Genomic DNA, 113660 nt, shown 5'->3' with positions numbered 1-113660 from the left:
GTCAACAATTCTGGAACGAGCAAAGAGTAATTAAAAGAAAATGACTGAAATTTTCTTGTTGGCAACCCAGTTGAAGCCTTTGTAGATGCAATTTTAACATCTATTTTAATTGATAATATGGTTTGTAAAAACATATGGGAAGTTAATGCAGTGGCAAGTTTTGTCTTTGGTTGGGACAAAGTCAATGCATGGATTGATTTCTTTACAATTTGGAAAGATTTTTTTTTTCCTTCTAAATATTTTAATTTGGGCATAACTGGTTGATATTTGACTTGATTAATTCATACCATAACTTAAATTTTCATTCAATGAAAAGGTCTATCTATGGTGTGTTCGACTTTATCGCATGGATTACTCAGTATATACTACACAGCGTTGGTCTTTGTTAGTATGATTAAAAATTTTCCATGAGCAGAATGAGAAACAAAAATAAGGAAAGAAATATGAAAAAGAAATTTAAAAAATTGACTAGTTCCAAGCTGATTGTATTATATTTTGGAACTTATAGAAAACAAATGTTTATTTAGAATGGCTCGTCTATGAAATTAAATGAAAAAAAAAAAAAAAAGAATATCATTGTTGCAAGACTAAGAAAAAAAATCCAAAACTAATCAATTCTGAGTTATATACAAGAAAAATGAAAATTAAAGACAAAATGAAAAGATTTCAAAACTTTTAAATAATGTCTCAAAATATTAATGGGATGAAAAATATCATCGTATAAAATGTTGCCATATCTACGTCTCAAATAGCTTTTTGGAACAAATTAAGTTTATCCTATGAGATAACTATTTTACAACTGAAAAAAATGTCATTAATGGAAATATAATGATTAAAATTATTTTTTATTTGAAAATTATTTTGCTTAATTATAGATAAGCGTCTCTAATTGTTTATTCATCACCTAGTAATTCTTTTCTATTTTCATTTAAGATATCTATTTACTGATTAGTAATGTTTTGGACTTAATCCAATTAATTTGAACATTGATCTAAGAATTAAATAAATAAAATTATTATTTTTAAATAGATTCAATATTTTAACATACAATGACTCGCAATTTAAAATAATATAATTTTTTTTATGGTTAACTGATGAATAATTTGAATTTTTATTGAGATAAAATTTGAGATCATAAACTTCAAACAAGATGTGATTTAACATCCATTTCCGTTTTCAAGAACAATCAAAGTAATATTTCAATGGGATTTTTGTCAATTTAATTTTTTTTAAAAAAATTAAATTAACTTCCAATATAAAAATTATTTTAAAGGGTGATAATGAATATTGCATTAATTTGAAAAGGGGTTAATGACTGCTTCTAAAAATACTAAAATAATAAAATTTATGGAAGGAGTGGAGTAGTAAAGCAATCCAATTTCAGAAATTATAGATACATATTTAATTAATTATACATATGATGTGACAAGTTATTAACTCAGAGACATGGTCATAGTCAAGGCAATTGGTGTTGGATTTGAAGGCCTTACATTTGAATCTTATTACTACATTTTAAATATCAGTTTGATTATATATTTATATTCAATTAATCTCATCTACAGAAATATTTTAAGATGTAATTTTAACACTGGTGAGATTATGTGATCAGACTATCTATATACTTTTTTTTTCTTTAAAAAAAATACATGATTTAAATCTCATTATTTATTAATCTTCATTTTAGCCTAATAACGGTAAAAAAAAATATATAGTCATTTTAATTTTTTGTAAATTTTATTTGATCTTTTTATTCTAATTTTGTAATTTTATTTCACTTTCAAATATTAATTGCAATTGGACTAAAATAAAATTGGAGATAACGTTGCCCACGTCGCAGCCAATTAGAAAGAATAATTTAGAAAGAGAGCTTAAACAATCTGCAGTATTATTGTGGACTCAACATTAACACTGAGAGGCGTATTAGTGCCTCCTTATTGTGTTACAACATTGGTATACAGAACAAAACAATATGGAAGTTGCTAAATATATATTATCAGCCACTCCCTAATGGTTGTTGATCCAGAACTGTTTCTGAAGATAATTCACCACATTCTTGTCCAATTGGAATGCCTTGGCAAGAACATCTGGGTTAATTGGTGGAATGGATCCAAACACTGCATTTGCAATTGTGATGACTCCTGGATTTTGGCTGCTCAGTGCAGCAATAGCAACTGCATTAGTATTTCCAATGTTAAACTGAAAGTGAATCAGACCAATCGGAAATACGAAAACATCTCCTGCGTTTAGAACTTTGGTAATGAGACGATTGGGGTTTGATGTAACAAAACCCACATACAGGGTGCCTTCCAGGACTACTAGAATCTCTGTGGCACGAGGATGAATGTGTGGTGGGTTTAGGCCTCCGTATGGCGAAAAGTCAATACGAGCTATGGATATACCAAGAGTGTTGAGTCCTGGAATTTTGTCAACATTTATAAGAGTTACATTTGATCCAACTTGATTTGATGTATTCCCTGGGATGTTGAGACCAGAAAAAGAGAAATCGTTTGCGGTTGCAAGCATCGGGTCTCTGCAGAACTTTCCATTCACGAACACTGCATGGAAAATTAAGTTTGTGAATCAATATCAGTTAGTAATCTTGTTTAAATGGATGGAAGCTAATAAACTGCATCGCATATATAGATAAAGGAAAAGTGACACTGAAATAGAACACACAATTCAGAATATACGGAATAAAAGAGAAAGAAAGAAAAGAAGTTAATCATACCACCATCCTTGGGGTCATTGATGGCAACACAAAAGTCTTGAAGAGGACTAGGGTCGAAGGCAAAAGCAAAGGAGGAAGACAAAGCCAGAAGGACAAAAGCTGCAAGGAAATGAATTCCCTTCATGTTTTAATTAATTAGGCTAGCTAGGCTGGATGTCTTTAGCTTTTTACTCTGGAAGACTGCTTGAGCTGAGTGACGGTTGGGAAATCTTGCATGGAAAAGAAGAGTTTTTGTAGAAGGGATTTGGAGTCATTGAACTAGTCCTTGTCATCTGCGCAGTACAGTAAATTAATGGATAATTGCTTAATTAGTCTCCAGTGGTTATTCCTTTCTTTTTTTCATGGATGAACCGTTCCACAACAAATATATGCATTTTTTTTCATGTCTATATGACTTCCAGTGCTTACATCAACACGATTTAGGTTGGAACTAGTCCTTCTTGTCCGTGTTTTCGTCTTTGGTTAATTAATATAGAGTAATTGAAGAGTAACATGTATCCTACAAGTTATTAGTATAACAACAATTCTGGAAAGAGTAAAGAGTACTTAAAAGAAAAAGACTAAAATTTTCTTGTTGGCAACCAGTTAAAGGCTTTGTAGATGGAATTTGAACATCTATTTTAGTTGATTTAGAGTCAAATAATGTGCTTTGTATAATTATATTGGGAGTTTTTTTTTTTTTTTTGTTCCAATAATATCTCTATAACTAATTACATTAAGAAACAGTAGTAGATGTCACAAATAATTATTTATCTATAAAATGACATAAAAATAAATAAATATTTTTTTAAAACAAAACTTTTAGTTACAATATATTATTTTTAGTGTGGTGACTGTAGTGGAAAGTTATGTATTTGGTTGGGACAAGGTCAACGCAGTTGAAAGTTATCTATACTGGATAATGCATGGATTGATTTCTTTATTGGTAAAAATCAATTTGAAAGATCTTTTCTTTTGCTCCTAAATATTTTAATTTGGGCATAAATGGTTCATATTTGACTTGATTAATTAATACCATAACTTAAATTTTCATTCAATGAAAGGGTCCGATTGCGGGCTATTTATGGTGTTTTCGACTTTATTGCATGATTTACTCGGTACATACTACATAGAGTTGGTATTTGTTAATTTGATTAAAAACTTTGCTATGAACAGAATGAGAAACAAAATTAAGATAATATGAAAAAGAAATTAGAAAACTGACTAGTTCCAAGCCCATCGAATTATATTTTGGAACCCATAGAAGAAGTCTATTTAGAGTTGTTGGAGAATGGTTCGTCTATGAAATTTGAAGAACAAAAAGATAGAGAATAGCATTGATGCCCCCAAAAAAAAAAATGACGCCAGACTAAGAGAAAAAATAAAATCTAAGACTAAGCATAAGTTGTGCTTATCCATCATTTTACCCAAACTTTTGCACAACTCACTGCACAGCTTGTGCATCTACTCATACAATATTGATTCATATTCTATCAGTCGTTCCTTTTTTTTAATTGTGTTGCCAAGGCTCCTTTATAATCTTTAACTTATTCCAATACATCTTCAGGTACCTTCTTGTCACTTTATTTTTCTTATCTTAGTTGCACTTTAATTATGCAATTTCACTTAAGATTTACTTTTTATTCTTTGCAACTGGAACTAGTTACCCTTTGCCAACTGTCAACATCTGTTTGGAATCTGTATACTTTTTGCAATTCTTCTTTCCTTTACACATCTTTGACATTGAGGACAATATCCAAAATAAGTTTGGGGGGTGTACGTAAATTTTGCAAAAATTTATTTTCTTATTTAGTCTAAATGCATTTCATTTCATAGTATACATACATTATATATTCATATTATAAATATTTTACATACATACTTGCATACTTCATATAGCAACCATATAAAAAGTTTGCATATAGATTTCTTATATTTAGTTAATGCATTTCTCATTTTCAAGAATCATACATTCATAAGATACAATTTTTTCCAAGCCTTAGAATAATGAGAGTTATTTAGTAGACTAGTTTGGCATACAGAAGTTGGGTCTACGGATTGAAAGTTTCCCGGAGATGTAAAGTTTTAAAATATATATACTTGTCTGTATCATCTTAGCTTTTAGTCAACTAATGAATTAATTAGAGATTGGTATGCTTAGGGAAAATTCTAGAGCAAGAGGCAGTTAAGTGATGTTTCACTAATCCTAGAACAAGTTTTCTAAACCTTTTAAGGTGAAATATTAGCTTGTACTTGAAAAGAGAAATGATTAGGCATTCTTTAATTAAAACCCTCTCATTTTAACCTTTTGGCTCTCCTTTCATAAGAATTAACCCTTGCAAACCCTCTTTGAGCCTACATTTACTCCTAATTTTTCTTGGAAATCTCATTTCCTAGCCGATAGACCAAATACTCCTACCCCTTCCATGAGTATATCTTTTCATAATAATAGGCATATAAAAAAAGACAAAAGTAAAAATAAAAATAAAAAGGAAAAGAAATGCTTATCCTTTATGAAAAAGTGCTTAGTATAAATGTACCTTTCATTATTGTTATTTAAATTGGAAGAAAACCACCCATGTATTAAAAGAAAATAAGTTTGGGGGAGTTATTTTTAGGGACGATAATCATAAAAGAAAATACAAGACACAAACTTTAAAGTGTCAAAGTAGTCCCTTATCTCCATGCATTTTGTAAGATATGCTAGCACTTAAATACTCTCATTATGTATTTCTCTCCTATTTTACAATATGTATGATTATCCCAAAAAAAAAAAAAAAGAGTGTACCTTATGTCTTCAAGGTGAAAATATTCTCATGCTTTGCATTTCTTTTGCCCTTTCTTTGTTAGCCTCATTTTAATCCCTCTAGCCCCCATACCATCCTTAAAAGTTCTATGATCTCTCAATTGTACTAGTTACGTTAGTGGAGATAGGGTTAGGGAATTTGCTTATGGGATAGGGAATTTATCCATTCATTCATTATATTCCATCATTCCACATAGAGACACTTTGATTATTAATTATTCAGGAGTTTCTTTTTTAGCATGGCTTTCTCTTTTGATTAATTGGCTTGGGATTCTTAGAAAATAACTTGAGGCTAAGCAGTGAAAGCTTGTATAGATGTTAAATTCTTTGCACTTTGAAGGATAGGTATATGGATTGTCAGTATGGCTAAAGGTAGGTTTAATTGCTCTAGTGAATGATTCTCATAATTCTTGGACAAGACACCTTAAAATTGCATTGTATTCAAAGATTGCTTGAGGACAAGCAAAGATTCGAGTTTGGATGTATTTGATACATGCATTTCATGTAGTCATTTAGAATAGATTTCATAGTCATTTTATCCATTTGTTTGTTAGTTTTAGTTAATTTCATTAGTTATTTAGTTATTTTTTTCATAATTATTAATTTCAGGTTAATTTATTTTTTTTTTTTGTAGATAAAATGTGTTTTGAGGGACTAAAAAGTAACTGTGCAAGTAAAGAGTAAATTCCAAATCCAAAGTGCAAAAAATGAAGCCTAAAATTAAAGATTCTGAAGGCTGCCAAAATCTACATAACATACTGCATAGCCTGTGCAGCTTGTGTATAGAAATTAGAAGAAATTTTGTAAGTTCCCAGAAGTTATACAGGATGGTGCACAGCCTGTGCACCTACTTATGCGAGAGCCCAGAAAATAGCTGAAACATAACGAGAGTTGCACAAGATATCGCATAGCCTGTGCATGTGCTTGTGCACTATCATGGAAGACAAATTGAGATTCACTGAAAGATGCACATTCGTATGCACAGCCTGTGCACTTGCTTATGCAATAGACCGAGAAATTGCAAAGATTCACCAAAACTTGCATAGCCTATGCATCTACCTATGCAATATCACAAAAAACACTTGGAGCTTACCAAAATGTGCACAAGGACCTGCATGGCCATGCAAAACAATTTTCACTCATCCACTCCAGACTTGACTCTGCACAAGATGTTGCACTTTCTAAGGTTTGCACTTCCTCATTAATAGGCTGAAGAAGCAAATCTTCTCACACGTGTAGTGACCTCACCTCACACCATTTTTTGTCCTTTTTAAGGTTTTTGTCAGGGGGTATAAAAACTTTCTTAAATCACTTTTTGCTGCAAGAAGAAAGAAAAAAAGGAAAAGAGAAAAAGGGGAGCCGACACACTCCATTCTTTGTCTGAAGCTTGGATTTTTCTTCATTCTTCACCATTTTCTACACTTCTTCTACCGAATTTCTTCAGTTTTAGTTTATTTTCATATTTATTTCTTTTTTTGTTTAGAATATCTTGTATTAAGCATGGATAGTGAGTAATACTTTAAGATTTTGGAGTTGGGTATGTAATATTTAAGATATTTTGTGGATTTGAACTGGTTAATTCAGATTTTATGATTATTATGAGGTTTTATCCATTTTTGTATGCTTAATGACATGTTGAGTGTAGGATCTCATTAAGTTTTATTCTCAATCCTTGGTTGAAGCACTGAAAGGAGAAAACCTAGTGATAGATAATTAAGAAATTAGACTTAATTAGCTTAGATTTAAAAATATACTAAGAACTAAGAGGGCTAATAGATTGATTAAAAAACTTAATAGGTCTTGGTTAATTTTAAACTCCGCAAAAGTGGGATTTAATTAATCAAAGCACTCTTTATATCACTCGAAAGAGATTTCAAAGTATTTGAGAATCGATCTCCTTGAAACACATAATTTTCATATGTATGGCTAATCAATTAAAATTCTAAAATAGCTTAAATATGAACCCTTAACTCTGAAATCACCTTTTTACAATTGTTGCTTGATATTATACTTTGAGAGCTTAGTTTAATCTATTTTCATTAGTTTTCATCATTAATTTCTCAATTTCTTCATTTAGTCAATTATTGAATTAATCTTCTCTTGAATTGAGTGTTGCATTTTCATTTTTTAAACTTTAGATTCCCAAAAGTCCTTTACTTGTTTGATTGAATCACAATTTTAGTATAGCTCATTTTATATCAAAGATTCAATTTATAACACAACTCTTCAAGGAAACGATATATTTTTCTATATTACTTGAAAGACTCGTGCACTTGTGTTTGGGATACATCAATAACTTGAGATGACTTAAACTAACCTCACATAAAAAAGACAAAATTTGCGATAACTCAAACCCATCTGACCCAAACCATTTACCACCCATAAATGAATTATAACTATATTTTTTTTCCTCAAAATGAATTCAATTTTTAATATTGGAATAAACTGGATTGTTATTGAGATAAAATATGAGCTAAACTCGAATCTTGATTTTGCGATTTAACATCCATTTCCATTTTCAAGAACAATCAAAGTAATCTTTCAATGCCTTTTTCCATCTTGTTCATCATTTTTCTTTTTCTTTTTTTAATTTTTTTTTACAAAAAAAGGTAAGTTTCCCAGCAATAATTATCCTCATATTGATTTTTTTATCATTTTCTTTTTTTTTAATAAATTCTCATATTTGTATTCCTTTGAAATATGTATAAAGTTCTATGCTAATATTAGGGCCTTACCCTTCCATTACTGGGAATCCTATCACTCTTAGTGGAGTTTTATTTTTATTTTTGTTTCTTCCAATTTTGATAGACTTTTTAGCAGTTCAAAACATAGTGTGTACAAATGATTTCTTTTATTTTGAGACTTTGAATCTTCAAGTTCGAGTAATGATCTTCTATCAATAAAAACTGATAGTGTAGCACATTCCTCCATTAAAATTTGGTATTTTTTTTCTTCTGCCAGTTACAAAAGTAATTCATGAGAGAGCATTGCAAGGTTTCTTTTACCATCTAAAAATCCAAAAGATTATTATCCTCTTCCAAAGTTATATCAGAATATAAGTTTTTAATTGTCTATATTTGTATTTTCTTCCTCTTATGAGAGAAATTATGTTGTACTTATATTATGATTCTTATGAATAAATTGTCAAATTAAAAAAAAAAATTCTTTCAATGGGACTTTTTGGTCGATTTAATTTTTTATTAAAATTATATGATATTCCAATATAAAAATCATTTGAAAGGGTGATAATGAATGATGCATGAATTTGGAAAGTGGTTAATGAATGCTTCTACAAATACTAAAATAATAAAATTTCTAGGAGTGGAGTAGAGCAACCCAATTTCAGAATTTAAAGGTGCATAGATAACATATTTAATTCATTGTACGTATGTTGTGACAAGTTATTATCTCAAAGACATAGTCATCATAGTCAAGGCAATTAGAAGTTATTATCTCATAGACTGGTTAGTGTTGAATTTGAAGAAGCAGCATCTAGCAACAGATTCTTAAACAAAGTCCAAATGAGCTCTACACTGGATATTTAATGGATAGATTTCTTTTTTTCTTTTAGTTGAAACCCCACGTTACAAAATTTCTAATGGGTTGATTTAGGTGGTAAGGAAGATTCATTTAATTTGAAAAGTTTCAGGTTCTCACCAACAAACTTGATGTGGTAGCATATTTATATCCAATTAACCCTATTCACAGAAGTTTACTAAGTTTTGGCCCGATAAAGGTGAAATGAGGATGATTCAGGATGCAACACTTTCTACTAGGTGTGTGGTCAGCCTATATGTCCACCCTTTGTTTGAAAAGTTAAAGTTTTAAATCTCATTATTTATTAATTTTCATTTTGGCCTAATAATTGTAAAAAAAGAAATCTGACTTGTTAATGTTTTTATAAATTTATTTAATTTTTTTAATTCTAATTTTGTAATTTTATTTCACTTTCAAATATTAACTGCAATTTGTCTAAAAAATAAAATTGGAGATGATGTTGCCTAGGTTCCAGCCAATTAGAAAGAATAATAGTTTAAAGAAAGAAAACATGGGAAGTAAGAGTGAAAATGACGGTATTGGCAGATAAAGAAAACAGAGCACAGTATTACTGTCGACTCAAAATCAACATTGTGAGGCGCGCTAGCGCCTTCTTATTGTATTACAACCTTGATATACTGAACAAAACAATAAGCAACTAAATATATATTATCAACAATTTTCTAATGGTTGTTGACCCAGAACTGTTTCTGAAGATAGTTAACCACATTCTTGTCCAATTGGAATGCCTTAGCCAGAACATCAGGGTTAATTGGTGGATTAGATCCAAACACTGCATTTGCAATTGTGATGACTCCTGGATTTTGGCTGCTCAGTCCAGCAATAGCAACTGCATTAGTATTTCCAATGTTGAATTGAAAGTGAATGAGACCAATTGGAAACACAAAAACATCTCCTGCATTTAGAACTTTGGTAATGAGTCGATTGGGGTTTGATGTAACAAAACCCACATACAGGGTGCCTTCCAAGACTACTAGAATCTCTGTGGCACGAGGATGAATGTGTGGTGGGTTTAGGCCTCCGTATGGTGCAAAGTCAATACGAGCTATAGATATACCAAGAGTGTTGAGCCCTGGTATTTTATCAACATTTAAAAGAGTTACATTTGATCCAACTTGATTTGATGTATTTCCTGGGATGTTGAGACCCGAAAGAGAGAAATCGTTTGCTGTTGCAAGCATCGGGTCTCTGCAGAACTTTCCATTCACGAACACTGCATGGAAAATTAAGTTGGGAAATCAATCTCAGATAATAATCTTGTTCAAATTGATGGAAGCTAATAAATTGCATCACATGTATAGATGAAGGAAAAGTGATACTGAAATAGAACACACAACCAACAATGTATGGAATAAATGAGATAGAAAGAAAAAAAATTTAATCATACCCCCATCCTTGGGGTCATTGATGGCAACACAAAAGTCTTGAAGAGGACTAGGGTCGAAGGCAAAGGCAAAGGAGGATGACAAAGCCAGTAGGACAAAAGCTACTAGGAAATGAGCTCCTTTCATGTTGTAATTAATTAGGCTAAGCTAGGCTGGATGTCTCTAGATTTTTACTCAGGAAGAGTGCTTGAGCTGAGTGGAGATGGGAAATCCTGCATGGGAAACAAGTGTATTTATAGATGGGGTTTGGAGTCATTGACCTAGTCCTACATTAAATTAATGAAGATTTGCTTAAATGGTCTTCAGCAGTTGATTTTTGGTTTTTTCTATTCCGTGGATGAAGCATTCTACAACAACTATACACATTTTTCTTCATGTCTATATACCTTCCTATGCTTACATCAATAAAATTTGGGTTGGAACCAGTCCTTCCTTCTTTCCATGTTTTCGTCTTAGCTAATCAATAGAGTAATTGCAGAGTAACATGTACCCTACAAGTTATTTGTATGACAACAATTCTGGAACAAGCAAAGAGTAATTAAAAGAAAAAGACTGAAATCTTCTTGTTGCCTTTGTAGATGCAATTTTAACATCTATTTTAATTGATAATATGGTTTGTAAAAACATATGGGATGATAAATATATATATATATATATGCATATGCAGTGGCAAGTTATTTCTTTGGTTGGGGCAAAGTCAATGCAGTTGAAAGTTATCCACCCTGGATAATGCATGGATTGATTTCTTTACCATTTGGAAAGATCTTTTTTTTTTTTTTCCTTCCAAATATTTTAATTTGGGCATAAATGGTTGATATTTGACTTGATTAATTCATACCATAACTTAAATTTTCTTTCAATGAAAAGGTCTATCTATGGTGTGTCTGACTTCACCTCATGGGTTATTTAGTGCATGCTACGCAAAGTTGTTCTTTATTAGTATGATTAAAGATTTACTAGAGCAGAATGAGAAATTAAAATAGGGAAAAATATAAAAAGAAATTGAAAAACTTACTAGTTCCAAGCTGATTGAATTATATTTTGGAAGCTATACAAAAAATGTTTATTTAGAGTTGCTGTAGAATGGTTCATCTATAAAATTAAATGAATAAAAAAAAAAAAAGAAATAGAATAGCATTGTTGCAAGACTAAGGAAAAAAAAAAATTCCAAGACTAAGCAAGGAAAAAAAAAAGACGAAATGAAAAGATTTCAAAACTTTTAAATAATGTCTCCAAATATTAATGGGAATTAAAAATATCATCACATAAAATATTGTTATATCTACCTAAGTTATTTTGGAACAAATAAAGGTTCGTCCTATGAGATGACTATTTTACAATGCAAAAATTGTTATTAATGAAAATATAATGATTAAAATTATTTTTAATTTAAAAATAGTTTTATTTAATTAGAAATATTTTACTAGACGTCTCTAATTGTTTATTCATCATTACGCTTTTCTATTTTCACTTAGAATGTGTATCAATCAATTAGTGATGTTTTGGACTTAATTCAATTAATTTGAACGTTGATCCAAGAATTAAATAAATAAAATTATTATTTTTAAATAAATTCAACATTTTAACATAAAATGACTCACAATTTAAAATAATCTAAATTTTTTTTTATGGTGACCCGATGAATAATTTGGATTTTTATTGAGATAAAATTTGAGATCATAAACTTCAAACAAGATGTGATTTAACATCCATTTCCTTTTCAAGTAATATTTCAATGGGATTTTTGTCAATTTAATTTTTTTAATAAAAATTAAATTAACTTCCAATATAAAAATTATTTTAAAAGGTGATAGAATTTGGAAAGTAGTTAATGACTGCTTCTTCAAATACTAAAATAATAAATTTTGCGGAAGAAAGTGGAGTAGTAAAGCAATCCAATTTCAGACATTATAGGTACATATTTAATTAATTATACATATGATGTGACAAGTTATTTTCTCAGAGACATGGTCATGGTCAAGGCAATTGGTGTTGGATTTGAAGCAGCATCTATTAATAGATTCATAAACAAAGTCTTCAACTTTAAGAGTTTTAAGTTTGAATCTCATTGTTGATTTTTCAATGTTGTAATATATTTATGTCCAATCAGTCTCGTTTAAAGATTTTAAGATATAGTCCTGAACTTTAAGAGTTTTAAGTTCGAATTTCATTATTGATTTTTCAATGTGGTAATATATTTATGTCCAATTAATTTCGTTTAAATATTCTAAGATATAGTCCTGGGTGAGGTTATGTGATCAACATATTTATACACCATTTTTTCTTTAAAAACAAGTGAATGATTTAAACCTCATTATTTATTAATATTGATTTTGATCTAATGACAGTAAAATATATATATATATATATATATATATATATATATATATATATATATATATATATATATATATATTAATGTTTTTGTAAATTTTATTCCATCTTTTTATTCTAGTTTTGCAATTTTATTTCACTTTCAAATACCAATTGCAATTTGTCTAAAAAATAAAATTGGAGATAATGTTGCCTACATTGCAACCAATTAGAAAGAATAACTTGGAGATAAAGAGCTTAAACAATCTGCAGTATTATTGTGGACTCAACATCAACGCTGAGAGGCGTATTAATGCCTCCTTATTGTGTTAAAACATTGGTATACAGGTCAAAACAATATGGAAAGTTGCTAAATATATATTATCAACCACTTTCTAATGGTTGTTGACCCAGAATTGTTTCTGAAGATAGTTCACCACATTCTTGTCCAATTGGAATGCCTTGGCCAGAACATCAGGGTTAATTGGTGGATTGGATCCAAATACTGCATTTGCAATTGTGATGACTCATGGATTTTGGCTGCTTAGTCCAGCAATAGCAACTGCATTAGTATTTCCAATGTTGAATTGAAAGTGAATGAGACCAATTGGAAAAACAAAACATCTCCTGCATTTAGAACTTTGGTAATGAGGCGATTGGGGTTTGATGTGACAAAACCGACATACAGGGTGCCTTCCAGGACTACTAGAATCTCTGTGGCACGAGGATGAATGTGTGGTGGGTTTAGGCCTCCGTATGGCGCAAAGTCAATGCGAGCTATAGATATACCAAGAGTGTTGAGTCCTGGAATTTTGTCAACATTTATAAGAGTCACATTTGATCCAACTTGATTTCATGTATTTCCTGGGATGTTGAGACCAGAAAAAGAGAAATCGTTTGCTGTTGCAAGCATCGGGTCTCTGCAGAACTTTCCATTCACGAACACTGCATCGAAAATTAAGTGTGTAAATCAATCTCAGTTAATAGTCTTGTTCAAATGGATGGAAGCTAATAAACTACATCACATATATAGATAAAGTAAAAGTGATACTGAAATAGAACACACCATCCAGAATTTACAGAAGAAAAGAGAAAGAAGAAAAGTTAATCATAGAAATCACATCACATACCACCATCCTTGGGGTCATTGGTGGCAACACAAAAGTCTTGAAGACGACTAGGGTCGAAGGCAAAGGCAAAGGAAGAAGACAAAGCCAGAAGGACAAAAGCTACAAGGAAATGAGCTCCTTTCATGTTGTAATTAACTAGGCTAGGCTGGATGTCTTTAGCTTTTTACTCTGTGAGACAGCTTGAGCTGAGTGTGGGTTGGAAATCTTGCATGGGAAACAAGTGTATTTATAGATGGGTTTGGAGTTATTGAAGTAGACCCTTTTTTTTTTTATAAATCCGATTTTATTAAGAACAAGTCCTTGTTATCTGCGCAGTCCAAGAAATTAATGAATAATTGCTTAATTGGTCTTCAGTGGTTAATCTTTGTTTTTCATTTCTATGGATGAACTATTCTACAACAACTAATTTTTCTTCGTGCCTAATAAATTCCATGCTTACATCAATACGATATGGGTAGTCCTTCCTTCCTTAATCCATGTTTTCTTCTTTAGTTGATTAATGTGGAGTAATTGCAGAGTGACATGTATCCTACAAGTTACTAGCACATCAACAATTCTGGAAGGAGTAAAGAGTAGTTGAAAATAAAAAGACTATAATTTTCTTGTTGGGAACCCAGTTAATGACATTGTAGGCACAATTTGAACATCTATTGCCTATTGGAATACTCCCAGAGTATGTGGGATGGGGAGTTATGTACTGGAGACGTGTAGTTAATCAAGTTGAAAGGGCCTTAAAAGTTCTTGTTTAACAAGATTTGAAGAATAGGCCAACATATTAGGTGCTTAAAAAAAAAAAAAAAAAAAAAATCACCTTGTCATAACCCCGCCCCACCCCCCAACCCCCATCCCCCACCCACGCCACCCCACATGCCCCCCACCCATAGGCTTGGACGCTTATTGCCCTATATCCTCAGGCATATCTTAAGAAGACCTTAGCAATAAAAGCGTCCTATATATGAGTTCCTCCAGTTCAGGCCCTTCGAGCTATCCCTTGATGGTGCCATAATCCACAAGCTTCTCAGGCAATTAGAGGAAATTAACGTGAAATGACAACTTGCAAAAATGCCGAGAATGAATTTCACCAATAACAATTATTAGTTTGGCAAGTAAATTAGTGCCTCCTGCAGTTAGATGCAAGCGACTACAGAAGATTCAAGATCGATGTCAAATTGCCAGATCTGGCTTCACATATTCAAACATTGAAGTAAGAAGGTTCATTTATTAGATTTTCTAGATGATGATGATGATTGGATGGATCATAATGACATTGAATTGTTTGATCATAATCATGGCTGCTGTCTGGTTCGGAGTTGAAAGCTGACCGATCTAACTCAGAATCCAAACCGGTAAACTTTGATTGACCAAAACCAGTCAGTCCGGTTCAGGCGAAAATTGATAGTTACATTGATAAAAAGCCTTCGACTAGGCAACGAGGATAATATTATCCTTCACAATTATGATTTTGAATTATTCATTCTTGAGTTAGCACTTATATTGTGGCTTTATATATTAGTATGTTTAAGAGAGACAGAAGTACTTAAACAAACTGCATTCTATAATGTATTAATCAACGTGGAGAGGCATAAAGGAACCTCTTTATTATGTTACAACCATTTATAATGATCAAAACAATATGGAAAATTTCTAAAAATCATCAACTGCATTCTCCAATGGTGGTTGATTTAGAATAGTTTCTGAAGATAGTTCACCACATTCTTGTCCAATTGGAATGCCTTGGTAAGAACATCTGGGTTAATTGGTGGATTAGATCCAAACACTGCATTTGCAATTGTGATAACTCCTGGATTTTGGCTGCTCAATCCAGCAATAGCAACTGCATTAGTTTCACCAATGTTGAACTGAAAGTGAATGAGACCAATTGGAAACACAAAAACATCTCCTGCATTTAGAACTTTGGTAATGAGGCGGTTGGGGTTTGACGTGACAAAACCCACATAGAGGGTGCCTTTCAAAACTACTAGGATTTCTGTGGCACGAGGATGAGTGTGGGGTGGGTTTAGGCCTCCATATGGTGCAAAGTCAATACGGGCTAATGATATACCAAGAGTGTTGAGTCCTGGTATTTTGTCAACATTTAGAAGAGTTACATTTGATCCAACTTGATTTGATGTATTTCCTGGAATGTTGAGACCCGAAAAAGAGAAGTCATTTGCCGTTGCAAGCATTGGGTCCTTGCAGAATTTCCCATTCACAAGCACTGCATGCAAAATTACGTTGGTTAACAGTAAATTAAGAACAACAATTAAAAATGGGGACAATCTCAGGTAATCTACTTCAAATTAATGGAACAAATCTAACATATGGGGAAAAAAGAAAAAGAAAGCAATTAGATGGAAATTAATCTAGAAATGCACATCACATACCACCATCCTTGGGGTCATTGATTGCAACACAAAAGTCTTGAAGAGGGCTAGGGTCGAAGGCAAAGGCAAACGAGGAAGATAAAGCCAGGAAGACAAAAGCTACGAGGAAATAAGCTCCTTTCATGTTGTAGTTAATTAGGCTAGGCTGGATTTCTCTAGCTTTTTACTCAGGAAGATTGCTTGAGCTTAGTGGTGCTTGTGAATAATTTTGCAAGGGAAACAAGTGTATTTATATATAGATGGGAGTCATTGACCTAGTCTGCAGTACAGGAAACAAATGAAGACTTGTTTAATTAGTCTTCAATGGTTTATTTTTTTAGTATTTTATTCCATGGACGAACCATTCTACAACAACTATGCACATTTTTCATTGTTTAACTTCGATCCTATGCCTACATCAATACAATTTGGCTTGGAATTAGTCCATTTTCCGCATTTTCCATTCTTCATCAATATAATTTGTTAAGAATTGTTCAATGACTTCCATCTATAAATAAATCTTTTATCCATGCAAGATATATATCCCATCCCTCACCTCTAATTATAAGACTCTTTGAGATCAGTTTAGCTATACAGAGACAAAGCCTAATTACAATGAAAGGAGGAGCTCATTTCCTTGTTGGTTTTGTCCTTCTGGCTTTGGCTTCATCATTTGCCTCTGCCTATGACCCTAGTCCCCTTCAAGACTTCTGCGTGGCCATTAAGGACGCCAAGGATGGCGGTATGTCACTTGTCCCTTCTTTAAATTTCCTTGAGTTTGTGCCTCCTCTAGAACATACCTTAATATATACTATGTTGATAGCCTACCTTCATGATACATGATATATTTACTTTACTCAATCAATTATTATGTATTAACTTTGCTATTTTTCATGCAGTCTTTGTCAATGGAAAATTCTGCAAGGACTCAATGCTTGTAACAGCAAATGATTTCTCCTTTTCGGGTCTTAATATTGCTGGAAACACATCAAATCAAGTTGGATCAAATGTAACTCTCTTAAATGTTGATAAAATACCAGGACTCAACACTCTTGGTATATCCTTAGCTCGTATTGATTTCGCACCATATGGAGGTCTAAACCCACCCCACACTCATCCTCGTGCTACAGAAATTCTAATAGTCTTGGAAGGCACCCTGTATGTGGGCTTTGTGACATCAAACCCCAATCGCCTCATTACCAAAGTTCTAAATGCAGGAGATGTTTTTGTGTTTCCAATTGGTCTCATTCACTTCCAATTCAATATTGGAAAAACTAATGCAGTAGCTATTGCTGCATTGAGCAGTCAAAACCCAGGAGTCATCACAATTGCAAATGCAGTGTTTGGATCAAATCCACCAATTAACCCTGATGTTCTCACAAAGGCATTCCAACTCGACAAGAATGTGGTGAACTATCTTCAGAAACAATTCTAGACCAACAAGAACAACCGTTAGTTAAGGAGTCACATAAACAGCATTGTGATTGACATCATATCTGTCAAGTTTTTATATTATTGTTACAATTACCATTGTTGTAATATAATAAGGAGCAGATTATCTCCATATTGATTTTGGATTTGGGTTTTAAATATTCTTGTGAGATGGCAGTTTCTTACTTCTTCATAGAACAGTTATACCAATATCCAAATTAAGCTCAACAAAAGTGCTAATTGATAAAGCCCACAAATGAGAGCCTATGTGGCTCTTGATTTGTTAATTGGATATTCCCTAATTAAAAGAGTTGAAATTAAATTCATTGCATTTTTTTTTATCATGTGACACATACAATTCAAATTTCTTCCTTATTCTTATAATTAATAAAATGTATCCTTCAATTTTTATTTTTTATTGTTTATAAATATATATATATATATATATTAATTTTTATGATTAAAATTCTTATAATTAATTAGTATCTTACGATTTACCCTTTTTATTAAATTGATTTGAGATTTTTCTTTATTTGAGAATATGTGACGTAATGCCATTAGCATTTAAAGAATAAAGTGATTAATAGCGTCAAACATGTGCTAATTTAGTGCTGACATTACGCACATTAGCGATTTGAAATCTAAGTATAAAAAACTGAAAATACAGATCTTGTAAATATTAAAAAAGAAAAAATGAAAATTCAAATATTAAATGTTAAAAGTTTACTTTTCCCTAAAAAATGTGAATGTTCATTCCAAATTATTATCAATCATTTCTCTTTTAAAAATTTTCCCATTTCTCTTTTACCTTACTTCTCCAGTTAATTTACACTGTAACATTAACCATAACTATAACACTTAGAAATTTTTAAAATAAATTTTAAAGATTAAAAATATTATTTATTAAATTTATTAGATAAAAAAATTCAAAACTTTTAGAATACTCACAATTATAGTCAAAATATATTTTAAAAATATGATGCGTCCCAACCGCAAGTGCACGGGTCGTACAAGTAGTATAGAAAAATATCGATCCCACGAGGAGTTGTGTTAATGATTGAATTTTCGATATAAAAGTTGACTAAATTGAAGTATTTATGAGATTAAAATGATGAATTAATGGGTAATGGAGTGTGAAATCTAATTGTGCAAAATTAATATTCTATTCAACAATGTATTAATTAAACTAAAATTGCATCAAATAGAAATAAGCAAGTTCAAATATGGCAATATTTAAATTGGCAAATGATTAAATTCGATTAGAAATTAACAATGGTAAAAAGCGATTCGGAGTTGGGATTTCATATTCGAGCTATTTTGGGATTTTAAATTGGTTATCCAATCTTGTGAAACTAATGGGTTTTAAGGAGATTAATTCTTAAATCCTTTGAATTCCCTTTCGAGTGAGACAAAGAGTGCCTTAATCAAACTAATCCTACTTTCGTGGAGTTAGAATTAATTAAGACCCATTAAGTTCTTTAATTAATCTATGAATCCTCTTAATCCTTAGCCTATTTCTAGGTCTAAGTTAATTAAGTCCAATTTCCTGATTATCTATCACAAGGCCTTATCCTTTCTTGCTTCAAACATGTATTAAGAACTTTACTCACTGGTATCATACATTAATCATGTAATTAATGATACAAGAAATGAATAAAACACATTAAGACCACAAAATATAGATTACCCAATCAATATCCACAAAATATCCCAAATATTACAACCCTTACTCAGAATCAAAAGTAAACTACTCACTATCCATAATGCTTACAAGATATGATGAGTTTAAATGGAAATAAAGCTTTAATCTAGGCTAAGAAGTAAGTAATTAAACACTAGAAGTGTAGAAAAGTGTAAAGAAAGAAAGAAATCTGCAAATCTTAGTTGAAAATGGTGTGGAAGGTGAAATGACTCCTCAAATTCTGCTTAGCCTCCTCCTTTCTTCCTTTGCTCCTTGCCTCCTCCTTCTAAAATGAGAAAATGGGACTATTTATATCATTTTTCTGACATGGAGCCCTAAAATAGTATGTTCTAGGAGGAATACATTAAGGAATCTTACACGACTCATTAATGAGCTCTTTTGGGATCAGCATAAGTGGACTGCATAAGTTATGCAGTCCCTTATGCACATTTCGGCTGATTCTGGGTTACTTATGCGAAGCTGCATGACTTGGTGCATAGGTTATGCACAATTTCGTGAATCTGCATAAGGGAGGTGAGAATGTGCATAAGCTGTGCAGTCTCCTTATGCACATTTAATGGTTCTGAGCAGTGTTCTTCCTCCTTATGCGAATCGCATAGCTTATGCGACAAGTTATGCATGATTTAAATCAATGCATATTTCACTTGAAAACTTGTTTTTGGCATCTTTTCTGTAGAAGACACTCCTCAATGGCAAAATTCTCTTTAGTCCTTCAAAACACCATTTTTTCCTACAATACAAAGCAAAATTACAAATTAATCCAAAGTTGACAATTATGGAAAACTAACTAAATAACTAATGAAATTAGCTAAAAATGACTAATAACCAAATAAAATGATTGTGAAATTAGACCTAAATGACTATGCAAAATATGTGCATCAAATACCCCCAAACTCAAGCTTTTGCTTGTCCTCAAGCAAACTTTAAAATGTGATGCAAAGTTTTTAAGGGTGCCTTATCCAAAGAGTTATGAAAATCACTCATTAAGGTAACTTAACACACCTTTAGCCATACCAACAATCCATATACCCATCCTTCAAAATGCAAAGAATTTAATGCTTATCCAAGCTTTCACCGCTTAGCCATCAAGTCAATTATCATTCAAATCCCCAAACCAACTAGTCAAAAGAGAGAGTCATGCTCAAAAGGAATTCTAGGACAATTGATAACCAAAGTATCTCAACATGGAATGATAGAATTGAATGAATAGATGAATAGTTTTCCAATCCCATAGGCAAATTCCCTACTCCTATCTCCACTAATGTAGCAAGTACTATCAAGAGATCAAAGGTCTTTTTAGGGATGTAGTGGGGCCATGGGGTTCAAAATGAGACTAAGAAGAAAGATAGGTCAAAAGGATTCACAGCTTGAGAATATTTTCAATTTTGAAACATACTGTACACTTGATTCTCTATATATATATTTTTGATAGGGGAGAGAAGAATACACAAGGAGGACTGTCAAGTGCTAGCATAGTTTACAAAACACATAAAATGGAGGGACATTTTGATACTTTAACTTGTATTTTGTATTTTCTTTTGATGATTGTCCCTAAAATTGCCACCCCAAACTCATTTCTTTTGATACTTTGGGTGGATTTCTTTCATTTTGAATGGCAATAGTGAAAAGCACATATACTAGCACTTTTACAAGGTGACAAGTATTTCTTCTCCCTTTTATTGTATTTTTTTTCTTTTCTTTTCTTTTTCTCTCTTTTTTTTTTTTTTTTTTTTTTTTTTTATTTACCTAATATTTTAAATAATTATTATAATTAAAAGGGTTGGTGTGTTTGGTTAATTGGCTAGGTAACAATAAGGATTTCAAGAAAAATTAGAGGTAAAAAGGCTCAAAGGGGTTTGCAAGGGTCAATTTTAATTAGGAAAAGGGCCAAAGGTTTAAAATGAGAAGGTTTAAATCAATGAATGCCTAATCATCTCTCTTTTCAAGTACAAGCTGGTATTTCGCCTTGAAAGGTTTAGAAAATTTGTTCTAGGATTGGTGAGACATCATTTGACTACCTTATATCCAATAATTCCCTCTAAACACTTCCATCTCCAAATGACTAATTGGGTGGCTTTTTGGCTAAGAAGATATAGGCAAGAGATAGACACTTCAAAACTTTGCACCTCTTAGGAAACTTTCAATCCACAAACCCAACTAAAGGTAAGTCAAATCACTCTCATAGGCAACTTTTCAATACTCAAGGGATTTGGCAAAAGATTTTAATGCATGATGCATGATTCCTAAAATGAGTAATGCATGAACTAAATGGAGGAAGTCTATTTGTATGCAATTTGTATAATTTCTAAGTGATGTATAATGTGTGTGTAGATGTGTTATGTATATATATGTATGGATGTATATGTAAAATATTTACAATATATGTAAATGAAATGGGATGAGATGTTCCTATACTCAAAATGTAAAAAATGAAGCAAAAATCAAAATGAATGTGCACCCCAAACTCAAAATTGGACATTGTCCTCAATGTCTCAAGTAGTGCATTATCAAAATTCAAAGTAAAGAGAAATTACCAGAATTGTGAAATTTAAGAGCAAAAGGAAAGAGTTACAGTATAGAGCATTCAAGGTAAAGGGATGCATAAGAAGCCATGAGTTATGCGGAGTTAAGTCTTTATCAGAACATGTGCATAGGTAAGGTGCATAAGCCATGCGATCTTGCATAAGAGGCAATAGATGTGGCATAGGCTATGCAGATGGTTGCATAAGGAAATACAACCTGCGATTCTGAAGTAGCGAGAAAGGGTTGCACAGGCTATGCAAAGGTTATGCATGAGGAAATTCATAGTATGCGGGGTATACAAAAAGCTTTGCATGGGAATTGGCAAGAAATGTACAACCAGATAAAAGTATGGGAATATAGGCAGTATGGGCAAATATGTACAAAAAGGCAATAAGTGCAATAAAAATCAAAGAAGACGAATGTAATAGCTATTCAATAAAACTTCAAAGGAAACAGAATTTAAAAGAAACTAATTCAGAGCAAATCAACAAAATCCAAAACAAAGTATAAATGTTTGAACATATTTACAAAGAAAAGGTCCTACAAGATTGAACAAAAGTAAACTAAACACTAATCTATGTCTATTGTTTTTCCTTTGTCCAAGGATGTTGCTAAGGGGCTGGTGGCTGCTGCCGGCTGTCGAAATGATGGTGCAGGAGGAGGTGATGGAGGTGGGGGTGGCATGCCCAGAAACATCATGAGTTGCTTCACCATTTCCTTCAGTTCTTTCTGTTTGTCCCTGGTTTCCATGACAAGGTCAAACAGTTGCTCATGACGATCCTTTAGTGTATCAAGACCACTGTCAAGCTTCCTATCCACAAAGTAGATATCATCACTAAGCCTGTCGAGGTAGGTGAATAAGGCTTTAGTGTTGAATGGAGGAGGTGCTGTGGATGAGGTAGGTTCAGTTGTAGGAGGAATGGGCTGAGCAGAGGTAGCTGGTGTGGCCTGTGTCGGCTGCGGGGGGGGGGTAGGGGTAGTAGGGTCTTTGTGGGGTGTGAAAGGTTGGGTTTCGTTTGTGCAATAGGCTCGATTTATTGCAGGGTGGCCAGTGTCATCAAAATATGATAAATGGAACCCTGTTTTGGTTAAGTGTGCAGTATCAAAATAGGAAGTGTCCTCAAGTGCTGGGATTGAGTGCTCTGCAGGATTAAAGCCAAAATGTTTGGCTATGACAGTGATGAGTCCACCCAAAACAATATCACCAATGGATTTGGTGGCAATATGCAGCACATGTTCGCAAAAGAAGTAACCTGGAGACACCTTAACTTTGTGAAATGCACACCATAACATAAAAAGTTCAGATTTGCCCACAGCACCAGAACTAGTCCCTCTGCCCAATATGGTGCTAGCCATCAACCTATGAATAAACCTAAGTGCAGGGTCAAGGATTTGGGATGTTTTGGACCTACCAGCAGAGAAGGTTTGGGGTTGATTTGTTATGATTCTCCAAAATTGGGCAGGATTCCAGATGCCTTTATTGGCTACCTCTACTCCAGTATGTGGTACTCTAAAGAACCCATCAATTGCAAAACCAAAAATGCTATGAAATTGATCCAATGACAGCTCTCTATGTTGCCCCAAGCATCTAAATGTCATAATTGGCTTATGGTCTACATCATGCAAGTTGAGGGTAGCAGAGAATGAAGAAATAAACTCCAAAACTAGAATTGGATAAACTACCTCTTGCTTATGCACAAATTCTGTCCAACCCATACCGTCAAGAAATGCAACTACATTATCAAATAAACCCAGAGATTGTAGAGCATCAGCAGATATATACCTAGTAGGTTGTACTTTCCTATCCTTGAGTCTTTTGAAAGCGGCTTTTTGAATTGTATCAGGGAGAGGCCAAGGCAGTTTGGATACAAATGGGGTTGCTGAAACTGTCCTTCTACTGGAAGAAGGTGTAGAGGCTGGAGCCTTTGGTTTTTTAGGAGGTGGTTCCGAAAATGGGGTGGGTGGGTCTTTGCGTTTGGACAGAGGAGGAGCAGAGGGCATGGGTCGCACGGATTTGGACCTAATTTTGCGTTTGTATGTGGTTGATGGAGGTGGTGGTGGTGTCGTTTGTGGTGGAGGATTGGAAGGGGGATGTATCGAAGACAATGGAGTGACTTCAAGAGGAGAGGCGGGGCGGGAATGGGGAGGGGAATCCATGGTCGATTGGAGAAGAGATGGAAATGTAGGGGGATTTAGGGTTTTTGTGATTAGAGCGCTGGAGAAGATGGGAGAGAGACGGCGAGAATGCCGGAAAGAAATGGAGGATGAAGGGCGGTCGTGGGGTTCAAGAGTCGGGAAGTGGAGGTGGTGGGAATGGCTTTTGCTGAAAATGAATTTGAATCGGGTTGTAGGAGATTGCATAAGGAGAAAATGATTTATGCATAACTTGTGCGTGATTCAAAATGGATTTATATTTCGAAAAGTGCTTATGCACAAGTGCATAGGTTATGCCTTGTCCTTATGCATGTTTGGTGACCTGAAATGGTGAGGAGCGAAGTCATGCGGGAGTGCATAAGTTATGCACTCCCCTTATGCATCTCTCGGCAATAATTGTTTTTCAGAAACTTGGGTCATGCAGATGTGCATAAGCTATGCACTCTGCTTATGCACTCTGCGGCAATTTTTGGGATTTTCTGTTTTCTGGTTATGCAGGAGTGCATAGGCTATGCACATTCCTTATGCAGGTTTCGGCAACTTTTGGGATTTTCTGTTTTCTGGTTATGCAGGAGTGCATAGGCTATGCACTCTGCTTATGCACTCTTCGGCTGAATTGATTTTTTTGGAGATCTTGGTTATGCAGAGGTGCATAGGCTATGCACCTTCCTTATGCACCCCTCGGCAAGGATGATTTTTCTGGGTTTTTGGTCATGCAGAAGTGCATAGGTTATGCACTCTGCTTATGCAACCTTCGGCTGAATTGGAGCTGTGGGATTTTGGTTATGCAGAAGTGCATAGCTTATGCACCTTCCTTATGCAAACTTCGGCAGAGAGAGAAAATGAAGGATTTGAAGTTATGCAATTGTGCATAGGTCATGCACTCACCTTATGCAAGTTTTGACAGATATGAATTTTGACAAAATGAGGTTATGCAGGGTTGCATAAGCTATGCACTCTCCTTATGCACTTGCAATAAAGGTGAAAAATGGCAAGAATTTTGGTCATGCAGGATTGCATAAGCTATGCAGTTGCTTATGCACAAGTTTAACAAGATCAAGAATGCAATAGAACATGGATTGCAAGTGTGAAAGATACCCTGGAATGATGAAATATAATTCTATGAAGCACAAACCATGAGAAATTTTCACCAAAAACACATCAATATATTCAAAATTCATCAAAAGTGCATCACATAAGCATGTAAAAATGGATCCTACATAAAAGACCTTTGAGAGCTATGCCATTTTGACTCAAATTCTGCAAATCAACATTTAGCACATAAAACTCCATAAAAATCTGTATAAAGTTGCATCAAACCACAAATGAGAAATGAAATCTCCAAGATTTGCCAAGAAAATTCAACATTTCTACTTTGAATCCTACAACCCAAAGAAGCTCAAAACTGCAAAAATGACTCACTTACCACCATAATATCATTATAAGCACAAATATTAGAAAATTACCCACCCAACCTCACCAAAAACACATGTAATCTGCTGCAGATTTTATTGTTCTGCTCTGCATAAACCAGATAGCAATTTCAGCAGTTCACCAACCTTTCTCCATTGATATACATCCAACCTCATCAAAAATACAAGTCATTGGCTGCAGACACCCCTTTTTGCTGCAGATTTTATTTTTCCTCTGCATGAACTAGATTGCAGCTCCTGCACAGATTATGCAGCAAAAGCTTATCAGTTCTTTTGAAGGACTAAATTTGTCAAGTTAAGAATTACTTCCCCAATAGTTCACCAGCCCTTCTTCATTGAATTACATCTACAAGAGACAAAATTTAACAATGTCAAAAATTGAATTTGGGGAGATTTAAGATAAAAAACAAAATTAATGAAAATGAAAGTAAATCAACAAAAGCAAAATAAAAGGACTTGGGATGCCTCCCAAGAGGGCTAATTTATAGTCCTTAGCTGGACTTTTCATGAATTTCACTGAAAAGAGGTGAGGGATTGGAGAGCTTGTAACAGCTTGCTCCTAGTATTGGGTCTCCAGTTATGTAATGCTTCAATCTATGCCCATTGACCTTAAAATTCCCAGATTTTTCACTCCAAATTTCTATTGCTCCATAAGGGAAAACCTTAGAAACTCTATATGGACCAGTCCACCTTGACTTGAGTTTTCCAGGGAACAATTTCAATCTTGAGTTGAACAACAAAACTGAATCACCTTCTTTGAATTCCTTTTTCCTCAGATGCTTATCATGCCAAACTTTAGTTCTTTCTTTGTAAATACGGGCACTTTCATAAGCATCCATCCTCAATTCCTCAAGCTCATTAAGTTGTAACAACCTTTTCTCACCAGCTTGCTTAAGATCAAAATTCAAGGTCTGAATGGCCCAATATGCTCTATGTTCTAGCTCCACAGGTAAATGACAAGACTTACCATACACCAACCTAAAGGGAGTAGTTCCTATAGGGGTTTTGTAGGCAGTCCTATATGCCCATAAAGCATCATCTAGTTTGATAGACCAATCTTTCCTAGAATTGTTCACAGTTTTCTCCAAAATATGCTTGAGCTCTCTGTTAGAAATTTCAACTTGTCCTGAAGTTTGAGGATGGTATGGGGTAGCTATCTTGTGCACTACACCATACTTCCTCATTAAGCTCTCAAATTGCTTATTACAAAAATGGGAACCCCCATCACTAATTATAGCCCTAGGAGCTCCAAATCTGCTCAAGACAAATTTTTTCAAAAATTTTACTACCACTCTAGCATCATTAGTTGGAGTTGCAATAGCTTCCACCCACTTCGACACATAGTCAACCCCAACTAAGATGTATCTATTACCATATGAAGGAGGGAATGGCCCCATAAAATCTATTCCCCAAACATCAAATAATTCCACTTCAAGAATATTATTTAGGGGCATTTGATCTCTTTTTGACAAATTTCCACTCCTTTGACATTTATCACAATCCAACACAAATTTCCTCACATCCTTAAAAAGATTTGGCCAAAAGAAACCAGCTTGCAAAATTTTACTATTGTCTTAGAGATGCCAAAATGTCCTCCATAATCAGAAGCATGGCAATGATGCAAAATACTCTGGATTTCCTCTTCAGGAATACATCTTCTAATTAGACCATCACAACATCTCCTAAAGAGTAAAGGATCATCCCATCTATAAAACTTCACTTCATGCAAGAACTTTTTCTTTTGTTGCCATGTCATACCTAGAGGTAAAACTCCACAAGATAGATAATTCACAAAGTGCATACCAAGGTAGTTTAGCAACAAGAGAGAAAAGTTGTTCATCCAAGAAAAACTCATCAATAGGGATTTCATCCAATTCTTCACCATCCAATTTCAACCTACTAAGATTATCAAGAACTACATTTTGGCTCCCTTCTTATCTCTAATCTCCAAATCAAACTCTTGTAGCATCGAATCCACCTAATGAGCCTTGGTTTGGCCTCCTTTTCTGAGCAAATACACGATGGTGCATGATCAAAATATAACCACCTTTGAGTCAATAATGTAAGGTCCGAACTTTTCCAATGCAAAGACAATTGCCAAAAATTCCTTTTCAGGTTGTTGCATAATTTGTTTGAGCCTCATCCAGTGTTCTACTAGCATAATAAATAGCATAAGCCTTTTTGTCCTTTCTTTGACCAAGAACAGCCCCAATTGCATAGTTGCTAGCATCACACATAATTTCAAAAGGTAGGCTCCAATCAGGTGGTTGCATGATTGGTGCAGTGATGAGAGCTTGCTTCAACCTGCAAAAGGCATCCAAACACTCTTGGTCAAATTCAAATGGTGTGTCATTACTTAACAAATTAGACAAAGGTTTAGCTATTTTAGAAAAATCCTTAATAAAGCGTCAGAGAACCCGGCATTTCATAGGAAACTTCGAATACCCTTGACATTGGTAGGAGGAGCCATCTTCTCTATCACTTCAACTTTGGCTTTATCAACCTCTATTCCTCTGTTAGACACCAAATGTCCAAGCACTATCCCTTCCTGAACCATGAAATGACACTTTTCCCAGTTTAACACAAGGTCAGTATCTGCACATCGCTGCAAAATTTTAGAAAGGTTAGCCAAGCATATATCAAAAGAAGATCCATAAACAGAAAAATCGTCCATAAAAACCTCCATTATGTCTTCAATGAAATCTGAGAAGATTGCCATCATGCACCTCTGAAAAGTGGCTGGTGCATTACACAACCCAAATGGCATCCTTCTATAAGCAAAGGTTCCATATGGGCAAGTAAAAGTGGTTTTCTCTTGATCATTTGGATGGATAGGGATTTGAAAAAAACCTGAATATCCATCTAAATAGCAAAAGTAAGAATGCCTAGCTAGTCTTTCCAACATTTGATCAATGAAGGGAAGTGGAAAATGATCTTTTCTAGTGGCAACATTTAATTTTCTGTAATCTATGCACATTCGCCAACTAGTCACCGTTCTAGTGGGAATTAATTCATTATTTTCATTTTTGACCCGTCATTCCACCCTTCTTTGGGACAACATGTACTGGGCTTACCCAAGTACTGTCTGAGATGGGATATATGATCCCTGCATCAAGCAACTTCAAAATTTCCTTTTTAACAACTTCTTTCATATTTGGGTTCAACCTCCTTTGATGTTCAATAGATGGTTTACAATTTTCTTCCAAACTGATTCTATGCATGCAAAAATGTGGGCTTATTCCTTTAATGTCATCTATGGTGTATCCCAAAACTTTCCTAAATTTTCTCAACACTCTTAACAACTTATCACCTCTAAAGTACTCAAGTTTGCATTTACAATTACTGGATAAGTGTTATTAGTGCCAAGAAATTCATACCTGAGCTGAGAAGGAAGTTGCTTAAGTTCTACCTTAGGTGCATCTTCTTCCTTGAATGATGATTGCTTAAATTCAGCTTTTTCCTTTTGTGTGAGTTGAAAAACTGGAGCAGAAATGAATGGTGGACTTCCCTCTAAGTGTTGAGTATATGCAGCTACATGAGGGTTGTCATAGTCTATGCCTCCTCCATGAACCAAACAATTTTCAAGTGGATCTTCTGGATATTTCTTTCTGAAGTGTTCTTCAACCAGCTCATCAATAATATCAACTCTCAAGCAAGTATCAGCTTCAGAATGATGCTTTTTCATAGTGTTATTGATATTGAAAATTAACTGCTCTTCACCAACTCTAAGAGTAAGCTTTTCTCCTTTCACATCAATCAATGCTCCTGCTGTAGCTAGAAAGGGTCTCCCAAGATAATTGGAATATTAGAATCTTCCTCCATGTCCAAGATGACAAAGTCAACGGTATATAGAACTTTCCAACCTTGGGGCACATTCTCCAAAATCCCTTCAGATACTTGATTGTTCTGTCAATCAAGAGAAATGTGGGTTGGCTTTAGATCTCCCATGTTGAGCTTTTCATAGATAGAAAGGGCATAAGGCTAACGGCCCCTAAATCACATAGAGCTTTTGTAGAACAAGACTCTCCAATGTGGCATGGAATTGAAAAACTCCTGGATCCTTAAGCTTTGGAGGAAGTTTCCTCTGGAGGATAGCACTACATTCTTTCACAAAGCTACAGTTTCATCATCTTCAAGTTTTCTCTTATTTGAGAGAATTTCTTTCAAGAATTTTGCATAAGAGGGCATTTGTGAAAGAGCATCAACAAAGGCACATTTATGTAAAGTTTCTTCAAAACCTCTAAGAACTTCCCAAATTGCCTATCAAGCTTGGCTTTGTGAAATCTTTGAGGAAAGGGAAGTTGTGGCTTGTAGGGCTCAGGAGGTATATACTTCTCTTCTTTTTCTTCAAATTTCTCCTTACATTTTTCTGCACTCTCTTGTTTTCCACTCTCATCGTTCCTTTCTCATTTTCTCTCTTCTCACTGTTTTCACTCTTCTCATCATTTATAACTTTACCACTTCTTAAAGTAATAGCTTGACAATGCTCTCTTGGATTTTCTCGTTGACTTGGAAGCTTTCCAAAAGATTTGGCACTTGAGGAAGATGCTTGTTGTGCAACTGGTTTTCCAAAGATACATTGTGTGTTTGCATTTGTTCCAGCCTTGCTTTCACCTCTCTCATCTCCTCATCATGCTTATTTTGGTTGGCAAGAATCTGTTGCAATAAAGCTTGATGGTGGAATTTCGTTCTTCTTTGTTTTGGTGGAGGGTTCATATTTTTCACTGAAAATTAGGCAATGGTTGCCTATTTTGCTGATATGGAACTTGACTTTCTTTGTTGTGGTTGAAAATTCGATTTTGAACTTGATTTTGCTGATTGCCCCATGAAAAGTTGGGATGATTCCTCCAATTTGGATTGTAAGTTTGAGAATAAGGATTCCCCATTTGCTTGTTTCCATAATTACCAACATATGCCGCTTGTTCTCCATAATCTACTCCACGGTGGTAGTTTCCTCTGCATAAGCCACTTGTTGTGAACTTCCGGTGATGATGTTGAACTAACCAACATACTCAAATCTTCCATCTTCTTAGCAAGGACATTTGTAAGTGCATCAAACTTTGCATTAATCATGTTGAATGGATCAAGATCATACATCCCAAAGACTTGCCTTTTACGAGTTGGAGCTGGTCCTCTTGGACTACTCCAAAGATGAGTATTCTTTGCAATTTTCTCTAATAACTCATAAGCTTCATCTTCATGCTTTATAATAAATTCTCCTCCTGTTTGAGCATCAATAATTCCTCTGATTGCAGGAGTGACATTTGTGTAGAAATTCTGATTTATCATCCATTTTGGAATGGCATGATGTGGGCACAATCTTTCCAATTCCTTCCATCTCATCCATGATTCATAGAGTTTCATCTTCTCTTGGTCCGAAAGATGTCATTTGATTCCTCAGCTCTTGAGATTTTCAAGGTGGAAAATATTGTGCAAGAAATGCATCAGATAGTTGCTCACAATTTGTAATGGAGTTGTGAGGTAAAGAATCAAGCCAATCCAAAGCTCTATCTTTCAAAGAGAATGGGAATAGCTTCAATCTTGCTGCATCATCGACACTCCAGGTTGTTTTTGCATGTCGCAAATCATAGCAAATTTCTTCAAGTGTGTGTGTGGATTTTCAGAAGGATGTCCTCCAAATTGAGAGTTTTGGATCATTTGAAGAACTCCAAAATCCATCTTGTAGCTGTTTGCATCAATCCTTGGTCTTGCTATGCTCTCTCTCAAGTCATCAAAACGAGGAAAAGCATGATCCATCATACTTCCCCTAGGCACGTTTGCATTAACAACTTCTTCTCCTTGGGCTTCATTTTCATTGTTTTGACCATTTCCAGCATTACCAACACCAATTCTAATTCTTTCATCAGCCATATTTGCTTCAATTTCGGTTTCTCTCGAAGCTTCCTTCCTTCTTCTGGTTTCTTTCTTGTTGGCCTTGCAAAATTTCTCAATTTCAGGATTGAAAAGTAAGGTTGTGTCACTTGAGCTTCTAGCTCTTCTCATAAAAGATTAAAGTACCTGAAAAAGAACAAACAAACACAAAATGAAAAGATAACAAAGATAAAACTAAAAACAACTAAAATAATCAAGAATTCAATCTTAAACAAACAACTCCCCGGCAACGGCGCCAAAAACTTGATGCGTCCCAACCGCAAGTGCACGGGTCGTACAAGTAGTATAGAAAAATATCGATCCCACGAGGAGTTGTGTTAATGATTGAATTTTCGATATAAAAGTTGACTAAATTGAAGTATTTATGAGATTAAAATGATGAATTAATGGGTAATGGAGTGTGAAATCTAATTGTGCAAAATTAATATTCTATTCAACAATGTATTAATTAAACTAAAATTGCATCAAATAGAAATAAGCAAGTTCAAATATGGCAATATTTAAATTGGCAAATGATTAAATTCGATTAGAAATTAACAATGGTAAAAAGCGATTAGGAGTTCGGATTTCATATTCGAGCTATTTTGGGATTTTAAATTGGTTATCCAATCTTGTGAAACTAATGGGTTTTAAGGAGATTAATTCTTAAATCCTTTGAATTCCCTTTCGAGTGAGACAAAGAGTGCCTTAATCAAACTAATCCTACTTTCGTGGAGTTAGAATTAATTAAGACCCATTAAGTTCTTTAATTAATCTATGAATCCTCTTAATCCTTAGCCTATTTCTAGGTCTAAGTTAATTAAGTCCAATTTCCTGATTATCTATCACAAGGCCTTCTCCTTTCGGTGCTTCAACCATGGATTAAGAACATTACTCAATGGGATCCTACATTAAGCATGTCATTAAGCATACAAGAAATGAATAAAACTCATTAAGACCACAAAATATAGATTACCCAATCAAAATCCACAAAATATCCCAAATATTACAACCCTTACTCCAGAATCAAAAGTAAACTACTCACTATCCATAATGCTTACAAGATATGATGAGTTTAAATGGAAATAAAGCTTTAATCTAGGCTAAGAAGTAAGTAATTAAACACTAGAAGTGTAGAAAAGTGTAAAGAAAGAAAGAAATCTGCAAATCTTAGTTGAAAATGGTGTGGAAGGTGAAATGACTCCTCAAATTCTGCTTAGCCTCCTCCTTTTCTTCCTTTGCTCCTTGCCTCTTCCTTCTAAAATGAGAAAATGGGACTATTTATATCATTTTTCTGACATGGAGCCCTAAAATAGTATGTTCTAGGAGGAATACATTAAGGGAATCTTCTGCCAGCTCATTAATGAGCTCTTTTTGGGGATGCATAAGTGGATCGCATAAGTTATGCATCCCTTATGCACATTTCGCCGATTAGGTTACTTATGCGGTTGCATGACTTGGTGCATAGGTTATGCACAATTTCGTGAATCTGCATAAGGGAGGTGAGAATGTGCATAAGCCGTGCGATCTCCTTATGCACATTTCTACTGGTTCTGAGCAGTGTTCTTCCTCCTTATGCGAATCGCATAGCTTATGCGCAAGTTATGCAGTTTAAATCAATGCATATTTCAGCTTGAAAACTTGTTTTTGGCATCTTTTTGCTGTAGAAGACACTCCTCAATGGCAAAATTCTCTTTAGTCCTTCAAAAACACCATTTTTTCCTACAATACAAAGCAAAAATTACAAATTAATCCAAAGTTGACAATTATGGAAAACTAACTAAATAACTAATGAAATTAGCTAAAAATGACTAATAACCAAATAAAATGATTGTGAAATTAGACCTAAATGACTATGCAAAATATGTGCATCAAAATAATGACTAAATTGAATTAAAAATAAAAAATTGAAGATATGCAGAAGTTGGAAAACTAAAATCACATGCCCAATCATATTACTGTTAGCAATATGCTTTGCATGATATATAGGTGAGTTCATTTTGTCTCACATGTTAGGTTCAAGAAAAATAAGTAAATTCTTAAACAAAATTATGTAAATAGTTCATTATAACAATGATAAATTTAAGAAGAATTGCATTTACATTACAATTAGATCTGATTGAAATTTGAACTCAAAATCTCACATTTTAAATAGGGGTGAGCATTCGGTTAACCGAACCGAAAAGAATTGAATTTTCAACTAATCAAATTATTAAACGACTCTAAAAATATTAACCGAATCCAATTAAAATTGAGAGAAAATCGAAATTAACTGAAATCGAAAAAATTTGATTAGTTATCGGTTATAAAAGATTTTTTTTAAGTAATAAAAGATTTTTTAAAGTTTAAAAACCCTTAAATTAAAGTAGAATAATTATGAACTCAAATTTATATAAAAATAAATTAAATAATTTTTAAATTAAAATTTTAGTATAAAATTTATTAAATTAATAATTTTAATATTTAAATTATACATGCTTTAATTAGTTATAAAAAAAATTTGAAATAAATATTTAATATAAAATTGGGCCAAATGATTGAAACAGTGCAAAACTTTTGTAAGCTTTTTCAGTTGATTGTAATCTGGAGTTGGTCTACCAATTACATTTGGAAACGTGGAAACAATTTGCACAACTAATTCTTTACGTAGGTTTATAAAAAAAAAAACTAGGAAATTCTCCATATTAATGTATGTAATTATAAATCATTTTAATTCATATTTTTTAATTTTAATTTATATATATATATATATATATATATTTATTTTTAATATATAAAAATAATATAACATTTTAAACTTACATATTAGACTCTTTTATTATTTTTATTTTTATTATTTTTTTGTCAAACTTTTTAATCAAGATATATATATAGTATTAATAAGATAATTATTAAATAATTTATAATTTACGCATGATAAAAGTTTGATAAGTGTTAGACTATGTCCATATTAATTACGTGATAATATTATGAAAGAGAATACCACGTAACGAATTATAAAAAATAATTTATTATTATATATAGATATAGACATAGATTATATTTTCTGAACCCAATCAAAATAAAAATGATCTACCCAAATTCAAAACTAGATTAATTTTTTTAAAATTCAACCATGTTTCAATTTTTACTTTTTATAACCTGAATCTATTATAAATTCAATTATTACTATTAGAAAAATGCATAAATTTATTTAATTTTATATATTTTAATTAATAATCTATATAAAAATATTTTTTATTAATAATTTATATTTTAAAAATTTAATAATTTTATAAAATAATTAATTTTTATTTTATTTAAAATAAAATATATAAAAATTTATAAGTACTGTTATGAAAAATATATATTTTATATTTAATTAATTATTTATATAAATTAGTTAAATAATAAATATCTAATGTGCAAAACTCAAATATATCATAAGTATTATTTCTTAAATATAAACTTATTTTAAATTTAATTATATGATAATTAAACTCACTTTATTAGAGTTTAATCAAATCAAGTACACTTTTAAAAATTTAAATAATTATCATTCTAATTAAAATTAAAAAAATAATTTTTAAATTTAATATTATTAAAAAAATTTAATAATTATTAAATTAAATATTTATATTAAAATGTGTGCATAATTACTTGAAATTATATAAAAATGATATAAATTTCAATGAAAATATTTAACCTAATTTTCTTTTGATTATTTAACTGTTGACGCTCGGCATGGGAAAGTTTGACTGATGCCAATCCCGTAAAGTTTGACTGAGCACGCTCAAATTTTAATTTTCAATCCCAATTTCTGGCTGCTAAAACAAAATGCCAATCCCGTAAAACGACGACGCTTAGCCTGACCCCTGTACCCTCTCTTTGTCAAGATTCTACCAGTCGCCAACTCAGTCTTCAGTATTCACTAATTCAGTCCACAGTAAAAAAAATCAAATGCCTGGTCGGTGGATCGGTCCCTCTCTTTTCAGTTGAAAGAAAAAGATATAGAAAAGCAAGGTACAGAAAGAGAAAGTGCGGGAAAGTCCGAGAAAAAGCTAAAGGAAATTTTAGACCGTGAGCGAAGGGACAGGGAATGGGCTGTGCTGAATAAATCCATTGAGGAACTTAAGGATCAAACTCAGAAATTGGAAAACAGAGGGAATTATTACATACAGAAAAGATTGAACACCTGAAAAGATTGGAAGATTTGAAGCTTATGTTGGATAACATGGAAGTGGCTAAGATACAACAGTCAAACATGGAGTCTAGCCTGCAGAAAATCTCTGCAATAAGATATTTGAGAAGTCACTCCTCTGTAAAAGATACTGATCTTGTTTCACGTGAAAGAGAAGATACTGCAAACAATGGAAAAAGACTTGATTCTCCATCTATGCAAAAACCAGTTGTTGATTCTGCTCGTTTCTCTTGGATCAAACGTTGCACTGAACTGATATTCAAAAGTTCTCCTGAGAAGCCCTTGTTGAAGAGTGAAGAAAAGTCTCTGATATCCAATAATGATGATGCAATTTTGGCTTCTGCTGGCAAATTGTATTCTTCCAGTGGATATCATGGACAAAAGCTGAAATCAATCGAGAGTTCTGGCAACAGACAGCCAATGAGATATGCTATTGGCGAACCAGAGGTGACACCTGAACCCCCTGAAGATGAAACTGCCAAGGGAAAACGTGATAAAGAATCTGAAAAAAAGAAAGATGCTAATGAAGAGATTGCTCCCTCATTTTCTGAACAAGCACGTCCTGCTGGAAGGAAAAGGAGAGTTAAAAACTCTCCTTTGGATGTTTCTACTGATCCCGAGCCAGAGCAAAGACAGAACATTAAAAGGAGGAGGCAACAAAAAGGTGCTGCTGTGAATTTATCTATATCTAAAGATGCCAACAACCCCAGGTACAGCTTATGTCTTGGAAAATTAAATTTTTTAAAATTTCCTCGGATAAATTAAGTGCTTCTTGTTTAAAACAGTTTAATCCATTTTCTATTGTCAGTGTGATTTCAACCAAGATCAATGCACCAGAAGATCAGCATTTAACTGAAGGTGCTGAAGATGCTGATGTAGTAATTGCAGAAAGAATCATCAAAATTTTTTATCAATGAAATCTGATAGTGTAGCATGTTCCTCCATTAAAATTTAGTATTTTTTTTCTTCTTCTGCGGGTTATAGAGGTAATTCTTGAGAGAGCATTACAAGGTTTCTATTACCATCTAAAAATCCAAAAGATTATTATCCTCTACCAAAGTTATATCCGAACATAAGTTTTCAATTGTCTATATTTATATTTTCTTCCTCTTATGTGAGAGATTATATTGCACTTATATTATGTTTCTTATGAATAAATTATCAAATTTAAAAAAAAAAATTCTTTCAAAGGGATTTTTTTGTCGTTTAATTTTTTAATAGAATTATATGATATTCCAATATAAAAATCATTTGAAAGGTTGATAATGAATAATGCATGAATTTGGAAAGTGGTTAATGAATGCTTCTACGAATCATAAAATTTCCAGGAGTGGAGTAGAGCAACCCAATTTCAGAATTTAAAGGTACATAGATAACATATTTAATTCATTGTACGTATGTCATGACAAGTTATTATCTCAAAGACATGGTCATCATAGTCAAGGCAATTAGAAGTTATTAACTCATAGACTGGTTTGTGTTGAATTTGAAGAAGCAACAATAGATTCATAAACGAAGTCCAAATGAGCTCTACGCTGGATATTTATAATGGATAGATTTCTTTTTCTTTTTAGTTGAAACTCCACGTTACAAAATTTCTAATGGGTTGATTTAGGTGGTAAGGAAGATTTATTTAATTTGAGGAGTTTCAAGTTCTCGTCAACAAATTTGATGTGGCAGCATATTTATATCCAATTAACCTATTCAGGATGTGAGTGGATGTAAAATATGTAATACTTTCTACTAGGTGTGTGGTCAACCTATTTGTCCACCCTTTGTTTAAAAAGTCAAAGTTTTAAATCTCATTATTTATTAATTTTCATTTTGGCCTAATAATGGTAAAAAACAAAAATCTGACTTTTTAATGCTTTTATAAATTTATTTAATTTTTTTTAATTCTAATTTTGCAATTCTATTTCACTTTCAAAATATTAATGGCAATTTGTCTAAAAAATAAAATTGGAGACAATGTTGCCTAGGTTGCAGCCAATTAGAAAGAATAATAACTTAAAGAAAGAAAACATGGGAAGTAAGAGTGAAAATGACGGCATTGGAAGATAAAGAAAACAGAGCACAGTATTATTATCGACTCAAAATCAACATTGTGAGGCATGTTAGCGACTTCTTTTTGTATTACTAGCTTGGTATACTGATCATAAGAATAAGCAACTAATTATATATTATCAACCATTTTCTAATGGTTGTTGACCCAGCTGTTTACGAAGATAGTTAACAACATTCTTGTCCAATTGGAATGCCTTAGCGAACATCGGGGTTAATTGGTGGATTAGATCCAAACATCGCATTCGCAATTGTGATGACTCTGGATTTTGGCCGTCGACCCAAAGAATAGCAATCGCATTAGTATTTCCAATGTTGAATTGAAAGTGAATGAGACCAATTGGAAACACAAAAACATCTCTGCGTTTAGAACTTTGGTAATGAGGCGATTGGGGTTTGATGTGACAAAACCCACATACGAGCGCCTTCAAGACTACTAGAATCTCTGTGGCACGTGGATGAATGTGTGGTGGGTTTAGGCCTCCGTATGGTGCAAAGTCAATACGAGCTATAGATATACCAAGAGTGTTGAGCCACAGTATTTTATCAACATTTAAAAGAGTTACATTTGATCCAACTTGATTTGATGTATTTCTGGGATGTTGAGACCAGAAAAGAGAAATCGTTTCTTTGTTGCAAGCATCGGGTCTCTGCAGAACTTTCCATTCACGAACACTGCATGGAAAATTAAGTTGGGGAATCAATCTCAGATAATAATCTTGTTCAAATGGATGGAAGCTAATAAATTGCATCACATGCATAGATGAAGGAAAAGTGATACTGAAATAGAACACACAACCAACAATGTATGGAATAAATGAGAAAGAAAGAAAAAAAAAAAATTAATCATACCACCATCCTTGGGGTCATTGATGGCAACACAAAAGTCTTGAAGAGGACTAGGGTCAAAGGCAAAGGCAAAGGAGGATGACAAAACCAGTAGGACAAAAGCTACAAGGAAATGAGCTCCTTTCATGTTGTAATTAATTAGGCTAAGCTAGGCTGGATGTCTCTAGCTTTTTACTCAGGAAGAGCGCTTGATCTGAATGGAGATAGGAAATCCTGCATGGGTGATGTCCCAAAATATGTCCAAGAGGGGGGTGAATTGGACTTTAAAAACAATTTTCGGTTCTTGCTCAAAACCTTTGAAAATTGCAGCTAGGTTCAACTAAATTAACTAATGTGAGAAATGAACAATATAGCTCTATTGACAAGTTGACTCAAGGTTAAGCTATATGCAATCAGTATACTGATATAGCAGACTATATAAGCATTCAGTAAATATATCGATGGCGAATACGTTTTTATCACAAAGAACTAGAGCAGATACCGGATATCCTATTTGACAAAGACAACAGATAACCAATGGAATATATCGGATATCGCAGATTTTGCAAGAAACTATTTTTCTCGGATAGCGGCAAGATCAACAAAGATATGATATCAATTTTCATATCAGAAAAGCATATCATTCATAAAGCTAAATTGCAAAAATGTAAAGAGCAAGGGTTGAGAAAATGAACATCGAATTTTTATAGTGGTTCGGCTTTAACTAGCCTACATCCACTCTCTCAAAGATCACACTTTGAGTCTTCACTCCACTATTCTTCTCTTTTCAAGGCAAGAGACAAAGCCCTTTACAAATCTTCTCAACAAAGCTTTTACAAGTAGCTTCACACTTCAACCAAGTGTTATCCCAAACACTTATCACAACCAAGCTTCAATAGGTGCTTGAATGACCTCTCACAAATGATAATAATGTGTTGAAAAACTCACTCTCACTCAATTACAACAAAGAACTATAAAGAAGAGTTGATTAAATAAGCAAAAGATGAGCAATAAATCACTTTGAGCACTATGAATGAAAGCTTTAAAGATTTTGAACAGTAGAGGACTTTCATTAAGTGCAAAATGGCCAAAGGAAGGTGTATTTATAGCTTTGGAACGTTTTTACCGTTCTGAGAACCCATTTGAACGTTCTGAATACGAATTTCAAGAAAATAGCCGTTATTTTGTCGTTTCTGCGATGTTGTGCAGAGTTGAAACGATTAGCGATTGAGAAAATAGCAAACCAGTTAGCATACTAAAATCAGTAGCAAACCAGTTAGCATACCAGGAAAACTTTTCTGCATAACTTTCAAAACTATAAAACTTTACACCAAATCATAGTCAAACACTTTTTAGGCCAGTAATGATATTTAAAAAGAAAATCTTTTGAGGGATTAAAAATAAGCATCATTGACTTTTACTCCTCAATTCTTTTCACAAGAAATCCTAAGAAATAAAACTAACTTCTATACTAGATGTACCTTCAAATCTGATTTTCAATGCAGCCTTGGAAGGTAACCTTTTCTTCTTTTATCTCTTTTGCTTCGTCTTGTGTTATCCTTAGAATGTCATCTTTTCTTCATAAGGACCAATCCATCATAAAATCCTTTTGTCCTTCTTCTTTGAGATACACAACACTTAAAACAATGTTAGTTTGATTCTAGTTGAGTTTTGGTATCATCAAAATCTATGCTCCTTTGAGCTTGTGGGGTCAACAATCTCCCCCTTTTTGATGATGACAAAACTCAATTGAATCACCAAGTAAATGTCAATAAGTGTGAGTATGTGTATGAATGTGTATGTGAGAATAACTCCCCCTATGTATGTGCTTATATCAACAATTAATCACAAATAACTCCCCCTTAATAATTTCAATAAAACATCCATAAGCATTTTCTTAAGGAGTCAAGTGTGACTAAAGATACTAACTAAATATGCACAATATACACACTAATCACAAATTGTATATATCATTCACAAGTGATATCAACAATATGCACACCATAAAATTATATCAACAATATGCTATTCACAAACTATATCATGCACCATTAATCACAAACTATATCAAGTATCAAGATTACCATTCATTACTTTTCTCCCCCTTTTTGTCAGCATCAAAAGAATATGGGAGAAATCATGCATGTGTGAATAAGTCAAAATTCAGTTTAAGTGCAGTGAATAAACAGTCAAAATAGTAACTGATATAGCAAACTAATTAAAGGTTCAGAAAAACCAAAAGTAGCAGACTAAGTAACAAACTAACAGACAGACTGTTAGACAAAATTCAATCAAAGTTCAGTTTATCCTTTCAGCCTAGAACTTCTTCTGATTGGTTTTGGAGCACCCATTTTCAGCTTTTTGGGCTTGATAGGTTTGTCACTCAAGGTTTGAAGAATTGCAGCAGCCAATTCAGTCCCGGGTGTCAAAGGAACAATAGGCCCAGCTGCTAACTCAGTAGTACCAGACTCAGCTGCAGACTTTTTGCCAGTTTTAGTCTTTTTGTCAGTGGGTTTACCAGTTTCCTCTTTTTGTTTGCTTTTCTGTTCCTGTTGAGCTGTTTTGCCCTTTCCTTTTGCAGGAGCAGCAGGAGCAGGTGTCTCAGGTTCTGCTTCAGACTCTGAGTCACTCTTATCTTTTCCACTTCCCTCTTTGCTGCCTCCAGTACCATTCTCATCATCAGATTCATCTTCATCTTTTTCTGCTTCAGCTTCTTCCTCTTCTTCCTTTTCTTCCTCTTTCTCTTCTTCTTCTTCAGTTTCTTTCTCTTCCTCTTCTTCTGTTTCTTCTTCCTCTTCCTCTTCTGTTTCTTCTTCTTCTTCTATTTCTTTCTCTTTCTCCTTTTCTTTCACTTTCTCGGCTAGAGGAACAGAACCAGTAGCAACCTTACTGGTTTCTCCAGCCTCAGTGGTTGAAATACCCAAATGGACTTTGATTTTAAACAACTATTCAACAATTTTGTACATCAACATCAAAGATCCATCAACCTTGGAGTCAAGAGCATTCATAAGAATAGTTTGAAAACTTTTAAATTTTTGTAGCTCTCCAAGTTCCATCTCAACAAATTCTCTCAAATTGTTTACTTCCTCCAAAATACCTTCAACATTTAAAGTGCCACTTGCACTATCTTTGGAGCTAGCACCTTGCTCAAATCTAAGCTTTCTACCATCATCATCCTTTTGCAAGCTAGTGATTGGGATCATATTGGTCCTAAGTTTCTCGGATTCCAAAGGTATCCCAAAGTCTCTAAATAGACCATTTAGAAGATGAGCATAGGGTAGCTTATAGGGTGGCTTCCATTTCATGATTTGTTTCAGCATAAAATAGGCAAGATTAAACTCAATTTGGTTCACTATATGCCAAATTATGCAGAGGTCAAGGGTACTCAAATAATTGGGACTGCCGGTTCTAGGATTCAACACATAAATAATAAAACTATGCAGAATTTTAATGTGTTGATGAGCATGAGTAATGCTTGTCTTATCCTTCACTTCTCCTTTAAACACTTCACCCTCAAAATCCCTTTTGTTGAACCCACCAACAGCAAAAACATCTTTGTGGGAGCAGATTTTGTTTCCACTATTTGGAATTCCTAGGGCTTTAGCTAATCTAGCTACTGTCACTTCATAAATTGTCCCTTTCATTCTCACCTTAAAGGACTCATCTTTTTCAGAATCATCAACCCTCAAATTTTTATAGAATTCTTGCACTAAGTCCACATACACTCCTTCAGTATCAGAACACAGTTTATCCCATTTTTGATACTCAAACAATGATTGTAAAGGAACGGAAATTTCAACAAAAGCAGGCCAGTGAATATACCTTGGCTCATGAATAGCCCTCTCCATATGTACAACTGGAGCTTTTGAAGTCTTCTTCTTTTTAGATCCTTTTTCTGGGACTGGCTCACTGGTTCTTTTCTTTGATGTTTCTTTTGGCTTACCAATTACCAGAGGAGCATCCTTTTGTGGAGGTGGTGACGCAGGGACACTAGCGTCAGTTGAGTCTGAGGATGAATATGTGGTGATTTTGGCTTTCCCTTTTCCTTTGTCTCGTGCCATAACCAATCTTAGAAATAAATTAGGCCGAAATGACAGAGAGAACTGAGATTGTAAAATAAGTGATGTGAGCAGCCAATATATATATATATATTTATATATATAATCAATTTAAGCATATCAACATTCATTTTTCACAACAGAGCGCAATGACAAAATAGAACAGACAGCAAAAAAAAATATTAGAGTTCTTATAAATCCATAGCTGTCGAGTTAATATTATGTATCATATTTTACGAAACGTTAATGCCCAAAAATTAACAACAGAGCGCTAAAACAGAACAAACAACAGAGGGCAATAAAAAATCAGCATATTACGAAAGCAGAGCAAACAGACAAGAACAAATAAAAAAAAAAATATCAACATATTACGAAAGCAGAACGCACAGGCATAGACGAATATGAAACACGATTTCGTTAAAGGTTTAAACTTTATACCTGAATACACTGGAACAGAGAGTGCGAATCGACAAGAAAAATAACCAAAGCCAAATGATTTCTTTCGGCAGATTTAACGGAAACGAAAAACTTTTGGGGATTTTCTTTCTGTAAATAATCGATTTAATCGATTCACTGTCAAAGGTTTTCGGAAGAGTTTACGAACGATGAAGGGAGACGAACGCTTGAAGTGGTGCGACCGAAACTGGTTAGCAGGTGAAAAGAAAAACGAAGCCGTTCAGGTTCTGGGAAACGAGGCGACGGAAAGAGGGGTTTTGAATTTTAAAAACTAAAAAGACACAACTGTAGGTTTTGCAGGGAATAGGTAGCGTGTAGCAGAGGAAGGACGGCAAGAAGACTGATGGTTCAGAAGAAAAATTTTAATCCCGCGCAAATCAAAGTGTTAAAAAGTCAATTTTGCCCTTAAATACATAATGGTGCAATACTTTAAGTAGAGGGGTATTTAAGTCATATGGGCTTTAAGCATGCAGAATAGGCGCTTCAAAAAAAATTTTAGAACAATCAGACCTGATTCCCAGTTTGCCAACGAAAAAGTAGGAGCAGTGGTAAAGCGTTTAGCAAACAAGAAAATTAGCAAACGGATTAGTATGCCACTGAGAGCAAATTCTGCAGATTACTGTTCATATCTGATATAATCCAGAATTTTTCAAATTACACCAAAAATATCAGAATGCATTTTCAACACTGCAAATCAACATATATCACTTCATTTTCATATGGAAACATGAGAATACATCAAAATTTAATCAAAAGCATCAATCATACCAAGTTCTCTTCTTATTTTGCAAAAAGTTTCCTCACTAAGTGGCTTTGTGAAAATGTCAGCAAGCTGTTTTTCAGAAGGGACAAATTCGATTTGAATATCACCATTTTGAACATGATCCCTAATAAAATGATGTCTAATTTCAATATGCTTGCTTCTAGAGTGTTGAACAGGATTTTTTAATAGGTTTATAGCACTAGTATTGTCACATCTTATGGGAATGTGATCAAATTTAATTTCAAAGTCTTCAAGCTGTTGTTTCATCCACAAAATTTGTGCAACACAACTTCCAGCTGCAATATATTCAGCACGCAATAGAAAGTGCAATGTAAGTTTGCTTTTCTTGTGCCATGAAACTAATGCATGACCTAAAAATTGACAAGTTCCAGAAGTGCTTTTTCTATCCAATCTACTACCAGCAAAATCTGAATCACTATAACCAATAAGATCAAATGATTCACATTTTGGATACCACAAGCCAATATTATGAGTGCCAATAAGGTATTTAAAAATTCTTTTAACAGCTATAAGATGAGATTCTTTTGGACATGACTGAAATCTTGCACATAAACATACACTAAAATGAATATCTGGTCTAGATGCTGTCAAGTAGAGTAAAGAACCAATCATACCTCTATAAAATTTGTTATCTACCTCTTTACCTTTTTCATCTTTCTCCAATTTAATTGTTGAGCTCATGGGAGTTCCAACACTCTTCATATCCTCCATTTTGAACTTCTTTAACATATCCTTTATATACTTGGACTGATTTATAAAAATTCCATCTTTCATTTGCTTAATTTGCAATCCAAGAAAGAAAGTAAGTTCACCCATCATACTCATTTCAAATTCACTTTTCATCATGTTGGAAAATTTCTTACAAAGAGAATGGTTAGTAGCACCAAAAATAATATCATCTACATAAATTTGCACAATAAGCATGTCTTTTCCCATTTTCTTAATGAAAAGAGTAGTGTCTACTTTTCCTCTTTTAAAATCATTTTGAAGCAAGAATTTACTAAGTCTCTCATACCATGCTCTAGGAGCTTGCTTTAAACCATAGAGAGCTTTAGTAAGCTTATAAACATGATTTGGAAAGTGAGGGTCTTCAAAACCAGGAGGTTGAGCTACATAAACTTCTTCATCAATATATCCATTTAAAAATGCACTTTTAACATCCATTTGATAAAGCATGAAATTCTTAAAACATGCAAATGCACATAACATTCTAATAGCTTCAATTCTAGCAACCGGAGCAAAGGTTTCATCAAAATCAATACCTTCCTCTTGGTTGTATCCTTGAGCTACTAGTCTAGCTTTATTTCTAACTCCAGGTCCTTTTCATCCATCTTATTCCTAAATACCCATTTAGTTCCAATAACAAGATGCTTTTAGGTTTAGGAACAAGTGTCCAAACTTTATTTCTTTCAAATTGATTTAATTCCTCTTGCATAGCAAAAAGCCAATTTTCATCATTTTGAGCATCATCATATGTTTTGGGTTCAAATTGAGAAACAAAAGCAACATTACCAAAGTATCTTCTAAGTTGAGCTCTTGTCATCATTCTTTGTGATGGACTATCAAGAATGTCATCTTTGGAATGATTTCTATGATACCTCCATTCTTGTGGAATATCTTGATGTTGAGGTTCCTCAATTTGTAGTTCTTCCACATTTGGTTGGGAGTCATCTTGAATTTCAACATTTGTGGAGCAAGGGAGTTCATCTTCTTTGTCATTTTGATCATCCTCCACTTGTTCTTTTGATTCAAGCTCATTATTATTTGAATTCTTTGAATTTAGAATCTGCTCAAATTCATCATCACAAGAATCTTTCCTTTGCAAGGAAGTGTTAGCATCATCAAAAAGTATATGCATTGATTCTTCCATGGTCAATGTTTTTCTATTGAAAATCCTATATGCTTTGCTATTTGTTGAATACCCTAGAAATATTCCTTCACAAGATTTAGCATCAAATTTCTTGAGATTGCTGTCTTTGTTATTCAAAATGTAACATTTGCAACCAAAGACATGAAAATATGCAATATTGGGTTTTCTTCCTTTCCATAGTTCATAAGGAGTTTTCTTTAAAATAGCTCTAATGGAAACTCTGTTCAAAATATAGCATGTCAGATTTACTTTTCCACTTGAAATATTTTGGTAAACTGTTTTCATTCAACATTGTTCTTGCCATTTCTTGCAAAGATCTATTTTTCCTTTCAACAACTCCATTTTGTTGTGGAGTTCTAGGGGCTGAAAATGTATGATAAATACCATTTTGAGAGCAGAAATTTTCAAACAAATTATTCTCAAATTCTTTTCCATGATCACTCCTCAAAGATGTAATGCAATATCCTTTTTCATTTTGAGTTCTTTTGCAAAAGGCTTCAAATATATCAAAGGTTTCATCTTTATGAGCAAGAAAGAAAGTCCATGTGAATCTTGAAAAATCATCAACAATTACAAATGCATATGCCTTGCCTCCTAGACTTCTAGGTGTGATTGGACCAAAAAGATCAAGATGCAACAATTCCAATGGTCTAGACGTAGTTACAACATTTTTTGATTTAAAAGATGATTTTGTATGCTTACCAAGTGCACAAGCTTTGCATTGAAATTCTTTTTCAAATCTTAGCTTTGGAAGTCCTCTAACAAGGTTCTTTCTTGAGAGTTTAGCAAGAGTACTCATGCTAGCATGTCCTAATTTTCTATGCCATAACCATGCACTATCATGTGAAGTCATAAAGCATGTTTCACAATTTTCTTCAAGACTTGTTAAATCAAGTAGGTAAATATTATCTATTCTAGCACCAGCAAACATAACATTATTTCCATGAATCTCACAATGTGTAGAAGTAAAAACCACTTTAAAACCATTATCACATAGTTGACTAACACTTAAAAGATTATACTTTAATCCTTGAACTAATGCAACATTCTCAATGCAAGGATTTTTACCAATAGTTCCACATCCAACAATTTTAGCTTTGCTTTTATCACCAAATTTCACATAACCTTCTTCTTTCAAGGTAAGAGAGGAAAACTTGCCTTTATTTCCTGTCATGTGCCTAGAGCAGCCACTATCAATGTACCAATGTTCTGATTACAAAGATACTCCTTAGGCAGAACTGAAATCAGTTAACTGTTCTTAGGTACCCAAGCAACTTTGGGTCCTTGAATGTTAGTAACATTAGGTAGGGTTCCTTTAGGCACCCATACTTTCTTTGCCTTAAAGGTTCCTTTCCTAATAGGACAAGCATTAATCATATGACCTCTATGATTACAATAAAAGCATGTAATACTCGGTTGAGAAAAGGATGTAGCTTTAACAAAAAATTGTTTGTATTTTCCATACTTCATAAATCCATCATATCCAATTCCAGATTTTTCATTTGTAAATCTTTGATTACCAAGAAGTATATCAAGTGTTTCTTTTCCTTTTGTAAATTTAGATAAATCTCTTGTCAAAGATTCAACTTTTTCCTCAAGAATTCTGTTTTTCTCAAGAAGTTGTTCACATACTTCTTTTGATCTTTGAAGCTCATCATTAACTTCCTTAAATAATTTCATTTGAGATTTATAAAATTCATTTTCCTTTGAAACCATACTCAATGAAATATTTTCTGATCTTAAAGCACAATTTTCATGAACTAAAATTTTGTATTTCTTTTTAAAAGTTCTATACTTATCATATGTCTTCACAAATGCAAGTTCTAATTCATCAACATTAGAAAGTTCAAGATTTACCTCATTTTCACTATCTTCGATGTGTGAGCTTTCACCTTTTTCTTCAATTGCCATCATACAAGTGTTTGCAGCCTCTTTGTCACTTGTTTCATCATTTGATGAAGAATCACCACACCCAAGTTGCTGCCATTGCCTTTTTGCTTTTGTCCTTTCTGAACTTATTTTTCTTCTTCAAAGTAGGACATTTTGGCTTAATGTGGCCTGGTTTGTTACACTCATAACAAACTATTTCACTTGAATGATTTGGAGTCTTTGGAGCATATTTCTTTGTGAACTTCTTGTATTTGCTTCCACCTTTTCTAAATGCTCTTTTGAATCTTTTGACTATCATAGCCATATCTTCATCATCATCACTTGAAGCACTTGAATCATCACTTGAATTAGCTTTAAGAGCAACATTTTTCTTTTTCTCATCTACTTTTTCGGATATGAAAGCTATGCCTTTCTTTTTCTTTTGATCACCTTCATTCTCATCTTTCTTGTAAATCATCTCATGTGTAATGAGAGAACCAATCAGCTCATCATAGGTGTATTTTCTGAAATCCTTGGTGTCTTGAATAATGAGTTTTGCTTCCCACGTCTTTGGAAGAGACCTGAATTTTCTTTACAAGTTCTTGTTCTTCGAATCTCTTTCCAAGAGCTTTAAGTAGATTTACAAGGTCAGTAAATCTGGTACTCATTTCAGCAATGGTTTCACCAGATTTCATCTCAAATAATTCATAATCACGGATGAGGAGGTTTGCCTTTGACTCTTTTACCACATCAGTTCCTTCATATGTGACTTCTAGTTTGTCCCATATTTCTTTTGCAGTTTGACATCCTGAAACACGGTTATACTCATTAATATCAAGAGCACAATGAAGAATATTAATAGCCTTAGCATTTGTAGAAATTTTCTTCCAATCATTATCATCAAATTCAACTTCAGCTTTAGGAATTTGTACAGTTCCTTCACTGGTTTTATAAGGAATATAAGGACCATCTTTAACTATTCTCCAAGCATCAATGTCAACAGATTGTATGAAGTTTCTCATTCTAGTTTTCCAAAAGGAGTAATTTGTGCCATTAAAAAGTGGTGGTCTAGTGATGGAATAACCTTCAGCTAAGAGGCGGTATACCACAGTAATTTCTAGATGAACTAGCCATGTGTGTGGATCACTCTAAGGGGTTTAATCCTCAAGCAAGAGAGACAAGCTCTGATACCAAATTGATGTCCCAAAATATGTCCAAGAGGGGGGTGAATTGGACTTTAAAAACAATTTTCGGTTCTTGCTCAAAACCTTTGAAAATTGCCTTTGAAAATTGCAGCTAGGTTCAACTAAATTAACTAATGTGAGAAATGAACAATATAGCTCTATTGACAAGTTGACTCAAGGTTAAGCTATATGCAATCAGTATACTGATATAGCAGACTATATAAGCATTCAGTAAATATATCGATGGCGAATACGTTTTTATCACAAAGACAACTAGAGCAAGATACCGGATATCCTATTTGACAAGACAATGATAACCAACAGAATATATCAGATATCAGCAGATTTTGCAGTAAACTATTTTTCTCAGATAGCAGCAAGATCAACAGCATATGATATCAATTTTCATATCAGCAAAAGCATATCATTCATAAAGCTAAATTGCAAAAATGTAAAGAGCAAGGGTTGAGAAAATGAACACTGGAATTTTTATAGTGGTTCGGCTTTAACTAGCCTACATCCACTCTCTCAAAGATCACACTTTGAGTCTTCACTCCACTATTCTTCTCTTTTCAAGGCAAGAGACAAAGCCCTTTACAAATCTTCTCAACAAAGCTTTTACAAGTAGCTTCACACTTCTACCAAGTGTTATCCCAAACACTTATCACAACCAAGCTTCAATAGGTGCTTGAATGACCTCTCACAAATGATAATAATGTGTTGAAAAACTCACTCTCACTCAATTACAACAGCAACTATAAAGAAGAGTTGAGTAAATAAGCCAATGATGAGCAATAAATCACTTTGAGCACTTTGAATGAAAGCTTTAAAGATTTTGAACAGTAGAGGGACTTTCATTAAGTGCAAAATGGCCAAAGGAAGGTGTATTTATAGCTTTGGAACGTTTTTTACCGTTGCAGAACCCATTTGAACGTTACAGATACGAATTTCAAGAAAATAGCCGTTATTTTGTCGTTTTCTGCGATGTTGTGCAGAGTTGAAACAGTTAGCGTACTTGAGAAAATAGCAAACCGATTAGCATACTAAAATCGGTAGCAAACCGGTTAGCATACCAGGAAAACTTTTCTGCATAACTTTCAAAACTATAAAACTTTACACCAAATCATAGTCAAACACTTTTTAGGCCAGTAATGATATTTAAAAAGAAAATCTTTTGAGGGATTAAAAATAAGCATCATTGACTTTTACTCCTCAATTCTTTTCACAAGAAATCCTAAGAAATAAAACTAACTTCTATACTAGATGTACCTTCAAATCTGATTTTCAATGCAGCCTTGGAAGGTAACATTTTCTTCTTTTATCTCTTTTGCTTCGTCTTGTGTTATCCTTAGAATGTCATCTTTTCTTCATAAGGACCAATCCATCATAAAATCCTTTTGTCCTTCTTCTTTGAGATACACAACACTTAAAACAATGTTAGTTTGATTCTAGTTGAATTTTGGTATCATCAAAATCTATGCTCCTTTGAGCTTGTGGGGTCAACAATGGGAAACAAGTGTATTTATAGATGGGATTTGGAGTCATTGACCTAGTCCTACATTAAATTAATGAAGAATTGCTTAAATGGTCTTCAGCAGTTGATTTTTGGTTTTTCTATTCCATGGATGAAGCATTCTACAACAACTATACACATTTTTCTTCATGTCTAAATACCTTCCTATGCTTACATCAATAAAATTTGGGTTGGAACTAGTCCTTCCTTCTTTTCCATGTTTTCGTCTTAGTTAATCAATATAGAGTAATTGCAGAGTAACATGTATCCTACAAGTTATTTGTATGTCAACAATTCTGGAACGAGCAAAGAGTAATTAAAAGAAAATGACTGAAATTTTCTTGTTGGCAACCCAGTTGAAGCCTTTGTAGATGCAATTTTAACATCTATTTTAATTGATAATATGGTTTGTAAAAACATATGGGAAGTTAATGCAGTGGCAAGTTTTGTCTTTGGTTGGGACAAAGTTAATGCATGGATTGATTTCTTTACAATTTGGAAAGATTTTTTTTTCCTTCTAAATATTTTAATTTGGGCATAAATGGTTGATATTTGACTTGATTAATTCATACCATAACTTAAATTTTCATTCAATGAAAAGGTCTATCTATGGTGTGTTCGACTTTATCGCATGGATTACTCGGTATATACTACACAGCGTTGGTCTTTGTTAGTATGATTAAAAATTTTCCATGAGCAGAATGAGAAACAAAAAACAAGGAAAGAAATATGAAAAAGAAATTGAAAAAATTGACTAGTTCCAAGCTGATTGTATTACATTTTGGAACTTATAGAAAACAAATGTTTATTTAGAATGGTTCGTCTATGAAATTAAATGAAAAAAAAAAAAAGAATATCATTGTTGCAAGACTAAGAAAAAAAAAAACCATACAAGAAAAATGAAAATTAAAGACAAAATGAAAAGATTTCAAAGCTTTGAATAATGTCTCAAAATATTAATGGGATGAAAAATATCATTGTATAAAATGTTGCCATATCTACGTCTCAAATAGCTTTTTGGAACAAATTAAGTTTATCCTATGAGATAACTATTTTACAACTGAAAAAAAATGTCATTAATGGAAATATAATGATTAAAATTATTTTTTATTTGAAAATTATTTTGCTTAATTATAGATAAGCGTCTCTAATTGTTTATTCATCACCTAGTAATTCTTTTCTATTTTCATTTAAGATATCTATTTGCTGATTAGTAATGTTTTGGACTTAATCCAATTAATTTGAACATTGATCTAAGAATTAAATAAATAAAATTATTATTTTTAAATAAATTCAATATTTTAACATACAATGACTCGCAATTTAAAATAATCTATATTTTTTTTATGGTTAACCGATGAATAATTTGGATTTTTATTGAGATAAACTTCAAACAAGATGCGGTTTAACATCCATTTCCATTTTCAAGAACAATCAAAGTAATATTTCAATGCGATTTTTGTCAATTTAATTTTTTTAAAAAAATTAAATTAACTTCCAATATAAAAATTATTTTAAAGGGTGATAATGAATACTGCATTAATTTGGAAAGTGGTTAATGACTGCTTCTACAAATACTAAAATAATAAAATTTGCGGAAGGAGTGGAGCAGTAAAGCAATCCAATTTCAGACATTATAGGTACACATCTAATTAATTATACATATGATGTGACAAGTTATTATGGTCATAGTCAAGGCAATTGGTGTTGGATTTGAAGTTCTTACATTTGAATCTTATTACTACATTTTAAGATGCAGTCTTACCTTTGATGAGATTATGTGATCAGACTATCTATACACTTTTTTTTTTCTTTAAAAAAAATACATGATTTAAATATCATTATTTATTAATCTTCATTTTAGCCTAATAACGGTAAAAAAAATATATAGTCATTTTAATTTTTTGTAAATTTTATTTGATCTTTTTCTTCTAATTTTGTAATTTTATTTCACTTTCAAATATTAATTGCAATTGGACTAAAATAAAATTGGAGATAACGTTGCCCACGTTGCTGCCAATTAGAAAGAATAATTTAGAAAGAGAGCATAAACAATCTGCAGTATTATTGTGGACTCAACAGTAACACTGAGAGGCGTATTAGTGCCTCCTTATTGTGTTACAACATTGGTATACAGAACAAAACAATATGGAAGTTGCTAAATATATATGATCAGCCACTCCCTAATGGTTGTTGATCCAGAACTGTTTCTGAAGATAATTCACCACATTCTTGTCCAATTGGAATGCCTTGGCAAGAACATCTGGGTTAATTGGTGGAATGGATCCAAACACTGCATTTGCAATTGTGATGACTCCTGGATTTTGGCTGCTCAGTGCAGCAATAGCAACTGCATTAGTATTTCCAATGTTGAACTGAAAGTGAATCAGACCAATCGGAAATACGAAAACATCTCCTGCGTTTAGAACTTTGGTAATGAGACGATTGGGGTTTGATGTAACAAAACCCACATACAGGGTGCCTTCCAGGACTACTAGAATCTCTGTGGCACGAGGATGAATGTGTGGTGGGTTTAGGCCTCCGTATGGCGAAAAGTCAATACGAGCTATGGATATACCAAGAGTGTTGAGTCCTGGAATTTTGTCAACATTTATAAGAGTTACATTTGATCCAACTTGATTTGATGTATTCCCTGGGATGTTGAGACCAGAAAAAGAGAAATCGTTTGCGGTTGCAAGCATCGGGTCTCTGCAGAACTTTCCATTCACGAACACTGCATGGAAAATTAAGTTTGTGAATCAATATCAGTTAGTAATCTTGTTTAAATGGATGGAAGCTAATAAACTGCATCGCATATATAGATAAAGGAAAAGTGACACTGAAATAGAACACACAATTCAGAATATACGGAATAAAAGAGAAAGAAAGAAAAGAAGTTAATCATACCACCATCCTTGGGGTCATTGATGGCAACACAAAAGTCTTGAAGAGGACTAGGGTCGAAGGCAAAAGCAAAGGAGGAAGACAAAGCCAGAAGGACAAAAGCTACAAGGAAATGAATTCCCTTCATGTTTTAATTAATTAGGCTAGCTAGGCTGGATGTCTTTAGCTTTTTACTCTGGAAGACTGCTTGAGCTGAGTGAGGGTTGGGAAATCTTGCATGGAAAAGAAGAGTTTTTATAGAAGGGATTTGGAGTCATTGAACTAGTCCTTGTCATCTGCGCCGTACAGTAAATTAATGGATAATTGCTTAATTAGTCTCCAGTGGTTATTCCTTCCTTTTTTTCATGGATGAACCGGTCCACAACAAATATATGCATTTTTTTTTCATGTCTATATGACTTCCAGTGCTTACATCAACACGATTTAGGTAGGAACTAGTCCTTGTCCATGGTTTCGTCTTTGGTTAATTAATGTAGAGTAATTATAGAGTAACATGTATCCTACAAGTTATTAGTATAACAACAATTCTGGAAAGAGTAAAGAGTACTTAAAAGAAAAAGACTAAAATTTTCTTGTTGGCAACCAGTTAAAGGCTTTGTAGATGGAATTTGAACATCTATTTTAGTTGATTTAGAGTCAAATAATGTGCTTTGTATAATTATATTGGGAGTTTTTTTTTTTTTTTGTTCCAATAATATCTCTATAACTAATTACATTAAGAAACAGTAGTAGATGTCACAAATAATTATTTATCTATAAAATGACATAAAAATAAATAAATATTTTTTTAAAACAAAACTTTTAGTTACAATATATTATTTTTAGTGTGGTGACTGTAGTGGAAAGTTATGTATTTGGTTGGGACAAGGTCAACGCAGTTGAAAGTTATCTATACTGGATAATGCATGGATTGATTTCTTTATTGGTAAAAATCAATTTGAAAGATCTTTTCTTTTGCTCCTAAATATTTTAATTTGGGCATAAATGGTTCATATTTGACTTGATTAATTAATACCATAACTTAAATTTTCATTCAATGAAAGGGTCCGATTGCGGGCTATTTATGGTGTTTTCGACTTTATTGCATGATTTACTTGGTACATACTACATAGAGTTGGTATTTGTTAATTTGATTAAAAACTTTGCTATGAACAGAATGAGAAACAAAATTAAGATAATATGAAAAAGAAATTAGAAAACTGACTAGTTCCAAGCCCATCGAATTATATTTTGGAACCCATAGAAGAAGTCTATTTAGAGTTGTTGGAGAATGGTTCGTCTATGAAATTTGAAGAACAAAAAGATAGAGAATAGCATTGATGCCCCCCAAAAAAAAAATGACGCCAGACTAAGAGAAAAAATAAAATCTAAGACTAAGCATAAGTTGTGCTTATCCATCATTTTACCCAAACTTTTGCACAACTCACTGCACAGCTTGTGCATCTACTCATACAATATTGATTCATATTCTATCAGTCGTTCCTTTTTTTTTAATTGTGTTGCCAAGGCTCCTTTATAATCTTTAACTTATTCCAATGCATCTTCAGGTACCTTCTTGTCACTTTATTTTTCTTATCTTAGTTGCACTTTAATTATGCAATTTCACTTAAGATTTACTTTTTATTCTTTGCAACTGGAACTAGTTACCCTTTGCCAACTGTCAACATCTGTTTGGAATCTGTATACTTTTTGCAATTCTTCTTTCCTTTACACATCTTTGACATTGAGGACAATATCCAAAATAAGTTTGCGGGGTGTACGTAAATTTTGCAAAAATTTATTTTCTCATTTAGTCTAAATGCATTTCATTTCATACTATACATACATTATATATTCATATTATAAATATTTTACATACATACTTGCATACTTCATATAGCAACCATATAAAAAGTTTGCATATAGATTTCTTATATTTAGTTAATGCATTTCTCATTTTCAAGAATCATACATTCATAAAATACAATTTTTGCCAAGTCCTTAGAATAATGAGAGTTATTTAGTAGACTAGTTTGGCATACAGAAGTTGGGTCTACGGATTGAAAGTTTCCCGGAGATGTAAAGTTTTAAAATATATATACTTGTCTGTATCATCTTAGCTTTTAGTCAACTAATGAATTAATTAGAGATTGGTATGCTTAGGGAAAATTTTAGAGCAAGAGGCAGTTAAGTGATGTTTCAATAATCCTAGAACAAGTTTTCTAAACCTTTTGAGGTGAAATATTAGCTTGTACTTGAAAAGAGAAATGATTAGGCATTCTTTAATTAAAACCCTCTCATTTTAACCTTTTGGCTCTCCTTTCATAAGAATTAACCCTTGCAAACCCCCTTTGAGCCTACATTTACTCCTAATTTTTCTTGGAAATCTCATTTCCTAGCCGATAGACCAAATACTCCTACCCCTTCCATGAGTATATCTTTTCATAAAAATAGGCATATAAAAAAAGACAAAAGTAAAAATAAAAATAAAAAGGAAAAGAAATGCTTATCCTTTATGAAAAAGTGCTTAGTATAAATGTACCTTTCATTATTGTTATTTAAATTGGAAGAAAACCACCCATGTATTAAAAGAAAATAAGTTTGGGGGAGTTATTTTTAGGGACGATAATCATAAAAGAAAATACAAGACACAAACTTTAAAGTGTCAAAGTAGTCCCTTATCTCTATGCATTTTGTATGATATGCTAGCACTTAAATACTCTCATTATGTATTTCTCTCCTATTTTACAATATGTATGATTATCCCAAAAAAAAAAAAAGAGTGTACCTTATGTCTTCAAGGTGAAAATATTCTCATGCTTTGCATTTCTTTTGCCCTTTCTTTGTTAGCCTCATTTTAATCCCTCTAGCCCCCATACCATCCTTAAAAGTTCTATGATCTCTCAATTGTACTAGTTACGTTAGTGGAGATAGGGTTAGGGAATTTTCTTGTGGGATAGGGAATTTATCCATTCATTCATTATATTCCATCATTCCACATAGAGACACTTTGATTATTAATTGTTCAGGAGTTTCTTTTTTAGCATGGCTTTCTCTTTTGATTAATTGGCTTGGGATTCTTAGAAAATAACTTGAGGCTAAGCAGTGAAAGCTTGTATAGATGTTAAATTCTTTGCACTTTGAAGGATAGGTATATGGATTGTCAGTATAGCTAAAGGTAGGTTTAATTGCTCTAGTGAATGATTCTCATAATTCTTGGACAAGACACCTTAAAATTGCATTGTATTTCAAAGATTGCTTGAGGACAAGCAAAGATTCGAGTTTGGATGTATTTGATACATGCATTTCATGTAGTCATTTAGAATAGATTTCATAGTCATTTTATCCATTTGTTTGTTAGTTTTAGTTAATTTCATTAGTTATTTAGTTATTTTTTTCATAATTATTAATTTCAGGTTAATTTATTATTTTTTTTTTTTGTAGATAAAATGTGTTTTGAGGGACTAAAAAGTAACTGTGCAAGTAAAGAGTAAATTCCAAATCCAAAGTGCAAAAAATGAAGCCTAAAATTAAAGATTCTGAAGGTGCGCTAAAATCTACATAACATACTGCATAGCCTGTGCAGCTTGTTTATAGAAATTATAATAAATTTTGTAAGTTCCCATAAGTTATACAGGATGGTGCACAGACTGTGCACCTACTTATGCGAGAGCCTAAAATAGTGAAACATAACGAGTTGCACAAGATATCGCATAGCTTTGTGCATGTGCTTGTGCACTATCATGGAAGACAAATTGAGATTCACCGAAAGATGCACATTCGTATGCACACTGCACTTGCTTATGCAATAGACCGAGAAATTGCAAAGATTCACCAAAACCTGCATAGCCTATGCATCTACCTATGCAATATCACAAAAAACACTTGGAGCTTACCAAAATGTGCACAAGGACCTGCATGGCCATGCAAAACAATTTTCACTCATCCACTCCAGACTTGACTCTGCACAAGATGTTGCACTTTCTAAGGTTTGCACTTCCTCATTAATAGGCTGAAGAAGCAAATCTTCTCACACGTGTAGTGACCTCACCTCACACCATTTTTTGTCCTTTTTAAGGTTTTTGTCAGGGGGTATAAAAACTTTCTTAAATCACTTTTTGCTGCAAGAAGAAAGAAAAAAAGGAAAAGAGAAAAAGGGGAGCCGACACACTCCATTCTTTGTCTGAAGCTTGGATTTTTCTTCATTCTTCACCATTTTCTACACTTCTTCTACCGAATTTCTTCAGTTTTAGTTTATTTTCATATTTATTTCTTTTTTTGTTTAGAATCTCTTGTATTAAGCATGGATAGTGAGTAATACTTTAAGATTTTGGAGTTGGGTATGTAATATTTAAGATATTTTGTGGATTTGAACTGGTTAATTCAGATTTTATGATTATTATGAGGTTTTATCCATTTTTGTATACTTAATGACATGTTGAGTGTAGGATCTCATTAAGTTTTATTCTCAATCCTTGGTTGAAGCACTGAAAGGAGAAAACCTAGTGATAGATAATTAAGAAATTAGACTTAATTAGCTTAGATTTAAAAATATACTAAGAACTAAGAGGGCTAATAGATTGATTAAAAAACTTAATAGGTCTTGGTTAATTTTAAACTCCGCAAAAGTGGGATTTAATTAATCAAAACACTCTTTATATCACTCGAAAGAGATTTCAAAGTATTTGAGAATCGATCTCCTTGAAACACATAATTTTCATATGTATGGCTAATCAATTAAAATTCTAAAATAGCTTAAATATGAACCCTTAACTCTGAAATCACCTTTTTACAATTGTTGCTTGATATTATACTTTGAGAGCTTAGTTTAATCTATTTTCATTAGTTTTCATCATTAATTTCTCAATTTCTTCATTTAGTCAATTATTGAATTAATCTTCTCTTGAATTGAGTGTTGCATTTTCATTTTTTAAACTTTAGATTCCCAAAAGTCCTTTACTTGTTTGATTGAATCACAATTTTAGTATAGCTCATTTTATATCAAAGATTCAATTTATAACACAACTCTTCAAGGAAACGATATATTTTTCTATATTACTTGAAAGACTCGTGCACTTGTGTTTGGGATACATCAATAACTTGAGATGACTTAATCTAACCTCACATAAAAAAGACAAAATTTGCGATAACTCAAACCCATCTGACCCAAACCATTTACCACCCATAAATGAATTATAACTATATTTTTTTTCCTCAAAATGAATTCAATTTTTAATATTGGAATAAACTGGATTGTTATTGAGATGAAATTTGAGCTAAACTCGAATCTTGATTTTGCGATTTAACATCCATTTCCATTTTCAAGAACAATCAAAGTAATCTTTCAATGCCTTTTTCCATCTTGTTCATCATTTTTCTTTTTCTTTTTTTAATTTTTTTTACAAAAAATGGTAAGTTTCCCAGCAATAATTATCCTCATATTGATTTTTTTATCATTTTCTTTTTTTTTAATAAATTTTCATATTTGTATTCCTTTGAAATATGTATAAAGTTCTATGATAATATTAGGGCCTTACCCTTCCATTACTGGGAATCCTATCACTCTTAGTGGAGTTTTATTTTTATTTTTGTTTCTTCCAATTTTGATAGACTTTTTAGCAGTTCAAAACATAGTGTGTACAAATGATTTCTTTTATTTTGAGACTTTGAATCTTCAAGTTCGAGTAATGATCTTCTATCAATAAAAACTGATAGTGTAGCACATTCCTCCATTAAAATTTGGTATTTTTTTTCTTCTGCCGGTTACAAAAGTAATTCATGAGAGAGCATTGCAAGGTTTCTTTTACCATCTAAAAATCCAAAAGATTATTATCCTCTTCCAAAGTTATATCAGAATATAAGTTTTTAATTGTCTATATTTGTATTTTCTTCCTCTTATGAGAGAAATTATGTTGTACTTATATTATGATTCTTATGAATAAATTGTCAAATTAAAAAAAAAATTCTTTCAATGGGACTTTTTGGTCGATTTAATTTTTTATTAAAATTATATGATATTCCAATATAAAAATCATTTGAAAGGGTGATAATGAATGATGCATGAATTTGGAAAGTGGTTAATGAATGCTTCTACAAATACTAAAATAATAAAATTTCTAGGAGTGGAGTAGAGCAACCCAATTTCAGAATTTAAAGGTGCATAGATAACATATTTAATTCATTGTACGTATGTTGTGACAAGTTATTATCTCAAAGACATCGCCATCATAGTCAAGGCAATTAGAAGTTATTATCTCATAGACTGGTTAGTGTTGAATTTGAAGAAGCAGCATCTAGCAACAGATTCTTAAACAAAGTCCAAATTAGCTCTACACTGGATATTTAATGGATAGATTTCTTTTTTTCTTTTAGTTGAAACCCCACGTTACAAAATTTCTAATGGGTTGATTTAGGTGGTAAGGAAGATTCATTTAATTTGAAAAGTTTCAGGTTCTCACCAACAAACTTGATGTGGTAGCATATTTATATCCAATTAACCCTATTCACAGAAGTTTACTAAGTTTTGGCCCGATAAAGGTGAAATGAGGATGATTCACGATGCAACACTTTCTACTAGGTGTGTGGTCAGCCTGTGTCCACCCTTTGTTTGAAAAGTTAAAGTTTTAAATCTCATTATTTATTAATTTTCATTTTGGCCAAATGATGGTAAAAAAAGAAATCTGACTTGTTAATGTTTTTATAAATTTATTTAATTTTTTTAATTCTAATTTTGTAATTTTATTTCACTTTCAAATATTAATGGCAATTTGTCTAAAAAATAAAATTGGAGATGATGTTGCCTAGGTTCCAGCCAATTAGAAAGAATAATAGTTTAAAGAAAGAAAACATGGGAAGTAAGAGTGAAAATGACGGTATTGGCAGATAAAGAAAACAGAGCACAGTATTACTGTCGACTCAAAATCAACATTGTGAGGCGCGCTAGCGCCTTCTTATTGTATTACAACCTTGATATACTGAACAAAACAATAAGCAACTAAATATATATTATCAACAATTTTCTAATGGTTGTTGACCCAGAACTGTTTCTGAAGATAGTTAACCACATTCTTGTCCAATTGGAATGCCTTAGCCAGAACATCAGGGTTAATTGGTGGATTAGATCCAAACACTGCATTTGCAATTGTGATGACTCCTGGATTTTGGCTGCTCAGTCCAGCAATAGCAACTGCATTAGTATTTCCAATGTTGAATTGAAAGTGAATGAGACCAATTGGAAACACAAAAACATCTCCTGCATTTAGAACTTTGGTAATGAGTCGATTGGGGTTTGATGTAACAAAACCCACATACAGGGTGCCTTCCAAGACTACTAGAATCTCTGTGGCACGAGGATGAATGTGTGGTGGGTTTAGGCCTCCGTATGGTGCAAAGTCAATACGAGCTATAGATATACCAAGAGTGTTGAGCCCTGGTATTTTATCAACATTTAAAAGAGTTACATTTGATCCAACTTGATTTGATGTATTTCCTGGGATGTTGAGACCCGAAAGAGAGAAATCGTTTGCTGTTGCAAGCATCGGGTCTCTGCAGAACTTTCCATTCACGAACACTGCATGGAAAATTAAGTTGGGAAATCAATCTCAGATAATAATCTTGTTCAAATTGATGGAAGCTAATAAATTGCATCACATGTATAGATGAAGGAAAAGTGATACTGAAATAGAACACACAACCAACAATGTATGGAATAAATGAGATAGAAAGAAAAAAAATTTAATCATACCCCCATCCTTGGGGTCATTGATGGCAACACAAAAGTCTTGAAGAGGACTAGGGTCGAAGGCAAAGGCAAAGGAGGATGACAAAGCCAGTAGGACAAAAGCTACTAGGAAATGAGCTCCTTTCATGTTGTAATTAATTAGGCTAAGCTAGGCTGGATGTCTCTAGATTTTTACTCAGGAAGAGTGCTTGAGCTGAGTGGAGATGGGAAATCCTGCATGGGAAACAAGTGTATTTATAGATGGGGTTTGGAGTCATTGACCTAGTCCTACATTAAATTAATGAAGATTTGCTTAAATGGTCTTCAGCAGTTGATTTTTGGTTTTTCTATTCCGTGGATGAAGCATTCTACAACAACTATACACATTTTTCTTCATGTCTATATACCTTCCTATGCTTACATCAATAAAATTTGGGTTGGAACCAGTCCTTCCTTCTTTCCATGTTTTCGTCTTAGCTAATCAATAGAGTAATTGCAGAGTAACATGTACCCTACAAGTTATTTGTATGACAACAATTCTGGAACAAGCAAAGAGTAATTAAAAGAAAAAGACTGAAATCTTCTTGTTGCCTTTGTAGATGCAATTTTAACATCTATTTTAATTGATAATATGGTTTGTAAAAACATATGGGATGATAAATATATATATATATATATGCATATGCAGTGGCAAGTTATTTCTTTGGTTGGGGCAAAGTCAATGCAGTTGAAAGTTATCCACCCTGGATAATGCATGGATTGATTTCTTTACCATTTGGAAAGATCTTTTTTTTTTTTTTCCTTCCAAATATTTTAATTTGGGCATAAATGGTTGATATTTGACTTGATTAATTCATACCATAACTTAAATTTTCTTTCAATGAAAAGGTCTATCTATGGTGTGTTCGACTTCACCTCATGGGTTATTTAGTGCATGCTACGCAAAGTTGTTCTTTATTAGTATGATTAAAGATTTACTAGAGCAGAATGAGAAATTAAAATAGGGAAAAAATATAAAAAAGAAATTGAAAAACTTACTAGTTCCAAGCTGATTGAATTATATTTTGGAAGCTATACAAAAAATGTTTATTTAGAGTTGCTGTAGAATGGTTCATCTATAAAATTAAATGAATAAAAAAAAAAAAAGAAATAGAATAGCATTGTTGCAAGACTAAGGAAAAAAAAAAATTCCAAGACTAAGCAAGGAAAAAAAAAAGACGAAATGAAAAGATTTCAAAACTTTTAAATAATGTCTCCAAATATTAATGGGAATGAAAAAATATCATCACATAAAATATTGTTATATCTACCTAAGTTATTTTGGAACAAATAAAGGTTCGTCCTATGAGATGACTATTTTACAATGCAAAAATTGTTATTAATGAAAATATAATGATTAAAATTATTTTTAATTTAAAAATAGTTTTATTTAATTAGAAATATTTTACTTGACGTCTCTAATTGTTTATTCATCATTACGCTTTTCTATTTTCACTTAGAATGTGTATCAATCAATTAGTGATGTTTTGGACTTAATTCAATTAATTTGAACGTTGATCCAAGAATTAAATAAATAAAATTATTATTTTTAAATAAATTCAACATTTTAACATAAAATGACTCACAATTTAAAATAATCTAAATTTTTTTTTATGGTGACCCGATGAATAATTTGGATTTTTATTGAGATAAAATTTGAGATCATAAACTTCAAACAAGATGTGATTTAACATCCATTTCCTTTTTCAAGTAATATTTCAATGGGATTTTTGTCAATTTAATTTTTTTAATAAAAATTAAATTAACTTCCAATATAAAAATTATTTTAAAAGGTGATAGAATTTGGAAAGTAGTTAATGACTGCTTCTTCAAATACTAAAATAATAAATTTTGCGGAAGAAAGTGGAGTAGTAAAGCAATCCAATTTCAGACATTATAGGTACATATTTAATTAATTATACATATGATGTGACAAGTTATTTTCTCAGAGACATGGTCATGGTCAAGGCAATTGGTGTTGGATTTGAAGCAGCATCTATTAATAGATTCATAAACAAAGTCTTCAACTTTAAGAGTTTTAAGTTTGAATCTCATTGTTGATTTTTCAATGTTGTAATATATTTATGTCCAATCAGTCTCGTTTAAAGATTTTAAGATATAGTCCTGAACTTTAAGAGTTTTAAGTTCGAATTTCATTATTGATTTTTCAATGTGGTAATATATTTATGTCCAATTAATTTCGTTTAAATATTCTAAGATATAGTCCTGGGTGAGGTTATGTGATCAACATATTTATACACCATTTTTTCTTTAAAAACAAGTGAATGATTTAAACCTCATTATTTATTAATATTGATTTTGATCTAATGACAGTAAAATATATATATATATATATATATATATATATATATATATATATATATATATATATATATATATATATATATATATATATATATATTAATGTTTTTGTAAATTTTATTCCATCTTTTTATTCTAGTTTTGCAATTTTATTTCACTTTCAAATACCAATTGCAATTTGTCTAAAAAATAAAATTGGAGATAATGTTGCCTACATTGCAGCCAATTAGAAAGAATAACTTGGAGATAAAGAGCTTAAACAATCTGCAGTATTATTGTGGACTCAACATCAACGCTGAGAGGCGTATTAATGCCTCCTTATTGTGTTAAAACATTGGTATACAGGTCAAAACAATATGGAAAGTTGCTAAATATATATTATCAACCACTTTCTAATGGTTGTTGACCCAGAATTGTTTCTGAAGATAGTTCACCACATTCTTGTCCAATTGGAATGCCTTGGCCAGAACATCAGGGTTAATTGGTGGATTGGATCCAAATACTGCATTTGCAATTGTGATGACTCATGGATTTTGGCTGCTTAGTCCAGCAATAGCAACTGCATTAGTATTTCCAATGTTGAATTGAAAGTGAATGAGACCAATTGGAAAAACAAAAACATCTCCTGCATTTAGAACTTTGGTAATGAGGCGATTGGGGTTTGATGTGACAAAACCGACATACAGGGTGCCTTCCAGGACTACTAGAATCTCTGTGGCACGAGGATGAATGTGTGGTGGGTTTAGGCCTCCGTATGGCGCAAAGTCAATGCGAGCTATAGATATACCAAGAGTGTTGAGTCCTGGAATTTTGTCAACATTTATAAGAGTCACATTTGATCCAACTTGATTTCATGTATTTCCTGGGATGTTGAGACCAGAAAAAGAGAAATCGTTTGCTGTTGCAAGCATCGGGTCTCTGCAGAACTTTCCATTCACGAACACTGCATCGAAAATTAAGTGTGTAAATCAATCTCAGTTAATAGTCTTGTTCAAATGGATGGAAGCTAATAAACTACATCACATATATAGATAAAGTAAAAGTGATACTGAAATAGAACACACCATCCAGAATTTACAGAAGAAAAGAGAAAGAAGAAAAGTTAATCATAGAAATCACATCACATACCACCATCCTTGGGGTCATTGGTGGCAACACAAAAGTCTTGAAGACGACTAGGGTCGAAGGCAAAGGCAAAGGAAGAAGACAAAGCCAGAAGGACAAAAGCTACAAGGAAATGAGCTCCTTTCATGTTGTAATTAACTAGGCTAGGCTGGATGTCTTTAGCTTTTTACTCTGTGAGACAGCTTGAGCTGAGTGTGGGTTGGAAATCTTGCATGGGAAACAAGTGTATTTATAGATGGGTTTGGAGTTATTGAAGTAGACCCTTTTTTTTTTTATAAATCCGATTTTATTAAGAACAAGTCCTTGTTATCTGCGCAGTCCAAGAAATTAATGAATAATTGCTTAATTGGTCTTCAGTGGTTAATCTTTGTTTTTCATTTCTATGGATGAACTATTCTACAACAACTAATTTTTCTTCGTGCCTAATAAATTCCATGCTTACATCAATACGATATGGGTAGTCCTTCCTTCCTTAATCCATGTTTTCTTCTTTAGTTGATTAATGTGGAGTAATTGCAGAGTGACATGTATCCTACAAGTTACTAGCACATCAACAATTCTGGAAGGAGTAAAGAGTAGTTGAAAATAAAAAGACTATAATTTTCTTGTTGGGAACCCAGTTAATGACATTGTAGGCACAATTTGAACATCTATTGCCTATTGGAATACTCCCAGAGTATGTGGGATGGGGAGTTATGTACTGGAGACGTGTAGTTAATCAAGTTGAAAGGGCCTTAAAAGTTCTTGTTTAACAAGATTTGAAGAATAGGCCAACATATTAGGTGCTTAAAAAAAAAAAAAAAAAAAATCACCTTGTCATAACCCCGCCCCACCCCCAACCCCATCCCCACCCACGCCACCCCTCATGCCCCCCACCCATAGGCTTGGACGCTTATTGCCCTATATCCTCAGGCATATCTTAAGAAGACCTTAGCAATAAAAGCGTCCTATATATGAGTTCCCCTCCATTTCAGGCCCTTCTATCTATCCATTTATGGTGCCATAATCCACAAGCTTCTCAGGCAATTAGAGGAAATTAACGTGAAATGACAACTTGCAAAAATGCCGAGAATGAATTTCACCAATAACAATTATTAGTTTGGCAAGAAAATTAGTGCCTCCTGCAGTTAGATGCAAGCGACTACAGAAGATTCAAGATCGATGTCAAATTGCCAGATCTGGCTTCACATATTCAAACATTGAAGTAAGAAGGTTCATTTATTAGATTTTCTAGATGATGATGATGATTGGATGGATCATAATGACATTGAATTGTATGATCATAATCATGGCTGCTGTCTGGTTCGGAGTTGAAAGCTGACCGATCTAACTCAGAATCCAAACCGGTAAACTTTGATTGACCAAAACCAGTCAGTCCGGTTCAGGCGAAAATTGATAGTTACATTGATAAAAAGCCTTCGACTAGGCAACGAGGATAATATTATCCTTCACAATTATGATTTTGAATTATTCATTCTTGAGTTAGCACTTATATTGTGGCTTTATATATTAGTATGTTTAAGAGAGACAGAAGTACTTAAACAAACTGCATTCTATAATGTATTAATCAACGTGGAGAGGCATAAAGGAACCTCTTTATTATGTTACAACCATTTATAATGATCAAAACAATATGGAAAATTTCTAAAAATCATCAACTGCATTCTCCAATGGTAGTTGATTTAGAATAGTTTCTGAAGATAGTTCACCACATTCTTGTCCAATTGGAATGCCTTGGTAAGAACATCTGGGTTAATTGGTGGATTAGATCCAAACAGTGCATTTGCAATTGTGATAACTCCTGGATTTTGGCTGCTCAATCCAGCAATAGCAACTGCATTAGTTTCACCAATGTTGAACTGAAAGTGAATGAGACCAATTGGAAACACAAAAACATCTCCTGCATTTAGAACTTTGGTAATGAGGCGGTTGGGGTTTGACGTGACAAAACCCACATAGAGGTGCCTTTCAAAACTACTAGGATTTCTGTGGCACGAGGATGAGTGTGGGGTGGGTTTAGGCCTCCATATGGTGCAAAGTCAATACGGGCTAATGATATACCAAGAGTGTTGAGTCCTGGTATTTTGTCAACATTTAGAAGAGTTACATTTGATCCAACTTGATTTGATGTATTTCCTGGAATGTTGAGACCCGAAAAGAGAAGTCATTTGCCGTTGCAAGCATTGGGTCCTTGCAGAATTTCCCATTCACAAGCACTGCATGCAAAATTACGTTGGTTAACAGTAAATTAAGAACAACAATTAAAAATGGGGACAATCTCAGGTAATCTACTTCAAATTAATGGAACAAATCTAACATATGGGGAAAAAAGAAAAAGAAAGCAATTAGATGGAAATTAATCTAGAAATGCACATCACATACCACCATCCTTGGGGTCATTGATTGCAACACAAAAGTCTTGAAGAGGGCTAGGGTCGAAGGCAAAGGCAAACGAGGAAGATAAAGCCAGGAAGACAAAAGCTACAAGGAAATAAGCTCCTTTCATGTTGTAGTTAATTAGGCTAGGCTGGATTTCTCTAGCTTTTTACTCAGGAAGATTGCTTGAGCTTAGTGGTGCTTGTGAATAATTTTGCAAGGGAAACAAGTGTATTTATATATAGATGGGAGTCATTGACCTAGTCTGCAGTACAGGAAACAAATGAAGACTTGTTTAATTAGTCTTCAATGGTTTATTTTTTTAGTATTTTATTCCATGGACGAACCATTCTACAACAACTATGCACATTTTTCATTGTTTAACTTCGATCCTATGCCTACATCAATACAATTTGGCTTGGAATTAGTCCATTTTCCGCATTTTCCATTCTTCATCAATATAATTTGTTAAGAATTGTTCAATGACTTCCATCTATAAATAAATCTTTTATCCATGCAAGATATATATCCCATCCCTCACCTCTAATTATAAGACTCTTTGAGATCAGTTTAGCTATACAGAGACAAAGCCTAATTACAATGAAAGGAGGAGCTCATTTCCTTGTTGGTTTTGTCCTTCTGGCTTTGGCTTCATCATTTGCCTCTGCCTATGACCCTAGTCCCCTTCAAGACTTCTGCGTGGCCATTAAGGACGCCAAGGATGGCGGTATGTCACTTGTCCCTTCTTTAAATTTCCTTGAGTTTGTGCCTCCTCTAGAACATACCTTAATATATACTATGTTGATAGCCTACCTGCATGATACATGATATATTTACTTTACTCAATCAATTATTATGTATTAACTTTGCTATTTTTCATGCAGTCTTTGTCAATGGAAAATTCTGCAAGGACTCAATGCTTGTAACAGCAAATGATTTCTCCTTTTCGGGTCTTAATATTGCTGGAAACACATCAAATCAAGTTGGATCAAATGTAACTCTCTTAAATGTTGATAAAATACCAGGACTCAACACTCTTGGTATATCCTTAGCTCGTATTGATTTCGCACCATATGGAGGTCTAAACCCACCCCACACTCATCCTCGTGCTACAGAAATTCTAATAGTCTTGGAAGGCACCCTGTATGTGGGTTTTGTGACATCAAACCCCAATCGCCTCATTACCAAAGTTCTAAATGCAGGAGATGTTTTTGTGTTTCCAATTGGTCTCATTCACTTCCAATTCAATATTGGAAAAACTAATGCAGTAGCTATTGCTGCATTGAGCAGTCAAAACCCAGGAGTCATCACAATTGCAAATGCAGTGTTTGGATCAAATCCACCAATTAACCCTGATGTTCTCACAAAGGCATTCCAACTCGACAAGAATGTGGTGAACTATCTTCAGAAACAATTCTAGACCAACAAGAACAACCATTAGTTAAGGAGTCACATAAACAGCATTGTGATTGACATCATATCTGTCAAGTTTTTATATTATTGTTACAATTACCATTGTTGTAATATAATAAGGAGCAGATTATCTCCATATTGATTTTCGATTTGGGTTTTAAATATTCTTGTGAGATGGCAGTTTCTTACTTCTTCATAGAACAGTTATACCAATATCCAAATTAAGCTCAACAAAAGTGCTAATTGATAAAGCCCACAAATGAGAGCCTATGTGGCTCTTGATTTGTTAATTGGATATTCCCTAATTAAAAGAGTTGAAATTAAATTCATTGAATTTTTTACAATTCAAATTTCTTCCTTATTCTTATAATTAATAAAATGTATCCTTCAATTTTTATTTTTTATTGTTTATAAATATATATATATATATATAAATTTTTATGATTAAAATTCTTATAATTAATCAGTATCCTACGATTTACCCATTTTATTAAATTGATTTGAGATTTTTCTTTATTTGAGAATATGTGACGTAATGTCATTAGCATTTAAAGAATAAAGTGATTAATAGCGTCAAACATGTGCTAATTTAGTGCTGACATTACGCACATTAGCGATTTGAAATCTAAGTATAAAAAACTGAAAATACAGATCTTGTAAATATTAAAAAAGAAAAAATGAAAATTCAAATATTAAATGTTAAAAGTTTACTTTTCCCTAAAAAATGTGAATGTTCATTCCAAATTATTATCGATCATTTTCTCTTTTAAAAATTTTCCCATTCCTCTTTTACCTTACTTCTCCAGTTAATTTACACTGTAACAGTAACCATAACTATAACACTTAGAAATTTTTAAAATAAATTTTAAAGATTCAAAATATTATTTATTAAACTTATTAGATAAAAAAATTCAAAACTTTTAGAATATTCATAATTATAGCCAAAATCTATTTTAAAAATAATGACTAAATTGAATTAAAAAAAAATAAAGATATGCAGAAGTTGGAAAACTAAAATCACATGCCCAATCATATTGCTCTTAGCAATATGCTTTGCATGATATATAGGTGAGTTCATTTTGTCTCACATGTTAGGTTCAAAAAAAATAAGTAAATTCTTAAACAAAATTATGTAAATAGTTCTTTATAACAATGATAAATTTAAGAAGAATTGCATTTACATTACAATTAGATCTGATTGAAATTCGAACTCAAAATCTCACATTTTAAATAAGGATGAGCATTCAGTTAACCGAACCGAAAAGAATCGAATTTTCAACTAATCAAATTATTAATCGATTCTAAAAATATTAATAAACCTAATTGAAATTAAGAGAAAATCGAAATTAACTGAAATTGAAAAAATTTGATTAGTTATAGGTTATAACCGAATTAAATAAAAAAAATAAAATATATGTTTTATATTATTAATTATTTAATAAAATATTAATAAAAATATATTTATATTCTTTTTTATTTATAAAAAATAAAAAATATAATTTAATATTTTAAGATAATAATTATAAGTTAAATATTATTATAAAATCATAAAAATAATAATTATAAATAATATAATGTTAATAAAATTATAATTAATATATTAATTAATTAAAATTTGATTACTTTAATTAGTTCAGTTACCAAATCAAAAGTAATCGAATCGATAGTCAAAATTTTTATTATTATTAATGAAAAATTAAATCAAATTAAATTTACTTTTATAAAAATAATTAAATTTTATCGATTCAGTTCGATTATTCAATTATAACCGAATAATACACACTTTAATCTTAAAGACCACTTTATTTTTAAATAAAAAAAATATAATTGACCTGAAATGCTTTTACACCTTTATTTGGGAAGAGATTTTTTTTAAGTAATAAAAGATTTTTTAAAGTTTAAAAACCCTTAAATTAAAGTAGAATAATTAAGAACTCAAATTTATATAAAAATAAATTTAATAATTTTTAAATTAAAAATTTAGTATAAAATTTATAAAATTAATAATTTTAATATTTAAATTATATATACTTTAATTAATTATAAAAAAATTTGAAATAAATATTTAATATAAAATTGGGCCAAATGATTGAAACAGTGCAAAACTTTTGTAAGCTTTTTAGGTTAATTGTAATCTGGAGTTGGTCTACCAATTACATTGGGAAACGTGGAAACAATTTGCACAACTAATTCTTCATGTAGGTTTATCAAAAAACTAGGAAATTCTCCATATTAATGCATGTAATTATAAATCATTTTAATTCATATTTTTTAATTTTAATTTAAATATATATATATTTTTAATTTTAATATATAAAAATAATATAATATTTTAAACTTAAATATTAGACTCTTTTATTATTTTTATTTTTATTATTTTTTTTGTCAAACTTTTTAATCAAGATATATATATATATTATAGTATTAATAGGATAATTATTAAATAATTTATAATTTATATATAATAAAAATTTGATAAGTGTTAGACTCTATCCATATTAATTTCTCAAACGTAAATTTATTTTAAATTTAATTATATAATAATTAAATTCACCTTATTAGGATTCGATCAAATCTAGTACTTTTAAAAATATAAATAATTATCATCATAATTAAAATTAAAAAGAAATACTTTTTTAATTTAATATTATTAAAAAAATTTAATAATTATTAAATTTAATATTTATATTGAAATATGTGTATAATTACTTGAAATTATATAAAAATAATATAAATTTCAATGAAAATATTTAACCTAATTTTATTTTGATTATTTAACTGTTGACGCTCCGCATGGGAAAGCTTGACTGATGAGCTCACTCACCTTACACGCTCAAATTTTAATTCTCAATCCCAATTTCTAGCTGCTAAAACAAAATGCCAATCCCGTAAAACGACGACGCTTAGCCTGACCCCTGTACCCTCTCTTTGTCCAGATTCTACCAGTCGCCAACTCAGTCTTCAGTATTCACTAATTCAGTCCACAGTAAAAAAATATCAAATGCCTGGTCGGTGGCTCGGTCCCTCTCTTTTCAGTTGAAAGAAAAAGATATAGAAAAGCAAGGTACAGAAAGAGAAAGTGCGGGAAAGTGCGAGAAAAAGCGAAAGGAAATTTTTGTTGACGGATTTCCACTACACAACTGTACCCGATTGCGGAATTTAGGTTTCTATGCTACTAGGTTGGTGATTGGACTCCGGAGATGGCGAGCCCGGTCACTCCTAGTACGGGTAGACCTTTATCGATAACGCCTGGTGCCAGGGTTTTGAAGACCCCACTCAGCGACGAGACTATCTGGAAACGGCTCAAGGAGGTAGGGTTTGATGAGGACTCCATTAGAATAAGAGACAAAGCTGCTCTCATAGCTTATATCGCGAAACTTGAATCTGAGGTTTGTTTTTCTTGCGTTTTGTAACTTTCTTTAATCATAGAAATTTCGGTGCTTCTTTCAGTTTCATTTTCTGTTTTTAGCATATTGGATTTTTTTTTTTTGCGATAATTTTCGTTGTTTATATGATTTAGAATAAGAAAAAAAATATATAATTATAAGAGAAAAATGATAATTTTGTATATATTTGGATGTTGAAGGTTAAACATTGAATCCTGCTTAATTGAGTTAGTTTAGTTCTAAGTTCTCTCAATTTGAAAAATAAAAATGAAACAATGCATAGGTGGAAAATCTTGTTTCTTTCTTATTGTAACCAAATGAAGGGGTACGAAACTATCCAGACTCCTGCTAATCGAAAGACTTGAAGAAAAAAAAAAAAAAGAAGGAAGAATGTTGATTGCTAGCTGAGTAGTTTACATAGTTATTAAAGGCGACACAAGGCCTCAACCCTAGCTCCTCTAGAATTTGTAACGCTCTAGAATGACCTGCCTTCTTTATTTCCACCTTCGGCTAGCATTTCATTGACAAAAAGTACTACTACTCATCTCAAAATTTATTGATCTACCTGATATTGATACACTGGGAAATTTTCAAATTTTCAAAATTAGTATTGCTGGTGATAGTTAGTTGCCAAAATCTCATCAAACCATCACTACTAGGACCGCAAATCTCCCATATTTCCATTTTAAATACTAACACTCTCTAATCTTTATATCTTTAAAAAAATATATATTGCATCTACACCCATTTTAAGATCTATGCCAAGGAAAAAAGGAAAAACATCATCCACTAACTTGAGAACTAAATAATAATACTCTTTTAGTACTTAAAGTTGAGGAAGATAATGAAGATATTGATTTGAAGATAAGTATGAAGAGTATGAAGGTGTAGAAGAAGATGAAGAAGATTATAATGCTAATCTTGATGAAAATGGAAGAGTAGTTATTTTATGATTGCTTGACTTTAATTTTGAGACATTGAAAGGGTATTCAAGTTTTAATATATTAGTACTTGAATTTTGCCAAAAAAAAAATTATTACCTGAATGTTTATTAGTTATTATTATTTTTAGTTTTTTATTATTTGAAGTTTAATGGAGTATTCACATTTATTTGACTTTTATGATTTTTTTTTTTGCACCTCACCTTGTGCAAGCGTGTTCTTGGGCATTGCGTCAAGGCTCAAGGACCCCTGGGCGCTTTAGTGCGCCTTGAGTCTTTCATACTTATGGCAGTTTATTGGCATTTTTGTGCAAAACTATTGCACATTTGAGCTATTGAAACCAATTTTCTTTGAAAATTTGGAACTTCAATTGATTATAGGCGAAGAGCGACATAAATAAATGAATCATGGCTTTGAGAATTTCACAATCACAATTATATTCCGGTGATCTTAATAGTCATGCATGACATTTCAATCATATATAAATTGTAACTAGGGGTAGTGATCAATTATGGTGGGCCAAATAATTAGCTTTAAAAATGGACTAAAAATGTGAAGAATGATTTTAGTTGTAGAGAAGAAGTTAAGTGCATTCTCGTTCATAATTATTCAACAATTAATAGATATGGGTCTAATTTGTTTTGCTTATTTGTAGCAGCATTACTGGATCAAGGAGAGTTACAAAAGTCACTACTTGAAAAATTATTCATCAGGAGAAATGTTTCGTAATGGTTTAAAACTCATGTTTTATAGTTTTATCATTTATTCTAGAGTTGCATCTGATTTAGGCCTTGCGTTGTCTTCTTTTGAGGTTTATGGGAAAATGAAAAATAGAATGATCAGAGCAGATCTTATTATCATGTGGCCAGTTATAGTAAAAAGTCAGCCAATATGCTATACTTGTGTTTGATTTTACATTGGGTGTAATACTTGTTGTAATTGAATTTTTAATTTATTTTAAGCCCGCTACTAATGGTTTAATGGAAAGGTGGGTTAAATGTTCCCTTTTCTGTTAGGCTTCATTGTGTAATAGAGACTTAAATTCTGGTGAGATTCTAGCTAGATTTGGCAACGATATTCTTGCTAGATTTGGCAACGATATTCTTGCTTCACTGTGTTTCTGAACAGTGTCACTTAATGTAGATCTTTGACCTTCAACACCACACGGGTCTTCTCATATTGGAAAGAAACGATTTTACTTCAAAATATGAGCAGATCAAAGCCTCTTCTGAAGCAGCTGAACTAAAACAAAAGCATGATCAAGCTGCACACTTGTCTGCTTTAGCTGGAGCAATAAAACGAGAAGAAAGTTTAAAGAAGGCTTTGGGAGCTGAGAAAGAGTGTATGACAAGTGTAAGATTTTCATTAGGTTCTTCCTTATTCTTTTGTCATCTCTATCCATATAATTCTTATTGTTTTCTTATGGATTTTATAGATTGAGAAGGCCTTGCATGAGATGCGTGCTGAATCTGCTGAAACCAAGTTTGCTGCTGAATGTAAATTGGCTGATGCACGTAGTATGGTTGAAGATGCGCAGAAAAAATACATGGATTCTGAGGCAAAACTGCTTGCTGCAGAAGCTAGCCAGTATCGTCGAGCTGCAGAAAGAAAGCTCCAGGAAGTTGAAGCACGTGAAGATGATCTTGGCAGGTGTGTCACCGCTTTCGAAGCTGAGTATGTATTTTATTCATCCTTTTACTGTCTAAACTATAGTTAGTCAACGAAATTTGAATGGAGCAGATGCGGATGGATGTGATGGTCTCTGGTGCACTTCAGTTTGCTGGCATATTTTTTTCTCTCACTCATTAGAGAAAGAATGATACTGTCAAGGGAAATTAGATTTTGGGATTATTTTGATATAGTTCTTAATTATGAAATTCATTGTTTTTCTTGTAAATTTTCTGTTTAGCAAGTTTAGAGTTTTAGTTGTATTTAGGATTTTCAATAATTGTGATTGGGAATATTAGACTGCTTTTAGTCATATAAAATGGCAATGACCTTGGGCATTTTACATTATGGCAAAATGATCTGAACAGGCATATTGATACATTTATCCAGGTTTTGAATTCTAAGTGATGCATAATTTGTCATATAAAATGGCAATAACCTTGCCAAAGGATGCTTTTGGTCTTTCGGTTGTTAGGTTCTTTTAGTAATGTTGTTAACTTGTGATCCCTTCATATCTTAGTTGTGATGCAAAAGAGAAGGAGATTGTTATTGAGAGACAACTTTGAGTGAGAGACGGAAAGTTCTGCAGCAGGAACATGAAAGGTTACTTGATGGACAAGCTTTGCTGAATCAGAGGGAGGATTATGTTGCTAGCAAATGTCAAGAGCTAAATCGTCTGGAAAAGGAGTTGGAGAACTCAAAAACAAGGATTGAGAAGGAACTTAGAGACTTGCATGACAAGATATCCAACTTGGAGCTGACTGTGGCTTCCTTGACTCAAAGAGAAGCAGTTATATTTTCAATTTTTTAAATATCAGTGTGAATTGCTGTCCTATTAAATTGTTCCTGAGTTTCTTGAAAAAAAATATTTATTTTGGTTTTCTTTGGGTGAATGTAGGCTGTTATCGAGAGGGAAGCTCTACTAAACAAGAGAGAGCAAGAGTTACTTGATTTTCAAGAAAAACTGACAGGCAAGGAATCTGTAAGTTATTCTATCTTAACCTCCATTTTTATTGGAATAAATATATGGTGTGCAGTAAACAATGGGCTTTATTACCAATATGAATGCTTATACCTCTTTTATTTATTTATGTTTCATTGTGAGATTGCGAATGGACAATGCAGGTTGAAATTCAGAAAGTTATTGCCAATCATGTGATTGTTCTGAAAACAAGAAAGTCAGAATTAGAAGCTGAGTTGGAGATGAACTGCAAATTGGTGGAAGATGAAATTGAGGCCAAGAGACGAGCTTGGGAATTGAGGGAGTTGGATCTTAAACGACGGGAGGATATATTGAGTGAAGGGAACATGACTTAGAGGTTCAGTCAAGGACGTTGGCTGATGAGGAGAAAGATGTGGCACAGAAGATGAATATTCTTGATGAGAGAGAAAGAAGTCTTATTGCTGCTGAGAAGGACAGTGAATTAAGGAGAGCACTTCTACAGCAAGAAAAAGAAGAGATTAACAAAATAAAGTTAGAATTCCAGGAGTCTTTGAATTCCTTGGAAGACAAAAAGAAACAAATAGATTGTGCAAAGGAGAAACTTGAGACTATGGCATGTGAAACAAATGAGCTCTCGGTTTTGGAGATGAAACTTAAAGAAGAGGTTGATATGGTCAGGGCTCAGAAATTTGAACTTATGGCTGAAGAAGACAGATTGAAGGTTGAAAAGGCTACGTTTGAAACTGAATGGGAGTTGATTGATGAAAAAAGGGAAGAACTGCAGATGGAAGCTGAGCATATAGTTGAGGTGAGGCAAGCTGTTTGTAGGTTACTCAAGGATGAGTGGGATAGCCTAATACTAGAGAAGGAAACAATTCGAGAACAACATAAGCGAGATGTTGAGTCACTTAACCATGAACGGGAGGAATTCATGAACAAGATGGAGTATGAGCATTTGGTGTGGTTCAACAAAATTCAGAAGGAACATACAGATTTCTTGTTGGGTATTGAAATGCAGAAGAGAGAGCTGGAGAACAGTATAGAGAAAAGGCGAGAAGAGATAGAAAGTTATTTAAGGGATCAAGAGAAAGCCTTTGAGATAGAAAAGAAAATTGAACTCCAACATATTGTTTCTCTTAAAGAGAAAGCAGCAAAAGAGTTGGAGCAGGTTCGTTTCGAACTGAAGAAGCTTGATTCTGAGAGAACAGTGATAAATTTAGACCGTGAGCGAAGGGACAGGGAATGGGCTGTGCTGAATAAATCCATTGAGGAACTTAAGGATCAAATCAGAAATTGGAAAAACAGAGGGGATTATTACATACAGAAAGGGAGGGGGTTTGTGCTCAGATTGAACACCTGAAAAGATTGGAAGATTTGAAGCTTATGTTGGATAACATGGAAGTGGCTAAGATACAACAGTCAAACATGGAGTCTAGCCTGCAGAAAATCTCTGCAATAAGATATTTGAGAAGTCACTCCTCTGTAAAAGATACTGATCTGGTTTCACGTGAACGGGAAGATACTACTAACAATGGAAAAAGACTTGATTCTCCATCTATGCAAAAATCAGTTGTTGATTCTGCTCGTTTCTCTTGGATCAAACGTTGCAGTGAACTGATATTCAAAAGTTCTCCTGAGAAGCCCTTGTTGAAGAGTGAAGAAAAGTCTCTGATATCCAACAATGATGATGCAATTTTGGCTTCTGCTGGCAAATTGGATTCTTCCAATGGATATCATGGACAAAAGCTGAAATCAATCGAGAGTTCTGGCAACAGACAGCCAATGAGATATGCTATTGGTGAACCAGAGGTGACACCTGAACCCCCTGAAGATGAAACTGCCAAGGGAAAACGTGATAAAGAATCTGAAACAAAGAAAGATGCTAACGAAGAGATTGCTCCCTCATTTTCTGAACAAGCACGTCCTGCTGGAAGGAAAAGGAGAGTTAAAAACTCTCCTTTGGATGTTTCTACTGATCCCCAGCCAGAGCAAAGACAGAACAATAAAAGGAGGAGGCAACAAAAAGGTGCTGCTGTGAATTTATCCATATCTAAAGATGCCAACAACCCCAGGTACAGCTTATGTCTTGGAAAATTAAATTTTTTAAAATTTCCTCGGATAAATTAAGTGCTTCTTGTTTAAAACAGTTTAATCCATTTTCTATTGTCAGTGTGACTTCAACCAAGATTAATGCACCAGAAGATCAGCATTTAACTGAAGGTGCTGAAGATGCTGATGTAGTAATTGCGGAAAGAATCATCAAAATTTCATAAGCTTCTGAAGTGACATGTGATTATTGTGATGTTCAAGATGGAGGAACAAATGGTAATTCCAATGAGAAATGTGTGGAGCGTAGTGTGGTGCCGTGTAGCTCTGAGGTATCAGTAATGTTAAAAGATCAAATGGGGCATGTTGGGCAAGGTATTGACCAACATCAGGTAACTATTAAATGTGCTCTTTATCATTGGATGTGAATATACAGAAGTAAGGGGTGCTGCTTTTTCACATTTTATGATCTCTGTGGGTTATGATTTTGGATTAAAGTCCTGATGGTAAGCTGTTTTTAACATGCATTTGTAGAAAAGAGCTTTATGTTTCTGTCCATGCCAATTGAATTTCCTGTGTTGCTGTTTTTTCACATATCCTTTAGTTTCATTCCTTTTGAAGTCTCAGATATGTTTGCACTTCTATTTTGCTAGTCCCATGAGGATGCATCCAAAACCAGTGATCTGAGGGTTGAAGATTCCGCTGTTGCCAGATCTGACAACAGTGAGAAAGTTGCTACTTGCTGGAGATATTGGAAGGAGGACAAGATCAAAACAGAAGTCATACAATTCTAGCTGTTGCCTTGTTTTGCTGTGTTTATGATCAGGCAAGCATAGAGTATCTTTAAAATTTTTTATTTTGGTCACTTCAGTCAATGATGAGAACGCAACGTCAGGCAGCCTACTAATTTTTTTTCTGTCCGCTGGAGGTACTAACAATTCATCGGTTGGGTTTACTTCTACCAGTTCACGTGTCTTGTGGTGTCCCCAAATGTGTGATTGGATCATCTCAAAGCGGGTGTGAAAGTCTGTAAATGATATGTCTATTTTTATGGGGTTTCATGGGGTAGTTTGTTGATTTTTAGAGTCCTTGAGTATTAGGTTTGGAAATTTATGTACAGACATAACAGGCAATTGTGCATCCTCGTTTGGCCTATGGGTCGTGCGTGGTTGTTACCTTCTTTAAAGTTAGCGTTTTGCATGGTAAGATTCAAATATCCCTATCTTGGTGTCAAGAACTTCTCGATGAGAAGCGTTGAAATGAGGCGACATTTTTATTGCTCTCTAGCAATTGAAAGCAAGGTGTGTTTCTTGTCATATTTGACTTTTTTTTCTAATGGAAGCATAAGGGGCCAGGAAACAATGTGTAGGAGGTAGCGTTTTCTTATCTAACTATTAAAATAGGTGAATAATATTAAAATAGATAAAAGGTTCTTTCAAGTCTCTATAAAATAGCTCAATAGTCACTTAAAGGTCAATTTGTTTGGGTTATTTACAGACTACAATATCATGCGGTGGACTTATCTCAACTATCTGTCTCCAATGACGCTCTACTTGCCTTGGTAGATACTGAAATATCCAAATATTTAGGCAATTGCCTAGAAGTGAGCTTGAGCAGTTCATTCCAAATGATTGATTAACTAATTATGAAAGACTTCATTCAACTTCTCAACCGATCTAGATTATAGAATCTTCTTTCAGAAGAAATCCTGATGGCAAGGTACAAACCTCCTTTCAGTCACCTCGGCCTTCTCTTCGGTTTTCCTTTTTAAGATATGCTTCATAGTTTCTCATGTCTAATGATATGCTTGCATATGTAACAATCTGTTTTTTCTTTGATTGAAGATTATAATTTTATGAGTGGTATTGCTTCAAAGCAGTGGAGAAATTATGGAAAAACAGGATTTGCGTTTTTCATCTAATGGAAATCTATTGTGGAGGAAAATTCTTTTTTAAACTGCCTTTTTCACATTTTGATATAAATAAAAAACAATTTGGTTTTTTTTTTTTATATAAGTTTTGATTTGGTTTTGGTTTTCATTTCCTTAGTTTATGCAACTATTGTTCAATTTGTGATGTTCAAATGAAAAATTGATATTTTTATTTTTATTTTTTATGATTATGAAAAACCCACGTTCTTTCAGAACTTATTTATTTGTGTATCAACAGTAATTTATTTTTCCAATTTAAGCATCAAAGGTAAGTGACCTGTATAGAATTTCATCTACTGTGATCGATTGGTTGGAAATTTGTTTCTCCAGTTTGAGCATCAAAAGGGAAGTAACGCCATTGAAAGGGATGAATTTCTTTATTTTGCAGATGGGTTCTCTCTTTGCTACCATGGAATGGAGGCCGCTTTCATCCATGAATGTAAATTTTGCTTAACAGACATTTTAGAACTAACATCATCATTCATAGTTACAGTTGGCCATAAGCGACTTATGCTATTGATTATTTGATTATAGTTGATTTGTGTTTACATGCTTACAACTATGTTTTTATGTTGTGAATGTTACACGTAATGTTAGGATAAATGTTGAAGAACTATCTTTAAGAAATCAGCCAAGGGATAAGATAATGGAGCATAATTTTTTTTTTTTTAATTGTAACTGTAAAGTCAAGATTGTACAACAACACTTAGGATAAAGAAAATTATTGTTATATTACAATTATTATTTTAGTACAAAATATATGAATAAATATCATTTTTTATATTTTTAATTAAATTTTTATTAATTATATTATATATTTTCGCTTCTAAGAGCCTGAATCCGGTGTAGGACTAGTGGTCATGTCAACTTCCTCTTCGCTGACTGTTTCTCATAATTAGGATGGTAACATTTCCAGTTTTTTTTATCTAATTAAATATTAATAGAATATATTTAAATTTTATATAATTAAGATTGAGATGAATTTAAATTTAAAAATAATATTTATAATAAATTTGAATTTTATATATTAAGTATTTATTAAGTAAATTTATTTATATAAATATTTAATTAAATAAAATAATATATCATAATAATATTTATAAATTTTTATATATTTTATTTTATATAAAATAAAATTTAAATATTTATAAAATTATTAAATTTTTAAAATATAAATTATTAATTAAAATAATTTTTTATGTAAAATATTAATTAAAAAATATAAAATTAAATGAATTTAAATTTTTTTATAATAATAATTAAATTTGAGACGGATTTAAATAATTAAAAATAAATTTTAATTAAATTTAAAATAAATTTATATTTTAATAATATTATTTAAATTTAAATTTAAATAAAATAATTTTGGTGAACATATTATCAATTGCCATCTCTTAATTATTATTATTTTTTATTATTAAATGACCAGTGTGGTTACTTGAATGTTATACTCAAATTGTTTAAGGGCCTAACGCAAGTGATATGATTGCCTTGTTAAGTTGTCGTAGTCTACGTCATGGTCAATTCTTTACGGTTCGTGACAGGATATACAGCGATGACAGTGCCGTTGATGCTATATTTGCAAGCGCTCACAACCATTGTTTTGTTAATTATGGCAGTGACAATTGCTTCAAGAATCTGATACAAAAGAAAGATCTTCTTGAATTTGATCAAATTCTTTGTAGCGGGGTTCCACAGGCATCATTGTTTGAGAAAGTATATAGCAGGAGTCCTGCAACTTTCAGCTATGATTTTGCATATGCCATGATCAAAATGGGAAATATCAATCCTCTCTTTGGAACTACTGGGGAAATTAGGAAAATCTGCAGTGCCGTCAACTAATTTGTGCTCCTTTATCTTCCATTCCATGCCTTTCTTGAAGTTGAGTCTTCTTTTAAGAAATTTTTATCTATATTTAGTATACCATAAATTTAATAAATCAATATGCATAAGGATTTAATTGTATATAAATAGATATTTCTTTCAAATAATCTCTCTACGTATTCTTTAAATTTGCAAATTATACAATATTAATATTACTGTGATTTTATATAAGATAATTTATATAAAATGATTAATTAATTTTAAAAAATAATGTTATCTTTATTTAAAAAATAGTAACTATTTTTTCTAATCATAATAATATTCTGTACCAATTTATTGTTATTTTATTGACTTATTATTTAAAAAATAGTAACTATCTTTGATTTATATTTTTCAATAAATTATAATATTTTATTCAATTTCTTTTATTATCTTTATATTTAAGTTTAAGTATTTCTTTTATTTTCATTTTATTATCTCTATTTTAATAGTAAATATTAAGACCATCTAAGCATCACCACTTCGTCACAAAATCAAAAAATAATATAAAATAATAAATTATTAAAAAATAATGCATGCTAATTTTTTATACTTAATAAGAATAGAATTAAAAATAAAAGGAAAATAATTTCATAAAATAATAAATAAAAATAAATTATTTGGATTTAAGCATACTAAACAAAAGAAGTAATTCGATATTTATCTCATTAAAATGACTATTAAGCTATTCAAATCGTAAATTTATACCGTATAAAATAACTCTTCTTTATGATTGTATAAATTAGTGACTTTATATATATATATATATATATATATATATATATATATATATATATATATATATATTTTGTGATGATATCTCTTATTTGAAACATATTATTTATATTTAATACAATTGTATAGCGTTTCTTAAAAAAAAAAAAGATAAATCCAATTAATAAAAATAAATAAAAAATATAAAAATATAAAAAGAAAAAAATTGTAATTCTCATAATTATAAGAATTAGAATAAGATGAAAAGTAACACTAAAGAGAATTATTAAGTTTTCTTCGAAGATTTTTTTTTAATTGACTTAAAATTTTATATAAATCTATAATTTTTTTTTAATTTGTATTTTTTATTTAATGGTAATTAAATTTTATGTAATTATTTTATAAAAAAGAAAAAAATTGAATGAATTATTATTTTATTATTATTAATATCTTAACGGGTAATTAATGAAACTTTCTTATATTTTTTATATATATAATTTTCGTAAATTTTATAAAGCCAGTGGGCTCAATTCACCACACTTTATTTTTATATTTTTTTATTTCCTCCTATTTAAATAAATAAATTAATTAAAATATTTCAAAAATAAAATTTCTCTTTTATTCTTTTTTTTTTTTAACTTTTATTAAATATTTATTTATTTATTTTCAATTCAAACAAAGGGTAAAAGAAAAGTCAACTACTTTGGAGGATGAAAATCTAGGTCAGGATAAAAGGCACTGGAGATTAGTTGCAAACAACAGCGCATATACTCTCGCAGCCTCCTCTTCCTCTTCTTCGTCCTGCGCCTGCTCTGCGAAAGACACGCGTGTCATAAGAATCAGCAAAGGGGAGGACGAGACCAGAAAATGGAGTCTACCATCGTTTCAAGTCCTCTTAGCCAAAATTACCTTCTATGCCCTTCTCGCAACTCTTCTTCTCTCCTTCCTCTTTCTTCCTCCTCTCACCGCTCACTTCATTTCTCTCCTTCTCCTTCCTCTCTCTCTCTTAAGGTGATCTCTTCTTTTTTCCGTCTCTTTATTCTTTGCTGCTGTTGCTTTTGCTTGCTTCATTTTATTACAAATTTTAATTTTTTGCAGCTGCAAAAGGGGAATCTTTTTTCTAATGCCCTTCGAGCTGTCTCGCCTTTCAGTCCTGACGCTATAGTTTCTGATACTTACAGGTCTGTGTTGTTAGATTTTCTTGTTGTTTTTATCATTGATTGCATTTGTTTCCTACAATGTACGAAATCGATGAGAAATATATAGTGGATTTTTAGGAATATTGACTGTTTCAGGTTTTTATTTTTGACCTCAAAGTTGACTACTTTGAGGGATTGACCTTCATTTGAGAGCTTTTTCTCTAATATTTCATTTTTATTTGGCATGTGCTCTGTATTTCAAAAGCATCATACCCATAAAAGGTTGAGTAAAATCTATTGAAATTCACGTGAACTTTTTAGCTTACGAACCTGGGGATGATTTCAATGAAGTAATGGCCATTTGCTATTTGGTGGCTGTGAGAATGTGTTAGGAGGAGGCTGGCTGAGGTTACATAAATACCCTCATAAGAATTCAATAGTAGCTGTAACCCAAAAAAAAGAAAAAACCTTGTTCTGCTCTACCCAGCCATCCATGAATAAGACGTGAACACTGCAGCATCACCTTTTGATGCTTTTGTTTTCTATAGCATACTGTTCTTATCCTTTATGGGATGATCTTTGGGCCCTTGCTGTTAGTGTCTTACCATATGATATATGTTGGATTTGTAATTACTTGTTTCAACTAGGACCTGCATTATCTCAAGAATCAAAGATCCAGAAAGCACATGTTAAGAACCTCAGGTAGTATATCATCCGGCATGCCAACTTTCTCTTCAGTCAGCTCCACTTTAACTGTTCTTGTTTGTCCTTTACCCAATCTTCCTCAATAACAATAATTGCTCTCTTTTTCTATGCACTAGACTCTATTTTTCCATCACAGTTTAAAGACTTCTTAAATTATTTTTTTCTTGAGTTTCTTGTCCTCTGCAGCTTGTCATGACTCATGACCATCTTGACAGGTTGAATCCCTGATTAATAATTTTGATGCCTTTTCTGTTCTTTGGAAAACTACATCACATATATTGTATATAGACTGCTGACAGTTCTAACTTAACTGTAATTACTTATTCATTTGAGAATTGATCTAAATGGGAACAAAGGTAATATTTTTTCTAGGAAATATACTCAACATTACTACATCTCAAAGATAAATGGCAAGGAAAGAAGGAATTTTTTTGTTCCACAAAGTGCACACGCGTTGCTTTCAATTTCAATTACAACCTTTTATCATTCTCTGCTTACGCTTCTTTGGTTTCATATTGTGACATGTATTTTTTGAATGCAGAAGTGAAACAACTGAATTAGCTGACATAGACTGGGACAACCTTGGGTTTGCATATGTTCCCACTGATTATATGTATATCATGAAATGTGCTAGAGGTGGAAGCTTTTCTAAAGGTGAATTACAACGATTTGGGAATATTGAGTTGAGTCCCTCAGCAGGAGTCTTAAACTATGGGCAGGTAGGACATTTTTATCATTTTATTCCATTGCTACCTATTTTGCTTAAATGATTCCATATTTGATTTAGAGTTTTGACTGTTTGTTCATTTTTTATTCATTTCTTTTTTTTCCCTAGTATTTCTTGTGACTTACATTGCATCATCTAAAATCTGGTATTGGATGTTTTTGTTTATTATGTTGGTTTTCTCTGGATCCACTTCTGCAATGTGGATTGGTTGAGTTAATTGTTAAGGACGGATGGCAGCATGCTTGTGTGTTGATATGTTCAAATTCGCAGTTTAATCTTCATTCTATGATGGCAAGTGGTGTTTAGATTCTGGAGTTATATGACTTCTTTTTTTGCATTTTCATTCTTCTAGAGAAAACTGAGCCACCTCATCCTTATTGTAGCTATCTGTTTCCTTCATTGGACATTAATTGAGAATTAGAAATGACAATTTGTCACCAACATGCCTATATAAAAGTTCATCTTTGGGACTTGTGTTATTGAAAAATGATTATTAATTGAAGAAATAGGATGATGTTTGGACTTGTGTTGTTGGAACATTTTCTTATAATGCAATATTTTATTCCCTTGGTCATGAATGAAATTGAGAAGATATATTTTCCAATTGTTATCCAGTGCAAATAAGAGGATTTGATTTTTGGAGTGTTTGAGAACTTTCTAGTTAAACCATCTATTGTCATCTTATTTGCCCATCATGCATTTAATAAAATTTTGAAATTAAAATGCTCACAATAAGGACTTCAGTTGTGTTTGTAGTTGTCCATAAGGTGAATACTAACTGAAAGAGTCGTATGCGTCTAAGATAAGAGTTGCAGATATGGGAATGTTAAGGTGGATGAGTGGCCACACTAGACTAGATAAAGTCCGTAATGAGAGTATTAGAGAAAAAGTAGGAGTGGTGCCAATTGAAGATAAGTTGAAAGAAGGGAGATTGAGATGGTTTGGTCATGTGAAGCATAGACATACGGAGGCTCCAGTTAGACAAGTAGAGCACATTAGGTTAGAGGATAGAAAGAAAAAAAGGAGTAGACCTAAATTGACTTGGAGGAGAGTAGTACAACATGACCTAGAAGCATTACACATTTATGAGGATTTAACCCAAAATCGTTTAGAGTAGAGAAAGCGAATCCATATAGCCGACCCCAAATCTTTGGGATAAAGGCTTAGTTGAGTTGAGTTGAGTTGTATTGTGTTGCATCATAGAGTCTCCTTTTCAATTGTTTTTATGTTGTGAGTTGGTTTGGATTATTTGGACTTTTGCCTTTTAGTCTTTTCTGAGGAGAAATGGTTACGTGTAGATTCTTTAGAGATGATTGCTGGTTTAAAAATGGAGAATTTTTGGTGTTAGAAGCGACCTTCAAGTTCTTTGCAATGTGTGGAGTTTTGTGTTGGTCAGGATAGGACAGTGCCTTATGGAGCATGCTGCAATGTCCATCTTTTTTCTCACTTAATATAATTTATTTTCTAGTAAAACAATGAAGAAGATATGAAGTGCTTTTGGGACATTTTCAAAAAAGCAAATAGGAGTAAAAATTCATAGTAGTAATATTTAAGGTGTGAATTTAATGGTATGGTGATTATTCTTTCTTTTGGTTAATTTGTGAATGTTACCTAATTGTTACATATGAACATTTAACAATGTTAGATTAAGAAGTAGAAAAGGTGAAAATTTTCATTATTTCAGTATATATGAAGAAGGGCTTTAATATTGTCATAATTTAAGAAATGCAATTCCAAGTTGAGTGTTGATTCCTGAACTGAAAGAACATATGGGGAAAAGGAATCATAGAGTTGCTGCCTTGTTTTCCTTGTCAGATGTTGCAATCTTGACAATCTTTGTTTTGAACCTTTTTAATTTCATCTAGTAGAGCTTTACATTTTATTTGTATGTGTACAGTCTCTAAAATCATTTTTCTTTCTGATATCTGTTGCTAGGGATTATTTGAAGGCTTGAAAGCATTCAGGAAAGAAGATGGTAATATTCTTCTGTTTCGTCCTCAAGAAAATGCACTGAGGTTGAATATAGGTGCAGAAAGGATGTGCATGCCATCACCTACTGTTGCACAGTTTGTGGAAGCAGTGAAAGCAACTGTTTTAGCAAACAAACGTTGGGTAAACTATATCTGTACGGTGCTAATATTTGTTTATTACTGGCAGCACAAACTAGATTATTAAATTTTCATGTGTTGTTTCAGGTTCCCCCTCCAGGTAAAGGTTCCTTGTATATCAGGCCATTGTTGATGGGAAGTGGGGCTGTTCTTGGTCTTGCACCTGCTCCTGAGTACACCTTTTTAATTTATGTTTCACCCGTTGGAAACTATTTTAAGGTTGGTTTGCTTATTCTTCTTGCGTGGTGTGATTGAGCATAGTTTGCAACTTTGAATTATGGTATCCATTTCTGTACCCTTGGTTTTGAGTTACTGTTCCATTATCATCTTAGTTTTGTTTCACATTCCTTTTGGATATGTCTGGTTAAAAGCATCATTTCATTGCCACTTCTGAATTATATTGCAGTCGTATTCCATTTAATTTGAATATTTGTGCTTGAGAAGTTTCAAGTTCATGTTTATTTCAATCGATTGAAGTTTGATATTATGAAACTTAATTGCCATGCTTTCGATAACGAATTCTTCAAATTAAATGATCATTTCACCAGCTTTTCTGCAAATGAGTTTAAATTCTATGTAATATACCGTATTGACTACATGCTCATACTGTTGTTGAAACGTAGACTGATTCTTTGGTTTTGTAATGGGTGTTAGTCTGAGAGTTAATCGGTAGTGACTAGTGACTTGGTAATAACTAGAAATGTCTTAATTAATAATAGCTCAATGAAATTAGCAATGAAATGGTTTATCAAGCAAGATGACATCTATTTCTCAACTAATGGTCATTAAATTATTCCTGTTTGTTATGGAGCCTATCTGAGACAAATCATTTTTGCTGATTTTTCACTGTGTTTGCGCATGTGCATATGACTGCACAAGCATGGGTGTGTGCATATGTGAATTTATGATTTTTTTGTCTATGAAGTGTGACACTTTCCAAGGACCAGTATCCAGTGTCAAATGTATATGTGTATTATATATGCTGACATGCCTCTAGCTCATTTCAAACACGCTAAACTGTGTCTAATCAGGAAACAGGAAGAAAAAGAAAATAGTTGGATGCAAGTTTCCTACACATTTTCCTTTTCATGATAGACTCATTTGACTCTTCGTGGGGATATTCTTTTTATGATAAGTACTTGTTCAGTACAAATTAGTAAAATAAAGAAAATACTTTATTAAAATTAAAAAAAAAAAAAGGAATTAAAACTATAGAAGCACAAGCAGATACATAGTGGAGGAAGAGACAAACTTAAACCTTTGAAAAGTGAAATGGCTTGGGGCAAGGAAAGTCAAGGTTATCAAAAGGAGATCTGGTATTGCTTTATTTCTTCTTTGACCATAACACTTTGCTTTTTCCCTTAGTTTGTTTTCCTCCTTTTTCTGATGTAGTGGGCTTTTTTTTTATGCATTTTTGTGACGCAGCAAACAAATCCTTAACAAGAACAAGGCTTAATAAACCTAATTTTGATGCCTCATCACTCTTATCTCTTTAATATTACTAAATCATTGTAGTATTAATGAAATAACATATATATATATATATATATATATATATCCTGTTGTGTCACCATGTATGTGCCCATGCATTTGTAGTTTTTGGATGCTTCTTAATATACGGTTTGTGTGATTGTTGTTCATTGGAAATCCATCTCCAATGGTTTTTCAATGTGGCCTGTTTTACATATGTGATTCCAGGAAGGTGTGACCCCGATTAATTTGGTTGTTGAGCATGAATTGCATCGGGCAACTCCTGGTGGTACTGGAGGTGTTAAGACTATAGGGAACTATGCTGCAGTAAGTTGGCCTTGTAGTTCTTGTTAATTTTATCTTGATGTTTATCTTTTCTTTGACCTTGCTGGAAGATTCTTATTTATTTATTAGAAAAGGAAGTTCATATGTTGTCAAGCTTTTATTGATGAAAAGTATGGTGCAATTTCATAATGCTTCAAGAACCACAAGTTTAATTTTAATTAGTGCATCACTGACAATAATTTTTCTTGATTTTAAAGTAACTAAACTTATCTCTTGTCTCTTTTTGAAAAGCCATTACAATTTCTAGTGTCTAATTTATCTCCTTTTATTTATTGGATTGTTACTCAGGTTCTCAAGGCTCAATCTGCTGCAAAAGCCAAAGGATATTCTGATGTTCTATATCTAGATTGTGTTCATAAAAAATATCTGGAGGAGGTTTCGTCTTGCAATATTTTTGTTGTGAAGGTATTTGTCAATAAAAGAATTAGTTCTTGAAATATAGTTCTTCTGTGCTTGAAGGGTGTGATTGTTGATTTATGGGAAAAAGTAGGATTATTAAACATTGATGCTTAATTCTGTACATGGAACCTTGTTGCATCAATATAATTATCATTTATTGGGAAACCACACTTGATTTTGCATTTTAAAATCACACAAAAAATGTAATGATCAATTTGCTGTAGCTGGCAGGAACAGCACCATGAATTTTCAATTTTTGGGCATCATTGTAAATCAACCATTGTCACCCTCTTTATTATATATTCATTTGAGCTAGAGCACCTACTGCCATTTCTGCTTATTATGGCATAATTGAAGCAACCTACTAACACCAACCAGCTGCCTTGACTAGATATTGCTAGTGTTGCTAAGCAGTGAGAACCCTACAATTTGGACCCAAACCTCTTCTCAAAACTACTATTGCTGCTCAAATGAATCCTTTTAACACTAATATTGACAATCCAAACTTCATTAGATCACTGTTTTGTTGTCTTCCAAATAATGGATATCAAGTTCTACATATACTCCAGTTTTTTTGAGTCAGAAGTCTTGGTGCATGTGCCAATTCTCAAACTAAAGTTCTGCATAATGGTTTCATTTTTGTGTTAACAAATTTTATTTATATGATCTTATGTTCTGGCAATTTTATTCACTAATGTTGTTATTGAATGCTGAATTTTCCTTTTGACTACGGCATTATTAGATAACAGTGATATCAAAACAGAAGCGTGTCTGTGCACACACACACACACACACACACACACACACACACACACACACACACACACACGCACAAACACAAACATTTGCTTTGGGCTTTTATTTTCTTCTTTTCGTGTATATGTTTTTATTGGCAGAATCATCCTCAAAACAAGTTTTTCTTTTTTTCCTTTTGAGAATTATAGTTTGCAATGAAATTGTTAATAAAACAAGAAAAAACCAGGTTTGGTCCTTCAAAAGCTATTAGCTTTCTCATTTATTCCCACCTCCCCTCTCCTTTTTTTCTGCTTTTAGTTTTAATTATTGTTGAAGGGAAAATACTGGTAGTATTAAGATATACATTTGTCCTCACTTATAATTATCTTCACGCCTTGCTTGCAAGGAAGCTTGGCTTCTTTTCATGCGCTAATTCCAAGATGTGTTAGTAACTCATTTGCCATCCATTGCTTCATTTTCTTTGGACATAGTTTTGGCTCTTTATATAGTGCTTAGCATGTCATTTTTTAATGGAATATGTTTTGTTATTTATCTTATGCTTTTCACTTTTTAGTTGTTTGGTCTCCCATTATATCCCACTTTGAACTACCACTAGGACATTGTGTTGATGATATAGTGGAATCAGAGGATTTCGTGTTGTCTTATTCTTAGGCACTATGTTTCTCAAGAAGCTTAAAGCGTATTTGTTTGCTCTTAGGATAACGTTATTTCCACTCCTGCAATAAAAGGGACAATCCTACCTGGCATTACAAGGAAGAGTATAATTGATGTTGCTCGAAGCCAAGGATTCCAGGTACCAATTTTTAGACAATATATCCAATATTAAATATATGATATTAGATGATTGATATACTGATTATCTGTTAGACATTCACCCTTTGCGAGAATAATCTTAGGCATATTGTACTGAAGAAATATAATAAAAAATGGAGATATGGTAGCTTTTCGTATGGCTTATTTTATTGAAATATATTTTTAGTTGATTCTAGAGGAAATCAGTTAATTATTCTCCCTCTCAAGATTTACTTGGAAACTCTCATCTTTATAGACAGGACAATTTTGTCTCCAAAATGAATCAGTTCTTTGTCTGTGCATGATGATAGAATAACTTTAATCCTAAAAGAAAGGACTTGAATATCTCAGTTATTGCTGTTGGTTTCATAGCTTGCCATCTTTTTGAAGACAGTGATATATCTTGAAAACATTGGGTGTTGCATTAATCCACTTTAGTTGTTCATGACGATTCTGAAGTAGCCAGCAGAATTGATGCTTGAATCACTGCATTTCTCATTGCTCATGCAGGTTGAAGAACGACTTGTGGCAGTGGATGAATTGCTGGAAGCTGATGAAGTTTTTTGTACGGGGACAGCTGTGGTTGTGTCACCTGTGGGCAGCATCACTTACAAGGGTAGAAGGTAAGAGTGTATCCTGGCTGGCTAATGTATTAAAATTAAATATTTTTTTCCACTTATAGGGGCAAAGATTTTCCCATTTTTTTATTTTGTGTGGCAGTGAAGTTGAGTTTTTTATTTTTTTGCAGGGTGTCTTATGGAGAAGGTGGCTTTGGTGCTGTCTCGCAACAGTTGTATACTGTGCTTACTAGACTACAGATGGGCCTTATAGAGGACAAGATGAACTGGACTGCTGAGCTGAATTAGGCATAGTGAGTGAGGCAACCAATTCTATTATTTTTTTTTTTATTGCAATTTGATCTGTGTAGAGGTTGCACGAACTCTATCCATCTTGTGGCAGATGAAAGCTGCGCACTTGGTTTGCTATTTTCAGTGATATGTAGATAGTATTCTCAGACACGTGTTTAATTTATTCATCTTGTTCTGAACTGTTGTGTTCAATGACTACTAAAAAAAAGGTGAAAAATTAACGTTAAAATTTCATTCACTATCTTCAATTACAGATCAAGCCCTTCCTCAAATACTATAGAATGTTGACCATATGTGTGCATTAACATCGGTGTCAAGTATTTTGAAAATATTTTCAGCCTTTTTTTTCCATGAAATAAAAGAGTTTTTATGATTATGAGCTAATTCTTAAGAGATTTGATTTAAGATGGTTTGGTAGAAGTGGTACCTTTATCGAATTTTTGTAGGATTTTAGCTATTTGTGTGCCTATTTGATCGTATTAATGGCATAAAATTCGCGTGTGACCATTGAGGGGTGGAAGAATTATTTCTATGCTTTCAGTTTCCTATGGTCTTTGCTAAAAGGTACCCCTTTATTAAACTTTTGTAAGATTTTAGCCATTTGCATGCATGTTTAACTGTATCATTGGGTGGAAGAATTACTTTTACGCTTTCAGCTGACGAACGTTTTTCGAAGCTCCAGTGTTGCCTTTTAAAAATTAGTACTTCTTTATTGAATTTTTGCAAGATTTTAGCCATTTACGAATTTGTATGATCGTATTATTGACGGAAAAATTGACGTGTGATCATTTGGACATACAATATAAAGCATAGAATTTATTTCAGTACGAAAATGATAAATTAGAAGGAGAAAAAGTGAAAAGGGAAAGGAGATATCAAAGATGACATGAAGAGCAGTAGTATCTTAAGAATTACAAGTTTTGGATATTAAAATAGATTTAGTGGTGTCAATTTTAACTAATTTGGGATTAAAGCTTGATTGTTATTGATGTTGTATAAAGAGATGCTTAATGATTCTTGCTGCCATTTTCATTCTGGACATTGGACTTCTAAGAATCCAATTAAGAGCCTTAGACTTCAATATCCAAGTTCAATGAAAAAACATTATTTTCTCCTTTATTTTTCAATTTGCTATTAATGCCCCTTTTATGTGATTAATGGCAGAAAACTAAATTAACCGAGAAAGATATCTATCTTCTACATATATTCATAAGATGTAGATAAACAGTACTTTACATTCATCATTGAAAAATCTAAGACCATTTTCAAAGAGTAGCATTTAATTAATGTAGATAAATAGTGTTCGCCACATAAAGCTGTTGGAAACGGTCTGATAAAGATACCACTAAATTCACCTGATTTTTTAGACTTATAGTATGAAACTGAAACCCATTGCCATTTTAAACATTAGATTTTTGTCTGTATGTTGTTTCTTTTGACGTGTGAGGCCTTCCTTTCTAGCAGCTTTAATACAAAAGCTGTGAAAACGCGTTGGTAGATTTCACTTTCTTCTTAAGGATGTTGTAGCAGTCAATTACGGGAATGCTTTTGCTCACTATATGCATATAGTCAGTTGCAGAAAAGTTATTCCTTAAGAGATTAGATTAAATTAAATAATGCATTTCTTTATTTTTCTTTTAAGGGATTCTTGCCGTGTAAAACTTATGAGTCTGATGAGGCACCCCATAAGATACAGGCACCTCTCCACCCATCTAAAGAAATGGAAGAAAATACAATAACTACAAGAATTAATCATCAGGGATTGTTGGGTTTATTTTCTAATCTCTCTTTTTGGATTAAACTTTTATGGCCAGCACTCATGTGCTAGTTATTGAATTTACAAGCTCGATCGTCTCCAGGGTTATGAAGTTTTGTATTCGAGTTTCAATCAGAATTGATTGTATCAAAAAGTATGAGATGCATTCTAAAATTGATATGACTCGCTATAATAAATGTTAAAATTAATAGTAAAAATTTTACAACAACATTAATTTTGTTGCCTATAAATCAACATCCAAACTAATGGTACATAAAAATAATATGATAGTAATTATTATTATTATTATTAAAATTTTTCTGCAGCAATAATTTTTACGGCTAATAACTATTTTTTTTAACAGCAACTGTTTTTTTATTATAAAATATTTACAACAACAATTTTAAAGTAGTAATATGCAACAATTCAACTATTATTGCCTTAAACTTATGATAGTAAATTTTATATATTTTATAGTAAAAATTGTTGCTGTTAAATCTAAAATTTCTTGTAATGAGTAGTGAAATGTTTATAAAGCTGGTCTTAAATATATGTATAAAGAAGAAGAAGATATAATGAATAACATAAAAATTAATGATGTTGACATTGTTGAAAGGATATGCCTTTAATAATTAGCAACTTGGTCTTCCAAATGTGATTCAACTGCAGAATTTGGGAGATATCAATCAATACAAGATAGATTATTATTATTGGCAAAGTCTCAGAAACTTGTAGCCCCAAAAATTCAAGGCAATAGAAGAAAATTAAGGACGTGATGATGATTGATGTGCAAAACAGATGCAGCCAATGCCATCTTGATGAATCATTTAAGTTGCTCTTGATTTACAAGTCTAAGATTAAGAAAGTTAGAAGCTTTGTGTACATGTATTCCTTTGTCAGAAACTTCATGGGGTACTAGAAATAATAGAATCCATAGGACTTTGAAAATTTCTTGGCCTTTCATATAACTATCTGAAGGGTCATTATCTTTCTAGATATTCACAAAATTTGTCAAAAGTGTTATTTGATTTCTAGTTGTTGACACGGTAAGTCTTCCCTATATATTCATTTATGCAAATTTTTAATACACAACAGCAATATTCTCTTTGAATGTTACAATCTTCCAAGAGGTACTAATTTTTCTGCATCTCCGATTTTCCAATATCATAAAGAAGTTTCATTCTATTTCAGAGACAACCCATGTTTAGAAATTTAATGAGTAGCTCAGAAAATTGTTGGAAAACTATGTATCCGAAAGGATATTACACTGTCTTGGGATTTATCATTGTTTCTATCAAAGTTGTTCTCACTCACTAAATAGTATATTAATTGGCTTGGAACCTTGAACTAGAAAGAAAATATCTCAAAAAATTCAAAACCCAAGTTGCCCAATGGCAAATCACCCAAGTTTGTTTTATGCAGAAGCTAGGATTAGGCCGTACATATCAATTAAGATGTCCTCTGCTATGTCAAAGTTCATATTTTGAATCTCTTCAGTTTCGAACAAGCAATTAATATAGAAGTGGCAAGAAGAACCACATGGTAAGATTTGGACCCATTCAGAACCAGAATCACATCGGTTCAAATTGGATAAAAATCAAATCAGATTCAATTAAATTCGTATTTGACTAGAACAGTAAACAAATCAAGCCAAAATTGAATTGAAACCATATAACCAAACTGAAAATTTTCATTTAAAAAGAATTTGGATAGTTGGATTTGAAATAAACCGGATCGAATTGAAACCAAAACTAAGACTAAGACCAGAACTAGAATCTTAAGGGGTATTGATCGATTTGATCTGTATTTTAAATTTGCTTAGACTTGGGAATTGAAGTGCCAAGCCAATGGTTGAGTTGGCGTAAAACGTTAACAGTTGAAATATTGAGATGAGATGGCCTTTACTTTTCATACCAAAGACTCAAGTATCGAACCAAACCATGCAATTCAAAATGAAATGACTCTCAATGAGCCAATTACAAAATCTTTATTGCTTGTTGATGGAATATTATTGGGAAACAAAGAGATTAAAAACTCGATTATTATTAACAATAAATCCTCATTTATTTATTTAAAAGGTATCAAGAAAGAAGATTACAGCTTGAGTCCAATCATAAAATCTAGTGGCCATAAAACATGGGCTGCTTTTCCATTGACAAATTAATTAAAGAAAATATTGATTATAAGAAAAGCACCTCGAGAAAGCATCACCAAGGAGAAATAAATGCCTTGAGAAGAATGGAAGCTAAATCAATATGTTCAATTATTTATTACTATTAGTTACTGTCAAAAAGACTCTTTCAAAGTTAATTTTCTGACGAAGGTGGCCTACCCATCAAGACCTTTTCCTTCCCTACGTGTTGAAAGGGTTTTCCCATTCCCCCAGGCCAAAAACAGTAAAAGCCTAATTAAAAAATTACAGAGTTATTTACAGCAAAACTCATTAGTAAGTTTTTATTTTATTTTTAATAATGATTTATTCCTTAAATTTAAATTTTATTAATAAATTAATTTATAACGTTAATGACTTTTTAATTTGAAATAATTTTATATTTTTTTAAGTAGAAATAAATTAATTCTGTTTATAAATTATAGGGTTTGAAATTTATGCAGAGAAATAATTTTTTTTTTTTTTGGCAATGAATTCTCTGATTCGTTTCTAAATTTTAGACTTTAAAATTTATGGTCAGAAATATCATCTTCTTTAAAATTTAGAACATGAAATAAAAATCTATTTTTAATTTATAGAGACAAAAATTTCATATTTTTTTAATTAAAAATAAAATTTATTTTTAATTCATTTCTAAATCGCATGTAAAGAAACTTATCTTTTTTCTTTTTTTATTCATAACTCTTTCTCCCATTTTGATTTTAATTAGTAATTTTTTTAATAATACAGTTATGATAATTTTTTGTTTAATTTATTTTTATTTGTAATTTTTTATAATATTTTATATTTTTTTAGTACTAAATTTTTTGGTAATTTATTTTTTAATATTTTTATTATAAATATTAATGACAATTTTTCACTTTTATTTTTTATTAATAATTTTGTTTTTAACATTTTTATATTTATTTTTATACTATTAATAATAGTATTTTTTTAGCAGTAGTTTATTATTTTATTCAAACTTTAATTTTTAAAATGACTTCAACATAAATAATTTAAAAAAATTAAAATTTTTTTTTTCGATTTATTAATTAAAAAAAGGAAATTTTCATTTTTAAACATGTTTTTTTAATTAGATTTTTCTTATTAGAAACAAAGTTCCATTTTTAATTAAAAACATATTAGAAAAGAACATGAATGTATTTGTAATTCGAAACGATTTAATATCTTTTTCTCTATTAAAAATGGAATATCAATTATTAATTTTAAAATGAAAAAATTTAGAAATGAAATTATTTTTTCTGATTTTAATTTAAATAGAAATGAAATTATTTTCTTCCGTTTCTAATTTAGTTAGAAGCAAAATTATTTTCATTTCTAATTTAGTTACAAACAAAATACTATCTGTTTTTAATTTGTTTTTGTTTAGAAAAGGACAAAAAATTTTATTTTTATAGTTATAAAAACAAGCTAATTAGAAATATATTTTTTTTTCTATTTTTAATGTCTCTAAACCAACTTAGAAATGAATTAAAATGCAATTCACATAAATATTAATATTTTTTTTAATTAAGCAAATAGTAAAATTAAAAAAAATGTAATCCCAAAAGATTAAAAATTAGAGTATTAATTGTTTATAATAAATTGAAGTTGATGGAATATATATCTATCTTTCATATTTTTATTTATAAAAAATATTTTAAATTTTAATTTGAATATAAGTGTTATAAGAAATCTTCAAGATATCTATGATACAAAGAATATAATATTTTCTATCAAAAAATAATTTTTTTTCTCTGAAATGTACAATGATTTACATGCTTAATGTAAATGCAATCCATTCATTGACATGTACACCTCCACCTCCATTGAAGATATTCAAAAGAAATAATATATATATATATATATATATATATAAGCATAAAATGACAAATTAACAATAAGGTCTCCAATGTTAATGCGATGGACGTGACAATAGACTTTCTTGTTTTGTTAGTGATAATATAGTAAACTAAGGCCATATTGCATTCATCTATCATATCATATACAGTTAATTTTATTATATATAATTGAAATTTGGGCCACCAAATTGGATGCCTCCATGACTTAATTCATTGATTAAGTAAAACCTTCTATCATTGCGGTTATTTTTTATACTTTTCTAAATTATTATTATTTTAATATAGTGGTAAATTCAACTCATTTGCTAGTTTCTCTCTTCTTGGAATCAGGGTAATTTTTTTTTTTATCTATTTTTTTTTTTTATTCTTGTTTGGCCCTTCTGGTCACCAACCATAACGAAAGCATCCCACTGTCAATTTTAATATTTTTTACAGCCTCTGATTCTTCTAGATGGCTTTTGGATTAATTCTCATATAGGTTCAATTATTTTTTAATATTAAGAATGAATAATTAAATGTAAATTAATTGAGAAGTTAAAAATTCAAAATTTTCATAGTTTCCAAATTATATTCTCTTTTTTTTTCAAATAATATCATGTATTAAATTTTATATATTATAATAAAATTTATTGCTTCAATTTGATAAAAATTAAATCAATGTATTTTTTTATATTTGTTTTATAATATAAAAAAGACTAATCTCTTCGAGATTTGTGGTTATCACTTTCAATAATATTTTTTTCAAAAATTATATTTAAAATTTTCTCTTAATAATACAATAAATATTACCACTGCACCTAACACTTACTGATACTAATCATTAGATATTATTAGAAAATATAAATTCATTTTGATAATATAATAATGATTATTGAGGTCGCATTATAGTGAAGTTTATATTTTAATATTATACATAATAAAATATGAATGAGGAAAAATAAAATCGATTTAGTAAGAAAGCGGATACGTTTTTAAAAAATTAAAATTATATTCTATAATATTAAAAATTTTTTAGGAAAAGGCATAGTTTGAATTTAATTTTTTTTTTAAATTTTTACTTTATAAGTAATAAATTTATAGTTGAATAATAAAATGAAGTTGTATATTTGAGATGATTGTCAGTTGAATAATTAACATTTAGCCAATCTCACCCACCAACGTCTATCCACAAAAATATCTACTACTTCTACTTGTATTAGATTAATGTAGTAAATAAATAAATACACATTTTTACACAGTTCAATTTAATTTCCTTTGGACTGTTTCTCTCTGCGTATGCAAAACTCACATTTGTTACATCAAATGGAATTGTTCATAGAAAGAAAAGGAATTGTTCATAATTAAGTAGCCATCCTTTGGGAATTAGTAAGGACCGTCATCATCATCATCATTATCTTCCCCTAAGGAACCATTCAACCAGTGACACAGCCACCTTGGGTCAAGAGGGCTTTCGGTGCTCCTAAAATCTTGAAAATTTTAAGGGTTTAATGATAATTTAAAAAAAAAAAAATAATTTTTTCTATTACCAGTAAATTTTGATGAATATGAAACTTTTGAGAGTTTTAAAAGTTTTTAGAAATTTATTAATAATTTCATTAAAAAAAAGACTCCAAATTCTTTATTAAAGGAATTGTACAAACAATGAAATACAAACATCCTTACAAAAAAAGTTCAAATCATTGACTATTGGCCTAAGTATTCTCAATCAATTTTATTTTATTGTTTTTCTTATCTAATAAATCCATAATTACTGATTTATTTTCTTTAAAATTAAAATTATCGGGTAATATTATTAAAAGAAAATTTAACGTAATTTTCTCATTATTTATTTTATCAATTTAAAATATTAACAATTTTTTTCTCGTAATTTCATTGCTATTTTAAAAAATTTTTTAGCAGTTTTCTTTTTATAATCCCATTGCTATTTTGAAAATTTTTTTATTGAAACCCTTCATATTCAGGTTAAAAAAAGAATTCTTTCATAATATTAAAAATTAAATCATGTCATTTATTTTATTTAATTTATAATTTTAATTAAATTTACTTTCCATAATTTAAAAAAAAATAAATTCAAGATAAAATTGACATTTTTTAATATTAGGCTAGCAATATACTTTAAGTTTTATAATTCACAATATTAATTATTCATTATTTTTTTTAAATAACAGCAATTTCATTTAATTTTTAGCAAATCAATTTATTTTAAAAAAAATTGAAGTATTTATTTTTGTATACGTTCAATCAATATTTAAGCAAATAATTTATTAATAAAGCATATATTTTAATTAGTCCCTAAACTAAATTTCTGCCTCTCACTGTTTCAACCCATTTGAATCATAGATTTTTTTTTATCTATTATGCAATATATCCTAGTCCATTAATTGCATGGCCCTGATTATATCATCATGAATCGCAATGGGTACCATCAGACATTGCTAAATATGATAGAAAATAAGTCAAGATATGAGAAAATTATAAATTATATCCATTATATGCATAATAGGTTAATTATAATTGCACCTCTACTTATTTAATACTCCATCCTTTATTTTTTTTTTTGTCATTTTTTTAAATTATTTTGTTCAAAATTATTTATAGTTCTAAAAAAATTAAAAAAAAATTAATTAATTTTTTTTTTAAATTTATCCTTTACTAAATAATATAACTATTTCTACACTTTTTTAAAACAAATTTTATCACATTCCTATTAATTAAGTTAGATAAAAGAAAATTTAATTAAATTTAATAATATTTTGTGATAACTTAAGTAATTACTTAATTGTTGCATTAATCATCATATAAAAACCTTAAATAATAGATAAAATTAGACAGAAGCGAGTATAAACATATATAATATATAATATATCTTAAGTTTATAACCCACCAGAAGTAGGCAAAAATTCCCCGTCCTAAATAATTTCTCCAAAATATGAGATGGTGGGATTAGTGGATTTTTATGATCTGTTACAGATTCTGGACCAGTGAGAAGGACAAATAAGAAAAAACCTTGCTCTACTGTTCTGGCATTTCTAATTTCTACATTATTCTATTCATAAAGTTTCCATCTTTTTTCTCATTTGCCTTTTTGAATTCCTCTCAGTCTCCATGTCTTTCCTTCTCTAGCTCTTATACTCTCTCTCTCTAAATTCTCTTCCATATTATATATATTACATTATCATTACCATTATTATTATTATCAGGGGATAAGAAAGAGAGAAAAGCAAGCCTAACTTTAACACTCAATCACACAACACAGAGACAAGGACATGGGTAGAGCTCCTTGCTGTGACAAAGCCAACGTGAAGAAGGGTCCATGGTCGCCTGAGGAAGATACCAAGCTTAAGGCTTATATTGAGCAGAATGGCACCGGCGGCAACTGGATAGCCTTGCCTCAGAAGATAGGTATACAGAGACCTCCTCATCATTAACCTTATATTATTTATGTTCTCTCTCTTAATTTCATCATTAATTCATTAATTGATTGTGTTTATATATAAACAGGCCTTAAGAGATGTGGCAAGAGTTGTCGACTTCGATGGCTGAATTATCTCCGGCCTAACATCAAACATGGTGGCTTCTCAGAGGAGGAAGATAACATCATTTGCAGTCTCTATATAAGTATTGGAAGCAGGTAAACAATAAACCGTCTCCTTTTTTGAACGTATAGCATAGTATTATTGACAATTATGGGCTAATATAGATTATATCAATTGATTAGGTGGTCCATTATTGCTGCTCAGTTGCCTGGAAGAACTGATAATGATATCAAGAACTATTGGAACACAAGGCTCAAGAAGAAGCTTCTAGGTAAGCAGCGCAAAGAACAACAAGCCCGGCGAGCTACTCTCAGGCAAGAGATAAAGAGGGAAAGCCAGAGTTTTATGGTTCCTGGGATCATGAATCAACAGACCCATAATTACTGGCCTGAGCTACCAGCAGCAGCAGTCATGCCAGCCATGAATCCAACCCAATATTCTCATTTCTGGGATCAAGAATCCCTTAGGAGCTTGCTTATCAAGCTAGGAGGAAGATTTTCTGAAAATCATCAAGAATCAAACATTGCCAGCAGTGTTTACTCTCTTGATGGTTCGTGCAATAGTACTCAAGATCATCCATATTCAAGCTCAGTGAATATTCTTTCTTCTTCGGGGGCTTCCATGAATTCAACAGATAGCCCTTGTTCTCAGTTGCCTAATCCCAACTATGCAGTCAGTGGAGCAGGTCCAAGTATCTATCACGGACTAGAGGAGTTCCCCGTTGAGCTGCATGAATTGGTCTATGGCAACCAGCAACAATTTGGAGGTCTGAAGAGTTTCAATGGAATGGACATGGCCAACGGCGGATATGTTACAAATGGGGCTATTAGCTCTGGGGAAAGCACCACCTGGGGAAATGTAAGCTCCCTGGCTTATCCTCAACTTGTTTCTGAGCTTGAAACTTGCCTACAAAGCCTGCCGCAAGATCATTCGTCCTTCGAAGTTTCCAGTTACTTTGGGCCACAATAACAGTACTGCTCTAGTACTATACGGGTGGTGTAAATTACTTAATTTGTTTTAGAAGGAAATTAGGTGTTGGAAATTCATAAAACTCTCAAGAATTTACCCAAGAGATTTGTTAATTTTCTTTTGCTGTTAATTTCACTAAATTTGACTTTCTTCCATTCGTCTCTTTCCTCCATTTATAGTTAAGTTATTGGATTTTCTTTACCAAAATGGTTGGAATGGCTAGATTAATAACTTCTGTTTGATTCTGAATGGGAATCTAAAGACTTTTCTTTCTTAAAATTGCACTTGGGTCCATTTCTTTTGGCATTTGATGTGTAGTAGTGAGGTTCTTTTATTCAATGATCAATAATTAATGTCCTGAAGCAACTATGTATATGTCATCTTATTTCTTAATTGCAGTAGTGAATGCAAAAAGTAGAACTCTTTCTTTAGATTCTCATCACATATTTGTAGAATTGCATGTATCTATCACCAAAATCTCATCAAAATTTTCCTCCTTATGAAAAGGCAGTGCATATATAGTAATTAAAAGTAGGAAAAGCTTAGACGTTTTTGGCCATGATTTGCTCGGCTCTAGCAAAGTAGGGCATCCAAAAATGGCTGCATTCCTTTATTGTTATCTTCATGTCTGCGATAATAATAAGAGCTGTGAAGGCATGTGCTGTCATTTCACCTCATGTAGTTCCAACTAGAACAGTGAGAAACTCCAAGTTGTCAGGTTCCTTTTTTATACTGCTGTTAGGTCAGGTGGAATTACTTCTTGAAGTATTTGCTTGACAATAACACTAACAGTATGATCCTTAGTTCCCATCTTCCAATCTTGATCATAATTTTCCCCTTTTGTCCTGTAAATTAGATAGGCAGATTGGAACATGGTATCTTTGAACAAATAGCACCACATCAAAATCATGTATATTCATTGTACTATTATTAATTTCTTCTCTTCAGCTTTTTTCAAAACCCTTTTTGGAAGCACTTATGTGTACTATATACCATAGTAACCATAGCTATGTTCCATTTAGTAGAGGCATAATTAAGCTTGCATCCATAGCATAATTTCTTTTTCCACATGGACTATAGTTGGAAAATAAAGCATCACATCAATGTTGATATACGAGAATCCAATTATTGAATCCAACCGCATTTAATTGGGAAAAACAATCAATTTGTTCTAAATTAATTTGTTAGGTTATTGTATATACTTATATATGGTTTCAAAAAAATGCATACGGACGTTGATTAATTAATTAATGATGAGCTTTTGCATGAGTTATGTTCATGATCCCTTGCAAGCTTATTAGAACTCAATATTGATGGATTTATTATATATGCTTACAAAAAATATGCCTTTGAGTCCTACTTATTAGATGAATTTATTGTATAGTCGTCTTATGCGCTTAATATGATAAAAACGTTGGGTTCATCATTGGACATTGAGCAGCTGAATTAATAATTAATAATCTATTAATAAGCTTTAGTTTAGTGATACTGTAATCATCTTTGAGACTCTGAGATTTCATATTCAAGTTTCAATCAAAGCCAATAATAAAATAAAAAAAAAATTAGTGATTTGATTGTAAGGAATTGTGAAAATCATTGGCATCCATTCACATGTAGAGGCTAAATAATGTTGTAGAGAAAATCAACTATGGAAATAGGGGTAGCTAGTGGCTACATACCATAGGCAAATAATGAAGTGCTAATGCAAAAGCATAATTGATTTTCATTAAAAGCAAAGAAAGTGAAAGAAGGGAAGTGCTGGAGTCCCATATCAATAGAATAGAAAAAATTAAAAGAAAATATATAGTAAGAGAAAGTCAAGTTGAATTAACTAAAGTTATATTGGTGGAGGTAACTCCAAACTATATGCATAATTTTTATCCACAGTCAATAACATTTTTCGAGTAAAAAATTTCACAGAATCAGCAGAAATTAGTGTGAAAATCATTGGCATCCATTCACATGTAAAGGCTAAATAATGTTGGCAGAGAAAATCAACTATGGAATTAGGGGCTAGCTAGTGGCTGCATACTATAGGCAGATAATGAAGTACCAATGCAAAGGCATATCATAGATTTTAAATAAAAGGAAAGAAAGCGAAACGAAGACTTTCGTTGGAAGAAAGTATGCCAACTATTCGGAGACATGTATAAATTTTCTGTGAGAGAGAGAGATGCTTGTCTGTGCTCTCAAGTCAAAAGAAGATAAAAGCACCAAATTGGACAAAATTGACCAGGTCTTTGGTGGCCTTACCAGCATTCAAGATTTCAAGAGTCAGCCACTGCCAATTATAAAAGATTTTGCAAATGAGAGGCAAATAATGGATCAAGGAGAAAAGTAAACTATGAACTCTCTAACTATTATAATTAACTAGTTAATTAATTTAATTCTTTTTTTTTTAATTTTAATAGTTTGAATGATTTATCTTTGAAAAATACCCTTAAATTATTAGTTTATCAATTACTTATTATATAATTTCTTTAGAATTTTTGTTGTAGCTAGGCTGGATGGATGACCATTGTTAGATGCTGACCGATACCTAACTATTCATCATGAGTACCTCTGATCAGTCATTCAACATAATTCTTCACCATTGGTGTCTTGATTTTGTCAAATTTGTGATCTGAGTTTCATCACCATTGATCCCATGACTAGGCTGCTTGTAAACTATGATGTCATGAAAATTACTTTCCGCCGAGATTGTTTCGAAGCAGTCATGAAAAGGAAACCCTTTTTCTTTCATTCTATGATTTATTTGATTATCTTGATCATGAAATTCATTACACTAATATGATCAATGGTTTTGCTGGTTGTCATGAAGGTAGATAGCAAGAAAATATAGAGATTAATTAAACAAAGACTATGGAAAAACTATCAAGTATTTTACAATTTACATGAATTATTAGTGCTTATACCTTAAGGTCAAAACCCGACAATAAATTAATTGAGAATTGATGTATCACATATGTAGTTGTTAGAAGTTGGATTAGATATTACTATTTTCCATTTGACCTTCATCCCATAATTTTTTGTCTTGTAGGCCAAAGTTTTTATTATTTTTAATTATTAATTCAATTGGAATTGGTTGACATCATTTTGAAATGCTAGCTAGCAGCTAGTTGATTTTGAGAAGGATATACATATAAAGTTTTAAATAATTATACATTTTTATAATTATTTTTTTTCAATGAAGGAATATATATATATAGAGAGAGAGAGTGTGTGTTTAAGAGTCCATAAACAAAAATATATAAAAAAAAATCCATTAACAAATGCAACTCTCAAATCAATTCTATTGTGAAAAACCACTCACACAAAATAAAGAATATAAAATTTAATGTGGTTTGACTTAAACTTACTCCACCAATGAATTCACTATCAAAAGGAAAATAATTATACATGCTAATTATTTTTTCACCCTCAAAATTACTCAAATAAAACTCATAAAATTCAATACATCTCTCTAATTCGTAAGCTCTCTCTACAATACAAAGGCCAACCAACAATTAATATATATAGGCCACTAAAAAAATATAGTCCTTTTGGGACTCTAGTTATTGCACTTCATAATTTAAATTTTACTAAACTTCTTAATCTAATTAGTCTTCCTAATTCCAATTGAACTTGGACTCTAACAATCTCCACCTCCAAGACAAATAGAATTAATCTTCATAATTTCTGTAAAAGTCAATTTTCTTTTGGGTACTTCCTTGTACTCTTGATTGTTGATATTGTCTCTTACCTCAACTTACATTCTTCCAATCAATATAATTCCTTTTAATTTATAGAGATTCTTTCCACCAATCTTCTTGCTCTTCATGATCGCGAGAGCACTTCGACTAACTCTCATGACTCCACCATAAATTGAACACTCATAACCTAAAGAATCTAGCTTACCCAAGGAAATTAAGTTCCTTTCAAATTTAGGAACATGCCTCACTTCATCAAACAATTTCACACAATCGCCATGTGACTCGATCTTCACTTTTCTAACACATTTGACCTGCATCTTATTTCCATTGGCTAAGTTTACTTTTTCTCATTTCTTTTCTTCAATCATATCAAACCACTCCTTCTTTGAGCATATATGGAATGGGCAAGCAGAGTCCATTAACCACCCACCTTGCAATGAATCTTTTATCTTTTTTTTATCATCATTCATATTCAAATATTCACTGTCAATACTATCATCAATTGCAATTGCAGCAGTTCCTTCTTTTTCCTTTTTATGACTCTTTTTGAATTGTTTAAACTCTTCCTTCATCTTCATGCAATGGTATTGAATGTGACCCTTCTTATGACAGTAGTAACATTCTCTATTTTCAAGGTCTACTCATGGTTTCCAGTTCAATCTACTATTTTTCCTTCAATTATTTTCATGTGAATTGCTTTTACCACGACTATGACCCATAACAAAATCTCTACCTTCATTACTACTACCTGTCTTCTTAAACTTTTTATCATTCAAGATAACTGCAGTAACCTCTTCCACTTTCGAAGTCTCCTTCCCAACTGTTAAGGCTGTCACCAAACTTTTATAAGATTCTGCGAGAGAGGTTAGAAGCAAGAGGGCTTTTATCTTCATCATCAACCCTCACACCAGTACTAGCCAATTGGGTAATTAATTTATGAGGTGTACCTGGTGCAAATGCACTATCTTTCACAATTATGTGAGACCCACTCTATATTATAGAGAGGGCCCACTTTTCTATGAGAGAGGGAGCATTATTTTTTAGTGCTCTCGGTGTATCTAATAATTAGCCATTTATTAAAAACATTAAAGTGATCCCTCACATCAGTACTTTATCCATTCTGAGTTGGTACAACTCTTTCTTCAAGTACAAGCGATTTGTAAGTGATTTTAACATGTACAATCTCTCTAATTTCTTCCACAGAACAATTAGTAAAGTCTCCTCCAAGACATTGTACTTCACATTTGGAGCTAACATCAATTTAATCATACTCACAGCCCTTTATTGAAGCTCCTCCCAATCATCATCTTTCATGATCGCTAGTTGCTTCTCATTCAATGCTTTAATTAATCCTTGTTGTATAAGGACATCTTTCACAGTGCTTTGCCACAAACTGAAATTATTTTTCCTACTGTACGGCTCCACCTCAAATTTTGTGTTCACCATCTTCAACCACAGTTCTGATATTATTTGTTATGAAAAATCACACCCATACAAAATAAAAAATACAAAATTTAATATGGTTTGGTATAAGCCTACTCCACCAACAAATTCACTATCAAAGGAAAAGTAATTACACACATTAATTCTTTTCCTTGCCCTCAAGTTCACTTCAACAAAACTCACAGAATTTAACACACCTCTCTATTTCGTAAGCTCTCTCTACAATACAAAGGCTAACCAACTACTCATATATATATAGGCCACTAAAAAAAATATAATCCTTTTAGGACTCTATTATTAAATTTCATAATTTAAATTTTACTAAATTTTGTAAACTAATTATACTTACTAATTTCAATTGGACTTAGACTCTAACAAATCCTCTCTTTCTCTCAATCTTCCTTGCTGAAATTTTTTATGCAACTATCTTATCAATTGAAATACATACTTATATTTCTTTCTTTTTTTATTCTTTATTCGGTGATGAAGGTGGAAGGGGACCAAGAAAACTTCAAGAAATATAGCATTCTTTAATTCAAAAGACCTTTAGTAATGAAAAGAAGGTGGGGGGAGGGGGGTGGTGAAGAGTGTGCAAAATGGTTTTCCTCAAAGACTCAAACTTAGTAATGAGCCTTTTCAAACAAATTTCATTGGCCCAAGACCACCTTTTCGCACTCATTGATAATTTTTCTTCTCTGGTAGGAGAAAGTGATGCTATCCTTCTGCCATCCACTGAGTCGCCTTTGAGGACATATTCACATTTGTTCTTTAATTTGTGTGTGAATCTTGTAAAAATACTCAACCATTTCCCTCTCAAGGCTTTAAGCTCATTGACAAATATGAATGACCAAAAGCAAATACGTGTAAAATGTTCCAAACATTCTCAACAAACTACACAACAAATTCCAGTGGAAGGTATTGCCAATAAAATATGAAAATGGTTAACAGAATCCCACCATCACATGCCACAGGTTTGAAAATTATTTTCACTCTGATATTATATCCACAAAGATCTAAATTTTTTATAACATTTTTTATTATATTAATAGTTTAAATTTATATTAAAATGACTTAAGATTATCACTGAACTTTATTTTCTAGAAATAAACTTGAATATAATTTTATTTATTTTCAATTTTTTTCATGATTGAACTGAAATTAAATTTCCTTTATTTATGTTTAATTAAAGCTCATTTATTCATGTGTGTCACATATCCAATGTTGGAGGTTTCTTGTGTGGAAACAAAGGGGAAAAAATAAATAAATTATAGAAGAAAATTACTAGGGGATGACTAGCTAATCCAATGAAAATCAGAGAAGTAAATTCTGGGCAAAGTTGCAAGACCAAGAAATTAAAACTTATCTCTAATTCAAAAAGTAGCTGCTGCTATATTATAAAAAATGAATTGGGTAAGCAATGACATCAATGGCTGGAGAAGGGACTAATAATGGACTCCATACCATGCACTAACATTTCAATTAATGCATAATTTCAATGCTTAAATTGCCTTTCTTTTTCTTTAAATGAAAGTCCATGTATATGTATGTATTATTCCTCTGTTTGAGAATATATTAATTCATCAATCAATCCCAATTTAAACGTGCCTTCAACATTTTATATTGTAGATCATGACGAATCATACACATAATAAGTTCGTATTCTAGCCGCCGATAATATATTTGTAAAATTTAATTGCAAAAAAAAAAAAAATTATTACATTGGTAATTAAATATTTTGAGCATCTATTTTAACAAAAATGATAATATCAAACATTTGAACTTTCATATATCCTTCTTTCTAAATGTTTCTCAATTTGAAGCTTGTAAACAAAATTTGACTTAAAAAAAAGCATTAGCAATGGATTGATGCATTCATCGCTAATAATTTTGGCTTGGTTTGTTCTTTTGTTCATGGTGTCTATTCACTTGGTCAGGTTTTCTATTTAACTTGCACTCCTCTAAGTTGATTTCTCTGGGGAGGCCTACGGCCGGGTTTTAACTGAGGGGTGTAAGATAAATTTTTTCTGACCTTTTATTAATAAAATTTCTCTACTGCTTTTATATATATATATATATATATATATATATATATATATATATATATATATATATATATATACACACACAAACACCAACGGATCTGCCATTGATCTATCGCTAAAGTTTATTAACAATGAGATTTTCAACGATGACCATAATTCATCGCTAATTCAAAAAATAACTTTCAGTGAGATTTTAGTCCACCGTTCAAGTATTAGTAACGGATTAGCGATTGATTCATCGCTAATCAATATTATTATGATTGAATTTTGATTTAACGCTAATCAATATTATTTGTAACGAAATTTCAATTCATCGGTAAATTCATTTTCAATATTTTTGTTTTCTTGTAATGTTTATTTGGAATTCCTTCTCATATGTATAAATTTAATTTTAAAATACTAAAGTATAGAAGAAAAGGAATCAAAACCACAGTTAGTCCTTTATTCTCTTTTGATTATATATGCTTTGTTTAGAATAAATCATTTATAAGGAAAAAATTTCAATGAATTCTCACACTGCTATATTTGATTTCCATTTCTTTAAAATAATTTTTTTTAAATTTAAAAAATTATTATTTTTATTTTAAATATGAAAATTAACAAAAAAAAAATTAATTGAATTCAATTCTTATAAAATTTTAGTAATAGACATATATGAAGGGTCAATTTCACAAAGTAAACAATCCCAAGAACAAACCCGTAAATATAGGCGAGGCATCTAGGTAGAGAGAGCTGCAAATTGCCAAAGCTTAAAACTACCTGATAAATTTTGGGAACCCATGAAAAATTAAGGAAAAGTAATAATAATAATAACAATAATAATAATAATAATAATGTTCATAGACAAGAAGAAGCAAATAAGAGGAAAAGCCTACAAAAGCATTGAAAGATCTTAGAGTTGCTTTCAAAGGACACATTCTGTCAACCGCATGAAAATAATAAAAACATTACCAAAGGAAACCTTGATTGATGCCTTAAGGTCACCCAAGCCACGACAAAAGCCCCCAGACGACCTTACTACTCCCTTTTCTTTTTAATATTGCAAACAATCTCTTACTTTTCTTTCTTTCTTTTATTTTTATTTTAATTTTTATGATTTTGACACTCATTAACATGGTGAATAATAGTTATTAAATTTATTCTCTTTAATTTGTTTACATATTTAAAGTTATCTATCACGCTTGCTTCCTTTCTGAAAATTATAGCTACGTGATGAATTATTCTGTTTCCAGGAAGAAGAGGTTAGCTTGCCCTTTTTTTTTTTTGTCATGGATTTCGGCTGTATGGATCAACAAGAACGATATAGAGATGGCGATAGTTCGTTGGATAACATTTTTATTTCTTCATTTTTGTTTGATTTGTTTGGACTATATAGTTAATATTTTTCCATAATTCAATGATCAAACAGTTCCAATATATATTTGCCACTTACTTTTTCACGTGTGAACAGTACTTGAACAGTATCTGAACAGGTCTTCCTGTCGGGTGAACAGTGCTCGAATGCGAACAGTAAAAGTGAATAGTAACAGGTGAACAATACTTTATCAGATTTTTTGTAAGAAAGAAAAGTAAAAGTGCAAAATTAAAATTAAGAGCAGAATGGAAAATAAAGAGAATGAAAAGCAAAATGGATAATTTTACCGCCATAAATTTTTTTTGCCAGTCTTTTTTCTTTTTTAATGGAGTGGAGCTGGGACCACTCGTGTTAGCCTTCCATCATGTTTTGTAGGTTGTGTCATGTCTCTTCATCGTCACTTGTTTCATCATCTGACGAGACAGAAGGTAAGTCGTAATAACTTTCATATTGAACCATGTAATTTTCGTACTGTATTTCAATATGAAAGGATTTTGGACTTAGCAAATGTTTATAGTGGACATATATCCGAGAATATGTACCCGTATGGACTAGCGCATACTCTGGATATCGGTATTTTTGCCAGTTATCGATGATTATCTTTGCTCACCATTTGTTGAGTTGGACAAAGTGATCTTTCGGTGTGTCCTTGGTATCAGAGCCTGGGGGGGAAAAAGGTTCTATTTAAGGTTTGGATTCACATTTAAACATTTTTGAGAGGTTGCTAAGATATCTTAAAGTGATAAGACAACTTCTTTAGAGGTGTAAATAGGCATGGGTTGTAAGTCTCGTCTTTGTAGCCGAGAGGGCGTGTTTAGGGCAGTGATTCCTTTGGCGATTACCTCACTTAACTTAAAAGATCAACCTAGAAAAATTTTTAAGTATGAATCCAATTTTCTGTAGGATGGTTTCTTCTTCAAACTCTTCTACCTCGTCCTCTGAGTTGAGAAAGATAGTTAATAGTGAAGAAATAATAATCGAAAATTTTGAAAAATGTATAGATAATTGAGAAATTCCAAAAGTACAAAAGGATCAGATTTCTCTTATGTCTCAAAAAACTGATTTCATAATCAAAACTGAAGAAATATATCTTCATATTACAAAACCCTTTGAGACGATTTCTCTTCTGTCTCAAAAATCCTTACAAAAACACCGTGAAAAACAATACAAACATATCCATATAGGTTTAGTCCAAGTTGGAATTAAACCGCTTACAAAAGAAGGATTGAACACCTCAATCCTATCAGTTCTTAGAGATACTAAGTTCATAAACTTTCAGGACTCCTTGCTTAGTTCAGTCAAGTCTAGTTTGTGCAGTGGACTAATATCTTTTGACTGCTATCCAAATCTTATTGTTTCGTTAAACGATAGTAATATTACAAAATCCCTTGTTTTACAAATCAAAACTCACAATTACAAAATGCTTGAAGGATATATTTCTCTCGCATTGATTTACAAAATCCATTGCAAAGCTATAGTTTCTGCTTTTGCTACAAAACATAAGTTTCAAAGTAAAAGAAGAGAAACTTTACTTTTACAAACTGATCTTACAAAAGCTAACACTGTAATCCCTAGATCTATCCAATGGAAGGACATAACCCTACCAAAAGAATGGGTCTTAGAAGGTACAGTAGAACCAGAATCTTTAAAAATAGTTGAGCCAAATGTTCAACTGAGTCAAATAACCCAGTATGACGATGGAAGAGTCAGCCTTAGCTTTAACAGAAGCCTTAAATTTTCAGATGATTACTCAACATCCAGTACTGTAGACATAGAAAGAGTGTCTTGTATACCTTCTATCATTAGTTTGCCTGTTACAAAACCAATTGGAATACAAAATATTCAGCCTAGGTATTCTACCTCAGATTTACCTAGCTCTTCTAGGTTTTCTACTTTAGAAATACCTAGATCCACTTTACAAAATGTAGATTACTCTACAAATGTTCCACATCCAGTTTATACAAATTTACAAAATGAGTCTAAGTTGAAACCCAAACAGAGTCAGAACCTACTTCACCTACCTTTTCAGCCATTACAGAAAATGTAAACCATGAACTTAATGTGCTTGAAAAAGAATTTGAAGTAGACAAAAAATATTTGCATGATGATTTTTATAAAGGAGCGGAAGTATGAAAACATAAGTTTAGATCATTGAATTCAAAAATTTTTTCTCCTAGGGCCTCATGCATCATGCAAGATTTATTTTTATCCATTTGATTTCAATGATAAATAACATATTAAAACTCTTTTAATATATTTTAGAATCTACATTTGTCATTTAAGATTTTAGAATTAACAGATTAATTCATTAGAACCCTAGATTAGATCAAGAACAAGTGCACTAACCTTTTGATGCACTGTAGTTATGTTTGGCACCTTTGGGATGCGCCTAGGACACCAAATGTTGTTCCTATAGCTTATCCACACCAAGATCACCAATGGCAGCCCCTTGAACAGCTTCTTAAGCTTTTCCAATTAATTAGAAAATCAGGCTTTGCCTTTAGAGATGTTATAGATGCATACAGGACACTAGAAACAATTTTTAATATTTTTAATTCAAGAGAATGTTGGCAATTCTCTTTGAATTGATGAGAGATGAAAAAGAAGAGAAGGGAAAGATGCTTTGGATAGCGGCACCAATGAAACAAATAACAGATTGTATTTTTTTTCTTTTCATCATTTCCCTTATATAACTAGGTCACCACTTAAAACCCTTGCCACATGTCACTTTCTGATTGGCTCTAGGTTTAATTGACCCAATCACATTGTGCCAAGTGTCAAACCTAGATTTAATCTTGACTTTGATCATCTTACATAATTAAAAGATAAAGCTTATGTGTAGTGCCATGTGTCACCATCTCATGGTGTCACATATCACCCTGTGAAATGACCAAAGTACCCCTGTGTCTTAATTTTGAGTTCTCAACTCAAAATAATTATTTCTCTTCTTCTAATAAATTTATATCAAATATAAATTAATTAATTAATCTCTATTAATTAATTTTCCATAATTAAATTCATATTTAAACACTTTAAATATAAATTTAACTTATACTATACATCCAATAACATAGATTTAGTTTCAAGCCATGCTAGGGACTTTGCAATCTAATTGCAAACCAAACCTATTTAATTAATCAATTAAACTTTTTAATTAATTAATTAAATTACATTTAACTTGGTGATTACTTGTGTATGTGTGTGAGTCACTAGGCTCATCACTAATTGGCAATAAGATATAATATTAACTCTTAATATCATCAGACTCTTTCTTACTATAAATGATTTCTCTAACTCATTTTAGGCACTTCATAGACTATGGTTAACACCTAGCATAGCATGCCATAGCTACCCAACTAGTAATAAGATTTACCTTAAATGAACCTATAATCATATGTTACCATGCACTAGAATCTCTCTATTACAAAATCTCAATTTGAGTTGGAGTCTTGATTTATGTCAAACCACATTTTCTATGAATATTATGTCCTCTTTTAATTTCAGTTCTTGATTAAAAAGATTTTCTCATCAGAAACTCTTTTCTGATTAAATCTATCTGTCCTAGTCAGGAACTTGAAACATCAAGAACAATTAAATAAACATAGGATTTTATCCCTATTTACTTAGGGTAACAGATTCCATCTTGATTAACACCTACCCATACACAGTACAAGTATGAAAGCAGTATCAAACTCAAACCATCTATATATAAGATAACTGTACTATCTCAGGTCTAAAGATTATATGCACTGATATGATTTATGACAATGCATTGACAAGAGTAAACTCCACGTGCTTGTCATAAGTGTTACTGTTATGGCCTACTTATAATGTATAAGTGCCTATCATGTTTGTTATATGGCATGAGACTCACCATTCCATCTTATTTACATCTCATAGAAATAACTTAGGAACAAACATGATTACAATCTTTCTGGATAAGTCATGTCCTTATTGTGAAGTATCCTCGATTGTGAACCAATTTATGATACTTTGTGC

The 113660-nt window shown here is 31.9% G+C and overlaps 12 protein-coding genes and 3 pseudogenes across 13 annotated transcripts; 7 read left to right on the top strand and 8 right to left on the bottom strand.

Moving 5' to 3' along the window:
- Positions 1-1871: 1871 nt before the first annotated feature.
- On the bottom strand, positions 1872-2852 carry LOC131181699 (germin-like protein subfamily 1 member 17). Its single transcript, XM_058150538.1, has 2 exons — positions 2729-2852; positions 1872-2555 (listed from the first exon to the last, which is right to left on the bottom strand). The coding sequence occupies exons 1-2, from the start codon at positions 2850-2852 to the stop codon at positions 2005-2007; spliced, it is 675 nt and encodes a 224-aa protein (XP_058006521.1). The 3' UTR covers positions 1872-2004.
- Positions 2853-9580: 6728 nt separating this feature from the next.
- Positions 9581-10643, bottom strand: LOC131181698 (germin-like protein subfamily 1 member 17). Its single transcript, XM_058150537.1, has 2 exons — positions 10459-10643; positions 9581-10284 (listed from the first exon to the last, which is right to left on the bottom strand). Exons 1-2 carry the CDS (start codon positions 10580-10582, stop codon positions 9734-9736), a joined length of 675 nt encoding a protein of 224 aa, XP_058006520.1. The 5' UTR covers positions 10583-10643; the 3' UTR covers positions 9581-9733.
- A 2670-nt stretch (positions 10644-13313) lies between these two features.
- Positions 13314-14023, bottom strand: LOC131181404 (germin-like protein subfamily 1 member 11). Its single transcript, XM_058149459.1, has 3 exons — positions 13900-14023; positions 13649-13714; positions 13314-13573 (listed from the first exon to the last, which is right to left on the bottom strand). The coding sequence occupies exons 1-3, from the start codon at positions 14021-14023 to the stop codon at positions 13314-13316; spliced, it is 450 nt and encodes a 149-aa protein (XP_058005442.1).
- Positions 14024-15555: 1532 nt separating this feature from the next.
- Positions 15556-16425, bottom strand: LOC131181562 (germin-like protein subfamily 1 member 7). Its single transcript, XM_058150243.1, has 2 exons — positions 16284-16425; positions 15556-16117 (listed from the first exon to the last, which is right to left on the bottom strand). The coding sequence occupies exons 1-2, from the start codon at positions 16405-16407 to the stop codon at positions 15582-15584; spliced, it is 660 nt and encodes a 219-aa protein (XP_058006226.1). The 5' UTR covers positions 16408-16425; the 3' UTR covers positions 15556-15581.
- Positions 16426-16811: 386 nt separating this feature from the next.
- Positions 16812-17852, top strand: LOC110673613 (germin-like protein subfamily 1 member 7). The gene is made up of 2 exons (XM_021836743.2): positions 16812-17004; positions 17162-17852. Exons 1-2 carry the CDS (start codon positions 16878-16880, stop codon positions 17695-17697), a joined length of 663 nt encoding a protein of 220 aa, XP_021692435.2. The 5' UTR covers positions 16812-16877; the 3' UTR covers positions 17698-17852.
- Positions 17853-35549: 17697 nt separating this feature from the next.
- LOC131181561 (protein CROWDED NUCLEI 4-like) lies at positions 35550-36528 on the top strand. Its single transcript, XM_058150241.1, has 2 exons — positions 35550-36266; positions 36365-36528. The coding sequence occupies exons 1-2, from the start codon at positions 35578-35580 to the stop codon at positions 36471-36473; spliced, it is 798 nt and encodes a 265-aa protein (XP_058006224.1). The 5' UTR covers positions 35550-35577; the 3' UTR covers positions 36474-36528.
- A 15684-nt stretch (positions 36529-52212) lies between these two features.
- LOC110644234 (germin-like protein subfamily 1 member 13) lies at positions 52213-53320 on the bottom strand. The gene is made up of 2 exons (XM_021796930.2): positions 53087-53320; positions 52213-52913 (listed from the first exon to the last, which is right to left on the bottom strand). The coding sequence occupies exons 1-2, from the start codon at positions 53208-53210 to the stop codon at positions 52363-52365; spliced, it is 675 nt and encodes a 224-aa protein (XP_021652622.2). The 5' UTR covers positions 53211-53320; the 3' UTR covers positions 52213-52362.
- Positions 53321-59928: 6608 nt separating this feature from the next.
- Positions 59929-60991, bottom strand: LOC131181697 (germin-like protein subfamily 1 member 17). The gene is made up of 2 exons (XM_058150536.1): positions 60807-60991; positions 59929-60632 (listed from the first exon to the last, which is right to left on the bottom strand). The coding sequence occupies exons 1-2, from the start codon at positions 60928-60930 to the stop codon at positions 60082-60084; spliced, it is 675 nt and encodes a 224-aa protein (XP_058006519.1). The 5' UTR covers positions 60931-60991; the 3' UTR covers positions 59929-60081.
- Positions 60992-63535: 2544 nt separating this feature from the next.
- Positions 63536-64395, bottom strand: LOC131181696 (germin-like protein subfamily 1 member 7; annotated as a pseudogene).
- A 1407-nt stretch (positions 64396-65802) lies between these two features.
- Positions 65803-66861, bottom strand: LOC131181695 (germin-like protein subfamily 1 member 7; annotated as a pseudogene).
- A 317-nt stretch (positions 66862-67178) lies between these two features.
- Positions 67179-68203, top strand: LOC131181560 (germin-like protein subfamily 1 member 7). The gene is made up of 2 exons (XM_058150240.1): positions 67179-67371; positions 67529-68203. The coding sequence occupies exons 1-2, from the start codon at positions 67245-67247 to the stop codon at positions 68062-68064; spliced, it is 663 nt and encodes a 220-aa protein (XP_058006223.1). The 5' UTR covers positions 67179-67244; the 3' UTR covers positions 68065-68203.
- A 2781-nt stretch (positions 68204-70984) lies between these two features.
- LOC110673612 (protein CROWDED NUCLEI 4-like) lies at positions 70985-78257 on the top strand (annotated as a pseudogene).
- A 2196-nt stretch (positions 78258-80453) lies between these two features.
- Positions 80454-80813, top strand: LOC131181403 (peroxidase 5-like). Its single transcript, XM_058149458.1, has one exon. It carries the CDS (start codon positions 80454-80456, stop codon positions 80811-80813), a length of 360 nt encoding a protein of 119 aa, XP_058005441.1.
- Positions 80814-82284: 1471 nt separating this feature from the next.
- LOC110673622 (branched-chain amino acid aminotransferase 2, chloroplastic) lies at positions 82285-91096 on the top strand. Of its 2 annotated transcripts, none has more exons than XM_021836756.2 (10): positions 82285-82559; positions 82647-82729; positions 83934-84111; positions 86055-86231; positions 86315-86446; positions 87926-88024; positions 88331-88447; positions 89895-89990; positions 90500-90612; positions 90738-91096. In XM_021836756.2, exons 1-10 carry the CDS (start codon positions 82416-82418, stop codon positions 90853-90855), a joined length of 1257 nt encoding a protein of 418 aa, XP_021692448.2. In that variant the 5' UTR covers positions 82285-82415; the 3' UTR covers positions 90856-91096. The 2 variants fall into 2 exon arrangements, with proteins under 2 accessions (XP_021692448.2, XP_021692449.2); XM_021836757.2 differs by lacking the exon at positions 82285-82559 and adding an exon at positions 83335-83389 and having other exon boundaries at positions 82649-82729.
- Positions 91097-99613: 8517 nt separating this feature from the next.
- LOC110673628 (transcription factor RAX3) lies at positions 99614-101285 on the top strand. Its single transcript, XM_058150238.1, has 3 exons — positions 99614-100027; positions 100127-100256; positions 100344-101285. The coding sequence occupies exons 1-3, from the start codon at positions 99892-99894 to the stop codon at positions 101128-101130; spliced, it is 1053 nt and encodes a 350-aa protein (XP_058006221.1). The 5' UTR covers positions 99614-99891; the 3' UTR covers positions 101131-101285.
- Positions 101286-113660: the final 12375 nt, after the last annotated feature.

The sequence above is a fragment of the Hevea brasiliensis genome, chromosome 7 (genome assembly GCF_030052815.1).
Source record: "Hevea brasiliensis isolate MT/VB/25A 57/8 chromosome 7, ASM3005281v1, whole genome shotgun sequence".
Lineage (NCBI taxonomy): Eukaryota > Viridiplantae > Streptophyta > Magnoliopsida > Malpighiales > Euphorbiaceae > Hevea > Hevea brasiliensis.
This window is presented reverse-complemented; position numbering and strand designations above follow the sequence as displayed.

What these genes read in the sequence shown, in the direction of transcription:
- LOC131181561 (XM_058150241.1), top strand. Translation starts at nt 35,578, where the DNA reads ATGTTGGATAACATGGAAGTGGCTAAGATACAACAGTCAAACATGGAG. An exon ending in AAAGATGCCAACAACCCCAG is followed by an intron (nt 36,267 to 36,364) that starts GTACAGCTTATG and finishes TTCTATTGTCAG; the next exon opens with TGTGATTTCAACCAAGATCA.
- LOC131181404 (XM_058149459.1), bottom strand. Translation starts at nt 14,023, where the DNA reads ATGAAAGGAGCTCATTTCCTTGTAGCTTTTGTCCTTCTGGCTTTGTCT. An exon ending in CAATGACCCCAAGGATGGTG is followed by an intron (nt 13,715 to 13,899) that starts GTATGTGATGTG and finishes TTTTCGATGCAG; the next exon opens with TGTTCGTGAATGGAAAGTTC. An exon ending in AAACGATTTCTCTTTTTCTG is followed by an intron (nt 13,574 to 13,648) that starts GTCTCAACATCC and finishes ACAAAATTCCAG; the next exon opens with GACTCAACACTCTTGGTATA.
- LOC131181560 (XM_058150240.1), top strand. Translation starts at nt 67,245, where the DNA reads ATGAAAGGAGGAGCTCATTTCCTTGTTGGTTTTGTCCTTCTGGCTTTG. An exon ending in TAAGGACGCCAAGGATGGCG is followed by an intron (nt 67,372 to 67,528) that starts GTATGTCACTTG and finishes TTTTTCATGCAG; the next exon opens with TCTTTGTCAATGGAAAATTC.
- LOC110673628 (XM_058150238.1), top strand. Translation starts at nt 99,892, where the DNA reads ATGGGTAGAGCTCCTTGCTGTGACAAAGCCAACGTGAAGAAGGGTCCA. An exon ending in AGCCTTGCCTCAGAAGATAG is followed by an intron (nt 100,028 to 100,126) that starts GTATACAGAGAC and finishes ATATATAAACAG; the next exon opens with GCCTTAAGAGATGTGGCAAG. An exon ending in TATATAAGTATTGGAAGCAG is followed by an intron (nt 100,257 to 100,343) that starts GTAAACAATAAA and finishes TCAATTGATTAG; the next exon opens with GTGGTCCATTATTGCTGCTC.
- LOC110644234 (XM_021796930.2), bottom strand. Translation starts at nt 53,210, where the DNA reads ATGAAGGGAATTCATTTCCTTGTAGCTTTTGTCCTTCTGGCTTTGTCT. An exon ending in CAATGACCCCAAGGATGGTG is followed by an intron (nt 52,914 to 53,086) that starts GTATGATTAACT and finishes TTTTCCATGCAG; the next exon opens with TGTTCGTGAATGGAAAGTTC.
- LOC110673613 (XM_021836743.2), top strand. Translation starts at nt 16,878, where the DNA reads ATGAAAGGAGGAGCTCATTTCCTTGTTGGTTTTGTCCTTCTGGCTTTG. An exon ending in TAAGGACGCCAAGGATGGCG is followed by an intron (nt 17,005 to 17,161) that starts GTATGTCACTTG and finishes TTTTTCATGCAG; the next exon opens with TCTTTGTCAATGGAAAATTC.
- LOC110673622 (XM_021836756.2), top strand. Translation starts at nt 82,416, where the DNA reads ATGGAGTCTACCATCGTTTCAAGTCCTCTTAGCCAAAATTACCTTCTA. An exon ending in TTTTAGCAAACAAACGTTGG is followed by an intron (nt 86,232 to 86,314) that starts GTAAACTATATC and finishes GTGTTGTTTCAG; the next exon opens with GTTCCCCCTCCAGGTAAAGG. An exon ending in CTATAGGGAACTATGCTGCA is followed by an intron (nt 88,025 to 88,330) that starts GTAAGTTGGCCT and finishes ATTGTTACTCAG; the next exon opens with GTTCTCAAGGCTCAATCTGC.
- LOC131181699 (XM_058150538.1), bottom strand. Translation starts at nt 2,852, where the DNA reads ATGAAGGGAATTCATTTCCTTGCAGCTTTTGTCCTTCTGGCTTTGTCT. An exon ending in CAATGACCCCAAGGATGGTG is followed by an intron (nt 2,556 to 2,728) that starts GTATGATTAACT and finishes TTTTCCATGCAG; the next exon opens with TGTTCGTGAATGGAAAGTTC.
- LOC131181403 (XM_058149458.1), top strand. Translation starts at nt 80,454, where the DNA reads ATGATTGCCTTGTTAAGTTGTCGTAGTCTACGTCATGGTCAATTCTTT.
- LOC131181698 (XM_058150537.1), bottom strand. Translation starts at nt 10,582, where the DNA reads ATGAAAGGAGCTCATTTCCTAGTAGCTTTTGTCCTACTGGCTTTGTCA. An exon ending in CAATGACCCCAAGGATGGGG is followed by an intron (nt 10,285 to 10,458) that starts GTATGATTAAAT and finishes TTTTCCATGCAG; the next exon opens with TGTTCGTGAATGGAAAGTTC.
- LOC131181562 (XM_058150243.1), bottom strand. Translation starts at nt 16,407, where the DNA reads ATGAAAGGAGCTTATTTCCTCGTAGCTTTTGTCTTCCTGGCTTTATCT. An exon ending in CAATGACCCCAAGGATGGTG is followed by an intron (nt 16,118 to 16,283) that starts GTATGTGATGTG and finishes TTTTGCATGCAG; the next exon opens with TGCTTGTGAATGGGAAATTC.
- LOC131181697 (XM_058150536.1), bottom strand. Translation starts at nt 60,930, where the DNA reads ATGAAAGGAGCTCATTTCCTAGTAGCTTTTGTCCTACTGGCTTTGTCA. An exon ending in CAATGACCCCAAGGATGGGG is followed by an intron (nt 60,633 to 60,806) that starts GTATGATTAAAT and finishes TTTTCCATGCAG; the next exon opens with TGTTCGTGAATGGAAAGTTC.